We start from the raw sequence: 142,314 nt of genomic DNA on the forward strand, positions 1-142,314 counted from the left end.
GTATAATTCGCTATACATATACAGTTGAAGCAAATTGTATAAAACGAAGTGTATAAAACAAGAAAGAGAAAGACACTTGGGCAGAGAACTATATAAAAACGAAGTGTATAAAAAGAATTGTATTATTATAAGTGTATAGAACGATTATATACAATTTGAATCTGTATAAAATGAGAAAGAGAGAAAGACAAAAGAGACTTGACAAGGAATATACAATTGAATCAAATTGTATAAAACGAGAAAGAGAGAAATTAGATACAATTTGAAAATTGTATAAAACGAGAAAGAGAGAAAGGCAAAAGAAACTGGGCAGGGGAGTATTTTTATTGTATAATTATAAGTGTATAGGACGAAAATATATGTACTTGCATGTGTATATACAATTTTCTCACGCTTTATACAAACAGAAACGCAATTTATACATTTCGCTTTTGTTTGTATAAGTGAGAAAGGCGAGGGTGGCGAGCGAGATCTGGAAGAGGGGAGAGAGAGGAACAAAAATATATGTATTTATACAATTTTCTCTGTTTTATACAATTAGAAACAATTTTTATACGCTTGTGTTTGTATAAAAAGTGAGGAAGCGAGCGAGAGATTGGAGGAGAGTAGTGAGCGAGATATTTGGGGGAGAGGCGCCTGACAATTTTTTGCAAACATTTGCTATGGAGCACAATTAAATCAAACCCTAGCTACTCCATTTATTTTAGGTTATTAGTTTGCTATTATAACAATTTTCTCATTTTTTTATAAGTATAGTGTTTGAATAAATTGTATTGTTATATATCGTTATATAATGTTACACATTAATAATTTAAATAATAAATCAATGATATAATTATAGTACGGATAGACCTATTATGAGAATGTATACTGAAAGATGAAACAAAATTATTAAATAACAAATAAATATTAAATACGAAGAAAATAACGGCATGATCACACTAAATTAATAAATAATGATAAATTTAAATGATATAATACGATAAAATTTAAATAATAATCAAAATAAATATTGTATTTAAATTAATAATATAATACAGTAGATAACAACCATCCAAACAAGATGTCAAAGTGATGGTACGTGTTATAATAATGTGTAGACCTATGGTATAATTAGAATAACACAATGTGAATTATTTTTAAAAAATAGATAAATAGGAGTAGGTGGAAAGAAAATGCAAAGGTTTTGTATCAAATTTCGATGAAAATTTGGAACTAAATTATTAAAATATCTATTACAATTTATATTTATATATAATAAAATTTTATTCGATTAGTGTGGCCATGAAAGAGACGAAATTAGATAATTTGTTAGACTTTTTAACCCTATTATAGTGTGGTCTCTGCTTTTATAGAGGAAATATCTAACTTTTGATATTGAATTTAAATTTTTTACTTTTTATATAATATCGATAGTAAAAAACTTATAAATGTAGAGAGAATAAGAAAATGAGAATAGTCAATTTGGAAAAGATGGAATAGTTTAGGCTGTAAGCCAGCATAAAATTTCCCACGCGTTTTGACGGTGCATGACACCTCTGTTAAAGCACCGCGCTCGCTTCCGGGTAGGTGCGCTCCGATTTGAGAACCAATTCAGTGGACCATGGTCAACTTTTCTATCAGGAATTAAATATTATATTTCGCTATTCACATTAAATTTAATTAATAATATAAATTTATTGATAAAAAGTATTATTTCGATCGATTGAGAATATTTTATAAAGGTTTTTATTTTTAAATTACAAAATCAAAAATCTTTTACTAAAAATATGTAAACACGGGTGTTATGAACTCCAAATAGAAATAAGTCACTGTTAAAAGATTAGTTTGGCTGGGTTTTTTTTTTGTTAATCGTACATTACTGATTTTCATGTTGAAGAGTTTCACATCGAATGAAAAAAAGGTGAGTAATTTTTTTAATACGACTTGAAGAATTCATGTTATTTATGTGATGAGTGTTTTCTTTTTGTTAGTTAAGTTATACTTTGTTGATATATCGATGTCTTTGATCTCGCATAAATATATGGTGCACAATTTTTATATGTGTATTAGGTATTCGCGTTCACTAAGACCAACCTAATGTTATATTAGGTTATTTTTGTATAATTTTTTACACATTATTTTCTCCGATTAAAAAATAATGATTGTAATTTTTTGTAAGTATGTTTCTAAAAGAATGATTCCTTTCTTTTTTTGGTAACACTTTAATTTTTAACTTTCTACGTGGCATGTTTAAGACCACAAGATTAAAAAATATTTTGGTTCATTTGACATAACTTTAAATTAGACTCACAAAATTAAAAAGTATTTTTTCTTTTCTTAAACTCCGTTTCAAATCAAACTAGGTCATTCTTTTTTAAACGGAAAAAATATTATTTTTTATTGAATATTATATTGTGATTAATTCAAAATAAAAGTTCATTCCAAAAGAAAATCTTTCTTTATAAAAAAAAATATTCAAACTTAAATCCAAAAATTTTTAATTAAAAAATAAACAGCATCTTCAATAGCACCATATACAAATCTAACTCTTCTTTTGTAATTACAATCCCAATGAATAGAAGTGGTAAAACTAATAATTAATCATTTCATAAAACAAACTTGAAATGAGTGAACTTTTAATAAGATATTATCTACCAAACTGTCCCAGTGTTACCTTTTTAATTATTTCATTTTTTCGTGAATCTGTTTGAGAATTATAAATCATAAACACTTTTTTAAAAAGCACCCTTGTACAGTGCAAATACATTAATTTAATAAATTAATCATGCATAAATGCATAAAGAATAAGAACAAGTGAAGTCGAATCAGAAATATCCTACTGACTTTCCAAATTATTTTTTTTCTAATAAAAAGGAAACCTCAGCGTCAGCAAATATTTATAGTTTTTGTCATAAGCTTTGAACCTCGTATTAATACAACGATTTATTTAAATATAAGAAATAGGTATAAGTGAACTAAAAAAAAAACTCGTGGTCCTTTAATTTGGCTATTCCCCACAATTTTATACATTGGATTTGCTCCAAACTAGAAAAATATTGTTCCATGTGTCACATATTAATGAATATATTTTACCATCGCAGTTGCTATCCTTCGAACACGTCTTTTAACTTTATCATTTACATATCGTTTTGTAAATTACACATATCTTTAAAAAATTTAAATTTTTATCCTTATTTTTACAATAAATTGCGCTTTATTTATTTAAAACAAAATTATGATATTTAATATTGCTAATGGTGAAATGAGATTTTTTATTTTGAAAAAATGACTAGTACATTAAGATAATTATTTTAAATAATTTTGACAGCTAATATGATATGGGTGTTTGATTAGTGGGATATATGTTTTTGTTTTGAGTCTGTTAGCCTTTGTCTTTCTCGACCAAATACTGCTACTGATAATCTGTTTACACCATCAAACACAGTATTAGTTCCTCGTGTCTTTAAATTTGTAATATATTAGTAATATTTAAATAGTTATAAAAAAAAGTAATATATGATGGATATGAATAAAAATATCTGATATATATGAATATGCTGATCGAAGATAACAAATATTACATAAAGTGAAATTATTAATCTAATGTTACAAAAGTACTATTGCCGATAACAAATATTACGTAAAGTGAAGTTATTAATCTAATATCACAAAAGTACTATTGCCTTGATGATTTAAGTTGACTATTTAACACTAATTACGGGAAAAGTAAGCTTCAAATCAAAGAATGAGGTACTCGATCTACATGTGGTGTTGGTGGGTACATCTTGAAAAGGGGGAAATGGCCTTTGAGTGAAATGCAAGTTCACTCCCTAGTCCCAACAATACTATAATTTTGCAAATCAAACTCTTCGTTTCTTTACTTTTAATTGTTGTGATTTTTTTTTGAGTTGAATTACAACAGTTTTAACTAAATATGATATTATATTTTTTCATCGTATTGATGTGTAAAATATTACAATTTATAGTATTTTTCGTATAGTTTCAAAATATTTAAAATTTTTTGTTAGAGATATCAAATTAATGTAATTTAATTTAACTTAAAAAATAATCAAATTAATTTTAAAAAAAACGTAATATAACAAATAAAATAAGGATAAATTACCTATATACACATCTTTATTTTCCATAATTTCTATTATTCTCTATCATTTAAAAATATTTCTAAAATCCCTCTTTTTCCTTTCAAACCGATTGTTCCAGATACATAAAGTTATACACGTTTTTTTTTCTATTTTTGCTCCTTATTTCACTCCCTCAACCTCTTCCTATTTTTACTCACTCTATCTCTTCCTATTTTCACTCCCTCAATCTTTACTTCCTTCATTTTTTTAATTTTCAGATTTAAATCTCTCTATTTTCAGTAATATTTCTCCACAATTTTTTTCAAAACAACTCAAGTTTTCGCTTTATAATTTTTTCCAAAGAATTACCGGATTTTTTTCCATTTTCACCTTCACAATATGCATAAGGGAAAGGTAAAAGATATGATGTATTCATATTGTTTCCTGCAAAAAAAACAGTTTTAGGAGATCCTCTTTTGCTGGTAAAACTACAATATGAAATGAAACGAAGTAGTCTCTACCAAATGTATCATTTTATCATGTATCAAGTGTTGCTATGTATCTTCTACGGTTATTCAAATTTAGAAGAATATGTTTCCGTACACAATATCAAATTATATTCGTGATACATTTGTGAGCGAAGAAATCAAGGAAGGACACATGCTCGAGCTTTAAATCTATTGTTTTACAAATTTTCAAAATCTCTCATTTTTGCGCATTAAATTAATGTATCAGCGCATCAGATTAATGTATCTCACGCATCAGATTAATGTATCATGTATAAAAAGTAATGTATCTTACTTAACGATTAATGCATTAGCGCTTGTTTTAGTTATGATACATAAATTCAAATTTATAATAAATGTATCTGATACATAACGATTACCAAACAATAATGTATCGATCTCAAACAATTACTATAATGTATTTTTTTAAAAATTTAAAGTGTTGTATTTCTCAAATAAAATAACAGACATAAATAATAATGTATCAAACACTATTTTTTTAGTTATGATACGTAAATTAAAATTTATACTAGATGTATCTTATACATAATAATTACCAAACAATAATCTATCGATCTCAAACTTAAAATCTTATGGGCAACACTTACTTATTTAATGTATCTATTAATAATATAATATTTATCAATTCAATCGAAAGGATCTTCATAATCTCAAACAAAAGAACATACATAAATAATAATATATCATGCACTAATATTTTAGTTATGATACGTAAATTTGAATTTATACTAAATGTATCTGTAACATAACAATTGCCAAATAGTAATGTATTGATCTCAAACCTAAAATTTTATGGGCAACACTTTCTTATTTAGTGTACCTAGTAGAAATACAACACTTATCAATTTAAATTGAAAGGATCTTCATGATGTATCTTCTCGAAAATTTTGATAATTTTTAATCAAAATTGAAAGAATCTTCAATGAACTAACAGAATAATTTTGAAATTTAAAATTTTCGTCAATTTTGAATCAAAATGGAAAGGATCTTCAATGACTGGAGAAGAATTTAGAATCTCAAAATTTTTGATAATCTTGAATCAAAATCAAAAAGATATTCGATGAACTTGAAGATTTACAAAAGAAATCGTTTGTCCAACAACAATTCCATACAATCCTTCATAACTCATCCCGCTTTTCAAAATTTCGACATATTTTTTTATGAAACAGAGAGAACGGTGAACAAGAAGAAGAAATTTAATTTTTTGATTTTTTTGGGTTGTTACACTATAGGATTTTGAATTTTTGATAATAATTTTGAATGGAATAACGTAATTAGTGGAATCTTAATTTAATTTTCAGTTTTTCCCCTTAATTAGTGGAACAAATGGATACTATGAGATTTTAAATTGATTTTACAACTTTTTTTTCCTTAATAAGTGCAACAGATTGATACATAATGTATCAACAATAATGTATCCGAATCCTTAATTATGTATTTGAAATGTCTAAAAAATATGGGATTTATGTAATTATAAAAATAACAGGGATAGAAGGTAATTTAAGTTTACACTATGGTATTTATGTATGTTATACATAAAATAAAGGTAGGAGCGATAAAATTTGGTTTGGGTACCCACATTCTAGACTACTTGTCAACGAAATGTCATTTGCACTTTTAATCGTATTTGATTTTGACCTATAATTTTACCTAAAAAAATAAGTTATTATTTTAGAACATAAATTTATATTTTTATATCACAATAATTCGTAAGTTTTAACAAACTCTGAAAAAAAATATCAAATTTGAGCTAAATTCCAAAATAAACATGGTTCAAATTTTTGAACAATTCGTCAAAAATTGATCAACTTTTAAAAGCCATCCGTGTGAATAATTTTCAGTAACCATTAAAGCGTCGACTATTCGTGGATTAATGATCTTAAAAGTGTCTATTCATCAACAAAATGTCCCCAATTAATGACAATAATAGAAGGAAAAGAAACAAAAATAATGACTTCTAATCCAATCACCAAAGAGAACGTCTTATAGAGGAAATTTTATAATATCAAAGAGATTAAACCTGCATAGTTACGTTTGTTTAATTGCGCTCTATAATTTTAGTTTCGTTTGTTATAAATATTTTTATTTGTCTAATTTTATATTTACATGTATAGAAATTTTTCAGAAATTATACAAAATAAATGTATGAGCAAATCATATAAAAACAAAATAAACAAATCGTATACAAATAATTAAGTTAAACATGTATAAATTCTGGATTTATATATTAAGAATTGAATTATACAAATTTTATATTTATACGATTAAATAATTGATTTATAAAAATTCTGAGTGTGCCCTACATAAATATGATTATAGATCAGTGATAAAAAAAAAATTTAAATTTATAATAATATTAGATAATTAACTAATATATATTTGAATATTCGCTCAATTTTCCTATTGAAGTAATGTGGTCCTAATGTTTTCATTTGAGAAGTCCGTGAAACAAATCTAAGCCCAATGACAGAAGCACAATCAATGTTAGACATCAAATCACAATTAAATTGGGGTCAGTTAGGGTAAAGCACAACCAGGCCTTTCTCTCCTTTCTATCTTGACTCCAATATTTAGCCCAGCCCATTTAGCAAATATAAAAATTATATTAACGCTCTATAGTTATAGTTTTGCTATTTGCGCATCAAATTTGTACAAATTGCAGACATGCATCTCGTTTGTATAAAAGCGCAAAGATTATATATGTATATCGGCTAGACAATTGTATATATGTAATTACTATATATATTTGTTTATTACTATATATATTTGTTTGTATATGTACATAAAATTTGAATTTGTATACAATTGATCTGAAATAAAACATTCTTGTTACAAATCTCTCTCTTGCTCGTATTATACAACACAAATTATACATTGTAATTTGTATAATTTGTGTTTGTATAAATGAGAAAGATAAAGGGGAAACTGGTAGGGGAAGATCTGTATTTGTATAATTATAAGTGTATAGGACGAAAATATATGTATTTGTCTACATTGTTTTCTGTCGCTTTATACAAACACAATTTATACATTTGCGTTTGTATAAATAAAGTGAGAGAGGCGAGTTAGAGCGGCGAGCGAGATTTCAGGGGAGAGACGCGAATGACAAGTGTTGGTACGGATTAGAATTAAATAAAATTGTGGTTATAACATTTGATTTAAATTATAAGGTTGCTATTTTATACATTTTCTCATAGATTGACAGATGGATAGGGAGGGGATAGGCAAGCGAGAGAGGGGACAGAAAGAAGAGAGCGGCAAAATGTATTCGCATATTTAATATATAATAGTATACATGTAACAAGTATGTGTATGTATCAATTATTGCATTTATACATTTGTTGGGTGATTGTGTATATATAATTAGTATGGATATATATCAATGAATAAAATTATATTAATGCATACGATTTGTATCCGAATATAATTTCTATCAATGAAAATTGTATCGGCGTTGTATTATCAAATCCAACATTTGTATAATTATTGTTATCATTTGTATGAATTGTATTAACTAATACAATCTATATAAATTAATAAATTGCATCAATATTATATCAAGTTCATCATTTGTTTCTGTATAATTGATTGTTCATTATCAATGTCATATCATCAAATACATATGTATTTGTATTTTATTTTACTGAAAAAAAAGATATATATAATTAACACTCATCATTTGTTTTGTATAATTTATTGTTAGCATTTGTATTTATATTCGTATTGTGAGAGATGAGGCAAAGATGGGCAAGAGAAATAGGAAGAAATAGAGGAAAATAGTAGAGAGTATAGAGAAAATAGTAACAAACCTTAACTATGTTACAAATTATAATTCTTTTTTATTATTTTGGCAATCAATGTGAATATTATCATGAACAAAAACGCCACATACAAAAACTAGTCTCATCCAACCCTCACCACCCTTATCAATTAAGGAGTAGTAAAGTTTGTTTTCAACAATATAACAAACTAATTACATAATTTTTGTCAAAAACTTCTACATCTATTTGCTTTCTTAGTATACTTATACATTTCTATCCTCTTCACGATTTCACGAATGATTGTACTCACTATCTCTGTATATTGTACATGTACTTCCTTGAACTATTTTCAGTTTCTGACTTTTCATATGTGATATACTATTGCTCCCAAAATAGCAGTTGTCACTTGTTTCTTAAATCTCTTCCAATGTTTCACTTTGATCAGCTACAGTGTAGTCTTCAAATCTCTTGTCGGGACTGAAATTTTCGACCATTGTGCTAGTGTATCTCTCACTTTGACTCCACAAACAAGTGATTATTTATCTCTAATACTGCAGCCTGACACAGGCAACAGTTCCTATCATCTACCTGAATGTTCATATTCAACAGTCTGTCCTTCGTAAGCAATCTATTTTGCATTGCTAGCCACATAATAAATCTCTGTCTTGGCAGTGATACAGAGTTCCACAGTAATTCTGCTACCTCCAGCTTTGTTTGGTTCCCTATCAGATCAATATAACCACTTGTAGTGGAGTATTGCCCATTTAGAGTAAGTCTGAGTTTTCCTTACACATACCAGTGCTTCATTTTTTTCCTTCAGAGAGCCTCCAATACCAACTACTATCTATTGGTGCTTTATGATCCTAAAATGTCTCTGTTGTTTTGATGTAGATCTCATGTACCCACAATGACTCCTTATTCAGGCCGATTGCCATATTGATTTGCCAACAGTAGCCACATTCCAATTCTCACATCCTTTGATGTTCAATTCATCTTGCCTCTCTGGATACCAATGATATTTTCTTTTTTCCTTCACTGCCACCCCACAAATATTCTCTACATTTCCTATCAACCTCTTTAACAACACTTTGAGGGAGTATGAATACTGAACCCCAGAAGTTTTGAATTGAAAACAACACAGCCAGAACCACTTGAAGCCTCCCAGCACAGGAGAGTTGTTTGGCATAGAAAAACCTAATCCTGATTGTAATCTTTTCAACTAGTTGATAACATTCAAGTTTACCCCATCTCTTCGATGTGAGGGGAAGTCCTAAGTATCTGATAGGAAATAAACCTTTTGTAAATCCAGTAATCTCCAAAAGTTGTTTCTGCACTTGCTCATTAATAACAGCACATATCATGCTCGATTTTTCCACGTTGGCCACCAGTCCAGTATCAACACTAAAATGAACTAGTGCTTCCAACTCTAGTAACAGATTTAGTGTCTCTTTTACAGAATATGATTAGATCACATGCAAAGACTAATTGATCTAATCGAAGAGCTTTACATATAGGGTGAAACTTAAAATCTGGCATATCTTTTAGCAGTCTTGATAGGTATTCCATAGTTAGCACAAATAGAAGAGGGGAGATAGGATCTCCTTGTCTCAATCATCTCTTTCCTTCAAAATAACCATATCCCTCACCATTAAGTTTCACAGTGAATTTGGCTGTTGATACACATACCATTATCCAGTTAATGAATCTTGCTGGAAATCCAAACACTCTCAAAGCTTCATCCAAGAATTCTCAACTAACCATGTCATATCCTTTCTTAAGTCTATCTGCATCAAACATATAGGAATGATCTTCCTATTATTATATTGTCTCAATAAATCATGACCTATCAGGATATTATGCACCATAGACCTTCCTTGCACAAATGCAACTAATTATAATGGTATGTTACTAAAAGATATCACATAATTATCTAATACGTAATTAATACTTGTTAATATTTTATAGTCTAATGATATTGGTGTGATTCTTCTTTGTAGGAAACTTACATAAATATACTATAATAATAAAAAATTTATCATTTATAGCAATAATTTTTTTCCCCACTTGATCACTTTTAATTCAATTATAATACAAGTTTAATACATATTACAAAGAACAACTTATTATTCACATTTAATACAAATTTTAATGATGAATAATACATTTATCACACATTTTAATATACTTATAATACAATGTGACAATTTTTTACCAAACAAACATGATATATTTCAAAAAAACAACTAAAATTCATATATATTGCATACATAATTCACTTTTAATACATATTATAGATTTAATACAGCATTGCTATAAATGGTAATAAATAAAAAATATCGCTAAAATCAGTAATTATTTTTTGGAAAAATTGTATATAGTAGCAACTAATAACCTAAAATAAATGGAATAGCTAGGGTTTGATTTAATTGTGCTCCATAGCAAACGTTAGCTAAAATTTGCCAGCGTCTCTCTCCCAGAAATCTCGCTCGCCACTCTCCATTCTCGCTCGCCTCTCTCGCTTTATACACAGAAGTGTATAATTCTGTTTCTGTTTTGTATAAAGCGAGAGAAAATTGTATATACACATGCAAAATATATATCTTCATGTTATACACTTAATTATACAATTTACAAACATTTTACTTCAAATATTAAAGAGAAAAAGGTCAACGAATTATACAATTGCGAATTATACAATTGCAGTGAAATACAATTTTCTCTAGCTTTATACAACAGAAGTGTATATATTGTGTTTCTGTTTTTGTATAAAGCGAGAAAAACATATATCTTCTTGCTATACACTTATAATTATGCAATATACATACATTTTAATTCGATTCAACTGTATGCAAAACTAATTATACAATTGCAGCGAAATAGGCCAGCGAATTATACAAAATAGGCCAGCGAATTATACAATTGTATATGTATAGCGAATTATACAGTTTTATGTTTGCTATGGAGCGCAATTATGCAAACTTTGCTATAGCATACAAATATGAATTTTTTGTTTGCTATATGTGAAATAAGGGCAACTTTCACATATAGCAAACAAAAAATTCATATTTGTATGCTATAGCAAACTTTGCATAATTGCGCTCCATAGCAAACATAAAACTGTATAATTCGCTATACATATACAATTGTATAATTCGCTGGTCTAAATTGTATAATTCGCTGGCCTATTTCGCTGGAATTGTATAATTCGCTATCCTATTTCACTGCGATTGTATAATGCAAAATTGTATAATTCGCTGCCTATTTCGCTGCAATATTTTTATAAAAATTGATTTGCATACAGTTGAATCGAATTAAAATGTATGTATATTGCATAATTATAAGTGTATAGCAAGAAAATATATGTTTTTCTCTCGCTTTATATAAAAACAGAAACACAATATATACACTTCTGTTGTATAAAGCTAGAGAAAATTGTATTTCACTGCAATTGTATAATTCGCAATTGTATAATTTGTTGGCCTTTTTCTCTGCAATATTTGAAGTAAAATGTTTGTAAATTGTATAATTAAGTGTATAACACGAAGATATATATTTTTGCATGTGTATATACAATTTTCTCTCGCTTTCTACAAAACGAAAACAGAATTATACACTTCTGTGTATAAAGCGAGAGAGGCGAGCGAGAATGGAGAGTGGCGAGCGAAATTTCTGGGAGAGAGACGCTGGCAAATTTTAGCTAACGTTTGCTATGGAGCACAATTAAATCAAACCCTAGCTATTCCATTTATTTTAGGTTATTAGTTTGCTATTATATATACAATTTTCCCTATTTTTTATAATATATTAATGTAATTTTTCCTTCTTATTTGTAGGCGTGTGGATTTAATTTCATAGTCTAATTTCGTTGGATAAGTTGGGCTAATTCAAGAGATCCTAATGGGCCTAATAACGGATCAATCTTTTTGGGAAGTCCATAAAAAAAAAGCAACTATTTCATCCCCGAAACGAGTACGACGTCGTTTGTAAGCTTTCTTGGTCGACCAGAGCGTGCTTCTTGATTTTCTTGAGCTTCGTTCCCATTTCCCTCTTTCTCTGTATAGGAACCACAACAAACCCTAGCCTAATTTACAAGCCATAGCCATGACGATCCGGCAGCTCTTAACCCTAGCCCGCCGGTCCCGAAACCTATCCTCATCCCATTCACTGCGGCGTCTTTCTTCGGCGTCTGCCGCCGTCGCCGCCACATCCTCCTCCGCCCCGGCCATCGGTCCGCCACCCCCAGATGCAATGATCTACGATCGATTGGCTGAAGACATTAAACGAAAGATCAAAAGACTCGAGAATCCTGATTCCCGATTTCTTCAGTACAACTCACCACACCCAACTTTAGCCGACCACACATCAATCCTCAGCTTCCCCTCTACGCGCGTGACTACACTACCGTCGGGCCTGCGTGTGGCCACGGAGACTAATCTCGCTGTCAAGACTGCCACCGTTGGGGTATTCATTGATGCAGGGTCAAGGTTTGAGACCGATGAGACTAATGGAACAGCTCATTTTCTTGAGCATATGATCTTTAAGGGTACTGAAAAGAGGACTTCTTGGGAAATGGAGGAGGAGATTGAGAATATGGGTGGACATTTGAATGCCTATACTTCCAGGGAGCAAACAGCATACTATGCTAAAGTGTTGGATAATGATGTCCCTGTAGCTTTGGATATTTTGGCTGATATACTTCAGAATTCTAAGTTCGAAGAGAAAAAGATTGAACGTGAACGTGATGTCATCCTTAGGGAGATGGAGGAGGTGCACTTTTTTTCTCTATTCTTTTATCTCTGAATATCAAGTTTGCTGTTTTTTCCATCCGTGTTAATGAGCTGCAATAAACCTATGTTATATTCTACTAGCCTCTGCATGCACTTGAAGCTTAACCAGTAAGCTGGTCACTAAAAACTAATTGGCATATTCATGTAAATTGACTAGTTTTACACTAACCGCTAACCTAGCAACCCTCATTACCCTCACGTAGGGTAAGGAACTTGCTCTAACCCCAGTTCTGAAATTCAAGATCACTTACGTTCTTGTTGAGTTCCCGGGATGCTAAAAGGTTTTAATTTTACTGTTTCATCGTTTTTCTTTTACTTCCATTTAAAATTACCTCTAGCTTCTTCAGTTTTATGAAAGTATACAGTCCATAGTATTTGAGTACAGTTGCAGACAGGTAGATGTTGAAATGGTTTGCTGATTAATATCCTAAGATTTTATTGAGGATTATTGTGCTTCAGGGAGTTGCTCTTGTTGATACAATGTAGTATTAAGTACTAACTGCTATGTATCTCATTATTTGAGAGATTAAGAGCCATAATGTAGGAAAGGAAATGGCCGTGCATTAAGTTTGTGATTGACCTTACAAAGAGAAGACATTCCTCTCTACAGAAACAGAAGAGAGGAACATCACAGAATCCAAAAAGTTACTCCTGTAGTGAGCTTATGAAACCTATCATGCTGCCTGTATCATATACAACCTGAAAATTAGCAATCCATTATAACTATCTGTTTGCAGGTCGAAGGTCAAACAGAGGAAGTCATCTTTGACCACTTGCATTCAACTGCATTCCAGTACTCACCTTTGGGTAGGACTATTCTTGGACCTGCCCAGAATATAAAGACAATCACCAGAAGTCATCTGAAGGACTACATATCAACACATTATACCGCTCCCAGAATGGTATTTAGAAATGATTTCATCTTCTTTTTCTTAGTCTGTCTTGCTTGTTAGCTCAAACTTGATTCTTCAAGTATTATCATAATCTGCTGTATTAACTCTCAGCCTTTTCCGTGGACATTAAAATAGGTAATTGTTGCTTCTGGGCCTGTTAAACATGAAGAATTTGTTGAGCAAGTTAAGAAACAGTTTACTAAACTTTCAACCAATCCGACTACGGCCTCAGAATTGGTTGCCAGAGAACCAGCAATTTTTACAGGTTCAGAGGTATGCCTATCTTATCAGGGTTTCACGGTGCTTTTTTCAGTAGAATAAGTTCTTATGCTGATCATTTTACCAAAATCAGGTTAGGGTAATTGATGATGACATTCCATTGGCACAATTTGCTGTTGCTTTTCAAGGGGCACCATGGACTGATCCAGATGCCATTCCACTGATGGTAATGCAATCCATGCTGGGCACTTGGAATAAAAATGCCGGAGGAGGGAAACACATGGGGTGAGTGTATCACTAGTTCTTTTACAATCCATGTCATCGCAAGCATGTCAATGGATCTCTGTCTCATGTTTTTATGGGACTTCCTAATCATTTGCAGCTCCGATCTGGCACAAAGTGTTGGCATTAATGAACTTGCTGAGAGCATGATGTCTTTTAACACCAACTATAAGGATACTGGGTTGTTCGGCGTGTATGCTGTTGCAAAGGTACAAATCTTTAACACCTAGTGTTCCTTCTACTGGAGAGAATGTAGTATGATGATGCATTACCTTATTTTCTTGCATTTTCTTCCATCAAATAAAATTTGTTTTGTTTTTCTTTTTTAGTGTGTGTGTGTGTGTGTGTGTGAGAGAGAGAGAGAGAGAGAGAGAGAGAGAGAGAGTCTGAGAGGGGTGGATCTGTTGGTTAGCTGAACAGCTGCTATAGATGCAAGCTCTTGCTCGGCTGATTGGAGTATTAGAGTTTGATGTAAAGGTTTTAATGCGCCGCATCTTGTATCGTGGGTTTATGTATTCAAATGTACCTTTTATCCTTCAGCTTGTTTTTATTTTCATTATGATTAAAATGTAGTCTAGATTCTTGAATATGCTTAAAAAGTATTCTAAGTGTTTATTGGTTGTATATTGAATGCGGAGTGAAGTAGTTCTTTTTCAATGTCATCTACTGCTCATGTTTTGGACAGATGTAGTTCATATATTATTAGACAAGGTGGTGCTCATCTGCTTGGATTTTTTGAGATATTGTGGTTAGTATAAACTGAGTAATTTTATTTATTTGTTCTTAAAAGAAGCAGATCTTTGCTCTAATGACCAAAAAAAGATGGTTAGGTGTTGGTATTGTGACCCTTTTGACTGGCATGTGGTTGTAAATAATTCTAGTATATATTAGGCAAGGTAGTTCTGATCTTCTTGGATTTTTTGAGATGATTTGGTTAATATAAACTGAGCAATTTTTTTATTTGTTCTTAAAAGAAACATTTTTTTTCTCTAAAGACAAAACTAATATGATTACGTGTTGTATTACCATCCTTTTTATGGTTGTGAATAATCCTTGTTTTATCTTAAATGAATTCTTAATGTGCAGCCTGATTGTTTGAGTGATTTGTCCTACTGCATTATGCGCGAGATAAGCAAATTGTGCTACCGGGTTTCGGATGCTGATGTGACTCGTGCTTGCAACCAGGTATGTGTTACTTAATGTTTAAACAGTCTGGCTAGTTGTTATTACTCCTTGCTGTTTTTCTTTGTTTCTCTCTAACCAATATCGGTTTGCAGTTGAAGTCTTCTCTCATGCTACACATTGATGGAACTAGTCCTGTTGCTGAAGACATTGGGCGTCAGGTACTATTCTGATATCTGATTCAGTGGTTGTACACATGTGTTTTGTCATGATTGTAATTAGTATTTTCTCATTAAGTTTATTCCTTGTAATTTCGGGGAGAAGTGGTGGGATTGGGTGGTATCATAGATAAGACGCTGCAAATGTAACTTATTTCCTTCTCTCACGGTATTAGTTTCCAGAAGAATGTTCTGGACACCTACATATATGTGCATAAAAGAGACACTGAATTGCTTCATGTACTTGAATCATTCCATGACCATAAACATTCTGAAGTAGAAGCTATAATAGTATCGAAGAGGATATATTAGGAACTTTATTACTCATGGAGCAGTTTTAGTTAAACCGTGCCAAAGCCTACTAATGGCACTTCCCTACCCTAGATGATGACGATAGTTTGGTCTATTATTGCATATAGATTCTGAATTTCAAGATTTCACGATGCCAGAATAATCCTCTTCACCACGATAACGGCTTCTACTACCAATGTTACTGCAACTAAATATAAAAAGGTGTTAGCCATATCAGCAGCAATTCACTGACACATTCCATATTTGGTTCATTAAGTTCATTTTTGTGAGAGGTAGTGTAACTGGGTGGTGCAGTACAACATCAAGTAGCAGCCTAATTATGCATGCTTAATGTCTGAATAGTTTAGAACAAAATGAAGGCTGAAAGGTGTTGCTGCCAGCTGGTTGGTAAAAATAGCCCTTAACAGACCTTATAAGAAGAAAAATTGGAAAACAAAAAAGAACAGCTCTTAAACCGCAGTCCCTTTGCTCATGTTGAGTTTAGAAAAAACTCTAATGTGAAGAGCCAAATGATCAAAGTTTTGCTGACAAGTTTTGAGTGTGTCATCAAGTATTTGTGTTTTTGCATGTCAAGCGTACTGCATCATCTGCTTGTAAGTGGAGAACATAGGTTGATAGCCCCCCCCCCTCCCTCCCTCCTTTCCAATATGTGGAAAAATTGTATTTTATGTAAGCTTGACTTCGTTAGGATGGGATCCAGTGATTTTTTGTAAACTAAGATCATCCTGCTTGCAGCTACTCACATATGGCAGAAGGATTCCAGCTACAGAGCTGTTTGCAAGGGTTGATGCTGTGGATGCTAGCACCATCAAACGAGTTGCAAACAGATTTATCTTTGATCAGGTAGGATTCAAAAATATTTGAGACATGGGAGTTCATTTCTATGAAACAATCTTGTTCACTCAACTTACCTTTATCTTATTTTCTGAGTTTAAACCAAAATTTTCTTCCTTTTGGCAGGATGTTGCTATATCCGCGCTGGGGCCTATCCAGACACTACCTGATTATAACTGGTTCAGACGCAGAACCTACATGCTCCGTTATTAGACGATTCTTTTTTTTTTTGGAGTTGTAATGCATCACAATTACACACCTCGCTCGACCATTCCAAACTTGGACATATAGGTCTTACTTTTCCAATTCTTCCTCTTGCCTACCTTCTGGTTTTGTAACGGTTTTGTAGCTTTTCCCTATAAAATAAGCGGCCTATATTTAATAATTTGGTTGTTGACGTTTGTTTTCATATTCTTTGAAAAATTGTACTCGTAGATGCAAATTAACATGGTTTACCCTGTTCTTTTTATATGAAATCAAGAATGCTATGGACCTTCATTCAAAAATTGTCTTGAATCTCTTCTTGGTATTCAATGCAGTAAATTTCAAACTTAATGAGGTTGGGTTATCTATGATAGCCTTGCTAAAGCTGTTTTCAGTTCGACGTTCTGGTCGTTGGTACGTTTAGTAATTGAAGTTCACAAAGCAAATTCTGGACCAGTGTGAATACGAGCCGATTGCGTGCAAGTGAGACGCACACGGCTAATCGGAGAATTAAGTTTTTAGAAATTGTTATTCTGGCAATGGGATTGAATTAGTGCAGATGAGTTAAGGCAAGACGAGTTATAGGAAAAATAACTTGTGCATGATAAACTTCAGGCAGAATGGAATGATTCAACAAATTCTTACTTATCACCAAAATAAGAAAAGGCTTCTTCTAACCTGCACGTTTGCTCATTTCATATTCGTGATGCTACTACTTAGTACTTACCAAGGTAACATGATTCACCTATAAATTAGCTTGAGGAGTTGAGATAAGGCATATTCCTGGCAATGGAAACTCATGTTGTAGAATGCTCACAAAAGCAAGAGGAAGGTGAACACATTTTCCGGAGTAGATATCCTCCAGTCCATGTACCAGACAATGTGACTCTCCCAGAATTTGTACTTCATAATGTAGAGTTATACGCTGACAGACTGGCGTTTGTGGATGCTACCACGGGCAAAGGCTACACATATGGCGAAGTTGAAAGAGATGTAAGGAGGTTTGCCAAGGCCTTGAGGTCCCTTGGCTTAAGAAAAGGAAGGGTTGTGTTGGTAGTGCTTCCAAATGTACCGGAATATGCTATTGTTGCTCTTGGAATCATGGCTGCTGGTGGTGTCTTTTCAGGTGCAAATCCAGCAGCTCATTCATCCGAAATTATGAAACAAGTTGAATCTGCTGATGGCAAGCTTATTGTCTCTGATCTACCCACCTATCACAAGGTAAGTAAGCTTCCAACTTATCAGTGGATTATGTAGAATTTTGCCTTACAGTGTCTGCACATTATCTATGATTTGTGTATGGGGTTACAGAGGTTTTAAGGCTTTACTTCTTGTTCAATCGATGTTTATTATATACACACGGGCACGTACTTGTTTAAGAAATTTGAGATGACACCTCTTGTAGAAGAGTGTCTTCAGATGGCTCATTAGGACCAAACTTCTTGGACTTGTTATTCGTATTGGTCCAACTAAAACTTGCCTTTTACTATGATCGAAAACAAGATGCTTTCATCTTCCAACTAAATAATGGAAATTGCAGGTGAAAGATTGTGGGCTGCCAGTAATAATACTAGGCGAAGAACGTGTAGAAGGGACAATTCATTGGGATGAATTGCTCGAAGCTGCAGATCGTGCCAGTTCCAGAACTGATCACGTAACAAACCAAGAAGATGAAATTGTGCAACAAAGTGATCTATGTGCACTGCCCTTTTCATCAGGCACGACAGGACTATCCAAGGGAGTGATGTTAACACACAGAAACCTAGTAGCAAACCTCTGCTCTACACTCTTTAGTATTAGTCCAGAAATGATAGGTCAAGTTACAATACTAGGTCTGATACCATTCTTTCACATTTATGGTATAACTGGAATCTGTTGTGCAACCATTAGGAACAAAGGGAAAGTGGTTGTCATGCGTAGGTACGAACTGAGGGCATTTCTAAATGCACTCATCACACATGAAGTCTCATTTGCACCTATCGTGCCACCTATCATCTTGGCACTTGTTAAGAATCCGATCGTTGATGAATTTGATCTCAAAAAGCTTAAGCTTAGATCCATCATGACAGCAGCTGCTCCACTTGCCCCTGAGATTCTTAATGAATTTGAGAAGAAATTTCCGGATGTTCAGGTCCAAGAGGTGAACATCCACTAGAAACTTATAATGGTCCTTCTCATGTCAACGAATTATTCAGTCCAAAATGTTGTTTTTGACAAGTTCTGTTCTGGCTTATTCAACTGCTAGGCATATGGGATGACTGAGCACAGCTGCATTACTCTTTCCCACTGCAATCAGCACATCGCTAAAAGAAATTCCGTTGGTTTTATTCTGCCTAATTTGGAGGTAAAGTTCGTTGATCCTGATACCGGTAGATCTCTCCCCAAGAACACACCAGGGGAAATATGTGTCAAAAGCCAATGTGTTATGAAGGGTAACTCACTATAACTCTTCCTTTTATACAACCTTATGTTCTAGCAGGGATTGGTAGTTATATGGAACTTAAGCTCTTTTATGTGAAAATTTTCAGGTTACTACAAAAATGAATCCGAGACTAGCCTTACAATTGATACGGATGGGTGGCTCCACACCGGTGACATTGGCTACATTGATGATGACGGGGATATCTTTCTCGTTGATCGTATCAAAGAGCTTATCAAGTACAAGGGATTCCAAGTAAAAAGATCACTAAACTTACTAAGTTGAACCTGTTTTTATTTTTATAACTTACAACTTGACTTAATTCACTAAGTTGAATCGAGAATTCTGTTTTTACCTTTGTCTGTGGACCTCTTTGCTGGTTTAACAGGTTGCACCAGCTGAATTAGAGGGGATCCTTCTCACACATCCTTCAGTGGAAGATACTGCAGTAGTTGGGTGAGTAAAATCAGTTAGCTGAGTTCAGTTTTAAAATGGAAAAACTGTAACGAATAACAGATGTATATTCTATACAACTCTAGGCTACCAGATGAAGAAGCAGGAGAGATACCAGCAGCATGGGTAGTATTGAACTCAAAAGCAAAAGAAAGCCATGAGGACATCATCAGCTACGTTGCATCAACCGTTGCACAGTATAAACGAGTGAGACTGGTGCAGTTTGTGGATAGTATTCCGAAATCTCCTTCTGGTAAAATAATGAGAAGACTTATCAAGGAAAAGATGCTAGAAAGACTTAAAGAGGGAACATAGTGATGTTACAAATACAAAAAGCAGTGTACAACTTACTCCAAAAGAACAATAAAAACACAATGGTGTTAATTTCATATTCAAATATGAGATCTAATCATAGATTGTAAAAGACATTATTGGATTTAAACCAAATTAAAGATGCTTCCTTTTTATGTTTGCATGCATGTTGTGTTTGACATATATAACATCAATATCAACAACGATACCTCAATCCCGAATTAATTTATTCAACAAACTAACTGTAAATATACATGCATAAAAACAAACAAAAAAAAAAGCGATGAAGAATTGTAACATGTTTTTTATGACCATCTATACTTGCTGAATAGTAACAAAAAAGGAAAAAATCAAAAGCAAGAGATACTAATGGAGCTTACAACAACTTAAAAAAGATATGCTCAATCATTTCTACTCCTAAATCATATACTTCGCATAGCGTATCCAACAGGGGTGACTGGATTTACGTGAACTCATGCTTCCACCTGAAATCAATGTATAGTAGTGTTATATTTTTAATAAATATTTAAACATAGATGTGTGAACCCAAGTATCATATAATCCCGTGTGGTGATGAGTGGATGCACCTCTTTTAAGTGAGGCTAGAAATTTGAATTTTTTATTTATCCTGTTTTTATTTATTTTTAAAATTGGGTAACACCACTCTAAGCGGTGGATCAATAAAAGATAATTTTGGACTATAATTTTAAACTTTAATGGTTTTTAGTGATAAGAACCTAAATGTTAAGTTGATCAAATTTATATTTTGAATTCACCTTTTCATAATAATCCATCCATCATCTCAAAATCCTGAACACGTCTTTGCTTCGCAAGCATGAAACATCACACATATAATTCAATCTCTTAGAGGTAAGACATTAGGAATGGTGCTCCTAATGTCAAAACACTAGGTGATTCTTTTAATTTGTTTTAGTCTTAATGAAAAGAGTTTACGAGTACTTATTGCTGACGGAAGGTATCTTATAAAATTAATCAAGCTACGCGAAAGTGCTAAAAAGAAGGTGAAGGCATGTTGAGAAGGTAGTGAAAAGGGCAAACATGTTGCGTTTTTTATTTTATTTTTGTAATTGCAACATAATTACTTACTGCCATTTAGCTTTGTTTAGGGACTAAAATAGCATATTAGATATATTAAAGAGTAAAAGGCAATAATTTGAGGACTAAAAGCACTATTTTCCCCAACTTCTGCATAGAAAAATAGTACGATGATATGCAGGGAAAACTGAACTCCGAAACGACAACTGATTTGAGGGCTTAGGGTTCCGACCGAATCACTCTCGGATTGAGAATTCATTGGAGACTTCATTTTTTCAGGTAATTAAATTTGTTATAAAAACAATTCATATAATTAGAGTGGATAAAAGTTAGATTGTTTTTCCAGAAAAGTTGGAATGCCATAAATTTGTTTGGCCATAGTAAAACTGAGAATTTTGATGCAAATCATTGAATTGCAGACAAAAAAAGCAGCCTTAATATAGCTCATCACTGGTAGAACCCTAAAAGAGCTGAACACGCAGTCTTTTTTTGTTCACTGGGCGGGGCGAGTTTATATATTAGTTCACTGAAGTTGTGATTTCTTTTTCGACATCTTGAATAATAAAGGGTGTTGAATGATGTGTATTCACATACGCAATGTGGGTTTTCACCTTTAATGGGCTGTTCTTGTTTTTCTGGCTTAGCAGAACAGGAAATGAAAGGGACAGAGATTTTTGTTGGTGGTTTGGCCCGTACTACTACTGAAAGCAAAATTCACGAGGTTTGTTTCGGATTTATGTTACGTGATCTATTTGGTTCCTCAAGTTTATTTTTTTCATTTTTATATTTTTGGTTCAAGTTTGTTTTTTCTACATTGAGCTTTCTTTTTGTGTGGATAAAACAAGTATTATTAACTGTGTGAGCAGTTGCTGAGAGTTATAAAAAAGTGCGTAAAGGATGTTCCGAAAAACAAATATGATATCTACATTGTTAACAATTTCAACTTATCAACAAAATCATTTTAAAGTTTTATGATACCAAAAACAAGGTTAGTTAAACACTTATGCATCAGTATATGACTAGGGTAAGTTTCACCATCAAAACACTTACCAGTGCTTCACTCGGCAGAGTCCACATGATTCATGTTGGGGTTGTAAACAAAATCTTGTGCGGAGTTTCTTGTCTGTTCCTACCAGCTGCATGGAGATGGTTATATCCAGAGTCCTTCACATTACTCAATGGACCCTAATTAGAATTTTTTCTTACAGAATGATCCCATAACTCCCTCGCTTCCTTAAAATGTGAAAGAGATGATTAGCATCATCGATATCCTTTTCATACATATAACACTGATCTAATGGGATAAAACAGTCTCATTCTCTTGTTGTCTTTGAGTGAGATAAACATCATATACAATGTCCAACTAAAGTATGTGACTTTGGGTGGAGCTTTACCTTGCGCAACAGTTACCCAGGCCGTTCACTGGATGCCTTCAGCAGATTATGATAGTACTAGACTACTAGTTAAGTATAGCATTGCTTTGCACGTATGTTGCGTTAATTAATAACAAATGTATATACAAAGAATAAATTTTTGTGCGTATGTTATGATATTGAGTACAATTTTTTTAAAAAAACAATAATGTAAAGCTGTGTGTATGTTGTAATATTTTAGGTTAAGTCTCCTATTGACTTGAAGGATTGAAGTTAGGCTAGATTGATTGTTCAATCAAAGGGTTAAATTCACTGAATTCTTAGGATGACTAGTTTTCTGCTGTCTTTGAGGGCTTAGTTGGGTCATTTTTTGAACAGATCATACTTCTTTTGAGGCAAGTAGTGTTTATCCCTTATTATGGTAATTGACGCAACCAATTGCGCCTTTTTGATCCTTATATCATAAATTGTTATTCTCATGAACTATATTACAAAATGGATATTATTTTAACTTCTATGTAATAATAATCAATTTTGTTCTTAAATAAACTATATGATATAGTTGTTTGTCGGCTTTATTCCTCTCTCTTGGGGTTGAATTCTTAAACGTAGTTATGCCCTTATTTAAGGTAGATCAGTTTACCTATTCACATTCTGCACTTGCGAATTTATTTTTCTTGACTCTATTTTAATCTTTAAAAAACTAACAGACTCGGCCAAATGCTAGTGCTTTTGGGTTACAAAAACATAATGGTAAGGAACATATGATTAGAGCTGGACTTCTTATCGTCAATGATTTGTAACTATCTTATATCATCACATTGTATTTGTGTCAAATTATGTGTATATATAAAACATCTGCATTTTACAGGTATTTTCTTCATGCGGTGAGATTGTGGAAATAAGGTTGATAAAAGACCAGATAGGCAATGCCAAGGTAGTCAGTATGATCTGTTTATTTGTATTACCTCTAGTTTTCATGCTTTGCCATCCCTTAAAAAAAAAAAGCTAAAAAAGAGACATTAGAAAAAAGCATGGTTTAGATGCTAATGTTGCAGTGCTCATTTGTTATGACTACAGGGGTTCTGCTTTGTACGATTTGCAACAAAATATGCTGCTGACAAAGCTCTGAAGGAAAAATCTGGATATGTGGTAAAAGGCTAACAAAGATGCATTATTTCACTGTCTTGATAAACCATTACATTATTATTTGTTATTGCTATGGATTTTGCTTTTGTGATGCTGTTATTATTCATGAATGTACATAAGAACGACCACTTACTTGGATAAGCATTAGTATATAATTCCTAGCCGAGACTTTTACTTGATGGCTTACATCTATTTGCAAAGGTTTGCCTTCTTTTAATTCAAGAATGTGTTCCTATAAAATAATGTTAAGAAAACAATCCGACTTACTCAGAAGAATGATTTTTCCCCAGAATAAAAGATTGGCTGTATAACATTTTGACCCTTTAACACTTTAACTCAACACTTGAATATTTTTCTTCATGAAGATAAGCTTGAACTGCACATCTTGCTTTCTTGAAAGCTCTGAATTTGTATAAATGCTGGGATTCGTTCCACCAATGGGAGCAATTGATCAGTTCCGTGTTTTTTGCCCTTTTCCCGTTTTACTTTCTTTTTTCCATTCTTTGAATAGCTACAGATACATTTGGTATTTGTTCAACTATGCACGTCTTTGTATTGTTGGGTTATCTCCTTACTTAATTATGAGCACTCGCTAGATTATATATTGTATTTTATAACATAGTCATGGACCATAGATCTACTAATAGTTCCATGGATCCAGATAGTAAGCCCCTAAAATCAGGTGGGGCGCTATGTAGATCTTAACAGGCAACAAAAGGTTGGTTGGTGCATTAAACTACCTTTCTGTTAACACATCAAGCTCTTCTTTTGCTAACGATCGTAGTTTGTCAATTCATGCTCTGTTAGCACTGATCTTCGGGATGCTGTTGTATGAACTATAAAATACTTAGTAAAGTACCAAGCTAAATGTTACTATACAAAGACGGAAGGAAATTCTCAAGATATAGGATACTCTGACTCAAATTGGTTTGATTCTCCTATTGATCAACAGTCAACTATTTATGTTTGGATACTATGTCTTTTGTGGTGGTGACTCTGTATTATGGAACAGTAAGAATCATAACATTTGTTTTATCACATGATTTCAATAAGATAGAATTGTAAACTTACTTAGTTAATGCAAGTGAAATCTAGAAAGGTGACGTATAAAAAGGAACGGCGAGAGTATTATTTATCTGACTCATATTGGCCATTTCCAATTTTTCTTTTGATGACCGAGAAATCCCTGAGGGCCAGTTGCTCACGGTTTGAAACTTGGTGACTGGATAAGACTACTTCTCTCTTAGTATGAAATGTTTGGAAAATATTCATCTTGTTATGAGTCTGATTGTTTGTAATCTGTTGAACAGTGAGATTTTCTCCCTATTACATTTGATATATTTTTGTGGCTATTATTTTAGCTGGATGGGAAGAAAATTGGGATTCGCCCCTCAGTTGAGCAGGACACACTATTTCTTGGAAATCTTAACAAAGGTTTGTTTCATTTTTCTTGCAAATCTATTGTCCAAGATTTATTGCCGACTTAATTAGTGTCTTTCTGTGACATTGGAGAAGCTTTATAATGACAATATCAAGTTACATTCAAATGCCTTCATTCAAAATGTGAAGATGCCATTACATAGAAGATATTTTGATCTTACAAGGACTTGGCATTATCTTACAATTTTATGGGCTGATATTTCATACATATCCGTTGTCTTAATTAAATTCTCTTTTTCTTTCTCTCATTCATTTTGGGCTTTGTGCACGTGATAGTTTATAAGGATACATTTTCCTCTCCAGAGTAGTGAATTTGAACTTTAAAAAATCTTCCTTCTACTTATGTTTTCTTTGGCACTTATGGAAGAGACAAGTTTTTTATAACTGTACGCATTTCTTATTGCTTGTCTGGATTATTTAAAGGTTGGGGTGCCGAGGAATTTGAGATTATTGTGCGCCAGGTACACTTTTTAACTGCTTACAGTGCACTTTTTTTAAAATATTTTGAAATATTGATGAATATCCATCTCTCCCTCTCTCTAGGTTTTTCCAGATGTTATATCTGTTGATCTTGCAATTCTTGGAGATGTCCAACTTGGTCAGAAGCAACGGAATCGAGGATTTGCCTTTGTGAAATTTTCATCTCATGCTGTAAGTGCCTCTGCCTATGTTTAACATTGTTAATTAGTATTATGGTTGTTGGATAATTTCAACTATTTTGTAACATCACTTTTACTCATATCGTTGCATCTTAAATACTACAGGATAGAAGCTCAAGTTCGTGGTTTTGATTCTCAGTTCCAGAACCAAATTATGATGCCTAGGTTCTTGAGGAATCTCCCAATATGAAATAAACTCTCAGACATGTTATTAACTTCACCCTATAAAAAAGAACACTCTCAGACATGTTATTAACTCACCTTATAAAAAAAGAACACTCTCAGACATGTTATTACAGATTAAGAAAGTGAATCCTTGAATTATGATAATAGCATTCTTTTCAATCTCTAACATATGACTGAAATGCATACCAGATATTCTAAAAACGTGAAATAAAAGCTGCAGAATTTGTTCTCTACAAAATTTTGAACACCGCATGAAAATGTTATGTGTGCTAGTGAAATTGGTAACTAACATGCTTATTAGAAACTAAAAAGGACAAAATAAAAGACGCTCCATATATTTATGTGAATTCGAAGCGTAATGCTCTACTATTTTTTTTTGATAACCGTGGTGTTGGAGCCAGCTTTCGCGCGCTTCGACTAATTCCATGGGATACTTGCTACCTCTATACCATTTGTATATCCACTGAACTGGTGAAGTGCTATCATCTTCTTGTACTTGTGTTGTTTTGACTTTTAGCGTCTCCAGGGCTGCTATCTCCATATGGACTTCAAAAACTCCTAATGACATCTGATCATTGATGTCTCCAATGTTCTAGTGTCCATGTTTTCATCTACTAGTCTTAAAGTACGCACTTCGCGCGTATTTCCTGTACTGAAATGTTAAATGTTCAAGCAATGAAATGATGTAGATAATATAATTAAAATTTAATTAATTTCAATGTCTCGAATATTTAGATTTCCAACTAAATTCGAATAAGGACAAATTTGATAAGTATTTTAATTGATTTTAAAATCCTAAATACTAAGAAGCATTCACATGAAAAGTATTATACTTACATTACATAATTCAAATAGAAAATAATTATACAAGATAACATTTTAATAGATCTAAAATTCTTTTGCAACCTCTTGCAGAAATGCAGGGTAAGACTGCGTACACTAGACCCTTGTGGTCAGGCCCTTCCTTGGACCCCACACATCTTAAGTGCTATCGCCTCAATATACTGTCACTTGGTTATCTCTAACAATATGTTTCCTTCTGTGGTGCTTATATACTGTCACTTGGTTATCTCTAACAATATGCTTTCCTTCTGTGGGGCTTTAGTTTGCTGAGATCAGCTTGATCAGTTGCTTCAATTTTCTTCACTCCCATACTTCTTGCAGATATTTCCAATGTCTGACATACTAGACAAAAGAGAATATTATTGGACCAATGTAAAGGTCAAAAACTTGCCTGTGTTAAGAATTGTAGCTTATAAAATTTGTCCAATTCTACCCAATCATGAATTATTTACTAGACTTTTCCTATAAAACCAATTTTTATGCCTTCTGTGAACAATTTACTTAATCTCCATATAATATGATAAGTCTAATATATTGCTACTAGGTCCTAAGCTAAGTTTTGATTTGTTCTTTGTTGTCTGTTCAAAGTAACAGTCGTTTTTTTCCTTCTAAAAGGTTATTTTACTCCAATCCCACAAAAAAGGGAGAACGTTCCTTACATTTCCAGCTCCAAACTTAGGTATCTTTGCTCAGGCCTACCAGTGCCGAGTCATTACTAGATATTCATTTGAGATGCTGGGAGAATCAAGCCACGTCTTCATCGGTGCACATCTTTTATGTTGATTTCTGTCTTACAAATGACACTTCCATATAGAACCTAAACATTAAAAGCCATACAAAAAAATCCTTCTACGTCCATTTATATTATAGATAACAGTCACAAAATGTGTGAATGGGCACTCTGTTGAAGTTGTATTCTGGAATCAAAGTTTCTGTTATTTTCTTGATTCTTCTAGCTGCTAATAAAACTTGTAGATTCTTAGTCATTAATGATTCAATTTATCCAAGTAGCTCTAGAGCAATTGATAATCTTAAATGAAACTATGATCTTATAGATATTAGCTCTTATTTTTGATTTATCAAAAGATACAGAGAATTTCATATACCAATCCCAGCTAGTTTAGGATTAAGGCAGTGTTTGTTGAAATAAAAAAGAAATGCTAATGCCACATTTTAAAAAACAACTCCTCAGTTTGGATGTTGTAATGTCAAGCTTTGTGTCTGCCTTGTTAGGATCTAGATAGCTTTTAAGTGAGCAACTAAACTTTGTTAATCCTCGAAAATGAACTTAACAAACTTCATATGAATGTAATCTGCTCAATTTACAGCAAGTTGGGTCAAAATTGGAACCCTCATTTGGCCTTTAATCTGTTGCCTTTCTGAGCTGAAATCACTGTATCTTGCTGTGCAAGTTCAAGAATCAATGAAGAAGTTTATGCTGTAATTCATACTTAAAACTCCCAAATTTGTCCTTGTCTGCTTCACTGTCATGTTAACATGTTTCCCAAAACTCTCGAATATTGTGCTGTAGCCATTGGTCACTGCCAAATAAATAATTCAATAAAATCCAATACTTCCATCCCATTATGAATATGTTACTCTAATGAAAACAATCCTGTAAGATCCCAAATATAAATTTCCTTCAAAATTCTCAATCACAGGCTGCAGCTCGTGCTTTACGGGTAGGCTCCCAATCTGATTTTCTCATCGGTGGCAACTTGCATCCATCTGTACAGTGGGCTGAGGAGGAATCTGAAGTTGATCCTAATGAACTTGCTCAGGTTTCTTCCAATCGTCCATTATTACGATATTTAGAGAATAAAAATTTCTTAGATTTCTGTCATTTTCACCTTGCCTTTGTTTGGATTGTCAGATCAAAGTAGCCTTTGTCAGAAATGTACCTCCTGGTGCTGATGAAGATTACTTGAAGAAGCTCTTTCAGCCCTTTGGCAATGTATTATACCTTGCAGTTTCATTTTGATGTTTTCCCGATTACTCCAATTGCATTAAAAATTCAAAAAGTTGAACTCTCTGATGACATCTACCATACATATGGTTAATATATCTCAGGTAGAGAAGGTAGCTCTCTCCAGGAAGGGTAGTTCCACCATTGGATTTGTTTACTTCGATAAGCGATCTGTAAGTTCTGCCATGTCATTGTTAGTAGGAGTTTGACTTTGATTCTTGGAGTTCTACTCCTGCTCCAATTACTAATTTCAACCCCCCCTTGTAATTTTGTTGAATGGTACCTTATTTTATATTTTGTCTGTCTTCAAAATAAAAAACCTAGAACAAGAAAACAAATTGACTATTTTGAATTTCAAATTTAGGTTAAAGTTCATGCAGAATGTAGTCTTCGACACCTAATGATTGAACATTTTTAGTTTTCAGAGATAGTCTCCCTTCCCCAATCAAACAGCCTTCTTTTGAAAGTTAGAGTCCATACCTCCCTAACTGTAGCTTCTTGCTGTTGATTAATGCTGTATATATCAGGATACAGGGTCTTCAGTGATCCTCTACCCAACCAGTCATCCTCCCAGAAGGCTATCTTTATACCATTGCCTACTTTGAAACTGGTTTTCAAGCGAATTTGGACCATAGATTACTGATGGTATTCCACAGACTGACACCATGAGTACTGCTGACTTCTTTAGCTAGCCACACCCCTTCCATGTCATAATTAGCTTTGATTACCCTTTTCCACAGAGACTGCTCATCAGAGACAAATCTCCATAGCCATATTATCTACAAACTTCGATTTTGGATTCTCAGGTTCTTAATTCCAGGCATCCTTCCTTCATACTGAGTAGAAGGTCATCCCATTTCACTTGGCGGATCTTCATTTTGTCACTATTGCCTTCCAAATGAAGTTTCTTCTTAGTGCATCAATTCTGTCGACCACATTTACAGGAATTTGGGAACAGAGACATCAAGTAAGTAGGCATAGCATCTAGGACAGCATTGATGAGCACTACTCTGCCTCCCAATGATAAATACTGGCTCTTCCAATTAGATAGCTTCTTCTCACACTCTTCAACCACTCCATTCCATATCTCTTTAGGTCTACTCTTTGTCCCAAGAAGCATTCCTAGGCAAACAGTGGCTATTTCTCCAATCCTTCCTAGAATCTGAGTTGGCTCTTGGAGATCTAAGATTTCATTCACTGGTTAAACAAAACTGTTATTCCAGTTGATGTTTAGGAAGTGCATATTAATCTATTAAACTGATCATCTGTCTTCATTGTCAACTCTTCGATATGATGCATAGATCCATCGGAGCACTCTATGCCAAACACTACTATTATATGTCTTCATTGTTCCTCTCATTCCTGAATCTACAATGTCTCTTCTCATCTTCTTCACATTCAGTAATCTCTAGCCCCATTACCACATTCTCTGTTGACTATGACTCCTTTACCCTTAATTGTGTCCATTAGCACTGTAAATAATAAATCCTCTCTCAGTTCTCTTACTCGCTATGTAATTTTAATCATCTAATTATCTTTATTATATTGAAATATTGACGGTAGCTTAAATTGCCAAGTGATGTTAAGAGCTAAGCTGTTTGTGCCTGGTCAACTACAAGAGATTCTTCCAAACCTAAGGCAACAAAGATTAGCTGCCAGGCAATTTTGGAGCTGATTAAGGTGGTGGGACAATTACCTTAACCCTCAATATTCAATGGAGTAGGCTAATGTTAGGGGATCTATATAGTGAGGGCTCAAGGAGGTGAATTCAATGGGCAGTGGGAGAAGGGACTGATGTCCTTAAAAGGGGTGTTTTGTCTTCATACATGAGCGGGTGTGTGAGAGAGTAACAGAAAGTTTTGCAATGGAGCCACTCGAAAATTTCTTGAATCACAGTTTGTCATTAGTTTCCTACCATTAATATGCTTGCAAGTCTTGTTCAACATCATCAAAGCTACTGCTACTTGTGATGAATAATAGACAATTACTATTCTTCTTGTCTAGAGTCAGTACAATAAACTAAAAGGATATGATCCATATAGTAGCACTGAATATCAATTCTGCGGTATGCTTTTATTAGGGGAAAAGTAGAAATCAAAATAAAAAGGGACCCTTAAAATTGCAATTTCGCTTTATTATAGCTGACATTGTCTTTCTTTTGTTTCTTTTCCCACCCCCATCTACCAACGAATGCCGTGAGGATAGGATCTTGACAATGCTATTAAAGGATTGAATGAGAAAACTGTACAAGGGCCAATGGGAGGTCCCTCAAGCAAGATTCAGGTGATTTTTGTCCTTTCTAGTTTTCATAAGTTGTCCAAGCTGATATCTTCAACAATAGTTTACAGATATGTAATATTGATGATAAATTATGATTTGCTAACAGGTCGAAGTTGCGAGGCCAACTGATAAGAACAGGAAACGAGGTCGTGAGGATCAAAAAATGTCCAGTAACATTGAGAGTCATTCCAAGCTTTTGAAGGATGATCCAAATGTTGAGATGGTTGGGGGTCCTAAATCAAAAGCTCAACCGGTGATGCACCTATCAGATGTTAATTTCTTTTTTGATATCTCAGATGTCTCGTCTCCTTTAATATATTTTATTGGCTTTTTAATGTTGCAAATATTTGCCGGTACAATTTCCTTCGAAAATAAAGTAGAAGCGGCTCTGATAGAAATTTCCTGGTTTGCACTGGACAAAGCTTATATGATGCTTCTTCTTTGTAGTATACAGTCAGTTCTTTTCAAATATACAACTAAGGCCGCAATCTCAAGCTAGTCGGGGTCACCATATGAATTTACACTATCTATTGCACACTATCTGAACCTATTTCATTGGATAATCTGTAACTTGAAGTTCCATGGTATTAGACGTTCTCTAAATCTGCACGGATTCATGGGACTGTAAGTGTTTGAGATAAGCTCGTTTTGTGATTTAGGTCTTTGAGATAACCTCATTCTATGTGATTTAGGTCCTTAAGTAAATTCATTCTATGAGAATTTTTGGGTCTTTAAGATAACTTCATTTTATGTGATTTTAGGTGTACTTCATTTCTTTTCATTTGGACTCTATGTAGGACATGGCCGAATTGTCTTAAGAGACCCTTCACTTTGTTCTCTATTTGTGCTACTTGCACCTAATGGCGTATGACCATTCCTGAATTTATCTAATGTTGTATGATGCATCTATCTTAACATTAAAATTTCTGCAACACTTAATGTTGTGGATACGGGACCTTAGAGGACTGACATTCACTCCCATATAACAATGCTAGTCCAGTAATAGTTTTGTAGAACTTGTCTTTTGCTCTTGTAAATATCCTCCTACTGCATAATATTCTGGTAGCACTCCACTTCAACCATGGAGGTTTGATGGGATGGGAATCCCATATCAAGAAAATATAATAAGAATAATAATATTGTGTTCAACGTTATGAACATAAATGCTTGAAGCGAGTCTATTTGAAGTTATTGTCAGCTGCATGATTGAACTGTTTAAGCCCATTTTGATTTGAATGGTTATTTTCCATTCAACTCTGAATCTGTCGTCTTATACTTTTTCTTCAATCAGGAAATGGATTATTTGGATCCTTATGAAGCTGCTGTGATTGCACTACCTGTGCTTGTCAAGGAGCGTTTAGTTAGGATCTTGCGGCTTGGTATTGCTACTAGATATGATGTAAGTTAACGGATGGACTCTACTACCCGAAGCTATAATTCTGTTCATGTATTATGTCTAATTTATCAAGAAGGTTTTCATGTCAATTCTAGCCAAAGTATTGTTATTAATTTTGTTATCATCAACAGAAAAATATGAAATTTCTTCTTTTTTCTGTGAGTATGTATTGACAAAGAAAGACAAGTTCCGTTTTGGTCGCCATTATCTAGTTTGTTTGTATTGGCTTCAAGTGTTTGTTTATTGAGCTGCCAAACAAGCTGATATAAAATTTGTGATCCTCTTTCTTGCCTCTTCATTTATATGGGTTATAGTGGCAAGATATAAATTCTTCGTTTTCTTTCAAGTGGTATCTGTAGTTATCAATTCTGTTTCACTAATATAAATCTAATGTTAGTGAATTTATCCATGTTTTTGATGGTTTATTAAGGGCGTGTTCAGTATGAAGGTTAATGTTTTTTGGGAAAATAAGTGGATTTCTTACTTATTTTCTTGTGTTTAGTACTTAAGCACAAATTATTAACGTAAAAGAATTTTTATATAATCTAAGACAAATTCTATGGCAGGTGGGGGTGTGGGGTGGTGCTATGGTGGGGATAAGGAACTACGAAGGTGGGGGTGAAGATGAGGTTTATTGGAGGGCAAGGAAGAAACAACCGATGTGGAATGTTGCTTGTGGAATTTGTTTTCCCTACTTTCACTAGGGAAGTCATTTTCCTCATTGCAAGGAATTTCTTTTCCTAGACAAAATATGTTCAAAAACATCGACCAATCAAACATGGGTAAACAAGTTCCTTGTTCCATACATGACACTCCCTAATCCATGGAATTTATTTCTTAGGATTAGGGATAGGCCCGCTTTATCTCTGCAGAAGCTGAAAAATTAAGACATGTAAATTCTACAAATACATGATTTACTTTCTGCAGAAAAAATAAGTCATGTAAATTCTACAAATACACGATTTACTTGTATGTTTGTGTGGTCAAAGGACTGACATGTTTTTACCTGGTTAGCACGTTGCATGGTGAAATCTGCATAAATTTATCATGCAACATAAGCTCTTCACCTGCTTTATGCGACATCTGTTACGTCATAATATTTGCTGAAATGTATTTCTGATGTTGAATGTTCTTGTACTGGCTAAAGGTTTTGAATGTGTTTTTATTCTCAGATAGATGTTGTCAACCTAACCAGTCTTAAGATGTTGCCCGAGTCAGCTGCCATATCTGTTCTTGACCAGGTCTGAAATATTTATACCTCTAGTATTCCCAGTGAAAATTTTAGTATATTCTACAGCAATTGAAGATCGACTCTCATGCTTCTATTCTCCAATGTCTTTCATTTATAGCTCATGTGGTCTGAAGCTGATATGCAGAACAAGGGAGGATTTTTAGCTTCATTAATTTCTAAAGTATGTTCTGCAGAGTGCAGATAAGCATCGAAAATTTTATCTTTGTTAGTACTATAATATTTTGCGCGCTTTATTTAACAAAGTCGTCTCTGGAAATAGCAGCAAGTTGAAAAGCTGGGATTGAAACAGTTTGATAGCAAGTCAAGGGTAGAAGATGTTGCCTTGAGGGTACCAGAACCAGACAGCTTCTCTACAAGAGTTCGTTTGCCACATCTAGATTCATATGCCTCCCGAGTTCCCTTGCCCATGGCTAGGTTAGCTAACACGTCAACTCTAGATTATTCTAAAACTATGCTGCATGTCTGGTTCTAAGAGCAGAATGATGTTAACCAAGTAAAAATTCTTGGAGTGATAATATGTTTTTGCCAGCTCTTTAGTGACACCTATTATTGAAGGTAGACAACTATTGAGGTAACAGAATCACTTTGCTGCTGGTTTCTTGCAGGGCTGATGTTTACAAATCTCGCTATTCAGCGTATTTAGATCCCTACCTATCTGGTCGGGTGACAACAGAGAGGATGGAGGAAGCAAGTTCCCATTTGCAGGGGACTTCACTTACGTATGGTCAGGTGACAACGAGGATGGAGGAAGCAGGTCCTATTCACAAGAAAAGGATGGAGGAAGCAAGTCCCACTTTGCAGTCGCTCCTCTCTGGCGGGGTGACTACAAGGAGGATGGAGGAACCAAGTCCCGTTTTGCAGGCAACATCCCTTCCATCTGGTCGAATATCAAGGATGGATGAAGCAGGTGCCACTTTTCAGGCATCTTGGAGTCCTTCAGCTGCTGCTGACAGAGTTGGACTTCATTCACGCATTACCCCAACTTCTGATCATCAACATACTCGACCACGGATCAGGTTTGATCCCTTCACTGGTGAGCCATACAAATTTGACCCCTTCACTGGCGAGCCAATTGTCCCTGAGAGCTCAAGTCATCATCGAAGCCTGTACTGAACATTTTCTGAGCCCACATATGGCTAATAGCTGAACTCATGTAACATAATGATGCGTGTTTGTTCTCCCACAATTGTAAAATAGTATTAGCTGTTAGAAGAGGATTATTTTGTCATCTTTCTCATTATTTTGAAATTTTGGCATTATAATTTGATCTGCAGTGGAAGTCTACTTTGTTATTATGGCTTAGTAGAAACAGCGCGTAAAGGTTGTGAAACTTCGTAGTGCTTGCTAGGGGTAGACAGAGGATAAATTAATAATCTAGATAAGAACTACATGTTTTCAAAAGATATCAACAATATACCCGGTGGTTTTCGATACACACTCTCAAAATCAATATCTGACTCTAAACATTTGGAAATAGTCCCATTCTATTAATACAGCTAAGTATTTGCAGAAAATGTTATGGTTCACTACACTTAACGGGTAAGACAGTAGTTTAATTCAGTACATAGCTCTTATGTCTAGTCCTCCTATTAAATGGCTTTGAAGGAAATTTGTATTTCAGTTCACAGTATGAAGGAAACTCTAGTCTTTTTTCCTCTGGAACAGTGGCCAGATAGGTTTATTACACACAATTAACAAGCAAACAAAATCTAAATCAACTATGATATTTAAGAGAGTCTGCATCAGAGAAGAGAGAAAAAGATGAACAGGTTTTGCAGCATAAGTCAGAGAAAATTAATACATGAAATGATATACGAGTACCAAACTAGAACTGTACTTCAGAAAAAATAACTTTAAGTTGGAATTCAGCTTAGTGCACAACTTGAATGATCGTCCACTCTAGCAGCATAACTATGTACAAGTTTTAGCCAAAGTGGACATACTACAACCAGGTGACTGGTCACCCGACGGATATCTGGAAGTCACTGAACTTACTTCCACTCCAGCATGTCTAGAAGCCAAAGGACCTCGTCTTCAGAATTGGCAGCATCGCAGAAATCCATCTCAATCCCGAAAACATCAAGTGCCCCCTCATTACCATGGTCCATGAACAGCAAAGATATCCATGCCCGAACACCCGATACAAACAAGCACATGGGAGAGGAGAAGTCAAGATAGTCATAAGCTAAAGCCCGATATGCTGTTCGATCTATATAATCAAAAAGGGACTTCTTGATAATGCATGCAACTTTATTTGTATCTTTGCGCCCAACAAGCACAGAGACGCTGACTGTCTGGCACAAAGGAATTGTAAATCTTGGTTCCACAGGTAGAGTCATCTTGTATTCAGGCCCTTCCAAGTGGAACCTAAGCACATCACAGATTCCGGGAGGTGGGATCCAGATTCCCTTCTGAAGAACAGGCCCTGGGACCACATCTGAAAATATTATGTTCTCTTCAGTCCATATGTCAATGTAGAACTCTAAGTCACTGAAGGAAAGTTTAGGAGGGAGAACAGTCCGGCGGTATGGACGTTTATGGAAGTTCTGAAATAGATTATAGTATGTTACAGTGGGAGGTGATGACCGTTTGCAAATAGATGGCCATTTTTTACAACAAAGACATTTCCAGAAGTAATCATCTCGTGCAATATCTCGCCACTGTTTGCACACAATCATACATGTAGCCAGTTCAGTGCCCTCCAGAAATGGGAATACAGCCTTCAGAATTTCTTCACACGCCATCTTGTGCACAACAAGGAAACCAGCTGGAATATATCTGCTTTTCAGCTCTTTATAAAGATTTTGGTAGATCAAAGCAATCAGCTCTCATGCCTTGCAGTTGATGCAATCATACTGCACTTCAGAGAGAGGATAATTCTTCACCTAGCCAATTACTCAGAAGCATGGACTTACCTGCATGCAGAGTACCAATTTAGAGAAAACAGGTTTCCTTATGCAATAAATCAAGAGTAACTGTGAAGATAACCCAAATATCTATGTACACATTTAGACTAACTCATGCTTAGATGACATGAAATTGTGAATAAAGAGAAAATAAACAAAAGTATGGATGTTAGACAAACAAGGAAGCAATAAAGATATGTGAAATGAGAGCCTATGAGGTTAATTACTAAAAATATCTCAAACACTTCTTGACCACCGGGGGGTCATATTTTATTCTGACCAAATATCTCAAACAAATGAGGTTCAAAGTTCCAACTTAATAAATCTTCAAATATGAAAATAGAACGAAAAACCAAAAAACTCGCAATGATATTTCTTCCTACATAGAGATTTGCTTGGAAATAAAACAGACTAGACGCAAAGAGAAGAACAAATCGTTCTTCTGCGACGGTCTACCCAAGGACAAATTTCAATTTTCTTATTTCCTTCATAAGCAATATACAAACAAAAGTCTTTGCAGTTTGCTTATTGACCTGTAAAAGAACACTAAGAGTTATGTAAAGATCACTTATCCAAGTAGCTGTCAGCTTTATGAAAACACCAAGGAGATGTTATGGTGTTGGAGGAAACTCAGTGAACTGATCAAAATCCCAGAAAATACTTGAAGAGGAAAGGCCTCCCCTTTAAGAAAATCACTACAACAGATTCAACAATTACCCACAAAAAAAAAAAAACTAGCAACCGGTACATGAAAAAGGACAAAGCATACGCATCCAGAAAATGAGCAAAATAAAGCTAATTCCACCCAACCAACCACCCAAAAAGGTATAATTTTTGTCAGCTTTATTTAAGACTGAAAACAAACAAACAAGTAACTTTCTGTGTTAAAAGAGGGAAAAAAACCAACGGAAAGAAGAAAAAAAAACCTAAATTAGAAAATACAACAAGAACATTAACAATTCGAACTTGTAAGTCCATCATATGAATCCTCTATATCTATTCCTCTCCATCTGAACCCTTAATTCGAATATAACCCTAAATTAAACCTATGAAGTTTTTATTTATCAATGAGATATGATCAATCAATGGAAATGAACGTCGGAAAAAATCAACAACTGAAACAAAGAAGCAAAAATTATGAGATTATTACCTCTTTAAAGAAACCAGACCGTCATCGGAAAACATTCCCCGGTAATCGTCGCCGGAATCAGAAGAGAAAATGATTAGCAAAATTATTATGCATTTAAGAGAGAGAAATAAAAATTTGTTATTGATGTGTGTCCCAAAAAACAACTGCGTACCGTTCGGATTGGACCCTGTGGGTCCCATCTTTTCTTGATAACGGTGCAAGAAATGCCAACATTCTTTATATTGTATGCTGCTGATGCACCAGATCGTAGCCCCTTGTGAAGGACCCAACAGGAACGACGACGTTTCGTCGCATCCCACTTTTTGCTTATCGCATTGTTTTATTTTGATTTGACACGAAACATACTCGTTCCATTTTTATCCTATTTTGATTTTACAAAAAAAAATTTTGAAGTTTCTAATCTAAAACACTTCATGTGAAATGTTGAAATTGAAAAATATTACTCCTTCTGTTTCAATTTATATAAGACTTTTCAAATTTTGTGATTCAAATCTATCTTTGATTATAAATTTTTCATATATTTTTTGTGATTTACTTGCATAAATTTAATTTTAACGAATTGAAAATTTCATGAATAAATTTTTGATCAAATTTAAATTATTTGACTTTTTAAAAATAGGAAAATGAAATATAAATTGAGAAAAAGAATAAAAAAACACTATTTTAAAAACAAATCCAAAATGAAAGTAGAATAAACCAATTCAATTTAATTTGAAAATTTCGATGTTATAATTTTGGTATTCGACTTTTAGAACATTAAATTATTATTATACTAATTTAATTTGGTATGGTTCGATATATTAAAGTTCGATTTTGATATTCTACGCTATGGTGAATCGACAATCATGATTTATTCAACTTCAACTAGTACAATTATTTACTAGAGTATTATGACTTCAACAATTAAAAAAAGTCTCAATTATATCATAATAATATTTTTCACATGTATATATATCAATTATGTAACTATAAATTTCGTTATGTTATTTAGCATTTTGATATATTATTTCTAGATTACTAAATATCATATCGAATAATAAAAAAATTAAAATAAGTACCATAAATTATATCAAATATCATAATACGAAACTTATGATATAAAAATTTCATATATATCAAACCATATCCACTCCTACGACCAAACTATGTTACGTAAAAGGCTCTTGGCGTTATGGCCCATATGGTATATTACTGTCAGCCCAATGTGCTTGAAACAATCATCCCACCTCCCCAAAATTGGCTAAACTCTATAATAAATGTAAAATATGATATATTAGACGAACTTTATGTTATTACCTCTTTAATTAATTGTATGTGCTTTATAATTTTTTTTATTTCTTGTGATTGATTTTATAATATGAAATTCTGAAAAAAAAAAAAAACTAAAGGGTTGCCAAATAGTGTAAACAAACAATTTTTTAAAAAAAACATACTACAAATTGAAGAATGGTTTTTATTTATATATATACTAGTTGAATTAATTATGAAAATTTAATTTGCATAAAATTGTGTAAGTATAATAAAGGGATTGTTTAGTAAAATAAGTCGGGAAAATTTTAGCATCGCAACATTAAAAGGGAAAGGAAAATAAATAAAAGAAACAAAAGAAGAGAGGAAAAGGTAAAAAAGGACAAATGGGAAAAAAAAGGGTAAAAAAGAACAATTGTGCATGCGGGACAAAGCAAGTGGGGTAATTAAATTGATTAAACCAAAAAAAACATCATTTATTAAATGATATAAAATATAATTATATAAGCTATTGAATTCACGTGAAATTTTATTATCGATAATCAGAATGGACCGTAATGAAGATGTGAAAAAACGTACTATATTTTCTGTTTTATAATTATTATGAAAACATGTATTATTATACTATGACGACAATGGTTTGATATATACAAAAAAACTTTAGGTGTATTAAAGGTGATAATATAATAAGTTTACAAATATCGACCGAATTAAAGTGATATATATTATATATATATATATACACACTACTATAGAGAAGGACGCACGAGAGATATATTTAATTTATAAAGGGAAATTATATTTTAATACTTGCATAAATATTTTGTTTATAACTGATCAGCTTTTAAAAATAATTTTTGTAATAGCAAATATAAAGGAGCTAGGTCTTATACACAATGCCGACCAAAAAACAAAAGGAATAAAGCAGACAAGTGAAACACATGGTGAATCGTAAATATAGCTGCTGCTTATGTTGATGTATTCAGTTGACAAAAATACATGATTATAAATTAGGTTTATAAATTTTACGTATTTACGGTATAATTTTTTTACAAATATATTTTTTTTTTATGTTATCATACTTCCCTAATAAAAACGATAATATTTTACAAAATTCATTAGTATCAGTGTATACGCCCTTATAAATTCTAATAAAATTAGACAATGAATAAGTTAAGTTTCACCAATGTGTCTTTATCAAATAGTTGTACATTATAAACCTTTCATGAGATGCGCGCTCATTGTCACTGTTATACCAAAAGAAACAAAATTCAAAATCGGTAAAAGGGACCTGAATATATAGATTTATTGCTATCGTTTTTATAATTAGAGACAGAGATAGAGTTTCGTATACGATAATAAAATTCAATAAATAACATTGAAACTAAATTAATACTGAAATTCAATATTTTTAAAAGAGAGTTTTGAGTTGGAAAAAGACAACTTTAATTCACAAGTTTGTGATATATATTAGTACCATTAATTGAGATTATAGGTATATTAATTATTTAATGATAGATGAAAGCACGAGCATTAGTCACACGTGGCTTACATGCGGTATATAGATAGCTAGGTAATCACATGCCCACATGTGACTAAATTGAAATAATTTGTGATTTTTTAAAAAATTATAATTATATTTCTATTAGCCAATTAATGAAACTTTATTTATTTGTTTGATATAAACACAGAGAGTGCGAATAGTTAGTTAAAATAATATTTTGTGGTGCGAGGCAAAGGGAAGAATGAAGGAAATAGAGCAGAGGAGCATGCAGGGAATGTGCAGAACAAGCTGTACATTTCATGCTGCTTCACTGTCTATACATTGTCACATGCCCCCTCTCTCTCAACACTTTTATTTCTCTCTTGTATTTGCCTCTAACCATTAGCATGTGCAATATCCCATGTGATTTTTCTTCCATTGGCCCACTCTATGTGACACTAGTCGGTTTAGAGGAGAGTTATCGTGTTTATGGACTCAATAATTTTTATTAAAACTGTGTATTTGATTATGAAGTATCTTATTATATATTAGGATCGTTATAAAAATTCATAAATTTTAAATTTTTGAATTCGAACGAGAGAGACGAAAGCCCTTTGATTTTCCTCGCATTTAAATGGTCACATTTGATGTACATTTTTTAGGCTTTGCTGGCCCCATACACACATTCACATGCGCCCTTACACAACTGGCTAACTAACTTTTCTTCCCTATTCAATGACTTTCTTGCCCCCCTTTCTTATCTTTGCTTCACCTTTTTTTTTTAGTCCTTCAAAAAAAGTACTCTCTTGTCTACCTTAATTTAAGATTATTCTCTACTAAAATGATATGAAAATAATTCAATAACGGACCCCTTTTCGATCTATTTAATTAACATGGTCAAGTTTAACGTCACCATAATCTTACACTTAATAATGTATTGATTGTCATTACATATATAAGAATATTATATTACGATATTTTCACACTTTATTATCATTAAATATTAATTGCGAAAAAATTGACTATAAAGGAAAAAATATCTAATAAAAATGATTTGTGTGGAAGAAGAAAAAGGGAAAGAGAGTGTTACAAGAGAATATACCAAATAATAAAATGACTTGAGATGGAAAAAGGATAACCTTTATTTGGACATTTGTTGAGGGTAATTTGGGTACAAAAATAGAAGGTCCCGTCATTTCACATGTGATCTAAGCCAGCTTTCTCTGGCAAAGCCTTGTCCTCTAAATTTCTTGTCAACTTGAATAAATATTATTTTACCCTAATAATTACGTAACCAAATTGGTTTATTTTTCTCACCAAATAATACTATATGGAGAGGATTATGATAATGTGGCTAGATTTTTTCCATCTTTAATAAAAGATATCATCATATCGATTTAACTATGTAAGCTTCGTGTAGAAACACCTTCCGATATTTAATTGATGATAGATAGATACTCAATTAGGATGCGAAGAATTAAAAAGTTGTTCTTCTCTTGAGTTTGTTAATTTTAGCTCAAAATCATACTCATTAAAAAAAGTTGACAAAATTAATGTCTTTGCCCTAATTAGCGTAGCCAGGAAGTTCATTCTTATTGTGGATGTACTCGACATAAATATCAAATCAGAAATTGTAAACATATTAAATGTATGTAAATACTAAAACGTTCTAGTATTTCAGAATATAGTGTCATGAAATCGAAATACTTATTTCACGTGAATTAAAATAACAAGTCGTGGAGTTGGGACCTATTCTCATTTCTCATTGTTATAGAGAACCCAAATGTCATGGTTCATCAGAAGAAAAAAAAAGGTACCCATAAATGAACAGAACCATTAACTTTTTTTTTTTGGGACCTTTTTATTACATGTAAAAATATAACAATGGGAAATTACACAACCTACAGTTTTAATTTGTTAGTTTGGCTTTTACAAGTCCATGTAGTTTGAATTTTCAGATCTAGCAGATACGTAGTGATAGAGTTAAGAATTTAACGAAGAGTGTACGATTATTTCCAGTTACAAAATTTGTACGAATCACGTGTGGTACAAATTTTTTTCAATAATTATAGGATACGATAAATTGAATTGTGCATGGCCAATAAGCCTAAATTCATGTGAACTTATTAATGAACGCTTCTCTGGCAAGAAATGATTTTTGCTAAAGCCATTTATTATTTTTGGCTCGTGCTTTCTCTAGATCGTTGAGGAAATAATTAAGAAATTAATTGATGTCGACTTTTATTTCAATAATTCTGATACAGTTGCTATCTCAAATTTATAATTAATGGTTTTATTTAATTCTATCACGTAGATTAAACGGTTGCAAATAGCATACGTCCAAAAAATTTGTTGGAAATATTTTAGTGGAGCAATTTGACAGTTATAACTATAGTATCTTATTATGATGTCATATATTTTCTTGTTATTTATTCTTTAATAAATCTGTCCTTTTTATTTTTAACAGTAATAACAACTAACATGCGTTGTTTCTATTCTGTAGATATAGGTAATGCAGAAGCAAAAATTGAATTAAAATGACATTTAATAAATTTTTGTGGTGATTTTTACAAGTACATTACAATCTCTCCATTTCTTTTAATAGATTCGATGATGTTTAAGGCTTTACATATCAAATTATCAATTAAATAAAGCATTTGATAGCATCATATTTGATAGCATTACTTGATGACTCTAGATTTAAAGAAGCCATTTCTATGATATTTTCACTTTCAGTCATGTTCTATTTATCGAAAATTAGTTTGACTAATTTTTAAAGCTATTAGATTACATTCATTTGATATTTAAAATAAAATTTTAGGTATTAAAAATTATATCGAAAGTACTATAAATTGCATTTTTTTCATACATTAATAATGAAAAAAATGCATCTTAAACTATTAGTCAAACTTTATATAGTTTGACTCATAAAAAAAACCTAACGTGTTGTATTTAGGTGGTTTGATGATCCTCACAGATATAGAGACCCGGACCCTGGCAGAGTGCTCTCGTCCAGGTTCAAAATGGTGTAAAGTTATAAAACTGTCTTGTCAGTGTACTTCGCCAATAAGAACAGACGAGGTTGTTTGTCCAATGATCAAAAATTAATCTTGATTGATATGTTCAAAGGAACAAACAATTTTATGATTCATTCATTCAATGTAAGAGAGTGAGTCTTTTCAAGAAACCAAGTTTCAAAATACAATATACAACAAGGACCTGATCAACTGAAGAAGTGTTATCTTTATATGTTGTTGTTTTTGAATGTTTGTAATGTACTAAACTTTTTGGATTCATTTCACTCTTTTATGAAACGTTTCAAATCTTTATGTGAGTGAGAGTAAGAAAATTGTTAGAGTTAACTTTGTGTCTTACTATTTGAAGTCTATATTAATTAGTAATAGTTAATATAGTGGGCAATGAATGCATTGCTTTGGCTCAGTAAGTAATAGGTGTATTACTTAGTGTGATATTAAGAGTTTAATCTTATTGATGTACTTAAAATATGTATTCACTTTTGCTTGCACTTTTGTTTGAAGATTAGTAAAGACATTTGAAAATCCTATTTTACTAGTTGTGATTTTATTTCTTTGAGCAAGAAATTTCCACGTAAAATCTTTTGTGTTTATTTTACTTTGAGTTATTTAGTAGCTACATATTAACTCCACCAAAAAACTTAATTTTGTAATTACTAGTAATCGCATATATTCTATCACTATAACAACTGAAAATGAGAGAAAGAAGTAATTAACTATCTTTATCTCTTCCTTAAATAAGTTAAGTAATTAGTTAATTAGTGGATATATACCTTCGTTAAGAGTAGTAATTAAAGTTGAAATAAAAATAAAATAAAATATACATCAAGATATTTATGTGATAAAGTTTGAATATGCTAGGATTTAATAAGGATTTTAATAGTTATATATTTTATGAAATATATTTTATTAAAAAAGTAGAGATTGTGGCCAAAGAATTTTTCCTTTAAAGTATTCAATTTATTAGGGGTATAAATTATTAATTTTTGTTAAAATAAATATGGAATTTAAATTTAATTTAATTAAATAAGAAGAGAGCGACTACCAAAAAGTGGTATTTATGTAATTTATTGGCGAAGGAGTGGTAATAATGAAAGCTTCCATTACTTAAACCCCCAAAACGCGTTGTTCTCTCCGTTATATTATCACGGAACAGATTACACGATTTTCTCCCTCCGTTCCACCGGAAACTCAAATTCTTCTTCTCTAAGAAAGCAATTCCGATGGGTTCTCGTTCAAAATTAAGCCCTGGTAGCTTATCGATGAGAAGAACAAGAAGATCTACCACTCACAAAAAAACATGCAAATCTCAAAATCTTGTTGACGTTGACGGCGGTTCCGTTTCTGAAAAATTGGAGGCTCTGAAGCAGTTAATCCCAGCCAACAATGGTGAAATCAAAGCTGACCAGTTGTTCAAAGAAACTGCTGATTACATTGTTCTTCTCAGAACTCAGGTCTTCGTTTTACAGAAACTCGTCGATTTTTATGGATCAAATACCGATCAAAATCCTGTATAGTACATAGCAGTTTTACCACTGAAAAACAGAAAGCAAAAAAGAAAAAAAAATTGCTTCAATTTTCTTCTTTCTTTTTTCTTTTTTCCGTCTGAGTTACATTATTTTTCTCTTTTAATTAGATTCAAGCTATGTATGGGTTAGATGTGTTACTGAATTTCAGGATTAAATAGCTATTACTAGTATATCACAAAATTCTTAATTAACTTTCTATATTAGTTCAATTTTTAACATTTTGTTACCATTCAGTATTCAGCTCTGTAATAGGGGCAAATTATGAATATCCAAAGATTTGCATTGTTGTTTAGACGTTAATAGTGTACTAATTTAGTAATTATACTTTATATTTTTTTAAAAGAAACACACACAGCTAACTTAGCTTAGTTTTTAATTTGTCAATTTATATTTATGGAGAAGTTATTTGTCTTTTTGTTATATATAGAATGCAAACAAAAAATCTGAAGTCTTTCCCTCAGAAGCCACGCCTTAGCTTCAGACCTGCTCACTGAATGTGAGATCAGCCAACTCTGTACCAATTCGATAAATTCAATATTTTATCATCGAAATTACTAAATTCAATTGATACGATAGACTAAGTTGAGGAATAAAATTAGAGTGATATATAATAATATAAAGACAATGCGGTACCGGAAAATATGGCGGAAGTGGGGTGTAATTTTCTGAGGGTTTTCACATGATATCTCAGTGAAACAGACAGTTCTGCTCTTTCATGTTATGGCCTCACATGCTATGTTATGGACATCAGTGACAACTAGTAATACTAACGCTTTAAGGAACATGTGCACAACTCAACAATACCTACAATTTTTATTTTTTTGAAAAAAACAAACAAAATAACAAGTGCAGTTTTGGATTTCTTCAAGGAAATTTAACTAGAAGAGCCTAGTAACAGACATATTTTGATCCTTAAAATAGAATCGGCATACACTCTATCCTTTTAGACCTCACGTTCGAGTCTAGACGGTATAAATAAAAGTAGAAAAGACAATCATTTTTACCAGCCAGGACTATATATTGTCTTTTTTTTACTTTTTTGCAGTTATGGAAGAGCAATAGCGAGAACAGAGAACACATAATTGGAACCTTTTTTTCTTTTTATTTTATATATACATTATTATTATTATTATTATATATTTTTTCAATTTATTTATTTTTAATCTGCTGGAACAAGGGGACCAAGTAGGTTCTTTTCTCAAAAAAATACCATAATGTTTTGTTTGATGAATTTGCAAACGCACCGTATCGACTCAAGAAGAAGCGTATCTAGTATGGAGTCGGTTCAAAGCTCTTTGAGTCTTGTGTTATGATCCGTCACTTTGTCATTCAAATATCGTATGAAATTAAGGAGGAGTAATCTAAATTAATGAGGAGATTTACGAAAAACTTTAGAATTGTATAGATATTTTTTGAAAAGCTGACTAACTTATAAATAAGTAAAGACTAATATAACAATTTTTATTTACATTTTAACACTTAAAATTATTATGTAAATAAAAGGACTTTCACTTGCAAAATCTGTTAGAATTGAATCCACACACAATTGATGAATGAAGAACACAAGAACTTTCTAGAGAGAGAGATGAGAGATCTAGAGAGAGAGAAAGAGAGAAACCAATGTTTCGTGGTAACACTCTGTAAGTAAATTTTCATGGCGATGAAGTATATACTAATAATTTAAAATATTTTTTGATTATAGAAAATAAATAGTACAGCCTAAAATCAGACTCCACGACCTAATAAAATCTTGATTTGGATGGTGTCTAAGAGGAATTGGAAATAGTGAGGGAGAATGTGGTTTGGTGTGTAAGAGGAATTAGTGCAACTCTAAGTTTATGACACTTCTTTAAAAGGTCAGACTTGACATAATATTAGTAAAATAAAAAAATAATAATAAAAAAATACTCTTAAACTATGATAAATAAATAAAATATATTAAAAAATTAACTTGGCCACAAATACTTTAGTCCCCATAATAAATGATTATCTAAGGCGAATGAGGGCTTTAGGACTAGTATACCTAACATTTTCTAAATATTTTTGGATTGAATGATCAATTTTTTATTTTTTTGCATATTTTTATTTGAATTGAATGATCAATTTTATTATTATTGCTGTTGTTATTGTTATTATTTTAGAGTATCAAAAGATTTTCTCACATGAACAAAAGTAACTTGTTGATGTAACTTGTTTAAGCTTGAGACATATCACAGAAATGAAAATTTATCATGGGACATTGATTGAACGAAAAACTAAAGAAAATAAAAAAGTTCACATGTTAAACAAGTAGTAAAAATCGTCCATATTGTATTTTTTGAGAGTTATGGTCCCTTTTGTATGCTGATTTTCCCAATTAAATTGAACCTCTTTGAGTCTTGATCCAGTCAATAAATTTACCAAATATCTTATTGGAATTTCCTCCTTTATTGACACTAGAATTAACCTTTGCTTGAAGATCTAAAGCCCTTTCTTTAAATGTTACATCTCCAAATAACTTATCCATCTTATTCTGAATTTCTTCTTTTCCAATAACTCCAAATTCATTTTTGTTAAATCCCAATCCAACTTTCCAAACATCACAAATATAACTTTGATTGAACAATTGGTCAGCAAAATAAGGCCAACACAAGAAAGGTACCCCATTGCTTACACTCTCCACGGTCGAATTCCATCCACAGTGACTCAAAAAACAAGCAATAGAAGGATGTGCTAGCACTTTCTGTTGAGGTGCCCATTTCACTATATGGCCTCTAGAACCTACTCTGTCTTTGAAACCTTTGGGGTAAGCGCAATCGTCCCCCACATCCAAAATTAGGTCTTCTCGAACCACCCATAGGAATCGTCTTTTGGATGATTCTAACCCTAGTGCTAGCTCCTGGAATTGAGTTAAGTCCAAGATTGTAAAGCTACCAAACGCTACGTATATGACAGAGTTATGTGGCTGTTGATCAAGCCATTTTAGACAATTCGAGTCTTGTGGCCAGAAATGCCCTGCTGATGATCCTAATCTGTTGCTTGCCAAAAGAGGTCCTATTGGTGACACCTGAGGGAACATGGCAAATGCTGCAGGCTCCAGTTCCTTTGCTGAGTTACAAATGATCCAATCTGCGAATTTCACTCTTTCGTTGTTGTCTGCTACAAGATCCATTATCATTTTCCTCATTGCTGGATCAGGGAATGTAGACCATGAAAAGTCTGATGGATTCATGATGGGCATGTTTGGTGATAACTTAATCCCCTCTGCCTTCAATATAGATCCTGAAATGCAAAAAAGATCATACAAACCTATCCATGTCTAATTATTTAAACATACTTCGATTAATTTTTATACAATATCACGCCTTTTCTAGCTACAAAAGGTTTACTACTAAAGTGTACAAACATGAGCTCACCATCTTTATCTATGATTCCATCATCGATGAGTTTTGAGACGCTAAATAAGGAGGCTAGCGTAGCAGCAGCAGCAGGCCAGAATGCAACGCTTCTAATGTTCAATTTGTCAGCTACTTCTAATGCCCATCCCATATTCTCATCAGCTATAACACATGAAACTTGTGATTCATTACTATTAATCATATGAATGACTTCCATAAGTTTCCCAGGCATAGCTTCATTTATTGATTCTGTCAACTTTTTAAGGTCTGTTCTGTCTTCATGAGGTTCTAATCCATCTGGGATTGAAATTAAACTTATCTTATCCTCTACGTCGTCGTTTACTGATAATGACTTGATCACTCTTTTGTGATTGAATTCAGAGTTAACAAAAGTGATTTTGCAACCAAGCTCTTTGATTAACCATAAGGAAAGTTCCATTAATGGAAGAACATGACCTTGTGCTGGATAAGGTATAGCTACAATATGTGGAATAAATTGCACCATTTTTTTTTATTTTGTTCTTTCCTTAAATTCTCTGCAGATATTAAACATCTAACTAGTTGGTGCTTTATATAAGGGACCCTGGAATCAACAAATATGTTTTTTTTTAAAAATAGAATTCAACTTTATATTACAACAATAATATATTCAGCGTAATCCAACAAAGCAGGTTTACCCCTACGACCATCGGCTCAGGGGAAAAATAATCCAAAGCAGTGAAATAACGGAAGTGAAGAAGCCATAACATTTTATGTAACATGTTATAGTAAGTAATTGACTGTGTGCTTTATTTTTTAAGTTACTGATTCAACATTTTATGAATTATGGAGGTCACATACACAACATAAGTCAGAGTTCTGACCTTATCATCAAATTCATAGCTCATTTTAGTTATTGATATGTTCGCTTAAGTATTTATACATATTTAATGGTTGAATTTCCTAATACAAATACATATGGTACTTCACGCAAAAGCTATTGCATCTACCTCCATCCCTGCACGTATATGTTACGTTGCTATCTTTTAGGTAATTTGATAGTATATATTAATATCGATGATATGCTGTTTGCGCAGTTGCGCGCACCTTGTGTGTTAAATAGTTTATGTTTAGTTCTTGGAATATTAATGTTTACTTGTTGTATTTTTCTAATAGTACATGGACTTGGTGAATTACCAATGCTATTGGATAATAATATAATAGAGATATATTATAATTTGCTGATGTTGTTTTCCCAAAATGTTTGATACAAAGCTTGTCAATTGGCGTTATCAAAAAGCCCCTATGTCTGTGCTTTGAAGTGAATGTTCTCATCGACTAAGCTCAAAAACTTCAATTTCATCGATCACTTGTTAATTCCTCTTGTCTTCTTTTTAGAGCACTGTTTGCTACTGCAGATGTTAGAATTAACAAGTAATATGAATTTACTAGTACAATGAAATCACAAGTAAGGTAGCCATTTTCCCCCTTTTGATTTTTCCGTCATATCAAACACCAGAAAATAATTGAAGTCGGCGAGTGACTAAGGGTGTGGTACGTAAGAAATTGTTTTTTTGCTTTTATAATTATCTTCTTGTATCCAATTAGATAGACGTCAAAATGTACCATGCCAAATATAGCATCTTTAACATACGTTGGATCTCTGTAAGATTATTCTTGTAGGACGGAATATAAACCAAATACTTAAATAGACATATTCGTCTTACTTGATAATTTTGTGTCATACGTGGTGTCCTAACACTTTGTTTGGATCATTGTTACCCAGTGTTTTATAATGTATTGTATTGTATTGTACTCTATTGTACTTATTGTATGCTAGATACAATGTTTGACTAGACTATATTGTTTGTTGTTTAATAAAATTTTAATTGTTTGGTTTGATCGTATCGTATTGTAATTTATAAATTTACTAAAATATCCTAATTATTCTAGGATAGGAGGTTTGACTAGATTTAAATAATTAAGATAAAGAGTAAAATAGTATTTTGAAATATTATGTAAATATATAATTGGAAAAAGAAATTAAGTAAAAATGAGAACACACCAAATTGGTTGTTCCATAAAATAAGGATTTTCATTGTTACGTAACAACTAAATTTAACAATACAATACAATATATTTTAAGTAACAATCAAAACAAACATTGTAGGTATAGTAACGATGCAAAATAATACAATGGATAACAATGATCTAAACATAGTGTAAATGTGTTATGTCATGTAGGACACGTGTGTCTACTTGTTCAATTTTATACAAGTTTAAGTGCCCACTCAAAATTGAGGGTATAATTGTCCGCTAAAACCAAGTTAAGGGTCATGTTTATGTATTACGCCACAAGAGATACTTACACTTCTAGATTTCATATGAATGCTATCAAGTTGGTTATAGCTAACTCAAGTTTTTAGAAGAGGGAGGAGCACCAAGTGACCTTTCATAGTGTTGTCGCTAAGACTCAGATAGATTACTTGCTCCTTAGGAAACGTGACAGAGGGTTATTCGTCATCCCAAAGCAAGAATCCTACAACAACAGCCACTGAGCCTCAAGCATTTGAGTATGATTCAGTTTAATGTCACGGATGTGAGTTATTGTTCTACAGTTTGGTAGGAACTAAAACAAAAACATCAATTTGTTAGCTTGAAATGTGAATTAGAACCGGACAAGTCCAGCTTTGTTCACTATGTGTGTCAACCTTGTCAGGATAATCTCAAACCAACTGTAGCCTAAATAATTAAAAAGAGTACAAACTGATCTAACTGAATTGGAAACTAATCCATGGTTGCAAATATACCACAGCTTTTTTCAGCTCACTATCTATCATACCTATAACAACGTGAATTCATTATAAGATGTCAGTTCTCAACCAAATAGCTCTAACAATGTCCTAGGAGAGTCGCCGTCTCCTTTATTTTCAAAACAGAAAAGCTAGCCTTTGAGTAACCACGAACCTCCCAACATGATGCATCACCAAATGCAGATTCTGTTTTCAAAGTCATGACCTGTTAGCTCCCGATCTTTGTTGCAAAAATACAATCAAGGGATCTGTACAAGCATACAAAAGATAGGTAAGCTCTAGTAACAAAGAAGGGATTTCCTTCTCCGTCCCAAAACAAGAAAGATAAATTGTTACTTCACCCAAAAAAAAAAAGAAGACAAAATTATGTCATCTCATCTTCAAATAGAGAGAGGTGAAGATGACACGATTCCATCTCATACAGTTTGAGATAGATGAAGGTTAAATCTCCAAGGGACTACATATCATAGTATTAAGTACCTACAGTTTGCAGGTTAGTTGATCTTATTCACAACAAGCAGATACATAAATTACTAATTACAAGATAATTTGTTATGAAAACCTTCCATAGCGCTCTACTAAAGAAAAGATATCACTATTGTTGACCAAATCAAATTAGATAGACATAAGTTAATACTAGTAAAGATCAGCTACATGCTGGGTACAACTAATCAAACGGAAGTATACTACTTTTTTTGGTTATAGAAGATCAAACAAGGGAAAATGCACAGTGAAGTCAATAGTCACTTAAATTTTCCCAGGAAAGCTGAGAACATTTTCACATTCATTTTTATTCTGCCAGTCCCCTTCAACAATTTTTTTTTCTTTTTGTGATGGTAACGTTTGTGTACGTAGCTTGTACTGAAAACCATATTTACAACATGTCAAATCCCCTTCCAACTATTTTACCCTACAATTTATCAGAGAATCCGTATGTATTGAAGAAGCTTTTCATAGTCTTCAAGATGGGCCGGAGGAACATGCAGGAAATATATTTATCAATAGAGCTTCAAAGTGAAGTATAGCCTTGGTGCAACATTAAGAGTTGCCGTCATGTGACCAGGAGGTCTATTGGTACAATTGGTGCAAAGAGCCATTTGCAGAAGTGTTAGTAGGTAAAGCTGCATACAATCAACCCAATCTGTTCCGACCCACCACCGGACTCTATCCATAGTGAAAGCTTAGTGCACTGGGCCCCTTATTTTTTCAACAAACTTCGAACAACTCAAACTCTGTAACCAGCCTTTTAAACTTTGAGAGACATTAAAATGTAGATCATAGCAAATCCACTAATCTTCGATCAGGCAGCATATCATGCCACGGAAGATCCACACTTATGCCTAAAGTGCTAAAAAACCTTCCCTCACCCTAAAACAATTCATTTGCACCTAAAACCTAGTATCATACTGTACAAGAAAGATTCAGCATTTCCAACTTGTGCTTCCACAGAGGTTTGTACAATTGTACCTTGTACTAGAATTTTAAAACTAATTCATAAGATACATTAGAATACTGAAAATACAAGCAAACCACGTAGTGCACTAACTATATTTTGGTGAGGGATGATATTAAGATGTTGAAGGACATGCTTCAAAATTGTTTTCCAAGAAAGTTCATCAATTGACCAAAAATGAGAAAACAGATTTATGTTGCATATGAGACCGGCACATATAACAATTATGTGTGTACTGCAAGACAACACAACTAAATTAGAAACCAAGATCTGTCTTGCTTCAGAATGCATAACAATTATCCACATATTTGTGGAGAAAAAATAACTAAACTACTGGCACAGTATATCTATCCACCTTGGCGCATTCCCTATTACAAGAACTACATCCCATGATTCAAATTCATTAGCAGGATTTTGATTAAAATGGCATGAACAATTACCTCACTCCATAGTGACTTTGGCTCCAACCGCTTTCATCTTCTCAATAATTTTCTCAGCCTCCTCTTTCGTAACCCCTTTCTTCAAACTAGCTGGAGCCTTTTCCACCAAATCCTTAGCCTCCTTGAGTCCCAGATCAGTAAAAGATCTCACTTCCTTGATAATCTTAATCTTTGCCCCGGCATCAAATCCCCCTTCAAGCTTCAAATCAAACACAGTCTTCTCCGCCTTCTCCTCCGTCTTTCCCGCAGCTCCTGCACCCTTTCCCTTCATCCCTCCAGCACTAAATCCCATTCCGGGCATCATCATTGCCATTACAGGCATCTCTTCAATACCCATTTTCTTCCTTAGAACCTCCCCCAAATCCGATACTTCCAGCAACGTTAGACCCGAAATCTCATCGACTATCGCAGACACTCTCTCGGATGGGGCCGGCTTAGACTCCTGAGCTGATGTTGTGAAATTTGAACTAATTAACGATTTAGTGAAGCTGTAGAAATGGGTTTTGGATAAATTTTGAATGTTGGACTGTGGAATTCGTGAATGCACATAAGGTGTTTGATATGTGGAAATAGTTCTGGAACGGCGAGACAGCGATTGATTGATAAATCGATTAAAGCACCTCATGATTACAGATTCTTATAGCATAAGAACTTCTGCTTGGACTTTGTAACGGCGCCGGAGATAGTGATCACGGCGGCGGGTTTAAGCGGTCTGGGAGAAGTACCAAGGTTGGGGAAGTGAGGTTTTAGGCCTACTAGCATACACTTGGGCCCCTTAGGTTATGGAAATGCTATCCATGACTTAAAAACAATGTATTAATTTCTTCCTGTGTTAGTGCTTTTACATTAATATTCAAATTAAATACTATGTTTTGACTTCACAAGAAATTTTAAAAAAATTTCACACAATAAAGATAACATAGTGTAGAATGATTTTGTGGTATGTAATAGATAGTAACCAATTTTCGAGTATCTTAATAACTTAACCTCATCACAATTCACACGCGTAAAAAAGAATGTTTTAAGCCATCCTCCTTCGAAGAACTTCTTTTTGATAGGTTAGTTTTGATGTCTATTCTTTTACCACAGTTTAAATGATGAACAAGTTGATACATTTCTTCCACTTAACCTTTCTAACAACCCTTATGCATTTCAGTAACAAGGTTTACATACAGTATTATTAGGTGTCGAAGCATAGCTTCCATCAATTAATCTTTACTACAGCAGCAGTTTAAACTTTCGTGGGTACTTGAACAAAGTCTAAAAAGATTATTCTTTTCTCATAAATTACAAAGACGATAAATATAGTACAATTACACCACACCAGCCATTAAATTGTCTCTTGTTCACATTCTCTTAATGATATCTTGTTTCTATTTGTACTCCTGTCAAATCTGAGGGTATACTTTTTCCAAAAATAGTTTCAAATAGTGTAGAATCCTAATTGCTACAACAAGAAATGGGAGGCAAAAAGGATGTAAAAGAACTAATACTCTTTCCTAGACAATTTTAGCAGGTTTAGGACATTCTCATAGACAATGAAGGTAATTGAAGCGGCAGGGGCATTTTTCAACACGTTTGCTGTGATACCTCTGTAAAAGCCGCGTAAACCCTCAAACCTGTAAGCTCAACAAGAAAAAAAAAACGAGTTTAGAGGATAAAATTAAGGGGTAGTTTTACCAATAAGGGGGTTCTACTACGATTTTTATGACTTCTATGTTATGTGTTAGATGATGGACGGAGGCAGGATGGAAGAAATTTAGGGTTGAGAGAAGACTTGGAAAATTTGAAACATACAATTTGCTTCCCCTGCGTATCCTTTTGAATTGAAGTCTGCTTTTAAAGAGTTCAATAATCGACTGGAAATCTTTTTCAAAACTTAATGATCTTAAAAAAGATTTTGAATTTCTTCAGCTTTTGTTTGTTCTTAGTTTGATTCCTGATATTGAATTTCTTCAGCAACCATTGCAATTGATGAACTTGCATTTAGATTCAGAAAACATTTCAATATAGAGCAACTTAATGTATGGCGTTCATGTATATTTAATCAAGTGCATAGGCTGTAAATAAGGCTGAAACACATCCTGACCTTGCAGTTTCCTTCACAACATGCCAGCTATCCATGTATCTTGGAACTCCAGTTGTACTTGGTCGTTGCTGTTAGAGAGAAGATAGACCATTTACTACGTTACAGAAAATTAAAATCACCACTAGATGCTTGTCTACTGAGAAGAGTTGTATCAAGTGTCACATAAAGCGGTAATACGAAAGGCAGTTACCTGCAATCGAGATCGGACAACCTGAAAAGGTTTCATATAAATACATAATTAGTTAATGAGAAAAGCGAGGGAGCACAGGGTAAGATTGTTAGAACAAATTGGCACATGGAGATGAGTGCTGCATATTGCTCAAATTTCCCCGAATCCTTATTCCCAATAATAGAATAAGAACAAACTTACCACACCCCTAACATACCTGAAATGGGTATGTTGTAAGAGTGGCTGCCAACTTAGAAGAAGCTCCTAGTGTTGCATAGTCAACTGAATCCTGTGAAAGAAATGTAAGAGCAAATACTGAGGTGTAATGTTCCCTCTTATTGGGAACTGAAGTGGTCAACTTTCTACAACAAAGTATTCATATGAAGAAAACTAATCATTACAGTGACCACTATATCATTCACATCTGATAGTGTTCTTGAGTAATGATCAACCTCTAGACATGGTACAACCAATTCTTTTCCATTTACATTGAGAGCAATAATGAAATCTGATTGCTTTTAAGAAAAAAAAATTTAAAAAATACAGTGGTTCAGTGGTTCATTATAAATCACCTCTCACCACATAAAATAACACCAAGAACCTTATAGTTAGTTTGGAAAATAATTGAATCATTCTTCACTCGGATCTGCTTATCTAAGGAAAAATATCCCCTTTTACTTTTACTCAAGTAGTTTTTTCTCTTTTCCTTTTTCCTAATTATATTTATCTTTTAATGGGAGGGAAGGAGTTGGATAGTCTAGTGCCACTCTGATGCAGTAAATAAGGTAGATACTGTTGTTAAGGGACTGAAAAAGAAACCTTATGTGCCTTAGGATAATCGTAGACATGATATATGAATAATATCTTAGTTGCTCAACGAGAAAAGGCTTGAAAAGTTTCTGCCTCCAAGTTTCCTAGGACACCTACTTACTGTTTCTGCAGAAGTAACACGACGAACAACGAGGAATGAAAGCGCATAATACTAAGAGTTGGACTGCATATTCTCATCTGTGCCATTTGCCCACTAACTTAAAAAAATTCCTGTCCAACCTGAACTCATTCTTATTCATCTAGGCACATCTGAATTCCAATATCTAATAATACATAATGGGATCAATTTGCTGGTCATCCGAAGATTAAAACATCTATGGAGTTGATTGCATACAAAGAAAGCATTACACATTGGTTTAGAGCCTCACCAACAAGTCAGCAGCTGTGGCAAGAGGGTTTTCATTCTCCTGAGCTTTCGAGCTAAGAATGACTTTGCGGAATTCCTCATATGCCGTGAACTGAATAGCACCATGTGTAATCTGCTTAAGCAACAACAGACCAGAGTGTTTCATGAATGAATGGTGACACTTAAGCATTCAATTTGTTGTGTATTGTATAGATAATCGATCCAAAAAGTTAGGTATGCTATGATGGGTAACTTAGAAAAGATTATGTCAGGATAAGATCAAATTCATTTACAGGATGAGATAATGGGGAAGAATGGAAGAGAATGCAATTCTAACCAGAAATAGGCTTGGCATAAGCCCCTTGTACAGTGCCCTCCATCCTTCTTCTTTGATTATCGTTCTTAAAGCATCTGATATCCATATAAAAAAAAGTTCCTATGAAGTTAATAAGTAGAAAAGTAAATACAAAAGAAGCTAATCAGAAAACTGAATGTGCATGCACATACAGAAGAGAGCAGAAGTTGCAATAGAACCTCAGTAAACAAAAAGAGGACACACAACTATAGAACCACAAAATTGCAGAAATACAGGTACAATTCTTATATGAAATTAAGATGGAAAGAAGTAGTCCTAGAGTGTTCAAAGTTAGATGAAAGCACAATGAAACAAGATGTTGACAAGTTACTACGAGAGTGAAGCAGACCATGAAATCCGGTGTATGGACGAATCTGATTAGGAGTCTGAAGTTGCAATCTTGTTTTCACAAGCCAAATGGGGTTGGTGCAAAGACAGACCTGAATTCCAACAAAAACACCTTTTAAGATATGACATAATCTGCAATATTAGAGGATGTGCTTAAAGTTACTGAAATAAGCAAGCCAATATTTTGTCCACCTAAATAATAAGTCATCAATCTGTTGTCATCAGAACTGATAAAGCGGGGAAAAGGTTGTCCACAAAAAGATCAACACAATCAAATTCGTTTGCCTATAAGGTTCTCCAGTTCCTATATTCAACTAACACCTAATTTGTGGTTTGCCAATGATGGAATCAGTAACTTCCCTTTTTATGTTGGAATCCAAAACAGTAAGCTTATTACTCGACCTTGCCTTCCACTGAAAAAAGAGATTTCACTTTGGTCACAATTTTAAGTTTTATCAACAGTAAAAGTAAGGGATTCGTCACCAGCAAGCCAACTACAATTGCACTCCTACAAGGACTACAACAACAAATAAAGAATCACATTCAACTATCTACATTTTACACTCCTGCCAAAAGCTGGTCAATTAATGCTGAACATTTGAACATGCGAAGTACGCTGTTCTTTCATTAAAGCATCAGAAATTTGATTACTGACCAGCGCTCCTGCTTCTGCAGCTGAAGCAAGGTGAAGGCCTGGACTCAGCTCCTCCCTATTTTTTAGATACCTTTGCTTAGCCTTGCTATAACTACGCAAAGGAAATTCCAAAAAAGATGTCACAGTTAGAGAAAGATGTCTCTCAAGCTAGAAATGTAAGAAGCATCAAAGTGAAAGCAACCTAATATGTTGGTTGCTTCTTACAGGGCGACATTGTTTCTTACAAACAATCCCAAAAACAACAACAAACCCAATGTAAGCCTGTGCTATAAAAAACAAAAAGCTCTAAGGTCTGTTGGGGCTTTAAGCGCAAACAAAGTGTGGTCTTTAATGAGAAAAGGTGCAAATGGACAAAAAATGCAAAAATAAATGTTTAGTCCAAGACTAATAATTATAAGCATGAATGACAAATATATGAACAAAGAAATTGAAAAAATTACGGTATCAATTGTTAAATATAGCCTCTTCAGAAGAGGCTCATTGGCAAGAGAAAGCATGCTTAGAACCCTAATGATGACACTGAAGCACACATTAAGCCCAGCGAAGTGCTCAACACATTTTGAGCCTCGCTTCAGGACTTACGCTCCTCAGATAATACTAGTGTAATCCCACAAGTGGGGTCTGGAGAGGATAGTGTGTGTGCAAACCTTACCCCTACCTTGTGAAGGTAGAGAGATTGTTTCCATTTGACCCCCTGGCTCAAATAAAGAAAAGATAAAGAAAGAAAAAGAAAAGAAAATATAGAAAGGGAAAGCATCCCAAAGCAGTTATGAACACATAAAATACGAAAGTGAAGAAGCTGTGGCAAATAATAGGAAAGCATTACATAGCATTCTGACTTAAAGGAACAGTAACCACAGCTAAATAATAAACCAGAACCAAAAACAACAAATGATAACAAAAATCGACGAACAAAAGCAACGAGAATAATACTCATACTACTGGTATGAAAGGAGACGTGGATACCGTGCTCCAAATTACCACCAAGTTTATCCACCGGAAAGTGAGACAATACTCAACTACTAACTAATCGTCACCCTAATCCACGACCCTCTATATCCCCTATCTAAGGTCACGTTCTCGGTAAGCTAAATGGAAAAAGATGCTACTTACCAGAGCTTTGTCAACAAAAGAAAAAGATGTTACTTACAAGAAAAAATATAAACACCATGAAATAGTTGACCCAAGAACAGCAGGGTAAAAGCCAGCATAAAGTCCTCGAAGACCCTGATAAGACAACATTATAGCTAAATAAATAAGTCATCTTGGTGGAAACATGAGAACATATATGAGCAATAAGGCAAATATTCAACAGTCTGCAGCATAAAAACTCAATAAGGGGCAGCAAGTAAAGGAGTTTCATCATCAAAACCATATGTCAGTGGTATGTTTGATTGTAATTGACAAAATGTGATGGATTTTCTCACTATGATTATGTCATGAGGCTGACTGAATAAAACTCTACCTGTGAGAACAGGTAAATGAAACAAGAAAGCACTCAATCAAGATTTGAAGTAAATCAACGTGTCCAAGAAGACACTTCACTCAACTGTTGACATTCAAATGAAGGACTTAAACCATATTATAAGAAAACAAAGGACCTAGTTTTCCAGTTGTAGCCGCCATATACAAACTCTACTAGGATACAATTCCTCTCAAAGGTTCCAAAAAGATTCTTGAGGGAGTGAATGGATATACCGACTTACCATGGATTGAATATCATAACGTAGAGAATACGATAACAACCGTAAAACTCCACAGTTATCATTGTACTAGCACCAAGACGAACATGGTCTCATTTCTTCGTAAAAGGATACTTACTGAAAACATCCATCTAGATACATGATACATCTAAGTAAGGGCATCCACTCAACATTAAACCATCCTGAAGTTGATATTACCTATTTGAGAAACCAAAAATTTGTGAAACAAGCATCCTTAACACATTATATGATTTGTCTCTCACCAGAACTACCAACTATATGAATTGAAAAATCAACTTCTTTTTCGAATCATGAACTAAAAAGTGAGTTTTGGAATAGTAGCAATGCATATGTAGATAAGCTTCAATATTTGAAGAAATTGAAAAGATTCAGAAAAAACAAACCTCACTTCGAGCAATGGCAAACAAAGCGTGAGGAGTGTTCCGATAGGCCGGGACATTGGAGATTCTTCCATCGTAAACTATGATTAACATATACAACAAATCAAACTCCAAAGAAACAACAGGAGATCATTATTTGCTATAGCAGGAAAGCACAACACTTACCCTGGAACCGGGTGCGAACAACATCAAGGGGATGAGAAAATGTGACAGTGGCAAGGCCTGCAGCAGCACCGGCGGTGGCATTTTCCCATTCCCAGTCTGCCGATGGCAAAGCTGCCATCTTTTTCATGTCTCTGTCAACCGTTGGCTTCCTTTCCCCCTTGTTCCCAACGCTTTTCTTTTTGCCGTCTATGCAAAAAGAAATGAGGCGGGCCTTCCTGCGCAGACAAAAGGGTGTTGTATTGACCTACTGGTGACGTCCAACATGTCAACAGCTTGCGCCTGATCAGTTATTGTGGAATTTTTGGAACAATCAAGAAGTGTCAATTACTACTTGCATTATTATTAGAGTAAATTACATTAAACACCATCAGTTAGTACAATATACATGTTGTATTTAAAAGAAAAAAAAAATACATAAACAGACATTTAAATTATCTGGAAAGTTATTCACACATTGATTTTTTATTTTTTTTAAATTTTTTATGACTCTGGTGTCCAACATCTTCTACTCCCATATTTGTGTGGAATGGAACAAATACTCCTAATGAGAGAAATCCACATCCATGTTATTATCGACAATAAACACTACTCTCTCTCCATTCCCTTTTAAGTGTTCTTATTTAGAATATAACACATCAGTGAAAAAGTCATTTAATAGAAATCCCACAGCAATACTTTTGGATGTTTCTATCATAAATACTGTACTGTTAGTTTAACCACGGTATATGAGGTGTTTTTCTAATTTCTTAAGCAGACCTTGACCCTTAGAACAATAGTGTACTGGTGTAATAAGATTAGGACTGCACTGGACAAACTGGTCTCAAAGTCTAATGGAGGGGAGCCATGTCCATAATTACACAAAACCTCTATAATAATGCATGCCTATTTATAAACTGATAAAAACCGTAATCAATCTGCTATAATCAGTTGAATTACATTTGCTCGTTTAAGATAAAAACTGTACACTATCAAGTACTCAACGAACTGCATGATTTTTCATAGCTTAGCATAGTGACTCACAACAAATTAGCATTTCCTTTGCCACTTCGAATGTACAGTCCAGGTTTGAATCCACTGAAACAGAACACAAAATACTTAGCCAATTTGACAATGAAGCCTATAATGTCAACGATGCCTTTGTCCTGTCATTAGAAAACAAATTCACACTCCTGAACTTGACCAGCCAGCTTAAGTTGCCCATCTAATCCATCTAGTAAGGAATAGATCTCCTGTGAAGAATGGTGATAATTATCACACGCTGCAAACTGATGGATCTTTTTCTCTAATTCAATCCAACTGGAACCCGGTTGTTCTTTTCCTACTCCTAGCTCTCTCAAGGATGCCCTGATCCGGGCGACTTCACTCCATCTATTTGCATTAGCATACATGTTCACTAGGAGGTTGTAATAGCCACTGTTGTTTGGCTCCAAAACGCTCAACTTTTTGACTGCAACTTGAGCAATTTCCAAGTTCTTCTGAAGCTTGCAACCACCAAGTAAAGCACCCCAAATAACAGCATTTGGCTCCACTCTCATGCTTCTTATAATCTCGAGTGCTTCCTCTAGCAAACCAGCTTTACACAATAGATAAACCATGCACCCGAAGTGCTCCATTTCAGGAATAATGCCATAATCTTGAGTCATACTTAGAAAATTCTTTCGACCCTTCTCAACAAGCCCTGCATGAGTACAAGCTGTAAGAACGCTGACAAAAGTAATACCATTTGGCTTTACCTTTTCTTTCTCCATCCTGCTAAAAAGAGCCAACGCTTCTTCTGCATAACCATGAACAGCCAATCCATCGATAGCAGAATTCCAACAGAAAAGATTTTTCTCCCTCAATTTATAGAATACCAAGAGTGATCTCTCCAAACTCCCACATTTTGCATACATGTCAATTAATGCAGACCCGATATGCACACCAAGATCAAAACCTTTTTGCATAACATAAAGATGCATCTCCTTTCCTTGATCCAGGACGCCGAGATGTGCACAAGCAGAAATAACAGTTGTCATTGTTACTTCATCAGGAGTGATCAAGTTACTCTTCATGTCATAAAAAACCTCTATAGCCTGACCATACTTCCTGTTTTGGGAGTAGCAGTTAATCATCGTCGTCCATGCAATCAAATCCTTCCTTGACATTTCCTTAAACAACAGCTCAGCCGACTCGACATCCCCTGTTTTTGCATACCCATTGATCATAGCATTACAAGCAACAGTAATCTTTTCAGGCATCTCATCAAACAATTTTCTAGCGGAACCCAAATCACCAGCGCCGGCATGGGCTGAAACCATTGCAGCCCGAGCAAAATTATCTCTTTCAGGCATTTCATCAAACACTAATCTCGCTAAATCAACTCTACCCAAATTAGAGTAAAAATCAATCAGACCAGTTTGAACAAAAACATGGGATCCAAACCCATATTCCCAAATCTGCCCATGTATACATTCCCCTAATCTTAGACCAGACATCAATGTACAACCCTTAACTACCGACGAAAATGTATAGCTACTTGGAATATTTTGAGTTCTTAACATGTCTATATACAACAGTAATGCTTTATGCGGGATGTGACAATGAACAAAAGCTCTTATTAATGCGTTGTAAACGAACACATTGGGATTTTCCATCTGGGAAAAAGCAAAGGATGCAAAATCTGGGTTATTAAGTGCAGAACATGTAGCGATGAACTGGTTCATCAAGAAACAGTCTTTGGTTGCACCATTCTTTAGCATCAAAGAGTAAAGGGATTCCAGCTGCTTTCTACTTGAACATATTTTCAGTTGGTTCACAATAGAAAGGATACTGTTCTTTGTTAACATTGATATTACTGTCGTAGTTGCCCGTATAAATTGTATAACCTCTGGTCTGTAGAGAAATGAGTATACTTAGAAAAGGTGTCAATTAGAGTCCGGATTTGAAGCTTATAGATTTGGGATTCTTATATTTGGACTAAATGAATAATTACACAATTTCAATAAATTTCTTGAAATAAATACATAGTTTTGACCAAACTATTGTATTCAACTGAAATCCTCGGTGGCTAGAGATATCATCTATTCATCTAATAACAAAGGTTATTGGTGTATCAAAAGGAACGAATGGAAGGAGATGTCTGTGCACTCAATCTTGATTCTTGACATATAATTTTTTTTTTCAGTATGCATGTTGTAGTCCCACATTACTTTTTTTCTGAAATCCCAAATAGCAGAGCACAGCAAACACAATCAGATTATAAGAACAGTTAAATCCCTAAATAGTCAATAAATCCAACTTCCCGCAAAAACCCTAACTCATACGTTAACGATTCCAATACAAAATAATTCCACTAATACAGAAGAACTCCAAGGACTAGTTCAAGAGATAATCAGAAACCCTAGCCATAATTATTTTTTCTAAAAAAGAAAACGAAGACGTAATCGGTCATCATCTTGATATTTCAAAACACATAAGAAATTCAAAATATATGTGCGTGGGAAAATGACTGACCTATTAGAATAGTCTCTTTCGCGTCTCCATATATATAATAAAAGTTGTGGGAGTCGTCGCGTATCAAATTGTACTATCTGATGATTGTTCGTGTGCTTTTCTAATCCAGTATCTACGGTTATTAACCCGCCTAGCACAGCTGGTCGAACCAACCACTTATGTTGTATCAAGCAATTAAAAATATCAAATTATATGAGAATATTGAAATGAACGTTTGTTAATGTTGTGTGATGACTTAGAGGTAGGACAAACAAGTTTGGGAGAATACGAGTCACTTACAATGAGTAGATTGAGCCTTGGGCCGAGAAAACAATATAATTACCTTCAAAAGCAAGAACAAAGCTATATGCACTCTATCTTCTCAAATTCCATTTAATATTTTATTATTGTATTGAATAGCTAAAACTCGATTTTGGAGTCGAGATTTGTCAATACTTGATCCTCAATGGCTGAAATTATTGAGTTCACTTTGATTACACCCCGGTAAGAATTTTGCTTTGGCATCCTCTCAAGGACGGATTTTGAACAAAAATAGGATCTTATGCTGAACCTTGTCGCAATTATTAAGGTAACTAACGATTACTCCCTAATTATTTTTTCAGTTTCTTACCCTGGCAAAAGATCCATAAAATATACACGAGAGCTGCATATTTTGTTGACGTAAACAATGCACATTATTGTTTTGCACCATTTCGAATGGTACATACAACCAAATCCACTCAACGTATATGATGCCGATTGCAATACACGATGTAAGTGGTAAACTTTGTTAGTTCATACTGGTAGTAGCAGTAGTGTTGCATATTCCTTGCAATAAATCGAGCTGGTCGTATATTTGAGAAACTCAAACCTTACTAAGAAATAAAAAAGGAAGGCCTTACTACTTTCACATGTACTGTACATATCTGTTTTGGTAATAAACTCACCTCCATTGACAAAAAAAACACAAGTGTGTTAAAACAATCCATTTTCACACAAAACTCAGGACTGTTTGAGGCATCTTTCAAAAAGATAGGAGAAAAAAAGGGTAAAAAAGGCAACGGCTCCAATCTCTAAAATAAAATTTTGATAATCATATAGTTAATTCCAGATAAATTGGTACGAATGGTTGCTTAAATAGAATACAGTTCTAGGTGACTTTATAAGATCCTTTGAAAATTCTCCTGGGATATATTTGTATTGCAAACTCACTAGGCACCCAAAAAAAATGAGCTTCAATTCATTTTAGCCTAGCAGGAATATATAATACAAACCATTTCCAACTCCAGCTTGACCCAGCCGATTCTCCCTACGCAAAATTGCATCATCTTTTGAAGCACAATATCGGAAACAGGGGAGAATCTGTCCTGACAGAACAAAAGTTCTAATCATATACTTGGCCAATTCCTGTTCGCACAAACTAACTTTTGTCACCCGCGCCAAGAGTACAACTTCTGCCAAATGAACAATTGTCACAACTACCAACAGGTCAATCAAATGATAGAGTGCTTCAAAGTCAGCAAAACACATCAAGCTCTACTCTCTGCATATAATGTTGCCCTGTCCTATCACAACTTTGATACACAGAAAACTTAACCATACATGCGTTGTATTCCTTTTTTTCCAAATAATTTGTGTTCTACTCCACCTAACTAGGCTGTGAAAAATATTTTCCTCTTCAAACTCTACTGCAAAAATAGAGTAATTTACCTCTAATCACAACACACAAACATCGGAAGAGATGCAAAGCTTCGAGTCAGCCCCACCACTGATTACACTTTCACCTTTCCACCAATCCGCACACAATACCTGTATTGACAGACTAATGTTTAGCAAATTCTAATGTAATGAACAAATACTCTAAAACCAGTTCTTAGAAGGCAAACAGTAGCACCTTGTCCTTGTGAGTATCAATGACAGCAAGGGGCCACTGCAATACAAATTGTTTTTCCCATGAATGGAAAATGTGAGTGCTTGTATAACATACTAATCATTATAGAAACATCAGAGGTATAGCACTAACCGCAGTTCTTAAGTCCCATAACATTACTTTCCCATCATAAGATGCAGAAACCAAGTGAAATCGTGACTTTTCATGCCATTTGCAGGCGGATATCCAAGAACCGTGTGATGAGAACTGATAGGCAGGTGCCGAAGAACCTGGAGTGATAATGAAAAAGTTTTTTTTGTATATCATTGTGTGATGTAAGGTCGTCAGTTACTTGAACAATTCAAACAGAGAAACAGGGATTAAAGTTTCAAGGGTGTGTTCAAAAGTGCTTCTGCAAGTTGGACAGAAAAAGAAAGAAACCTGGTTTGCGGGGATCCCATATCCTAAGAACGGGGTCAGAACCACCAGCAGCAATGAGGGAAGAACCTTCACCTCCAACATCAAGGCAATTAACAACTTTGTCGCAATACTGTTGAAGAGGAAGGTGGTCATTATCCATACTTCTAGGACAAAACAGTTTATAGTTCTCAACAAATATACTAAAAAAAACTATATTCTTGGCATTAAAAAGGCTCAAAACCAGCTACTCATCATGATGAGGTAATTTTTAAAATATGATTGTTGACCCAAAGAGAAATGTTATCTCTGACAGAAAGTGAAAGCAATATCAGTAGGAAAAGAATATGTATGGGTTACACCTTCCACAAAAATTTCATAATTTCATATTCTGCAAGTGGAAAATTTGTTTTGGCCCCCCTCCACAATCCATATGTATATAGTTTTAGGAAATACTAGCCTACATGCACAGGACAGTAGAGATATGACTGGAAGAACAAGAGAAAAGAGACGGCATGTCACCAGGTTCAATGAATCCTTGCCCATCTCAACATCCCATCTTCTTATAGAGTGATCCCATGATGCTGAATAAATTGTTTCATCTTGTGACCACACCACAGACGACACACACTGTGTATGTCCTACAAGTGTAGATTTAGCCTCCTCCTGAGATCATAAGATGTGATAGAACTTTTTGAGAACAAGATTATGATAACAAACATTGAAGAAAATTAAAAATAAAAGAGAAAACAATAGAAAAGGAAGAGACAAAAAAGAGAGAGAACATAGACAAAGCAACTTAGAGTGATATAATAAGAGATAACACCTCTCCTCCTAGTCAAAGACACGACATATTTCAAAAATCAATTTCAAAATATTTTGACCCTTCAAATGCATTGATGAACATAGTCATTTGAGGAAATCAAAAGGTTTTTCTTTTTTTGTCTTTCACCAAAACGGACACAAGATTTGCTAATCTATATCAATTGTCAATGAGACATAACATAGAAAGTCAGAGACACATTTGACTGGCACAAAATTGTTGCTGAAACAACATTGAAAAGAAGAATATAATGGCAATAAGGTGGTAATAAAGAACAAGGGAGGAAGTTAGGGATCAGAGAGGGATAGCAGGGAGGGGGAAGGAAGAAGAAGACATACTCCCTCTAGTTCCAGTTAAATGGCGGTATGTTTAAGGCTACAAGTTTCAAAAAACTTATAGCCAGTTATGTCGTATTTTAGACCACAAGTTCCTAAAGTCTTCATTTCTTTCTTAAACTGCATGTCAGTTCAAACTATATCAATAATTTGGAACAGAAGAAGTATCAACAGAAAGTTGGAGGCGCTGAAGGAAGAAGGTTGGAACAATTGAATTGCTGTAGCATATAAGAGGTAGTATGGAAAAGGATGTGAACTAAGATTCAGGGTTGAAGAGGATTTGAGAAAAAAGTAAAAGTAGATGGTTTCTTACGTCTATGTCTTGCACTGGGAAGTTTTTGAAATCAAACAGTAACTGCAGCCATGAACTGTTCTTTCCTCCTTTTTTTACTGTTTTTGGGAACAGACACATTGGAGGCACTCCAGGAAGAAGGTTGGGACAATTGAATGGATGTAGCACATAAGAGGTAGGATGGAAAAGGATGTGAACTAGGATTCAGGGTTGAAGAGGATTTGTGAAAAAGTAAAAGTAGAGAGTTTTTTACGTGTATGTTTTGCACAGGAAGTTTTTGAAATCAAAATAGTAATTGCATCCATGAACTATTTTTTCCTCCTTTTTCACTGCTTTTGGGAACCGACACATTATCCTTTTTCTGGATAAGGTAGAAGTTAGAACTTAGAACAGAGATGTTATCCTTATTAAACAGATAATGGATTTTTATACACTATGTGGAATGAAATATATGTATCCTTCTGTCTTTAACCTAGGAGAAATGTAGTCATACTTCTACTTGAGGATCCTCCTCATCGGCATTCTTCTTCCTTTTCTTGACTGAAATGATGTCACCTGTATCTGAGCCACTTGCTTGCCACAACGCTATTTGGGAATCCCAGGACCCTGAACACACCTGTCAATGCAATAAATACTGGGATTCAGTAAGAGTTCTTAGAATCAATTTCATAATCAAAAGCCTTAAATGATCAATTAAGTGAAGAGATGCATGACCATTTCTCCAGTAGGATTTGCTGCAACACTTTGGACGGAGGCATTATGTCCATGTAAAATCTTAAAGGCTCTAATCCTCTTTATCTGATCCGAAGACTCATCTGCATCAAACTTTTTAGCCAAACAATACTAATTAGGGGAAGATTACGAATTAGGCAGTGAGCTATAAGGAGCACAGGCACATCATTTACCTTCCAGAGACGCAGTGTCCTATCCTTGGAAGCCGTAGCGACTATTTGATCAGCATCATTTTGAGCCACTACAGAAAATAAAAGGTATAAGCATGATTAAAAAAAAGACAGAATTCCAGAAGAAATGAAGCACAGAAGTACATATCCAGGAAAATTCAAACTATATCTCCATACTGATGTAATGCTGTAAAAGTTTTTGGTATCCAGTAGATTCCGGTATTGCAAGGCAAGTTAATAGAATGGATATCAACAAGAAATATTAAAAAGAAAAAAGAAATATCAAGAGCAAGTGATGTGGGAGTATGCACATAGTGTCAAGGTAAATGATAACGGCAGCAGACGATAAGGCCTAATGCTAGACAATGAGCAACTGAGATATCCCACTGATACCTCTTGTTTTGACAACACAAACAGAAGTAATTGCATCAGTATGGCCCTCCAGTAGATGCGTACAAGATCCAGCAGCCTTCCATATTCTGATTAGCACTATCAAATGTTAGGTTGATACAATAACCAAAAAAAAAGATTAGCATAAGAGTAAAAATTCAGTAGGTTACCTTCCAAAACCATCATAACATCCAGTCACAACAAACCTGTCAGATCACAAATATTCACATCTTGTCAACTAAGGCAATAGTTGATTGTATGCAAAGAAGACCTTTAAGTACATTATTAACGGTCACCATCCAATATTTAGGGGGGAAAAGCACATGGAGGATGAAATTTACCTTCAAAACACAGGGGACAATAGCAGCATAATGTAATTATATAAAACAATGTTGTCCTTATCAATCTAGTGAGTAAAAGATATAATGAGTGATGTGAATGCAAAACACCTGGAGAATGGGGTACAGAGAAACAATAACCAGAGAAATGCAAACACTCCATTTAGTTATATTATGCTGGCTCTATTTTATTTTATTTTTTGGCTAGGATAAACCAATATTGTCTTTCAGTAAAGTTAGCATACAACCACCAAATCTTAAATATATTAAACAAAGAATGATATACAAGGCGGTAAAAATTACAAGGATCAAACTGAGATTCTAGAAAAACAAATTTCACACTCATGCTTACTTGGAATTAGAACCATCAACTGCACTGACCCAATCGTCATGCAAAGATGGCTCTTCTTCTTTTCTCGGAGCCACAGCTCTAATGTACTCAATCTCCAATATTTTCTCCTGTAAAAGATATAGAAAACAGTTGGAAGAAAGATGAGTAGAAGAACCACTGAATAAACGTATAATAACATAAGTGAAATATATTGTCAAAAATCTCAATGGTTTGTGACTCTGAAAGAAGCCACTTCTGGCTAGTGAACAAGAACATAAGAAAAACAACTAGGAGGGAACTAGAATTACAGAGTAACAGTACTTCTAGAACCTTCAGGTGTGTATATCTTTTTGCAATACGTAAAATTATTTCAAATCGCCTCATAAGTATAACTCGGTTATCTAATCATTTCCAGAAAGAAAAATTTTTGTCATTAAACTACACTGACTACAATTTTTTGCATTTATTGTTACAACCTACAATTTAAAAACAGAGCTGTTAATACTTTAGATTTTTCTACAACTTTGAAACTCCAATTAGAGATACAATTGCAAGCATATAAAGAACAAAACCTACTAAATAATGCGAACAAATAATCGCACTAGCAGCGGCCAGTAGATACTTTGTGGAATCAGAACGAAATCCAAGCAACGAGGGACAACATTTGAGCTAATCCAGATGTTGGTACAAGTTCACCTCGAGCTCGGGCCACTAATACACTTCTGTTTTCGTGTCTAAAATCAATGTTTACACAAATGTACAGAGTTCATTTTACGTTTTTTTTTTTTTCTGGAAACAAGACTAACCCCCTTCCTTAAGTATCTTTTTCATTGAGTTGGTCTGAAGAGACAAAACAGTCCATTCTATAAGTTTGGAAACAAGATTAAAACCAGCTTCCGTAAGCATTTTTTTATTTTTGTTGGTCTGAAGAAACAAAACAGTACAACTGGAACTGTGATCATTCAAGCAGTCAGGAAGTTATTTCAGGAAAGAAACTTACAGCTGAAATGCCCTTGGCAAGGAGAAACTCTTCAAGTGACATGCGGACCAGTTCCCCATCAATGAGAAAATCAAAAGGCTCGGGATTCCAATCATCGTTTCCTAATAAAATCAAATGGCAAACAGGTAAGCATACTAGTAAAAACACAAATAGCAAAATCACTGGGCAGATAGTACAGTGCTAGTCCATTATACATAAGATCAGGTCCTTTATTTAATTAAATATGAAACCCCCTCTTCTATATATGATCCCAAATTTAGACACAATATGCATTTTCATAGATTCATTTCTAAGTTACTCAATTATGGCACCGTTAACCCATAATAACAAAGCTCTCGTACCAAAACCAACAACCTATTCAACTTGTCATTGTAGCTTAACAAACAGCAATTTACTAGCTCATAGCTTAAACAAGTGAGTTAAACCAATCAATTAAGCCAAATTGACGATTAACATGAGCTATATACAACAACCACTCTAACCCACAAACATCTATTTCAGTATCAACGACCATATCCTCTGTAATTATAATTAACTTCTCTAAAACAAAAAATAAATCCACTTCCATATAAACTCAAAACATAATGACACAACCAATCAATCAACCACATCCAAGTCCCAAACTATAAGCACATTCCACTTAACAAAATCAGTTAGAACTAAAAGTTACCGGCTTTAAGGAGGTTGTTGACGATGGAAGAGAGGCCCAATCGGGTAAGATTAGAGGGAATAGCAATAGAAGTAGGCGGAGCCTTAAAGGGTGCTTTCAACTTCGTGACGAACCGGACCTGTACACGCCTTGCAGCCTCTTCAACGTTGCCATCAATGTCCATACCCGCCATTAAAAAAGTATGTGTAGAGAGAGAGAAGGGTGCGTAGTGTGAGGGTAGAGACGTTCACGGGCAAATTCGTTGCGGGTGGAATTAGGGTTTAAGGTTTCGTCGACGGGTCGAACTAGGGTTTAAGGTTTTGGGTTGGGTGGGTCAATTGTCCATAAATGGGGCAAAAGAAAAGAAAAAAAACGCTAGAAGGAGGGCTTGAACCTCCGACCTTGTGGTTAACAGCCACACGCTCTAACCAACTGAGCTATTCCAGCTTGACGATTATTTTACCTTTATATAATTTGTAATCCATGAACTGTCAATTTTTATTTTACCGCTTACTATTAACGCAGTATTATTTTTTCGCTTACTACTAACGCAGTATTATTTTTTCGCTTACGGTAAACTCTAGGACTAAAAAAGTACAAAACACATAACCACTTACTAGATTATGATGAAATAAATTTATTTTTTTCAAGAGTTCATTGTTACTTTTTCCGTCTCTTAATTAGTTGATCATCTTACTAAATGTAATTCTTTCATATTAATTAATTATTTTATTAAATCAAAAAAACACTAATTAAGTTCTTATTATTATATTACTCTTGCAATTAATTCTTTTGAAAAGTATTCACATTTGTTTGTAAAAATTTCAAAGTTTTTTAAGGGATAAATTAGTAAAATCATTTTCTTATTTGTGACTTCTTAAACACGATGCAAAATTGAAATCAATTAATATGGGATGGAGGTAGTATTGTCTTATATCTGAGCATAATACATAAATATGATCATTAACTTATCTTCAGCGGATAACTATGCCCTTCAACTTTGAGTATGCACAAATAGGCACTTAAACATGTATAAAATTGAATAAGTAGACACATATGTCCTGCATGACATAATACATGTAGGACGCCACATAAAACACAAAATTTCAATGCAGGGTGCCATGTAGGACGAATTTGCCTATTTAATCATTTGTATAGTTGAGTAAGATTATGTATTCTATTTATGAAGTAATAAAAGGTTCCCATTAATATTTGATACCCTTTTTTAAAGTTAAAAAAATGATTTTCTTTTTTTAAAAAACAAACTTAGGTCATTAAAAATTTGGCCATGCATGCAGCCTAAATCAATTATTCTTAATGTCGTAAGTTTGAAGTAATATAAATATTGATATCTAAAATCATAATTTTATCATTTTTTAAAATTTTAAAAACAATTTTTTTTTAATTTTTAAAAATAACTTTTTTTAGTTTTATGATAGATCAATTTATATCACCTAAGAGGAAATGTAATAAATACACGTATGTTTCTTACAATGTTGGTAGTACAATATAAGCTTCCTTGAAACAAAACTACCTGTCTATTTTGCTATTACTAGATCATAACCAAGAGTACTTCAGCCCATGGGCAAAACTTAAAAGTCCACTAATTTGAGGAGCAAAAATGAAAGACCAACCTATAAGATATATGTTGGCATAGTGCCAGTAAAATGAGCCCATATTTTAATAATTCGTTCATATTTTAATAAGTTGAATGAGTGATAAAAAATATAATAAAATATGGGTAAAATATACATTAATAAGTCGAAAATGAAGTCATATAATAAGTCGAAAACTAATAATTGAAGGCTAAATCATTAGTCTAAGAGATTTGGTTATTACATAAAAATTACAATTCAAGAGGTTAATCATCTTTTGTATAATCAATTTACTATAGGTCTATATGAAAATATTAATATAGGTTAATTATAATGATGAAAGAGTAATCATAAGCTATTCGATACATGCGTGCGTGCTTGCGTGCGAGTGTGCGTGCGTGCGTACAGCGTACGTGTATGCGTGTATGTGCACTTATTAGAATTTCATTTAAGTATTCTGATAAAATAAGCATTCTTATTCGTTTACTGGTCATCATTATATATGTTTCTTATATTAGTATATGTATTGATTTTTATAAGTTTTGGACTTTTTGATCATGAGATGTTATTGTTCGAGTTTTGACTCACATAAGTGATATTAAGACATTATAAGTATTCTCAAGTAAGTTCATGTACTATAATAATATATTTTCTCATCGAAGACTATTGTAGTCAAACTTATTTATTAGTTCATTGAATATTTCATATTGCATTACAAGTTATTTTTTTAGTGTAAAAAAAATGGACAATCATAATAATTACTTATGCACTAAAATCTAAATTAAAAATAAAGTTTGGCCTATTAAGTAATTGACCGTCTAAAACCCACATCAAAAGCAGAGCAACTTATACAGACTTACTACTTCTACATAGCACTGTTATAAACGAAGATATAATAAAGGAGTAGGCTGTAATCCTATTCATTTCATGAACTTCAGATTGATAAGATTAAAATAAATCAAAGCAAATTTAGGATAAATCATGGAAAAAAAATATTAAATCTCGTCAAAAAGTCTCGATTAATTTTCTATGATGAGATTAATGGATATGATAGTAAAATTTTGAAATATCAAATAATCTTTTTTATCAAATTCAAAAAGGGAAATTGGACCAACTTTAATGGATAGATCATAATCCGGCTCATCTCGTGAAGCTCAGATTGATTAAATTAAAATAAATTAAAGCAAATCTAGGATAAATCATGAAAAAATATTAAACCTCATCAAAAATATTTAATTTTTGAAACTAAAGTAAATAATGAACTTTGCCTTCTATCAATTTTTATAAAGAGAAAGTAGACCAACAAATTGATTTTTTTCTCAACTCAATCAAATCAATCCACAACCAGAATGAATTAATATTCAAATTAATTTTTTATATGTTAGATGATTTATATACTAGAATAATTTCTTATACGCTCTAAATTTCAAATACTCTTTTATTACATATAATAATGTACATATTTTGATACATTTTTTTAAAAAAAAAGTATATTAAATATGTCTCCTTATTTACTTAATGCCTTTAAGATATTCACTATGAATAATTAAGTTAATTTATTCATAATTTTAAACATATAAAGAATTTCTTATGAAATACTCTCATTATATTACTTTTTGTATTTATAAATCAAATAAAACAAAAAATGAATAAGTTGTTTTTATATTTCCACCTTTTTGTATAATCAATTTACTATAGTAAGTGATCTTTTGTATAATCAATTTACTATAAGTGTATATGATAATATTCATTATAGGTTAATTTTAATAATGAAAGAGTATTTATAAGTTATTTGACAGACGCGTGCGTGTATGTTTGCGTGCGAGCGTGCATGCATGTTTGCGTGCGAGCGTGCGTGTGTGCGTGTATGTGCGCTTATTAGAATTTCATTTAAGTAATATGATTATTGGTCATTTTATATGTTCCTTATACTAGTATTATGTTGTATGTAAATTGATCTTCATAAGTTTTGGACCTTTTGATCATAAGATGTTATTATTCGAGTTTTGACTCAGATAAATGATAGTAAGACGTTATAAGTATCCTCAAGTAAGTTCATTTATTATAATAATATAATTTCTCATCGAAGATTGTTGTAGTCAAACTTATTTATTAGTTCATTGAATATTTCATATTGCATTATAGGTTATTTTTCTAAAATAAAAAAATGAATAACCACAATAATTGCTTATGCGCTAAAATCTAAAATAAAATAAAGTGTGGCCTATTACGTAATTGACCGTCTAAATCTACATCGAAATTACAAAAACTTGTATTGACTTACTACTTCTACGTAACATGCATTGATATAAATGAAAATACAATAAAGAGTTCATATTTTATCTTATCACTTTTATGTTTTCGTAAGAATGAATCTCTTATGGTTTTAAAACTGTTGATGAACTTGACAGCTTACAAAATTTTTTTTTGGGGTATTGTGTGTATAACTATGTATTTTTATTTTCTAATTTCTCAAGTTGAATTTTATGAGTATACATTCATTTGTTTAATACTTAATTTTTAAATGTTAGTTTAAACTCAATGTTTATTTCAAAAGTGAATTTTGGTGAAATCGTCATTGAAAGGGATTGCTTGATGAAAATTGAAATCATTTATATTCTGTTGAATTGTAAAATGTGCTGCTTTTTTAATATAGGCAAAATACCATCAAAATCTTATCATTTCATCAAGGTGAATAATTTCAGTCACATATTTATTTTTAAATTTAAATAATAGCCTTTGTATTTGTTTGTGAAGTCTCACTTCATTTTCTATGATGCGATTATATAAAATTTTAAATACCAAATAAATATTTTTTTTATCGAATTCAAAAGGTAAAATTGGACCAATTTTAATGGATAGATCGTAATCCAATTTATCTCATGAACTTAGATTGATAAGATTAAAATAAATCAAAGCAAATTTAGGATAAACCATGAAAAAAAATTAAATCTCGTCAATAATGTTTTATTTTAAAATTAGTAAACAAAAAGTTCAATGGATACAATAGTAAGATTTTGGAATATCAAATAATTTTTTTTATCAAACTCAAAAAGGCTAAATTGGATCAATTTTAATGGATAGATCGTAATCCGATCATCTCGTGAAGCTCAAATTGAAATGATTAAATAAATTATAGCAAATCTAACATAAATCATGAAAAAAATATGAAATCTCGTCAAGAATATTTAATTTTCAAAACTAAGTAAATAATGAACTTTGCCCTTCTATCAATTTTTATAAAGAAAAAGTAGACCAACAAATTGATTATTTTCTCAACTCAATCAAATCAATCCTCATCCGGAATGAATTAATATTTAAATTGATTTTTTATATGTTAGATGATTTATACACTAAAATAATTTCTTATAAGCTCTAAATTTAAATAATTTCTTATAAGCTCTAAATTTAAATACTCTTTTATTACATATAAATGTACGTATTTTGATACAATTTTTAAAAAATACTTTAAATACGTCTCCTTATGTACTTAATGCCTTCAAAATGTTCATTATGAATAATTAAGATAATTCATTCATAATTTTAAATGTATAAAGAATTTCTTATAAAGTACTCTCATTATATTACTTTTTGTATTTATAAATCAAACAAAACAAAAAATGAATAAGTTGTTTTTTTTATTTCCACCTTTTGTATAATCAATTTACTATAGTAAATGATATTTTCTATAATCAATTACTATAGGTCTATATGATAATATTTATTATAGGTTAATTTTAATGATGAAAGAGTACTCATAAGTTATTTGATACACGCATGTGTGCGGTGCGCGTGCGTGCGTGTGTGTGCGCTCTTATTAGAATTTCATTTAAGTCTTCTGACTAAAATGAGCATATTTATTTGTTTACTGGTCATTTTATATGTTTCTTACACAAGCATTATATGTTATATTTGTGTTGCTCTTCATACGTTTTGAACCTTTTGATTATGAGATGTTATTATTCGAGTTTTGACTCACATAATTGATAGTAAGACAGTAGAAGTTTTCTCAAGTAAGTTCATTTATCATAAAAATATAGCTTCTCATTGAAGACTATTGTAGTCAAACTTATTTATTAGTTCATTGAATATTTCATATTGCATTGTAGGTTATTTTTTTAAAATAAAAAAGGACAACCACAATAATTACTTACGCGCTAAAATCTAAAATAAAATAAATTTTGGTCTATTAAGTAATTGACCGTCTAAATCCACATCAAAAGTAGAACAACTTATACAGACTTACTACTTCTACAATAAACGAAGATAAAATAAAGAGTTTATGTTTTATTTTACACTTTTATGTTCTCATAAGAATAAATCTCTTATGGTTTCAAAACTGTTGATGAACTCGAGAGCTTAAAAAAATTATTTTAAAGGGGTTGTGTGTATAACTATTTATTTTTATTTTCTTATTTCTCAAGTTGATTTCTATGAGTATGCATTCATTTGTTTGATACTTAATTTTAATGTCAGTTTAAACTCAATTTTTATTTCAAAAGTGAATTTTGGTGAAATCATCATTAGAAGCGATTGTTTGATGAAAATCAAAATCTTTTATATTCTGTTGAATCGTAAAATGTGCTGTTGTTTTAATATGGGCAAAATACCATCAAAATCTTATCATTTTCGTCAAGGTGAGTGAGTTCAGTCACACATTTATTTTTAAATTTAACTAATAACCTTTGTTTTTGTTTGTGAAGTCTCACTTCATTTTGATGCGATTAATGTATAATTTTGGAATACCAAACAAATATTTTTTATCAAATTCAAAAATGTAAAATTGGACCAATTTTAATGGGTAGGTCGTTATCCAATTCATCTCATGAACTTCAGATTGATAAGAATGGGAAAATGCATAAGTACCCCTTCCCCCAACCTATGCTCGAAATTCAAAAGACATACTTATACTATACTAAGGTCCTATTACCGCATGAACTTATTTTATAAATAATTTTCTACCCTTTTGGTTCTCCGTGGCACTAGCTTGAAAAAAAATGTCAACACATGTTGGCCCACAAGATAGTGTCACGTAGGCCGAAAAGGATAGAAAATTATTCATAAAACAAGTTCAAAGGGGTAATAGGACCTTAGTATAGTATAATTGTCTCTAAGATTTCAGGCAAAGGTACGGAGGTACTTGGGCATTTTCCCGATAAAAATAAAATAAATCAAAGCAAATTTAGGATAAATCATGGAAAAAAATATTAAATCTCGTCAATAATGTTTGATTTTTAAAATTAAGTAAACAAAAAGTCTCGATTCATTTTCTATATGAGATTAATGGATACGATAGTAAAATTTCGGAATATCATATAATTTTTTTTATCAAATTCAAAAAGGCTAAACTGAACCAATTTTAATGGATAGATCGTAATCCAACTCATCTCGTGAGCTTTAGATTAATAAGATTAAGATAAATTAAAGCAAATTCAAGATAAATCATGAAAATAATATTAAATCTCGTCAGAATATTTAATTTTTTAAAACTAAGTAAATAATAAACTTTTCCCTTCCATCAATTTTTATAAAGAGAAAGTAGACCAACAAATTGATTTTTTTTCTAAACTCAATCAAATCAATCCTCATCCAGAATGAATTAATATTTAAATTGATTTTTTATATGTTAGATTATTTATATACTAGAATAATTTCTTATATGCTCTAAATTTCAAATACACTTTTATTACATATAAATGTACGTACTTTGATACATTTTTAAAAAAGTACTTTAAATATGTCTCCTTATGTACTTAATGCCTTCAAGATGTTCATTATGAATAATTAAGTTAATTATTCATAATTCTAAACGTATAAATAATTTCTTATGAAGTACTCTCATTATATTACTTTTTGTATTTATAAATTAAATAAAACAAAAAAAGGAATAAGTTATTTTCTTATTTCCACCTTTTTGTTTAATCAATATACTATAGTAAATGATCTTTTGTATAATCAATTTACTATAGGTCTATATGAGAATATTTATTATAGGTTAATTTTAATGATGAAAAGAGGACTCATAAGTCATTTGACACACGCGTGCGTGCTTGCGTGCGAGCGTGCGTTCGTGCGTGTATGTGCGCTTACTAGAATTTCATTTAAGTATTCGGACTAAAACGAGCATCCTTACTCGTTTACTGGTCATTTTATATGTTTCTTAAACTAGTATTATGTTTTATATGTATTGATCTTTATAACTTTTGGACCTTTTAATCATGAGATGTTATTATTCGAGTTTTGACTCACATAAATGATAGTAAGACGTTATAAGTATTCTCAAGTAAGTTCATTTATTATAATAATATAATTTCTTATCGAAGTCTGTTGTAGTCAAACTTATTTATTAGTTCATTGAATATTTCATATTGCATTATAGGTTATTTTTCTAAAATAAAAAAAAATGAACAACCACAATAATTACTTATACGCTAAAATCTAAAATAAATAAAGTGCGGCCTATTAAGTAATTGACCGTCTAAATCCACATCGAAAGTACAACAACTTGTACAGACTTACTACTTCTACATAACATTGATATAAACGAAGATAATATAAGAGTTTATATTTATTTTATCACTTTTATGTTCTCGTAAGAATGAATCTCTTATGGTTTCAAAACTGTTGATGAATTCGAGAGCTTCAAAAAATTATTTTTGAGGTGTTGTGTGTATAACTATGCTTTTTTATTTTCTTGTTTCTCAAGTTGAATTTTATGAGTATGCATTCATTTGTTTAATACTTAATTTAAATGTTAGTTTAAACTCAATTTTTTTTTTCAGAAGTGGATTTTGGTGAAATTGTCATTGGAAGTGACTGCTTGATGAAGATCGAAATCTTCAATATTCTGTTAAATTGTAAAATGTGCTGTTTTTTTAATATGGCAAAATACCATCAAAATCTTATCATTTTTGTCAAGGTGAATGAATTCAATCACATATTTATTTTTAAATTTAACTAATAGCCTTTGTATTTGTTTGTGAAGTCTCACTTCATTTTCTATGATGCGATTAATATAAAATTTTGAAATACAAAATAAGTAATTTTTATCAAATTTAAAAAGGTAAAATTGGACCAATTTTAATGTATAGGCCGTAATCCTATTCATCTCATAAACTCAGATTGATAAGATTAAAATAAATCAAAGCAATTTTAGAAAAAATCATGAAAAAAGTATATTAAATCTCGTCAATAATATTTGAGTTTTAAAATTAAGTTAACAAAAAGTTCAATGAATGCAATAGTGAGATTTTGGAATATGAAATTCAAAAATGCTAAATTAGATCAATTTTAATGGATAGATCGTAATCCGACTCATCTCATGAAGCTCAGATTAATAAGATTAAAATAAATTAAAACAAATTTAAGATAAATCATGAAAAAAATATTAAATCTCATCAAGAATATTAAATATTTAAAACACTAAGTAAATAATGAACTTAGCCCTTCTGGCTTCTATCAATTTTTATAAAGAGAAAGTAGACCAACAAATAGATTTTTTTCTCAAATCAATCCTCATCCTGAATGAATAAATATTTAAATTATTTTTTATATATTATATGATTTATACACTAGAATAATTTCTTATAATCTCTAAATTTTAAATACTCTTTTATTACATATAAATGTACGTATTTTGATACAATTCTTAAAAAAGTACTTTAAATGTCTCCTTATGTACTTAATGCCTTCAAAATGTTCATTATGAATAATTAAGTTAATTTATTCATAATTTTAAACGTATAAAGAATTTCTTATAAAGTACTCTCATTATATTACTTTTTGTATTATAAATCAAATAAAACCAAAAAATGAATAAGTTGTTTTTTTATTTTCACCTTTTGTATAATCAATTTACTATAGGAAATGATCCTTTCTATAATCAATTTACTATAGGTTTATATGATAATATTTATTATAGGTTAATTTTAATGATGAAAGAGTACTCATAAGTTATTTGACACATGCGTGCGTGCGTGTTTGTGTATTTGTGTGCATGCGTGTGCGCGCGCTTATTAGAGTTTAATTTAAGTATTCTGATTAAAATGAGCATCTTTATTTGTTTACTGGTCATTTATATTTCTTACACAAGTATTATGTTGTATATGTACTGCTCCTCATACGTTTTGGACCTTTTGATCATGAGATGTTATTATTCGAGCTTTGACTCACATAAATGATAGTAAGACGTTATAAGTATTCTCAAGTAAGTTCATTTATTATAATAATATATTTCTAATCGAAGACTATTATAGTCAAACTTATTTATTAGTTCATTGAATATTTCATATTGCATTGTATGTTATTTTTCTAAAATACAAAAGGGACAACCAAAATAATAACTTATGCGCTAAAATCTAAAATAAAATAAAGTGTGGCATATTAAGTAATTGACCGTCTAAATCCACATCAAAAGTAGAACAACTTATACAGACTTACTACTTCTACATAACATTGTTATAAACGAAGATAGAATAAAGAGTTTATGTTTTATTTTATCACTTTTATGTTCTCATAAGAATGAATCTCTTATGGTTTCAAAACTATTGATGAACTCGAGAATTTAAAAAAATTATTTTAAAGGGGTTGTGTGTATAACTATTTATTTTTATTTTGTTATTTCTCAAGTTGATTTCTATGAGTATGCATCATTTGTTTGATACTTAATTTTAATGTTAGTTTAAACTCAATTTTTGTTTGAGAAGTGGATTTTGGTGAAATCATCATTGGAAGCGATTGCTTGATAAAAATCGAAATCTTTTTTATTATGTTGAATTGTAAAATGCACTGTTTTTTAATATGGGCAAAATATCATCAAAATCTTATCATTTTCGTTAAAGTGAGTTATTTCAGTCACACATTTATCTTTAAATTTAACTAATAACCTTTGTTTTTGTTTGTGAAGTCTTCATTTTCTATGATGCGATTAATGTATAATTTTGAAATACCAAATAAATAATTTTTATCGAATTCAAAAAGGTAAAATTGGACCAATTTTAATGGGTAGGTCGTAATCCTATTTATCTCATGAACTTCAGATTGATAAGAATGGAAAATGCATAAGTACCTCCCCCCCTCCAATCTATGTCCGAAATCCGAGAGAAACACTTATACTATTCTAAGGTCCTATTATCTCCTGAACTTATTTTATAAATAATTTTTCATCCCTTTTCAGCCTACGTGGCACTAGCTTAAAAAAAAAATATCAACACGCGCTGGACCCACAAGATAATGCCAATTAATTTATTCATAATTCTAAACGTATAAAGAATTTCTTATGAAGTACTCTCATTATATTACTTTTTGTATTTATAAATTAAATAAAACAAGAAATGAATAAGTTATTTTCTTATTTCCACCTTTTTGTTTAATCAATATACTATAGTAAATCATCATTTGTATAATCAATTTACTACAGGTTTAAATGATAATATTTATTATAGGTTAATTTTAATGATGAAGAGTACTCATAAGTTATTTGACACATGCGTGCGTGCTTGTGTGTTTGCATGCATGCGCGTATTCGCGCTTATTATAATTTCATTTAAGTATTTTGATTATAATTAGCATCCTTACTCGTTTACTGATCATTTTATATGTTTCTTAGATTAGTATTATGTTGTATATGTATTGATCTTCTTAAGTTTTTGGATCTTTTGATCATGAGATTTTATTATTCAAGTTTTGACTCACATAAATGATAGTAATACGTTATAAGTATTCTCAAGTAAGTTCATTTATTATAATAATATAATTCTTCATCAAAGAATTTTGTAGTCAAACTTATTTATTAGTTCATTGAATATTTCATATTGCATTATAGGTTATTTTTCTAAAATAAAAAAAATGGACAACAACAATAATTACTTGTGCGCTAAAATCTAAAATAAAACAAAGTGTGGCCTATTAAGTAATTGACCGCCTAAATCCACATCGAAAGTAGAGCAACTTATACAGACTTGCTACTTCTACATAACATTGTTATTAACGAAGATACAATGTAGAGTTTATATTTTATTTTATCACTTTTATGTTCTCGTAAGAATGAATCTCTTATGATTTCAAAACTGTTGATGAACTCGAGAGCTTAAAAAACTTAATTTTTAAGGGGTTGTGTATAACTATTTATTTTTATTTTCTTATTTCTCAAGTTGATTTTTATGAGTATGCATTCATTTGTTTGATACACAATTCTAATGTCAGTTCAAACTCAATTTTTGTTTCAGAAGTGGATTTTGGTGAAATCATCATTGGTAGCGATTGCTGGATGAAAATCGAAATCTTTTATATTATGTTGAATCGTAAAATGCGCTGCTTTTTTAATATGGGCAAAATATCATCAAAATCTTATCATTTTCGTTAAGGTGAGTGATTTCATTCACACATTTATTTTTAAATTTAACTAATAGCCTTTGTAATTGTTTGTGAAGTCTCACTTCATTTCCTCTTTTTACCTTTTATTTTTGTAGTTTATATATATAATATATTAAATTTATTTTCACAAAAAAAATTAAAATCTTTCCATTAAAAAAAAAAGATGAAATTTAAAAATTAAAAGATAAGTTATAAATATATTTCTGACAAAAAAATGACAAATTACAAAAATATAATTTTTTTGAAAATGATTGTGATAAAGATTTATCAGATAAAAGAAATTTAGGATAAGGAAAAGAAAAGTTTTAGGAAAATTAACTAATAGTGTTTTATTAATGATGAAAAATAAAATATTTTAATTTTCTTCAACATTTTACAACAAATTAAATGAGGTTAATTGAGAGAAAATTAATGGGTAGAACATATTTATTGTAATAAAAAGGAAACGTAAATAATATATATATATATATATATATATATTAAACAATAATAGAAATAGAAGGTATAATGTTAAATTATGATAATAAGGATTAGAGTTAAATATATTTACTTAGAAAATTATAAAAATAGAAGGTAGAAAAAATAATTTAATATAATAAATAAATTATGGTAATAATAAAGAAATATGAAAAATAATAAATTATAATAATGATGAGAAGTTTAATATGTTTCTTTCCCTTTTTTAAATTAAAATAAATGTCCCATCAAGGTTTATGAATCAACAAATTAAAAAGTAGTACAACTATCATCAAGTCCAAAAGTGGATCGATCCCCAATAATTAAAAAGAAAAATAAACAAATGCAGAAGAATGACAAGAGCTTCCGAGGTTTCCAAACTTCATATCTAGTCATCTTCTTCAATCAGCCGCGCAGAAATCCATGGCTATCTCGACACTATCATATCCGTCCGACCTTCATCTTTTACAAACAATCTCATTTCCGGCATGTAGCAATCTAATTGTATGTGTTTATATAATATTCAAAAGTTAATATTAAAAAACTTTTCAAATTCTATAATTAAGTGTAAAGAATAAATCTTCTTAAATTTTACAATTAAGAAAAATGTTTTAAGGTAAGAAATTGATAACTAAAGCTTTTATGTGAATGATTTATGATGGAATAATCAAATACTATGCTTTAATATTCTGCAAAAATATTAAGTAATATTTTATGTTTTGAAATGAAAAAAAGCAAAAAAAAAAAACACAAAGAAATATATAAAAATCTAGCCCTTAGAGGCATGCCACATCAGCGATTCTAGATTCAGATTTATATTTTTATATATATATATATATATATATATATATATAATTATTTTTCCTTTGTCCCACAAAATTTTAATTAGTTGGAAGAATAATAATGGAAAAATTACGCGGTTAAGCAAACTTATATTATTTAATTACTCATCATAACTATAGTTTGCTATAATTACCACTCACGACTAACATAATACATTAATTATGTGGGCTGACTTTCGAGTTTGTATAATTACCTACATTTGTGTATGTATAATTCACAAGAATATACAAATTCATATGTATAATATACAATTATTTAAACAATATACATATAAAATTCACCTCTCTCCCACTCTCTAACCCCTCTTGCTCGCCTCTCTCAATCTCGCTCGCCTATCTCATCTCTCTCCCAATCTCGCTTGCTTTTTATACAAATGCATTACAATAATCTAACCAATATACATATACAATTCACCTCTCTCCCACTCTCGCTCACCTCTCTCCCGACATCGCTCGCCTTTATCCTCCCTCTCCCAATCTTGCTCGCCTCTCTCCTCTCTCTCTCAATCCCGCTTGCGATATATACAAATACATATGTATAATATACAATTATCTAACCAATATACATATACTATTCACCTCTCTCCCACTTTTTGTCTCCTCTCTCGCGTTTCTCTCCTCTCTCTCCCAGTTTCGCTCGCCTATCTCCTTCCTATAATATGAAGCTACGAATTGTAATTATCAAACTATAGCTATGGAGAATAATTAGGCTATTCTTAAGTGGCTATATGTGAAAGCTCCCCAATAATATAATTGGGAAAATTGTATATAATAGCAAACTAATAACCTAAAATAAATGGAGTAGCTAGGGTTTGATTTAATTGTGCTCCATAACAAACGTTAGCTAAAATTTGCCAGGCATCTCTCTCCCAAAAATCTCGCTCGCCACTTTTCCATTCTCGCTCGCCACTCTCTGCTCGCCTCTCTCGCTTTATACACAGCGTATAATTCTGTTTCTGTTTTGTATAAAGCGAGAGAAAATTGTATATACAAATGCAAAAACATATATCTTCGTGTTATACACTTAATTATACAATTTACAAACATTTTACTTCAATTGAATTGTAGACAAATGCAAATTTTATACAAATATTGCAGAGAAAAAGGCCAACGAATTATACAATTGNTCTCTAACCCCTCTTGCTCGCCTCTCTCAATCTCGCTCGCCTATCTCATCTCTCTCCCAATCTCGCTTGCTTTTTATACAAATGCATTACAATAATCTAACCAATATACATATACAATTCACCTCTCTCCCACTCTCGCTCACCTCTCTCCCGACATCGCTCGCCTTTATCCTCCCTCTCCCAATCTTGCTCGCCTCTCTCCTCTCTCTCTCAATCCCGCTTGCGATATATACAAATACATATGTATAATATACAATTATCTAACCAATATACATATACTATTCACCTCTCTCCCACTTTTTGTCTCCTCTCTCGCGTTTCTCTCCTCTCTCTCCCAGTTTCGCTCGCCTATCTCCTTCCTATAATATGAAGCTACGAATTGTAATTATCAAACTATAGCTATGGAGAATAATTAGGCTATTCTTAAGTGGCTATATGTGAAAGCTCCCCAATAATATAATTGGGAAAATTGTATATAATAGCAAACTAATAACCTAAAATAAATGGAGTAGCTAGGGTTTGATTTAATTGTGCTCCATAACAAACGTTAGCTAAAATTTGCCAGGCATCTCTCTCCCAAAAATCTCGCTCGCCACTTTTCCATTCTCGCTCGCCACTCTCTGCTCGCCTCTCTCGCTTTATACACAGCGTATAATTCTGTTTCTGTTTTGTATAAAGCGAGAGAAAATTGTATATACAAATGCAAAAACATATATCTTCGTGTTATACACTTAATTATACAATTTACAAACATTTTACTTCAATTGAATTGTAGACAAATGCAAATTTTATACAAATATTGCAGAGAAAAAGGCCAACGAATTATACAATTGTAGTGAAATACAATTTTCTCTAGCTTTATACAACAGAAGTGTATATATTGTGTTTCTGTTTTTGTATAAAGCGAGAGAAAAACATATATATTCTTGCTATACACTTATAATTATGTAATATACATACAATTGTGCATTATACAATTGCAGTGAAATAGGATAGCGAATTATACAATTGCAGCGAAATAGGCCAGCGAATTATACAATTTAGGCCAGCGAATTATACAATTGTATATGTATAGCGAATTATACAGTTTTATGTTTGCTATGGAGCGTAATTATGCAAACTTTGCTATAGCATACAAATATGAATTTTTTTGTTTGCTATATGTGAAAGTTGCCCATAATAATTTGCTTCCTATGGAGTTAATTTTCACCATACGTGGTTTGATTTGTTTTTTATTAAAACAGAAAATTGTTACTACTGAAAATATAAAATATAATATAACATAAAACAATTAGTTACCAAAAATTGACTATTAATATATTATTGCAGAGAATGAATTTTATGAAAAAAGATTCAATGTTTAAGTGCTACAATTGGGGAGAAAACGATTGTATACAAATTTCTTTTGAAAGAAATCACTGCGATTCAAGAATGATTATTTTAAAAAAAATAAAAATGAAATTGCTACTCGTGAAAGATTGAATTTTTTATCGTATTTCACGGTGTTAAAATTGAAAGGATCTGGCTGCGCAGCAGCGAGTTGTCCGTTTTGGTATTTTTTTTTAAAAAAAAAACAGTTGCCCTTTAAGCATTTTTTTCTTTTTAAAAAAAATTATCCTTTCGGCTCCAAACACTTCATATTTACATAAATTAGAAAAGATAACTTTCTTAGGTTTCACTTACTTTTTTCTGGCTAGTTATGCAATCTTCTATTCTTGAATGAATTTAACATCCTCAGATAAAAAAACAAATGCACTTTGCAAATATTGCCAGTACGAAATGATCAATTCAAAATTCCATATAAATAAGCTGAGTATTATTGATACTTAAAAAGGAAATATCAATAGTACAGAATTACTAATCTTATTCACGCATGACTCAAACATGTCCTAGACATTTTCTTGATACCAAAAATTTCTTCAGCCCCTGGTGTTGGCGTAATCCTTTGGTTCGTCATCGTCATCGTCATCCCTGTAGTTCCCTTCTGATGTTTCCTCTCCGAGATGTTCATTTACAGATTGAATTCCCTGATCTACACTAACCTGTTCTTGGCTTCCATTATATGATGCTTCAGATCTCCCACCAAATCCCGTGTTAGCGAAGCTATTATTGTTACTAGGAGCTCCACCAAAGTCATTCCCACTGTTGCCACCACCATAACCACCTGAGAAACTACTGCCTTGACCAGAATAATTGATGTTTGGAGTGCTGCTTCCGTAGTTGCCACCCTCAACAGGGGAACTGTTGTTCCCATAGCTGCTACTACCACCTCCATAGCTACCGTAGCCTCCAGCAGAACTGTGACCACTAGAAAATCCACCACTGTAATTGTTGGTTTGGTAACCTCCAGAACCTGCAAAATTTCTGCCTTCCCCACCATAGTTATAGCCACTACTGCTACCGTAGCCACCTCCTCCAGGAGAATTGTAGCCACCAGAAAATCCACCACCTCCACCTCCATAATTACTGGCTGCATAACCTCCACCATCTGCAAAGTTTCCACCTTCTCCACCATAGTTACCGCCACCATAGCCACCTCCAAAACCATCACGACGTTTTTCTGTGGCATAATTCACCTTTATCCGTCTTCCATGAAGATCCTGAAAAAGTTACAAAGCATAAATTACTTTAGAACCGTTACTAAAATAAAACCAAAATTGACCAGTGAGAGCTAAATTTGCTAGTAAATATCACATTGATCGCCCAACCCCAAGATGGAACTGGTAGGACGTTTGGTGGGACAGGTGCAACAGGTAAGCTATACAGATATTTAAGCGAGTGGAATTACAAGCGATAGGATTATCAAGAAGATTCCCACTCTCTACAAATAGTTTTACTCTGTAAAGTGATGACGATAATTACTTCATGAAATTGATTAAACAAACTAAAAGATGTCACTGTTCCATGCAGATACAAAGTGTCATATCGGTGAAATATTGTCCTCTGAACTATATGCATTACAAGTAAAGATGTCCTTTCCCTATGAAATCCATATTGGTCTGTTCAAGTTCTTCTTTTTCAGATACTGCTAAAAAAATCTGTGTAGCTTGTGTTCACAAGGATACCTTTCCAACTAGAAGTAACATCATACCTGGCCATCCATGGCCTGCATGGCACTTGTTGCTTCTTCACTTGATGGAAAACTAATAAAACCAAATCCTCTGGACCTCCCAGTTTCACGATCCAGAATAACTCTAGCTGCAAAGGGGGAGGAAATAGTTTATTCCAAAGTTGAGTTAAATAACACACAGCAAAAGAAGCTAGCCTCATAGAAACTGCACACAGATCTGTCTCATAGATCATTAGAATTTAGATCTTTCACCAAGAACTAAATTGATAAGGAAACATGTCCAATTCAGACCAAAGATGTCTTGTTTCATTAATAGGAGAAATGAATTTGAACTCCACTTAGTAACTAATTCAAAACAATAATTGTTTCTTCTACATATTCACTATGCCATGATGATTGGGAGTGCTAGCTTGTTTCTATTAGTAATCACCACAGACTTGATATTAGCTAATGCTGCAACTACACAGTGATTCATCCCTTTTAAATGAAATGCATAAACAGTAACCCAAGTACCTTCAATTACTTCACCATATTGAGAGAATGTCTCTTTCAGAGAACTTTCATCAGTGCCATACGAGAGACCTGCAGTAGACAATACACAATTATAGAGTAAACAAAAGAAGTGAACAAATATCAAGAGCTACACACACAAAAAAAAAGATCTTCTCACCCCCAACGAAAAGCTTAGACGAAGACATGCTTCTTATAGTCTGGAAAAGTGAACCATTTGAGGCAGAGAGTTCCAAGTTTGTGTTTTTGCCTACACCATGTCTAAGAATATTCCCAATTTTATTGACAAAAGCCATCTTTAAACCAACCTAGTAGACCAGGACAGTAAAGATTCAGTATCACACATTCAATGTAAAAATAAACAAATATTTTTGAAGGAAGTCATCAACAACAGGGCATAAATGAACGGATTTGGGATATGCAGTATGAATAATCAATAGATTTCGGTATTACAATGAGAATTCATCACAGTGTTGGTATGTCAACCATCAATCTGACTCCTTTACCCAAAAACCATTATAGCAATTGAGATCATGCAACAAATATCGAAAATGGTAAAACCCTAATCTTGAAAAAGCTGAAGAAAAAAATGCTACAAATTCTCAAATAAAAAAATCTGTAGAAACTTACCTTTGGTGGAATGATTGCAATGAAGAAGAACACTTGTCGTCTCGTTATACCCTAGAAGGGTTTTACAAGTCCATTAATATCTCAAAATAAATGTCGGCCTTGCGATTACAACTTGATCATTCTTGGCCGTTGGATCAATATGAGGCGGTCGTCAACACAACCTTCTCGTTTTTGATTTTTTTTTTTTCATTTACTTTTTTTTGTCCTTTAGCATTTATTTATTTATGTAATATCTTTTATTTTAAATTATCTTTTCACCATTTATTTATTATTAAATCTTATTTTAACGGCAAGTTTACAATCATTTCTTGATATTTTTTTTTTATTAAAAAGGGATCTTAAACATTATATTATGATACAGTTTGAACTCATAGCTTACTACCTTGTTATGCAATGTTGTATTTGTATGAATGTGGTGGTTGAAAACCATAATTATACAAAAATAAATGTGATAGAGCAAAAGGAGAAGAGCTAATTTCATTTATGGCCCAATGAATATGACAACAATCCAATCCACAGATGGAGTCTGATTTAAGGATGACTGTTTATATCAAACATAATTAAATCTGTGAACAAGATGATTCCATTTGTTAAAAAAGAATGTTGGCATGTTAATCAAGATTCAAGATTCAAGATATCAAATCTCCAAGCACAAGTAGCTTTTTCCAGGACCCAACTAGGCCTAGAGCTACTAACATTTTCCTGGTTTTGACCATGACAATGAAGTTAGCAGGAAAATTAAGTAACAAACAGCTAGCAAATAAGTACATGGCATTGACCTTTTTGCACATAACACCAAATTTCTACATTCAACAAGTTATGAATTCGTTTAGATTACAAAAATAGATATATCTAAATGTAAACTAGTATGATGATTGAGGATTAAGCCTGTGTGGAAGAAATCCCTGATTAGCATAGGAAGCTCACTTCCTGTGGGAACCATGTAAAGATCTTGGAGATCCCTCAAACAGATCCAAAAGGAAGCTCTCCAAATCGTCCGCAGTATACTTTATGTGCTTGTCGCTTATATGGTTGGTGTGTCTTCCAACAAATGTCCTGTATCCCTGGATAACCTTGAGTGATGTTGAGATTCGAAGATCTTCACGAAGTTGACTATCTGGGATAGACCATCCTGTCTGGCTCTTGTAGACATCCTCAAATGAGAGATAAAAGTTGTTTAGTCTATCCTTGAGAAGAGTTCTCGAGATAGAATTCGAGCCTGGATTATATAGCCCTTCATCTCTGAGGAAAGAGAGGATAGAGCTCCAAGTAGCTCTCTCATAGCTCATTGCATGATGTTGGAATTTCCAATTATGTTTTCGGATCCAACCATCACCTAGTAGTGTTCTTAGATTGGAATTCTTCACCTTTTCAGCCATGTAATGAATATTATTCATTAAGAAAAGGTGACCTAGTGACTCATCCTTGTATAACCTGGCCTTATCCTCAAGGTTGCATTCCAAGATTGAAGTGAAGGATCGAAAATGTTGAGCCAGCGGAGAAATGTAACTGCGTCTGTCTGTGTTTTCTTCTTCTCTATCAGGTGTCATGTCTGGTAAAATGGGCACTGATTCTTCCTTCTCATGGCCCTTCAGAAGCTCATCAAGTGTCTTGCTATAATCAATAAGAGTTTTCATGTAGTTCATGACATACCTCGTGAGATGGTGTATTCCCCCACCAGGAAAAGGGTTGGCTGATATGCTGGAAGCAACAGCATTTTCAAATTCCAGAAAGGTTGCCTTTGCACAATCACCCAAGCTTCTAAGAATGTCTTGGCACTCTCTTCTAACGCATAACCCCGCCTCATCAGAGTACATAGCATCAATATCTGGGATAAGATCTGCAAGCACCTCATACATGTCAAGAATCCGAATCAATTTCTCCGGTTGATGAGGGCCAATAGCTATGGCTTCACCAAAGTTCAGAAGCTGCAAGATTGAAGCTTTCGAGGCCTCAGCAAAGCAAACTGAACCAACTGCTTCCAGCTCACTAAAAATCTGATCACTTAGCCATTTTTCACTGGCAAGATAAATGCGCACAAAGATCTTCATAGCCCGTATCCACCTCCTGATTTTGGAGTTCAACGAGTTCCATTCCATCTTCAATACATCCTCGATGCTCAACTTCTCTACTTCAAGAATGAAGAGGCAATCATCCAAGCCATCTTTTCTGACATTGATAAATGCTTGAGAACATTCCCGGCCATAATTTGAATCAAACATCAAATTGGCAATGCATCTTAGGTCAGGAATAACATCTGGATGCACCAGTTCAATGATGTACTCCCCTGAACTCCTACTCATGCTATCTCTATGAACCACATCCTCAATCGAGTCATCCCCAAACGACACAATCGAGCCATCATCCAACGTATCGTCTTCACTGGAGCGAAAAGACATATGCTCCGGCTCAAAAGGCTGCCTGTTGTGAACAAGCAAATGCGTGAACTCCTCCTCAAGACGATTCATTGCTGTTTGCAGAAGATCAGTAGCCCTACGCAGAAGCTCATCTTCTTTACTACCTTTAACCAAGTTCAAACTCTCCAATCTCTCAATCAATTTTCGACCTTGATCCACATACCTCAAATACTCATAAGCTTCTTCCTGGCCACAATCCCATATCATTGACTTACCCACCTCCCAGTTCATGACCTTACTCTGCACTAAATTAAGCTCCTCCTCCAGCTCAATAAGCTGCTCCTCAGTTTCACCAGCTCCCTCATCTTCGGGTTCACTCACTCTAGTTATAGAAGACAATTGGGAACCTAGATCAGCTAAAATTTTCCTAGCATCATCCGTTAAAGTCCTATTTGACCCCAACGCTTTCACAATGTTCTGTGCAGCAGCTATTAGGTTTTCTTCTTCTTCCATTAGGGGGACTGAAGATTCACAGTCTCCCATATAAATTCAAGAACCAAGAAACTAGCTCAAGCTTAATTCTAAACAGGTAAAGACTGCAACTTTTTAACTTCTACGAAATACCCAAGAAATTACAATCAAGAAAGAACTTCACCAAGAAATATTATCTGTCACCTGCAAAGATCAACTACTGTAAGAGTTAACCCAAACCCCTTTTGAGGGCAATCTTAAAAAAAAAAAAAAAAGAGGCGGCTGGGTATAAGATAAGAAGACAAAAGCAGCAAACTTTAGGTTAACTAAAGTAGGAGATTTGAGGATGAAGAAAACACTGGTCAGAAGTAGAAGCAAGAAACAGAGGAAAGTGAAAATGCACAAACCTCAAAGCTCAAATCTTGACTATGCAGAAAGAGAACAAATCAGCAAACAAGATCCATATCTGAAGCTGAGAGGAACTGACCCTTTTTTAACAGAGTGGCAATGATCAGACAAAGAATGAAAAGAAAAAGGATGTTTTCTCGGAGAAATGAAGCTCAAAATTAGTGCAGAAAATGTTGGGCTTTGTGGAGGCTTGTGAGCCGGCCCGACCCATTACTGAAACCCTAGGTTAACTATTTGGTTTTCCTATAAATATGATCCTTGTATTTGTAATTCAAAATAGTAGCACAAGTGAAATAAAAATCCTCCTGTTACAGTCGTGGAGTAGGGAAACCGAACCACGTTAAATTCTTGTGTGTCCCGTTTGTGTTCCGTTTCTCTTTTCTCTAGATTATTTGTGTGTGTTGTGTGTTTAATTCCCAACAGAAAACCGACCATCCAAAAGTATATGTGAGTTGCTGCTTCTTATGGGACTAATAAGCGGCTTTCCTTTTCTTTTCTTTTTGTAATGAATTGAATAGCTTTGGCCTTCGAGAATGGCCAGTGCCAGTTTGACCTTCAGTCTTCGAGAAATATCTTGGCAACTTTTACCTATCGTTAAAGTTTCATGTTGGTTGTTTAGTTTGATTTGGAATAAAATTTAAAAAAAAAATTAATTTTATGATTGTAAATTAAAGTTATTTTAAATGTATTAAAATATTTTTTAATTTTGTGGCCTTAAACATAAAGTTAAAATTAAAAATTTGTCAAAAAAAGAAAGGTATCATTCTTTTTGAAACAGACTAAAATAGAAATGAGGTCATTCTTTTTTAAACGGAAAGAGTAGCATATTATGAAAATATAAATTCTTAATAAGTTTCTAATTATATTAATTTCTTTAAAATTAAAAAAATTGAATACAATAATTGAAGCTTAGATAAATTAAATATCGTTTCAAATTAATATGTAGCTCGAATATATTAAAGACTAGCTTAGATATATTGAATTCTGCTTGGATACATTAAAATATAGCTCGAATACAATAAAAACTAGCTCGAATACATTAAATATTGAATTGAATACATTAATATGCTGCTCGATATATTAAAGAAATAAAGAATTTTAAAGATTTTTAAAAGTAAATAGAGAATAATAGAAATAAGTGAAACAAAATGTCTGTATTTCTATAATTTGTCCAAATATTAATAAAAAAAAATTAATTAATTTATTCATCCAATATTTTTTGAAAATTTTAGAGATAAATATAAATATTTTAAAAAATATATTAATTGCAAGGATAATCTAAGAAAGTAATCTGACCCTTGCGTGTAAAACTTTTTATTTACAAAAATTTACTCAATTACCAGTAAAATATTTAATACGCCACCGCTCACGTTGTAGGAGATAATAATGGTCATCGAGTTGAAAAATAAAAAAAATGTTTTTTTAGTTAGTTACAACTTAAGTACATACAATATATTAAAATATTGCGATCTTGAATATGGTGTGTTATTCCAATAAAATGGCACAAATGATTTTGTTGCATTTTATGATTTTTTTTTTTAAAAAAATATGCCTATTTTTATATGCAAGATTTTTATTTTTACACATAAATCATCTAAAAATGTTATTTTCTCCTTTAGGATAAAACATCTCATTTTTTTTACAAAATTATTTGACTGTGATAATATTAATATATATAATACCAATATTTTTAGTGAAATCTTACTAAGTGTGACTCGAAGAAGGTAGATTATACGCAGATCTTATCACTACGTAATGGGATAGAGAGATTGATTTCAAAAGATTCACAACTCAAGTTCATCTAACTTAAATAAAAGAAGGTAAAAACCTAGCAGTTAATAAGAAAAACAATGTAAAGTCTACTCGAAACAATAATAATAACGAAACAGTATGACACTAAAAACACAGTAGACAATATGTGTCAAGAACTACAAAGACACAACAGAATAATGAAGTTTAAAAATAAGCTTCAACAATCAATAAACTTATTTTTTAAATTTTTTTTATCAAGGTTGATAACTTAAATTCATGATGAATCTTGGGATAAATGCTAAACAAATTAAAATGGAGTAACATTTTGGCTTTTAATGTTGGAAAATGGACAGATGGAAAATAAGGTGATCAATTTGAAAATCACAACTTTCATTGTTGACAAAGCATAAAAAGGAAGAAAAGTCTCAAGACCAATTTTCCAATACTGACTTGTTACCCAACTTATCTATTCTAAAATAATTGAGATTTCATAATTTGTAAAAATAAATTAATTTTCTTTCATCTTACAAGTCAAAAACTTTAGATCATGTAAAGTTTGTCAATTTGGTTACAATTTCGAATATTTAACTAACTTGGAACTTTGTACTTTAATAATTTTTTGCTAAAGGAAGTGTTTAACTTTTATTATATGCAAGACTCATGTTATGTATTATTTTATTTATATATAGAGAATTGAAATTATAAGGGTTTTGCCAATATTATCCACTTAACATGTTAAATTCCTATAATATTGGTATTATTTTAATATAATAAGATAAATTAACTATCTATTGGTGTGAAAAAAAGTAATTGAAATTTATGTTATGGCATATATCAAGGAAGGTGTTTGGGTGATAACAATCTTAATGTTTTAAATTAGATCAAATGGATGGTAAAAAAATTTAAAATAGTTATAAGAAGTCAAGTTGGTTGGTTTAAAAAATTTATTAAGCATTTAATGTGTCAGTAGAAACAAAGGTTCTTTTTTTCATCGAGAATCAATCATTTTATTCCATAAAATATGATTATTTTTTTATTTATTTTTCATCGAATCAGTAATTATTTATTAAAAGACATTCATCCAATTAATTATTTTGATATAAAGTATAGTACAAATAATTATTATGATAATAATAACCCCCACGTTGTTGGTCCAAAAAAAGATTAGATGAAGGACGACATAAATGTTGATCAATTCTGTCCTATTCCCTAATTAGTTAAAATGTCTCTTTCGTTTAATTAAAAAAAATACAATAAAGATCTCCACGTTTCCACGATCCAATTCGACCAATTAAACACTAAAATTCTTCTTCCCTTTTTTATTTTCTTCTCATGGATTGCATATATTTTACAATCTTTTTTTTATACTATAGTTTGATTCAGAAATTTTAAAAGTACCTCTTTGATAATCACAATAATAGTAATGATGAATTACTAGCATAAAAGTATTAAAACAAAACAAAAATAATTAATTGTGGTAAAGTAGAGATTAAATTAGGGGTTTAAAGGAAAGTCAACAAGGAACATAGAATTTTGGTAGAAGTTCCATTAGCACAAAAGTAGGCACTGAAATAGTCATGTGCTTTGACTTTTCAAATTCAAATTCCTAATTTGAAGACCCAACATAAACAATTTTGTTTTAATAATAATTCATTACCATAATTTTTGCGCCTTGTTCATACAAATTATTTGTTTGGTTGTTTAAATTTCAACCTAAATTAATTTGATATTTAAAATTCAAAAAATAAAAAAAATTCTTGGTGTCAATATTGTATGAAAAAAAGAAGATTTTAATAGTATCCATTATTTGTGTCAATATTGTATTACCTCCGTCTTATTTTCTACGTCATTTTTCGAATTTCAAGATTCAAACAAGTCTATTTTGACAGTAAATTTTTCATAGATCTTATAAACATTTTGAATTATCAATTATTGTGACTCATAGTACTTTTTACGTAGTTTATAAATATATAAATTTCATTTAAAAAATTAAAAATTTTATATATAAATTTCTGATCAAACTTAAATTGTTTGATTCTTAAAATATAAAAGACGTCGTATGAATTGGAACAGAGAGAAGAGAAAGCATGAATCAAACAATTTAAGAGATAGAATTTGCAATTTAAGATATTTTATATTGCGTCTGATTAAACTAACTTTATCCATCTCATTATCTAGCGGAGAAACGGAGGTAGAATTTATGTTAGTGGCCTAAAAAAAAGGACCATTTGTGTAAATATTCTAATTTACAATGGGTCCACATTGTGATGAATATACAAAGAAGTTCTATTACGGCCAAATGTAGCTGAAGACCCAAATTCAATACTGTTTTTATAGTTTGAATTTGAGTTATTAAGAGATTATTTATTATTCTATATATAAATAATTTATAATAAATAAAAACAATAAAGTAAAATTATATTTTTATTTTATTGCTTATTAAAAAGAATATATCAAATCGAATAGAAACAAATAAAAGAGGAATGAAGAGAATTCAACCCCTTTTTATTGAAATACGAAATATAAAGAACATTCATTTTCCTAAAACACGTGAGGTAGAATTCAAACCACACCTACCTAATATTGTTACAACAAATTGATACCTTTTTTTTTCCCCAAACCCAAAGTCCTATTGTAATCTCCCTTTTTCCCATCAATTATCTTTTAAAAGTTGAAACAATTCTTTTCTTTCAACTTGGCACTCTTTAATTCTTAGCCTAAGAGTAGAAACAATTGACATTTTTGAAGCATACATAATAATAATAGTATAATTTATAATGTCACAACAATCATGACTTGGGAAGTGGCTCTCCTTTTAAAAATGATCTAAATAGTTGATAAGCTGCCCTTGGCTTGAATAATGGCACTTCATGACCTGCCCCTCTCACTGTTGCAAATGTTAGACCTTTGTATACCTCTGTCCAGCCCCCAACCTTACAATAACCATAACATAATAATTAAGTTGTTAATCAATATAAGTGATTATGGAAAACTAGAATTCGGTTTTTTTTTTTTATATTACTGACCTGTTTTTTGACATACCAAGGGTACCATGGAGTTGTGGTAGATAACTTGAGCTGTGCTAGGGAATACCTTGTCGCGGTAACGGGTACAACTGAGTCAACATCACCACTGCAAAACAAAAAAAATGATCAAATTGAGTTGCCCTGGAATTTTGGGAAAATGTTTTCAACTCAATGTCACATACCTGAAAACCCAAATTCTCAATCCAGCAGCAATTAGTTCCTGGTAGATTGGGAGAATCGAGTCATCTGTATCGTTCCAGTTTCGATTCAATGTCTCACTGTGAACATATAGGTGCAAGATCAATCAGTTGTAAGATCAATCAACATAGTGGGAGTTTGGAAAACAAATTATTTACCTGCAGGCTGTCCATTTATAAGGAATTCCTGTTGTATTCGCGTGCATAGCTTTCTGCACATCAGGTCTGTTGTAGTAAATTTCTGCATACTTCTCCGTGCAAGGATCATAACCTGATAGCTGCTTAAACATCTAATTGATGGAAATCCGAAAAATCTCTTTAGTATACATTATACCACTATTAGTACCTTGTAGATGTTACAAAATGTTGCATTTCTCATGTTGTGTTACACATATGTACCTTGTAAGGTCGGTGGGGTAAACTCATGGTCTGTCTAGTTGAAGTGCTACCATCAGAATTGTTACAAGGAGGAGCATAAATATTGTACTGATCGATGTTCCCAAATTCTTGATCCATCGCGTAGTAGTACAATGACTCACACTCATTTGATTCTTTATGGCGCTTGAAATCACAAGTGTTCACCAATTGGTTGTATGTCTTATCAGAGATCATAGCATGGCTCCACCAATATGTCACAGTTCCTAAGTTGTCATAGTAGTTATCTGTCACAGCATTTCCCACCTGCATTTTGATAAACATCGAAAATTTATCTCAAACAAGTTTCGAGATGTTATTTCAATTAATAATACTCCAATATGTAGACATTGAGAGATTACCATGAATCCTTTGAGGTTGATTGGGTTCTTAGAGTTGGCATTGTAATGAACTATTTCTCTGGCTAACTGAGGGACATAATGACCAGCATAGCTCTCCCCTGTGATGTAGACTTCACGATTTCTGTAGCGTGGGAACCGATTCATCCAGTGGATAAGGAACTGAAGTGAGTCCTTAGCTGATAAAAATACACAAAAGAGTCATCATCTTATTCAAATTAATCATGTATATACCCATATGAATTAATCACTTAACTACAATAAATTAACAAAGTTAGTGCAAAAAGCAGGTGCGGATAAGGTTTTTCCAAATCGATAGGATTAGACAGAACAGAGTACTAATATGATCAAGCACTCAAGTCGCATAATATTTTTCAACGATTAAGTCAAATCAATTACTTGGAGAAGATTTTTGTTTCAGTGGCGAATATTTAGATGTTTGATTGATTGAATAGTACTATAGTGGTGATAGTAAAATTGACTCCAGATAGCAACATGTAAGGTAGCTAACAATTGCAGCATTGACTCCAAAAATCATAGAGTAGGCCACATTGCAATTGAGTGCTAAAATGCACTTTCTCATGTGCTCCTAAAATGGTCACTTTTGACACAATTGATTACACAGAGGAAAAGTCATCAGCAAGCATGCCACCATCACTTCAGGTTTATACTAGATTAGTAGTTATTAGAGAATAAGCAAGCAAATATGATTAATTTGTTTTACTAACATGTTCCATCCGTTCAAGTTTAAATGGATTGCATTATGATCTAGTCGTAACCATTGACTTGATTAACGTAACTGGTTGGATAGACTTATAGCTTATGACTTATAAGCAAAAAGCGGCTATTGCATATAAGTTTATAAGTTAGAAATACTAACTTGTAATTTTTCAGCTTAAAAACACTTCTGAATTTCCACAAACTCTACAAAAAATGATTAAACGCTATTTAAACATAAAATCACTTAAAATAAGTCCATCCAAACAGGGAAAAAGAGAGAAGGTCGGGTCACACATTGAGCGAATTGTGTTATGATATATTAACTAACCCATTTAAATCCAAAAACCTTGTTCATTTGTCACGTTTACTCAGAGGCAGGTATGCATCCATCACTTTCATGTTTACTACATTAGGAGTTAGAATAAGCACCCCAAATATGACTACAAATCGATGGTCAATCAGTCTTCAGATTTGAGACATTTCTAAGCTAAGAAAAATAATAATTGAATTAGCAACAAGATAAAAGAGAGGGCTTAATCTAAGTCAACAATATGTTCGTACCAGTGCGAATATCCCCTGTGTCAAGGAGATCTGAGGACCTATTGCTGTAGGAAAATCCAACTCCTGCTGGAGTTTCAAGGAATAGTAAATTTGCCAATTTGTTCCATGAAAACTTGTTCAAATACAGTCCCGAAGCCGTCTTGTTTATCCTGAATGGCCCTATTTCTTCAGATGCACCATAGGCCACTGAAGAGCATCCTGGACCTGTTTTTCCCAATATAAATACTCAGTTTTTTACACAATCCGCACAATATTATCTATAACAAGTTATATTATCCAGTTTTTTCAATATATCATGTTTATTACAAAGCAGAGACGCAACTAAAATTTAAAACTTATGAGTTCAAGTTTCTCGTTGTTCCAAGCTTTTGGTGCTCTAAAGTAATTATTTTTTAGTAACTCAGTTGGTTAGCTACATTAACAGAATTCAAATGTAGAATGAATTAAATATTGAGAACTTTAAAGTTTAAAGACGTCACATGTACATCTTGAATTCACCTATGGTTAAAATTTTTATCAGTGTGTCAGCCCAGAAATCTGAAGTAGTAGCAGAAATTACTAGGACTATAAAAATACAAGGGGTCCCCGCAGAAGAGTGTGTCTAGCTCCTTTATCACATACAGTTGAGATGAGCACATGCATCTAATAATGAACAATATGGTCAAGAAATTAAAACCTCATTTATAAGAAAATGACGACAGATCTCAAACAGTGCTAAGTTTAGTTGGCTACAATTTAATGTTATCAACATAATTCACGGTAAAGAATCTTTCCTATTCTCATTTGAAGACACCTTATTTCTGAGGTCAGGGTCAGGGGTGCAACGGAACTCCTTTGTTGAAATATTACTATATAATGATGAAAATTAGGGTACAAAATATTACTATTATCTTTTTTGCATATAAAAAAATAGTTCAAATCCATTACTTTAAGTATCCTTGCCTTAAAAGATTGAAAAAGTTATACATGAGATGGGGACGTCTTTATAAGGCTAGTATAATCTTTTTTTTGGGATGTGAATACGTACAATACATAATTTTACAAGTAGCAGAGAGTATGACTCATTTTACTCGATGTTGGACCCACAAATTCTGTACCAGATGTCCAACATTAGGCGTGAAATATATGTTAACGAATTAAAAAGGCTCACATGGATGACCTCACTTAAGGCTTGGTAATCCTTCTTCCTTCAGGCTAAATTTTGGAGGCGTGAGGCTCAATACTTTACACTTTAAAGATAAAAATTATATTACTTTGTGAATCCAACCCCCTTATTTAAATCATTGGCTTCGTCATTATGATCCAACCTATGTACTGTGCGAAGAGCATCATGACCATAACAATGCATCACGCAGTTCAGAATTCAATAGTTTTGAGAGGCAATGGTTGAACTTATGAAATTTAAAATTTGAATATGTTTTTAAGGAGGCAGTTAGGTAGCTGACATGGGGAAGGTGGTTGCGGAAGCGTAATTGGTGTGGGCATCTATGTTAGACCAGTCTGGGTTGAAAAATTAAATGAGGAGTGTATTTTAAAAGGAGTTGGTTGTAACAGCATTGATTTTCACTGCGTGCAAATATTAATGTGAAGAGAGAGAGAGAGAAATAGCAACTGGCAAAGGTAATGTCTTATCTGTTCATGGATATTGAACCATATCAGTCGACAGTTTAGTCATGACTAAACTAAACGGCCCCCCCTTTCCCAGTACTCAACTATCAATACCTAAGCTAAAAACCCTCAATAATTAACCGACAAAATGACTTTTAAATGCACAACACATAATGTATGTATGAGTCAAAACACATAATCAATGACGAGTGAGACTTTTTTCTCATTTCAGTTTCGTATTAGAGTCCAACTAAATTGAATAATCGTTTTTTTAAACAGAAACATATAGTTATAAGAAATAGAAACCTTTTCTTTAAGTTCTCCTTTTTAGTTACAGGAAAAAGAAGAAAAGGAAGGATGAATAGAACAGTAACCAGAAGTTCACGTAATCATAATTAGTGTTCCATTTCCCGAAGAAGTTATGTATGTGTCAGACATTAGACCTTGAGGATGCGGGGCGTATGCGCCAAAAATAGTTATTATCTCCTCCATTTTTACTTTTTCATTAAAATTAACGATCGATCGTACGCCAAAAAATGAAATATAACAAGTAAAATCAAATATAGAAAAAATAGAAAGGAACTTTTCACGTAGAAATTTAAGAGAGATCTGACCTCCATTAAGCCAAATAACCAAAGGCTTAGAAAGTGGTTCATCAATAGCTTCAGTAAGCCAGTAAAATAGAGCTCTTCCAGCAAATTGATTGACAGTGACATACCCTGAGTACTGATGGAACGAAACTTTGGGTTGTCCAGGCAGCGATATTATTCTATCAGCGTCTTCTTCATCCTGATGTTTGTTTAAATTTGCAGCACTCACACATACAATTGTTGCTAAAATCAAAAGCAAAGCTAATTTTCGCTTGGCCATATTATTGTTGTTGGGAAACAGAAAGAAATTTGCTATTTGTGTGTGAATAGCAATGAGTTGATGATATAGGTCATCAAGGGCGGGAGTGTAATGTTAATGGCCGCTGAGCCTCCAATAAATAGGAGAGAGAAATTAGTAGAGCAACTATTGCATGAGTTAATGATATAGACGCGTTCGTCATTTGCTTCTGCTCCGTTTAATTTCTGTTTACTGACACACACGCACTTAATATACATAATTCCTTTCCTTTTTTATTTCTCTCTCATATTTAACTTTTTATTTTCTCAATTTTAGATTAAAATATTAGGTATTTTTAATATATAAAATAAAAACTTTTTTATGCTTTTAAAAAAATTATTTAATTAATTGGTTGATCAAAGATATTTTCACTAGAAAAATGAGAACAAAATAAATTACTTAATTAACAATTGGAGTTTAATGTCTTCTCCCTTATACAATCGACGCCCCAACCCAATCTTCCACCACCTCAGGTCCTGATAATAATATTTTGTTAGATGACATATAAATAATTAAGAAATTATGTATTTTCACGAATATATGCGGATTTTTTAAGAATACTTTTGAGAAAAGTAGCATTCATAAACACTAAAAAGAATACATTTTTTACGTATGTATCAAACAATCACCGGACAGTATGACTTCGGAGTGAAAAAACATAATGAACAAAATATTAAAAATATATTTCTGCGTGAAGCCAAGTCTTTTTAATTTGTTGTTGTAAGTAGTATCCATGCTGTATCATTTACGTACGTACTTAAAGTTAATTCAAAAGATAAGACATATTATTTTTACATTATTAGCTCAAATGAAAAAAACTAGTTGATAACTACATATAACTATTTAGAGTAATTTCAATTAATAACTATTAAAAACAAGACAAATACCTAATATTGATATGTTATTACTCCTTTTATTCCCTTTTACTATTCCGGTTGCAAAAAAATAAATAAATTTATGAAGAGTTTATTTATTAAATTCCCCTATTTAGAGATACTAAAACTGGAACTCTAATAAATTTGAAAAGAATGTGTACCTAATGATTAGCCATTTCATTTATAAAAGAATATAATTAGAACATCACTCGTAATTATTTATACTATCATTACATATAAAGTTAAATTATTTCACTACATCCTTAGTCATGTAGGGCACAATTTGAAACATTTGATTTTATTTTTTTTTATAATTTAATAATACATAAAAACAAAAAGATTTAAAAACGAACTTGTTCTCTTTATAAATGATCATAAGGAATTATTTCCGCATAAATAATTTTGATCTGAATGTTATTTTATTTTTTTTAAAAAAAAATTATTGAGGACCAAAGTCAAGTCCAAGCATCTTACATGATGAGAGAACATAACAATTATTATTGCAGATGATTATAACACTGATTATGTAGTTAGGTACATTTATTTATTATTAAGAAGCCGCTTGACTATAGTTTTGAAAAATTGAATAAACCAAATTAGTATTCCTTCTTCTATATAATTGTGGGCACACATAATTTCATTATCTATCAAGGGCCGCAATCCACCCCCACCTCTAATTATTATAGAAAATAATAAACACATTGCATAGGTCCAAACTATATTTGTAAATTTCTATTTTATTTTATATCTATATCAAGTAATAATTATTGATTTATTGTCACATAAGAAGTATATTATATTAACCGACTTAAAATTTGAATTTAATTGTACAACACATCCTATCTACTCTTGTCTTGTCTGATGTAAGTGAACCAAACAAACAGAAAAAAATAAAACCAATTAATTATTAATAATTAATAAAGAATTAGATATTTGCACGAATGCTTATCATATGATTTTATATTTTATATTTCTGTTATAAAAGGGTCAAATAGGGCCGAACATCTTCCGTTAATTCCTCTTGTAATTATTGGACATTTTGTTGCAAATAGTCAAAATTAGAAAAATAAGAAATATGATTAAATGATTAGAATTAATTTTCATTCAATTTCAAAATACTCTTTAAGTTAATAGATTGAATATAAATTTATAAAATAATAATATTTTATAATTTATCTATATTAATTTAGTGAGCTTTTAGTTTTCGTTCAATAGTTCAAGTACTAATCTTCTACTTACTGATAAGAGATCTTTTAAAATAATCTCTCCTAATTTAGATAACTAACAAAAATAATTTTTACATATTATACTACAGATTATACTCGCTTCGTTTCATATTTTACTTGTACTACGTTGATCTCATACACTTCTTAATTTTATTTTTTTGATAATAGGCATATTATATCAATTAATCTTATTATTAATATTTTGAAATTCTAATTTTTACTTCTATTATTTTATGTAGTCATTCAATAAAAAGAATGAAAGATGGTGAAATTCTCTTAATTTGCTTAAATAAATATTTAAAATAATAGAAAGAATATATTAAACCTCTTCATTTTAGAAACTTCGGAGAGTACTTAATTGACATAATGTTCGTGTAAGTAGGCATAAATAAATTCCATAAATTAAATTGCTGAATACTCATTATGAATCAAAAGCTAGTAGTATATACTCGTTAGTTATATCTAAAAGGTACTACATTCCATTTTACGCGTCATATTTTATTTTCGAAAATTCAATTACATAAACGTCTATCAATTTTTTTATATTTAACCTTTTTATCATATTAATATAAAAAAATTAAAATTAAAATTATTTTTAAATTGTTTTTAAATCTTCAAATTTAAAAAATCAATCAATTTAGTTTCAAATAACTATGTGACAAATGAAAGGAAACGTCACAAAAAATTCTTAAAAGTAAATATGTTAAAGAATGACAAAAGTTCCACATCGGTGGTTAATGAGATGGATAGACTCCTTATAAGGTTTAGGCAATCATCCTCCCTTTAGAGCTAGCAATTTCATATGGTATCAGAGTAGGATCCCTCTCACTCGATGTTGGGGCCCCTCGAAATCAAAATTGCCACGCACCAGATGCTAAGCATTGGGCGTGAAGTGTTAAAAAATGACAAAAGTCCCACATCGATGATTAATGAGATGGGTAGACTCATTACAAGGTTTGGATAATTCTCCTCCCTTGTAATTAGCTTTTGGGGTGTGAGTTAGGCCTATATGTGTTAGTTTGTGAGTGGCAAACAAAAAATGCATAGGCAGTTGGATTAACTGAATTCTTAAAAGGATCGAACTTAAAAAGAATATATAGTTGTCATGGTCATGAATCGTGATCATATATTATATAAGCAATTTTGGTTTTACATTGCTATAATTAAAAAGAAGTTAGTATAACAATATATTGTTTGATCGATTATAAATGGAATGAATTCATCAAATTAATTCAAATAGGGTTCCTTTTCCCCTTAAATTTAGCAATTTGTTGATGAAAATATTGACTAACATCACTTTTGTGACCCCTCTCTTACAATTTTCTTACGTTTCAATCATTTGGCTTCTAATGAGATATAGTGCAGGGATATGAGTTGTTTTATCATCTCGTATTTCTTTTATTCTCCAATATTTTATTTTTCTGCTTATAATCATTTATTTTGACATATGAATCATCAACGATTGTCGTCATAAATGAATAGGATTTTTTTTTATTAATTAGAGATTTTAACTGTTTAAATATCAAGAAAATTTGTTAACCAGCATTAAGTTTCTTTTTTCATGAGGCGTAAATTTAAATTAATTCATAATTTTTTGCTAAGTTATAATTTTTGGGATGATTATTAAGTAAATAACCTACTTCATCCTTACTTCTCTTGCCAAGTGAGTATGACCCTTTTTACGTCATAGACTTTTTTTTTAGCAACCACAACCTAAAATGTTGTAGATATTCGATGCCATTTATTGTATTATCGGTAGAATCAAGGGCTATATTTATGTAAACTTTTAAAAATATGGAAAGATCTAAATAATGGTATAAAAAAGGATATCAGTATAAAATCATCAAATAGATCAGAGTTTAATATAGATATCAAATATCAAAAAATCATGAACACACCTTCGATGACTTCATTTGATAAATCTAAAAAAAGTACAAAAATAACATTTTTTTTTTAAAAAAAATAATTACTAGTATGCTATACTCATAAGAATCATCAACTATAGATAAGTTTTGAAGCTACTTTATAGTCTAAGAGGTGAAAAGTAATGCAGATAATTGATTGAGCAATATTAATGATAGCCTAAGTTGGAGGAACTATTTCGAGCCCACAAATAATTTGACGTCACTATTGAAATATACTTATTTTTTACTGAAATTTTCTGTTTCGAAAAGTATTGACCGCATTATATCTATGGATATTTTGATCAACTCGGAAAATAGAAAAAAAGAAAAATGCAATTTTTTCATACAAAAAAGATTAGAAAAAATTTTCACCAATTTTAATGTGAATCAGTTTCTCACCATGCATTATGATCTGCTTTGATGAAAAATAACTAGAAAAATTATGTTTTAAAACACAAATTTTTCACTGATTTTAACTGAAAAAACTTTTGTTAGTGCATGGATGTCATGGCTGTGACAAGATTAGTTATAGTTTAATTATGGAATACTAGGGGAGTCCACATAATATATGTTCATAATATTAAAAATATTCAAAAAAAAAAGAAAGAAAAAAAAACCTTCAGTATAAATTGAATTGATTAGGTGGTGTGAACTATTTACTCATCATCTACCTGTTTTTCCCCAGTTCGTTTACAGCTTTTTTCCTGGATTTATTTTCATTTCCAACGAAACAAGAACAAATTTCTTCAAAGTCTCTCACTTACTTTATAGGGTCGTTTTAATTAAAAATTAAGTTATTTATGTATAGTGTATATAATTAAAATCACATAATTTTTATTAGCTATCAAAGTACTATAACAAAACTTTGAATTACATGCGGATTTTCTGAGAATTAGTATGAAAATTAGCAAATACTTATTTTCATAACAATTTTCATACTAATTTTCAAAAAAATTCTCGTGTAATTCATAATTTTTTTCTGTAGTGAACGTTTCCTTAATTACTTACCAAATCATTAATATATGAGGAAAAAAATGTAGTAGTAGAGTAAATGATTGGCAAGATTAACGTAGTAAAAGACTAGAAGATGTAGAAGATTGTGCAGCCCAAACAAGTGAGTGATTTGTGGTCACAATATAGTGATAATGGCCATTATTTGGCATCATCATGAGATTGCTCAACCTCACGAAAGTCGGAATATTATAATAATAATAATAACAATAATAACAATAATAATAATAATATAATTTTACACCTGAGATATGAAATGAATAATTAAATGAGTATTATGTTATCTTCGATAGATTCTCAGCTGATAAAAGATTAATTTTTAAATTTTTTTGAAAGAAAATATTCAACAATACAAAAAACACGTTATTTTATTGTTGGAGAACAAAACTAGTATAGTTATATAAATTAAATAAACAAAAGATATACATGTATATAAATACTTTTATCACAGTAAACAAATTTGTATATCATTTCAAATAAATAGTGAGTACTAATTTAGAAATTATTTTAAAGTAAATATTTATATATCAAATTATTTGAAGTTTGAATAACAAGTTTCAATTCTTTATCAAGTCAGTTCACTTGTAAAACTTTATGTGTTCCATGTCAACTTCAAAATACCCCTTTTTAACTTCTGTTTAAGATATTCCCTTTTTAAAAAAATAAAATAAAAGAACTAAATCATTTTCCCTAAGATATTTGGACACTCTTTGTTTGAAGCATGAAAAAAAAGTAATTCAAATTGAGCTAGCGTTTAGTCATAGATTTTTAAATATCTGAGTGAAATTTTACCATGTGTTTAGCTATAATATTTGAGAAATATATTTCACTTTTTTAGAAAAATATGATTTATACCCACTAAGTTTTAAAAAATATCAAAACTAATCATCAGTTTGTATTACAAATTAATTAGATGTTCGTTGCAACAAATAACAAGTAGTGCCCATGACACTAGAGCAATGTGGTAGTTTGGAGTGAATGCAACAAGCATCATTTCATACATTGTGAAGTAGACAAAGCACGTGACTTTGTTACCATGAGTCGATTGTTCTTCATTTGCATCAATAACTATATCATCACTTTCACATTCACTGAATATTTCATCACTACTTTAGTGTTCACGTACAAAATTATGTAATACAACGCTGTAGAAAATGTTTTTGTGAAAAGATAAAAAGTTTGGTGTAAAATTTCAATTTTCAAAAGACCCCAAATAATAATATTTTGACCAAATATTAAAAAAAACTAGTATTTGAGAATTTGAAATATTCACTAAATAATGACAATTTATATGGACAAACATTATTTGTTAAACTTTTCTCTAAATATTATTTGGAAAATCTATGGCCATACGGACCCTAAAGTTAAGATGGGCAATTTGGGTGCTCGCTTACTTGGTGCGCTCCGTGCCGTTTATAATTGAGGTGAAGCGTTCAAACATCGTCAAAGAAAATTCAATTTTTTTTTTAAAATTTATATTAAATTATATTTCAAAACTTCATTATTTATTTGGAAAAAATGGGTTTTAATGAAGTATCGGATATAAATAAATTAATTTTTTTCATTGCAACTATACTATTTTATATAATAATTTCATTCGAATGATATTCAATATGTACAAGTGTAGTTGGCACTTGCAAATATTGAAGTCATTGCGAGTGATTTGTATACATTTATTGGAATAAGTTAGTAATATTTTTTACTTCTTCCGATGGCAACTTGTAAGAGTCATAAAATAAAATGGTGCAATGAATAGAGGTAGTAATGATTTTCTGCCAATTTTTGGTAGCTTTTCATCTCATTGATTCTGGTGGTGTCAAAGTGTTACCTGCTCTACTGGTGTGTTGACTGCTTGAATTGTTGCAGAAATTGGTGTTAAACCTATAAAACCAGTGGTCCCTCACTAAGTTACTCATTTGACGTGACATAATTTGATTTGATACGATAATTTTTTCTTTAGAAAAAATACTTTTGAAACTTGTAGAGTAGTCTAAAAAATTATAAGATATTTGTATGATTCTAAATCATTTCATTAATGATTTAAAAGAAATTAAAAAATTAAATAATTTTTAAACATAATAAGATAAACAAACTAACACAATAACTTTTAGCAACATTAAATATTGACACTAATAAAGAGTGCTAAAATTTTTACCGACATTAGTTAAGTGCCATTAGAACCAATATCGCTAAAAACTTTAGGGACATATACAAAGAGTGACAATTGTCGCTAAAAATATATATTTAGTAGTAATTAAAAATTAAATACCGCTTATTTTTGTTGTAGCGGAAAAAAAAGAGAGTGTCGCGTAGCTTTGGGAAATGAAAAAACTATATTTGATTGATACTATTCTGTCACCCTTTCTATGAAATAAATTTTTTACTATTGACCTATCATAATCTTAAAGCAATCTGATTGCAGGATAATGATCTCAGTTCCCAACCTCAAATGTTTTTTTTAATTGTGGTGTTTGGATAGTTAAATTTGTCACCTTTCATGAACAACAAATATTAATTACTTTCCTCCGTTTTATAAATAATGATCTGATTTAATTTAAGATAAAGTTTAAGAATATTAAAAAGACTTTCAATCATATGATTTCAAATTAAAGTAAGGTTATGTACAAAATTATTTTTTAATCTTGTTACCTTAAAATATGTCACGTGAAAGCTGAAATTAAAATCTTACCAAAAAAGAAAAAAGTCACTCTTTTTGAAATAGATTAAAAAAAAAATAAAGTGATTCTTCTTAAAACGAAGAAAATAATATTTTTGCCTTTACTTAGATTTAAACGTGAAAATCTCGTAATTTTCAATTCACTTTATTGATATCTAGATTATATCCTCCTCAAGTACATTTTTTTGACATTGCATTTATCAAACTTAAATTAATAATATATGATAATATTTGTAATTATTTTTCAAGAAATTGAACAACTCTGTTTGTTTTCCCTTGCCTTAAAACAATATAATGCCATGGGCATTATGCATTGACTTATTTAAAGGATAAACATCACTTCTAAAAGTGCGCACTACCTTTAACTTATCATTCAACTATGCTGAACTATAAAAACGTTAGGCACTTAATTTTAAATTTTGTTCAATATATTACTACAAAGTAAAAGAAAAAAAGGACCACAACTCTAATATTGGTCTTACGAAGAATGCTACAACTAAATTAATTTTCCCTTTTTTTAATAACTATGGTTTCTGATAGAGATGCTTATCGAGTGATTTGAATATTTATTCTTAACAATTTAATAAATTAATTTTTATTTTCAAATACATACTAATCCACTAATAAAATACATCAATCCAATATGAATTGATTGATTATTTGACGGAGAAAAAATTTATCCACATCTAATTTGAAAAAACTAATAATTAATAAATCAACAAATTCATTTAACGGTTTGATTATAATGTTAGTTTAAATCACACTAATGCATTTTCATTGATTGACAAAAATGTATGTTACCTCTTATCAATATAATTAAGTAATTTTAAACAATTAAGCCCAGACAAATTTGAGAAATTACGTACTCATGTTATTTTTTTTAATCTTTATAAGATTCAAACTTTAATATTTTCTATTGCATACTTTATTGATTATTTACTAAAAAGAAACATTTTCCCGTTGGATATAAAAAGACATTCTAGAGTAATCTAATTACCTTCTTTTTTATTTTAATCAACGACTTAACAAATAAAAAAAAGCAAAATTGCGTTTGTCTCCACTTGACCCAGCCCCAAAAATTCGACCGTTGAAACCCTTGCTGAACGGTCGTCTTTCTGAATATATATAAATTAATAATTCACTCTCACTTTCTTCTTAATTCAATTGTTCTGTCTCTCTCTTCTCTGCTATTACAATAATAGTTTCATCAATGGAGGAAATTACGGAATTACCAAAATCTGCCATTAATGAGGAAACAGTTGCACCAAAAGCTCCGATGAATGAAGCTGCTGAAAATATTGTTGTTGCTGCAGAACCAAAAACACCGCCATTGAATCGACCAATGATTGTTCTTCCCAATTCTCCAATCAACACCCCTGATCGACTTAAAGTCCCCAAACCATTTAAATATCCTGAGAGGTACGGTAGTTACTTTTTTTTTCTCCTCTGTTTTTAACACTATATATGCACAATTCATCGAGTTATAAATTCAAAATGAATTTAAAAAAGGAATTGGTTTTTTTACAGGTACACAAGTCCAACTGATCAAATGATGTCTCCAGTTTCGAAGAGGCTTTTAATTGGTAGAAGTAGAAAGTCGAGCACATTGTTGCCACCCTCCAAAAATCGACAAGGTTTACAGCTTCAGGAGTCACTTTGAATTGTTGATTTATTGCGACTACTATTATTGGGGGTTTATGCTTATTTTTACATTCATTCATGTAGAAGGGGTAACAGTATTGTTATTTCTATATCTTTCACCAGACTTGACCTACCAAGTCTGGTAGGGATCATGTATAACTTGTTTTCATGTAGATTTCACTTTTATAAATCATTCTGCGAATCACAAAGTTTATTGGAGAATTCGTCTATCATAGCAAACAACCTTTCTGTTAGGATCGAAATAATTAGGTGGGATACGAAAGTAATCAAAGCAAATCACGAAAAACTACGAGGAAGAAGACATACGAGAAATACATGAAAAGACGTAAAAATTTAATTTGATTCGATCAATCAGTGATCGAATTAGGACGGATGGCGTACCTTACTGAGTCCGCAAAGGAAATGTACAATTCACTTTATAACATGAGATTACAAAATATACTAATTTACTCTAAATACACAAAAGTGATAACAAATTAAATTCTTTTCCTAACCAAAACTCTCAAACCCCCAAATCTACATTGTGAAATTACTATGTTTGAAGGAATGAATCTCTATTATAAAGTCCTAAAATTTTCCTACCAGGACAAACCAAATATGAAGATTTTCTATTTTCTTTTAAGAAAAGAAAAACATATTTATGATAAAAAAAACTTATGATAAAGTCCTAAAATTTTCCTACCAGGACAAACCAAATATGAAGATTTTATATTTTCTTTTAAGAAAAGAAAAACATATTTATGATAAAAAAAACTCATGACAAATACCTAATAGCGTCCCTTTACAAGTGCGTGCTTATTATACCTATAAATTCACATCTTGAAGATTATACGGGCTAAATTTTATTGTCATAGTATCTCTTAACAAATGCTTATTACACATAATATGTCATATCTTAAAGATTGTCACGACTTCTTTCACTCGGCCTAAATTTATATTTTCATATCATAATATCTGTTAAGTTTATGCCTGTGCGAGTTCTAAAAAATTTATACAATACAATTCTCAAGGAGAAAAATTAGAGACCAACTTATTTGAAGGACAAAAAACAATTTTATAGAGAAAATTGTGTATAATGACAAATTAATAATTCAAATTAAATATTATAACAAATACTTTTATCTATTTGTGCCCTGTAGCAAACTGTTTGTCAGTCGCCTCTCTCCCTCAGACTCTCGCTCACCACTCTCCCTCTATCGCTCGCTCCTTCTGTCGCTCGCCTCTCTCGCTTTTATACAAACACAAATGTATAGAATGTGTTTGTGTTTGTATAAATCGAGAGAAAATTGTATATATACATATATTTTCGTTCTCTTTTCTCCCTCTCCCATATCTTGCTCGACACTCTCTCAGATATCGCTCGACACCTTCGTCTCTCTCACTTGTACAAACAGAAACGAAATGTATAAATTGCATTTCTGTTTGTATAAAGCGAGAGAAAATTGTATATACACATGCAAAAACATATATCTTCGTCCTATACACTTATAATTATACAATACAAATATTTCCCTACCCAATTTTCTTTCATCTTTCTCTCTTTCTCATTTATACATATACAAATTATACAATTAATCTTTTGTACATAACTGCTTTCTTTTGTATATGTATAGCGAATTATACAATTGATTTCTTTGTATATATATAGCGAATTATACAATTGATTTTTTTGTATATGTATAGCGAATTATACAATTGGTTTCTTTGTATATGTATAGCGAATTATACAACTTTTTTTTATATATGTATTGCGAAATATATATATTTATGTTTGCTATAGAGCGCAATTATGCAAAGTATAACTATAACATACAAATATGATTTTTATGTTTGCTATACGTGAAAGTTACTCAATTTTATATGACCGATGGGGCCTAGGAAAATTTGGGTTACACATGAGCAATTGGCCCAATTGCGGGGAATATCTTTGGAGTAGATAGAAATGGCGCCAATGGTTGGTTTAACGGGAAAACTGATTAGACATCACCGATATCGCCGCTTAGCCTTCCTTTCTGTGGCAATGATTTACCTAAAATAAAACCCTTAAACCGCTATTTTTTTACATTTTTTTTTCCTTTGTTTTTTAATACTTTTTTTCTGAGCCCTAAATCTTTTCTCATTTTGAATTTTCCCATTCAACTTAATCATCCTCTCAAGTAAATTAAAAAAATTGAATTCGTGGAATTATTCTCTCTCTTACCCCCATAATCTTGAGGGGTAAGTAGCTGTATCTTATTATCATTAATTTTTTAAAAATATCTTTGGATTATCATTAGCAAAAACAAGATACAGCTAGTAATCAAGATTTGGCTTTTATGATTGGTGGAATTCGATTAAATTTAGGTAAATTCAATTGTGTTTAATTCATAATCAACATGATCTTCTGTTTTGTTCTTTCTAATTAAAACGCGAAATTCTGATTAAACCGGAATCTCTAAAATGAACTGAACCCTTTATTTTTTTGTTCTTTTTTTTTCTTTTTGGGTTATTGGAATAAAACAGGTTCAATTAGAGCAGAATGTATACCCGAAATCATATAATCGACTTCAACTAGCTTAAAATTGATGTTGTTAAAGAGGATTGTTTAACGAGTCCGAATAACAAGGACGATTAAATTGGTCATGAATCGATGCTATATAATTGTGTTTGCTATCTCCTCCAAAGATTTTTAAAGATAATATAAAAACGTGTAAGCTTTTTGTCATTTTTTCGCAGAATGTGAAAATGACTCTTTTTGATGATTATTCAAAGTTTCTGTTTTAATATCAAGCAATTGTGGTTTATTATGCATTTTATTGATCTGTTCTTGTTCTGCAGGAGAATTATTTACTCGAACAACATTAAGCGCTGTTGATTGAAGAAGAAAATCAAAATGGAAATGGAGAAGTGGAGTAGTGGTAATAATAAGCCTTCAATGCAACAACCTGAGAAGAAACATGACGATACCAAGCCACTTATGAAAGTGAAAACATCCGGTTTAACTCCTTCCTCATCACCTCTTTCGTCTCCTACTTCATCTGAGTCATCACTAGAGCTAAGTAACAGTCGAAAGGATCCTCTTGGAGACGCGGATGCATCTTCATCTTCTCCTGATCATGTTCCTAATCAGACACCACAATGGAGTATGATAAGTGCATCTCCGCGTGGTGAAGAACCTCCACAATTTCCTGATTGTTTCCCTCAGAATCCTGAATGGAATGTAGCCAACCCTGGACCGATGAAGTCACCTCCAACGCATAATAACATGGGTCATCCTCCAGGTTATGATCCTAATCGGATTCCCTCGTCTATATTTTCAAGCAAGCCTAATAGCAGTGGTATGGAATGGAGTACTGCTTCAAATGAATCATTGTTTAGTATTCATATGGGAAACAACAGCTTCTCAAGAGATCAATTCAACATGATGTATCGATCTGGAGAACTTTTAAAACCAGAGGAATGGAGTAATTCTCCGTATAATGCACCTGATGTTAAATCCAATGACAAGAAAAACTTGCCTCCTAACCTTCCTCCTCTTGTCGAAATGGCTACAGATAAAGAGGTAAAGAGGGAAACTAAAATGGAGAGTCCTCGTATGCAAGAAAAGATCATTGAATCGGAGAATCATGAAAATAACATCAAAGTAAAGAAGACATCTAATGTCGATGAAGTTCAACATTCTCCCTCAGCGCTCAACAAGTCAGATGAATTTCTACATTCTGCCTCAACGCTCAACAAGTCAGATGGTAAAGCAGTTTCTCAGTTTGAGGCAAGTTATGCTTCCTCGCCCCGACTCTCCAATGAGAGTGGAAACAGCAGCAGCTCCTTTGCTTTTCCATTGTAAGATCTCCTTTTCACAACTACCATATACAATGCACTATGGTTTTCCTTTCTTTATGTTCTGGTTTGCTTTTCCACTCGTGGGATGACACTGGATGTGCTGTATGCACAAGTTAATCTCTTTCATGATCCATGCGTTTACTTGCTTGATCATTCATGCGTTTACAAGGTATAAGGGTTAACATTCCTCGTTTTCTGAATAGATATAAAAAAAAGTGTCGATCAGAGAAGCAAAATATCAAATAACACAAGCTAGTAGTTTTAGTATCTATCTTCTTTTTTTACTCGGGTGAAATCTGTTCTGCTAGTAGTTTGTTCCATGCATGATTACACTTGGATTGTTTATAATCGCTTTTGGTTTGTTGCAGACTACTAAACGATGCTGGGAAAACTGGCTCACTCAAAGCTCCCTCTGCGAAAATGGAGAGACCTCAACCTCAACCTCAGCCTCAGCATCAGCCGCAGCCACAAACACAACCACAACCACAACCACAACCCAAGTATGAACCAGATTCAGAACCAGAAATGCAGCCACAATCACCGCAACAATCACAGTCATACACGAAGTCAGAGTCAAAACAAGCAGAGTCACTGCCTAAACTGGGAGGGACTAGTTGGTTTTCTTGTTTCTCTTGCTGGCCTCGATGTTGTTAACATAGGCTTCATCCTTGTCCATTGTATGTATGTACACAAGAAATACTAATTCATTTGGTCTTTTTGATCAAGGACGACTCCTAGAAGTTAGAACGCATGTCTTCGTCATAAATTGTAAATTTTCTTTTGCCATGTGAAATACATGAGAGGGCATACGGTGTTACATATATTACCCGGGTGAATAACATTAACGAAAATAGTCCTCAAACAAGTTTAGTACAAACAACTTACAGAAACACCTTAACCCAGTAGTTTATGCAGGATGATAGCTGAAAACAGATACCATCCAACAGACAGGATCACCCCCAACAAACTACTAACAAGTATAAAAATGAGACAGAAATAGAGAAAGAGGAGGCATGATATGAAAACAAATGCAAGTGCCTGCCAATTAAAGCTACATATAATCTTATGTGCAGAAGTGATTTATAGTCATAAGTTCCAAGAAACAAAAAGAATATGTTCTAAACCACTATTCAATATTTATATTCTGGCTATCAGAACAGTGACTACAAAATATTCCTGTCAACCTGCAACCCAAAACCTTTGTGCTTCTGGCCAGTTCTCAGCTCACCAAGGTAACCGAAATACAATCTGCATATTCCTGGATGCTCCAAATCCAAGTAATGCGAAAGCAGTAGTAGACTTTCTGATGCAAACAAAATTTCCAGCGAAAAGGAAATTTTAAGATAAAGAAATTGAAGATAGCAGCAACGATGCTGCTGTAATGAAAGATTACGAGATCCATCAGCATAGCAAGGTTGATAGAAGCATGATAACAATCACATCCCTTTAGCTGCACACTTTATCAGCTGCAAGTATCTTGAAAAGAGGTCCACAAAAGTAAAAAAGATCTCGCTCCTATGCCGTCATCAAGTAAGCACTGAACATACCATCTTATACAAAATTGAGCTTCTTTTAAAATCTGTAACTCCAAGATATCGAATCCATTTCTGAAAACATGTCACGGCTATGACATGCTAAAATACCAAAAGAGATCTCTCGGCTAAATGCATGTTCTGGTATCCTTGTCATTATTAGTTTCTGGAAGAGTAATAGTAATCTGATGCCAATCAGAGCGAGTTTTAATCCAACGCTTCAGAGTGATAATCATATTCAGGATTTGAAGTACTTCACCCAATGTAAGGTTTTTAAGGCATGCATTTCTAAGAATCAAAGCAGCTTCATACCTGGAAGGCAGACAGAACATGAGAAAAAAACACAGAATATCATTAAAAAACATGCAGCACAAATTGTTTACCTGCATTCAGATGCTGCTATTGCTGAACGTCCAACAGTTGAACAAAGAAATTTCTCAATCACGTTCCAAGTTGCATTGTGATATTGGTTAGGATCGCCACCAAGTGGATTCTCACATTTCCAAATCCTCTCATTTCTACCAACATATAGTTCAATATCAGCTTGTTTTAACTTTACTATCATCTGTTGCTCTAGTGCAGCATTTAATGCTACTGTGACATCAATATGACGATATTTAGGGTTACCATAACGTAGACAATAACCAATGTTTTGTTTGGTAGGCTCAATCTTCTCGAGCTTCAAACTGTTCAACGAAAGAAGGATGACCCCTATAAGACCTTGAATGAGTTCAGGCAGCTGGAGATCCAAATCTGAATTACCAGAGACAGATTTAGAAGCACCCGATGAGGATGGAAGGAAGGAAAACTCAGGACGTACATCACCCTTGTTCATAGAACCACATAAATCACCCCTACCTGCAATACAATTACCACCATTAGTTGTCACAAGAAAATTATATGGCTTAGTAAACTTCAGCTTCGGTCACAATACTTCCCAATTTTGTCAATCCAAAATTAGGAGTGTAATACAAGTTTATGGGTCTATCAGACAAATTATGCATGCCAGGATTAGGATGATGTACAAATGGTGTAGAAAAATCAGCAGAACCTTCAGGTCGTTGTAGCGGAGGTTGCAAATTCTTCTGGCGGAAGTTCAATTTCTTCACAAAGTTATCTCGAACAAGAGGAGGCTGAGATTGAGTACGCTGCGCAGGCTTGTTTTCTATGAATTTACTGTTATGGTTCTCTGAACTATCAGACTTCGCGAAAAATTTATGTGGTGCAAACTGCACTGGTGCAACAGCTGGTGCGTGTGGGCGATAACTGCTACTAGTTTCTTCAATTCTAGCTGGCATACTTGACCTGCCGGTCATAGTCAGTTGATTCGAGTTCTTTGGTACGTAAATAACTTTAGTTTTAGTATTAGCATTAGCATTGGTAGTGGTATTGGTATTGGCATTGGCATTGGCATTGCTATTGGTATTGATATTGATATTGGCATTGGCACTGGTATTGATATTGGCGTTGGCTTTGGCTTTGGCGTTGGCGTTGGAGTTGGCATTGGCATTATTGGCGTTGGTATTGATATCGGTATTGGCATAAGAATAAGCAGGTTGGTTTGCTGATATAGGTTCATAAACTGGAGTCGGTATAGATTCTTGATGTAATGTGTAGTACCAAAAGTAAGTTCTCGTGGAGATTCTCCAGCAGCAAGGCTTATCCATTGCCACACATTTGTGGCAGCAGCAGCAAGAGCAGGAGAAGCCTTAAAAGGTTGCGCTAGAAGAATATTATATCTCCTCATCCGTAACTGATGAATGGCATTGGAGAAATCCCTGTCTCCTGAAATGAGCAAATAATTGGCAGGTGCAGGATTGTCCACTGCCCAAAATAGCATATCCACCAATATTTTCTTATCACTAGCATCCTTAGCCCCTGTAAATCAAACAAATTAAATGCATGAATTTAATTAGTAAAAGATAAATAAGAGTTATTAATAGGTTCATGAATATTATATCTTCCAAAAACCTAAAACATAAAAACTATATGAAGAAGGAATTAAAAGTTGATATTCATTTATTTTGGAAACCAAGAACTCTTATGGGATGAACTGTTTCAAAATTAATTCGAATAATGAATGATGTCACCAACAATTACCAATTGCCAATCCCAAGCAAGATTAAGCTGTTAGGCTAGCTATTAAATTTCTAATAAACCCCCATTGCTCAAGAAAATCACTTTCAACAAAGGTTTCAAAGAAAAACAAGATTAAACGGTTAGGGCCAGCTATTAAATTTCTAAGAGGAGGGGGGAGAAACCTTTGAAAACCCTCTCTATACTCGAGAAAATTATTTTGAACAATGAAAAACAAGATTAAAACGTAAAAGGAAATAGAAGAAGGTTTGTTAGTGTACCGGCCGGGACGTGATTGAGACTGATTCCAGTACTAGAAAGGGCTCGTTGAATGTACGAGGGAATACGATTAGTGTCTCCATAGGCGGAAATAGCGACTGGTCCATTATAGTTCATCTTCATCAATGCAGCGTTTATATTCGGAGCAATTGCATGTGCGTCGCATCCCCTGGGCACCTGACAATTCTCTATATCCCACCACACCGATGTTTTCGCCGCCTGGTACTGCGGTTCCGCCGCTTTTCCGCCTTCAATTCGTCTCCGGCCATCGACTATAACGCCCGCGAGGGTTCTCTCTCACTCTGCTGCCATTAACCTGATTTTTAACAACAAAAAACTTTTCAGTATCACTTGGCACTTGGCACTTGCACAATTTGAACTTTCTCGGACTCCGCGCTTTTTAACTTATTGAAAACACTTTAAAAAACAAAGCACTATTAATTTTCTTTCTTATTTAATTTCTCTTTGGAAAATTCTATTAAATAGATTTCCATTTTTCACCATTTCTCTACGGGAAAATCTATTAAATTTGTTTCTTTTTTTTTTCCTCCTTGAACTAACTTGCAATTATATTTATGTTTTCACAATTAATTGTTGAATATTTAGCTTAGAATTTGTTTCTAAATTATGTCACATGCAATCTAAATAATTCAAATGTTGTTAATCCCATATAAGATGGACGAAGAAATAATGGGTCAAGAAAATGACCAAACAGATAATCAAATTGAAGTATTTGTTAACAAAGAAATCTTATTGAGTTGCTCGGAAGACTTAATGAACAATGAAAATTTATAGAAAAACTTGTGTAGAGTCATGTGTAATCAAGTGAATTTCGAGACAAGAAAGTAAGCAGCCTCCACCTCTAATCCTAATACTGGTTAGGATCACTGTTTTAAAGGTAGGGCGTGAGACGAGGCGAGGCGTTTTACACAGTGCGGGACGATGAGTAAGTCTCATTGATCTACGGGCGTAGTCTCATGTATATTTAATTTTATAGTTTTACTACTAATAAAATAAGCAAAAGTAAAACTTTCAATGATTTATGATTCTCATGTATATTTAATTTTATAGTTTTATTACTAATAAAATAAGCAATAGTAAAACTTTCAATAATTTATGATTTTTATTTGAGATAAGTATTAATAATCAATAATGAAGAAAAAAGTATTATACTTATTATTTGAGAAATATCATTACAATAATAGTAAAAATATGATTTAAAGCAAAAAAAATTGAAAACGCTCGGACATACGTTTTTACGCTCAGGACTTACGTTTTTATGTTCAGGGCTTACGCTTCAAATTTTAGGATTTATGCCTTATGAATCTACGTTTTTATCTTACGTCCCCGAACATTTTTGATATGTCCCGTCCCGAGACTCATCCCAAAACGTTTTTGAAAACACTTGTTAGGATTGTTACCAAATTGGATTTTCACTATTCCAAATCCTCTTATATCTACCAACATAATAAGCTCAAAATCAACTTGTACTAACTTAATATCTTGTTTTGTTCAAGTGCAGAAATTGAAATTTTGTGGGTCTTTACAACATGTGTTCAATTGTGTGTTTCGTTTCAATTAGAATTCTCGAAGATTATTCAACTTTAAATCCTAATTTATGTCTATCTAAAGTATAATAAATTCCCCTAAAAGACATCTCAAATATTTTGGAAATTGATAGAATAATCATATAAACGTCAAATCTAAATTATCCTAGTTCAAAAAATAAGCTACTAATGGATAAATCTTAAGAGAACTATTATTAATAAAATATTCACATTTCTTCAGATTTTATTTGTGTGATTGATTTACTTTCCATATGTTTTGAATTTGTTGCAAACCGCAACTATTTTTTGAATCTAAAATTAGGCGCCTAGTACAAGTTAATAGGGCTATCAAATAAATTACCCATGCATTAGGATGAATTCAGGGGTGGCTCGATGGTGTTAAAAAAAAGACATGTGTCTTAGGCCCCCAAATTTAAGGGGTCTCATTTTTAATAATAATAAGTTATAAGTTATTTTTTTTTAACAAATATTGAATACTATTTGTAGAAAAAATAACTTTTCTTGAAAATGAAGAATTATTAGAAGAAATTTGACATATTTAGAGTACTATATCTCATGAAAAATAATTTAAAATAAGAATGGTTATATTATCAATTGAAAACTATAATATGAAAGTAATTAACAATTCAAGTTTAATGCCCGTTTGATTTTTGATTTAGGCCACTAATTAATATGCTTGAGCTGCTCAGGAGGATGATGTGTAGAAAAATCAGCTTGAAGCGGAGGTTGCATATTGTTGTGGTGAGAGTTCAATTTCACGAAGTTATCTCTACACCGAGTAGGATTACGTTCAATGAATTTACTGTTGTGGTTGTCTGAACTATCAGACTTTGCGAAAAATCATGTGATGTAAACTAAATTGGTGAGTGTGGGCAATAGGTGTTACTAGTTTCTTTAATGCCAGTCATATTTTTAGTTGATTTGAGTTGTTAGGTACGTAAATAGCTTCAGTTTTAGTATCAAAATAGCATCCAGGGTTAGATAAGCTTTGGTCCCGGAAGCATGAGCATTGATATTTGGCATTTGCATGGGCATTGGAAAAAGCAGGTAGGTTCGCTGATATACGTTGCAGAAATTGGAGTAAGTATAGATGCTTGACACTAATGTGTTGGTACCAAAAGCAAGTTCTCGTGGAGATCTAGATGCATAATTAAGCAACCATTCAAGCTCAAATTATGTTAAAACGAATAACTGTTGATTAGCTCTTCTTCCTTTTATTAGGTAACTTTTTACTAGAATGATTTTCATATTTGATAACTGGGGCTTCCAAAGGAATAAAAGAAGCATGGATCATCAAATGCAGATGTTCCTTTTGGGGAGAACTGAAAAAAATAAAATGAATAAAGAATTAAGAACAAAAAATGCAAATGCAAATTCTGAAATCGAAACTTGAAAGTCATTAGATCAGACCTTAGTTATTCGATCAGAAACACTATCTACAGGAAGTTGAACATCCTTGATCCTCAAGTAGTTATACTGATACATCACAACACTTCATAATGCTACACAAAAACAGATATATATTATTTTTTTGACGTTGCAGGGATGGATACAATTTCCCCTATACATTCTTGAAGATCTTAGATCAAATGTACATACAAAACATACATAAGAAGTCTAAAAAAGTAAAAAAAAATCTCGCTACTATATATGCCGTCATCAAGTTGGCACAGAATGTACTGTCTTATATGAAATTGAGCTTCATTTAAAAGCCGTAATTCCAAGATATCTGATCCATATAAAATACTAAACGACATCTCTTCATCTAGCTACTTGTTCTGGTATCCTTATCCATATTAGTTTCTGTAAGAGTGATAGTAATTGGTTGCCACTCAAAGTGAGTTTTGATCCAACCCTTCAAGTCATTGAAGTGGGGATTGCAAGTTGTCCTGGCGAGAGTTCAGTTTCACAAAGTTATCTGGAACAAGAGGAGGTTGGGATTGAGTACGCTGAGCAGACTTTGTGAAAAAGAGATGTGGTACAAACAGCACTGGTGCAACAGCTGGTGCGAGTGGGCTATAGCTGCTACTAGTTTCTTCAACTTTAGTTGGCGTACCTGACATGCTGGTCGTAGTCAGTTGATCCAAGTTCTTAGGTATGTCAATAGCTTTAGTTTTTGTATCAGAATAGCATCCAGGATTGGATAAACTTTGGGTCCCGGAAGCAGTAGCATTGATATTGGTATTGGCATGGGCATCGGAAAAAGCAGGTTGGTTCGCTGATATAGGTCTAGAAATTGGACGTAATGTTTTGGTACTAAAAGCAAATTCTGGTGGAGATCTTCCAGCAGCAAGGCTTGTCCATTGCCATACATTTGTGGCAGCAACAGCAAGAGCAGGAGAAGCATAAACAGGTTGTGCTAGAAGAATATTATATTTCCTCATCCGCAGCTGATGAATGGCATTGGAGAAATCTCCATCTCCTGAAATGAGCAAATAATTGGCAGGTGCAGGATTGTCCACTGCCCATAATAGCATATCCGCCAATATCATCTTATCACTCGCATCCTTAATCACTGTAATTCATCAAAACAAAATTAAGTTGTTAGGGCTACATACTACTCGATTTAAACTAATCTCAATTTAAAAGACGGATTGTTCCTATATATATACCGGCTGGGACGTGATTGAGACGGATTCCTGTAGTGGAAAGGGCTCCTTGAATGGACGAAGGAATGCCATTGGTATCACCATAGGCGTAAATGGTGACTTGTCCATGATAGTTCATTTTCTTCAGTGCCACGTTTATATTCTGAGCGATTGCATCGGCATCACATCCCCTGGGCACCTGACAATTTTCTATATCCCACCACACCGACGTTTTTGCTGCTGCGTACGGTGACTCCGCCGCTGTTCCGCAGGGAAAAATCGGCTTCAATCTGTCTCCGGCCATCACAGCTGGGACTTGCAGAGGCTGAATTTGAACTACTTCCGCTATCACTTTTTTGACCTGCGAATAACGAGGGGAAAATATTTATTTTACTAAGTTGAATGGTAATGTCAAGAGCGGACATTTATATACACTCTCACTATTTCTCTTTTGGTAAATCTATTGAATGATTTCAATAGAATTCCTTTTTTCCCCTCTCTCTTTCGGAAATATACTACTAAAATCAATTTCTTTTTTTCCATTTCTGCTTGAGAAATCTAGTAAATCAGTTCCTTTTTTTTTTTTTGACTAGTTTGAATTGACTTGAAATTAGATTTATTTTCATGAATAACTATGGAATGTTTATATCAAAATTTATTTATTTGTTGACCACTTAAAATTATATAGGGATAATGCTTAACTATCCCATACGTAAATTTGACTAGAATTCTATTACTCTCTAAATAAATTTAAAATAAAATAAATACCACACAAACTGAAATGTAATCGAAAGTGCACACTCTCTTGAAAGACAAGTGATGTGGACACAAATTGGACACATGCCATTTTTTTTATTGGTATCTTCATAATTAGTTAGTACAAATATTTATTAATAACAAAACTTATATATATATATATATATATATATGTATATAAATATATATATATATATTTAATTAATTTATTTATTTCTATGTAAAATATTTTTTAAAATTTTTCACCGTAATTTTTTTAATTAATTAATTATCTTTTCACTTTTAATTATTTTTTATAAATTATGTGTATTTTGTAAAAAATAATTTTTATAGTTTCCTTTTAATTTTAATGTTTTAATATTTTTATGTTTTATGATTTTCTTCACTTATTTGGTATCCGTTCAAAATTAACTTATTTTAAATACAGGACATTTGAAATCAAATCAAAACGAAAGATGAAGAAAATAAACTCAATAGAAGAATAAAAGGGAAAAAATAATGAATGTAAGTAAAAAAAATAGTTTCAATATAAGGTAAAAAAATGTGTATTAACTTAGTTTAAATACAAGATAAATAAATTATGTTTTAAAAATTATTTTTTTAAAACAAATAATTTGTAAGTAAAAAACAATATTTACACACATGTTGTGCGAGTGTGTACAAATACAACTAGCATGGGTGGTTGGAGGTGCCACATCAGTACAGAAGGTGTCACAAAAATACGAAAAAAATAAATTGGAAGTAATAGAATCTTAACTAAATTTTAATGTGTCTCTCAAATTTTGATCATAGTCTGAGATACTTGTGTCTTAACCCAATTATATAATAATCAAGTCACTTGCAAAGTTATAATTCAAATATAGTTAATGCTTGATAAGGCAAATGTAGAAATAATGGTATTAGGAAAATATGAATAGATGGTCAAATCGAGAATAAAATTTTTTTATTGAGTGCTCGAAACACTTGATGAACGGTGAAAATAACTAACAGAAAATATGTGTAGAGTAGTTGTAATTAAGTGAATTTTGAGACAAGAAGAAGTTATTCAGATGGTAAGCATTCTTCACTTTCAATGATAAGTTTATAAATTAAAATAATTAAGAAAACAAAAATAATGGGAGCTCCTAAAAAGGATTAAAAATAAATATTTTAAAAAATCTGTTGGATTTTTGATATTTACATTAGTGGGCAGGTTGAGGAATTTATAAGACAAGAAGTTAGATAACTGTTTTCATAATCCTCACATGTTTCAATCTCTATATTGAGAAAAACCGCACACATTAATGGGATTCAATGAAACTCTGAGTATCTTAAATCTAGCTGTTGTTTGAGTTATGTACACATATACGACACATCGTTCAATACACGAAATATAGAATGAGAACTCACACTCTCTTCTTCTAACTCACTAAATCTTCTAAAACTACACGTTCTCACCAATGTTGGGCTCCAAATGTCCAGCCCTGGGCCTAAGGTGGGGCATTGAAGAATGAAAAAGAGTCTCACATTGATGGTTAATAAGATATATGATCTCTTTATAAGGCTTGATTAATTCTCCTCTCTTTGAGCTAACTTTTAGGATGTGTGTTAGGCGTAAGATCTAATTTCACATCTGAAGTATCAGATGTCACGAAAAATTGATGTGGTGCAAAGTAAATTGGTGCAAAAGTTGGTGCGCGTGGGCAATATAGCTGCTACTTGTTTCTTCAATTCTACTGTTGTGCTTCTGAGAACTATCAGACTTTGTGAAAAAGAGTTGTGGAATAAACTGCACTGGTGCGCAAGGACAATAGCTGGCGTACTTGACATGCTGGTCATAGTCAGTTGATTCAAGTTCCTAGGCATGTAAATGGATTTAGTTTTTGTATCAAAATAGCCTCCAGGATTATATAAATTAATTTTGGACCCCAGAAGCATTAGCATTGGCATTGGAATAAGCAGGTTGGTTTGCTGCAGGAATAGGTTAAAAAATTGGAGTCCATACAGATTCTTGATGTAATGTGTTGGTATTACGAGAAGCAAGTTCTCATGTAGATTTTCCAGCAGCAAGGGTTGTCCATTGCCAGACATTCGTTGCAGCAGCAGCAAGAGCAGGAGAAGCATTATTAAAAGGTTGTGCTAGAAGAATGTTATATCTCCTCATTCGTAACTGATGAAGGGCATGCGAGAAGTCTGTGCTTCCTGAAATGAGCAAATAATTTGCAGGTGCAGGATTGTTCACTGCCCAAAATAGCATATCCACTAAAATTTTCTTATTCCTGGCATCCTTTAACCCCTGTAATTCATCAAACAAAATTAAATAAATAAATTTATAAGAAGAGAGTGGGGTGTATGCAGACCTTAACCTGTTTATAACCGTGTAAAAACTTTAAATGGTGGAGAGACTATTTTTGATAGACCTCTTGGTAAAAGAAATCATTTTCAACAAAAGTTTTGAAAGAAAAGCAAGATGAAAACATTAAAATTATAAAGGATCTTTCTCATGTGCACAACAAATGTATTAGAACATCTGGTGTTAGACACACTTAGTAGCTTAGTCGTATTAGGATCAGTAGTTTAGTCGTATTAGGATTGCATTACTAATTCAGCCGTTATTCTTTATTTAGATTACTTTAGTTCAATTCGTTAAGGAGTCTTATTGTATCTTTATTTAATACATTGTTGTCTTCATTAATAAACATACTCTTTTCAGCACACATTCAGTCTTTATATGGTATCAGGGTCAATTTTTTTTCTCCTTCTCACACTGATCAGCAACAATGACCAATCACCATGGTAACAACAATGGCAACAATCCCAGAGTTGTCAATGCTGATAACACGACACACACCAATATTATCATTCAATTCAATACTGAATCCCAATTACCCATCAAATTAAGCAGAATAGAAGAAGGTTAGTTTCTGTACATGCCGGGACGTGATTGAGAGCTATTCCAGTACTAGAGAGGGCAGGTTAACGTGGTTTGGTCAATCGACCTATATCCACAAAGGAGATGAGCAATCCACTATAAATATGAGAGTACAAAATACAGAGACAAACAACCTCAACCAAATTCACTCAGAATACATGGGAGGTTCACACAAGTGATAACGTATCAAGCTTGTAACCCACAAATTCTCCCCCTAACCAAAACTCTCAAAGTCCTTAAGACTACATTGTGAATGCGGATTAAGTTAGAAGGTACATGTCTCTATTTATAGAGTACTAAACCTTTTCCTACCAGAAAAAGGATTAGTCAACCAAAATCTTTTTCTAAAAGGAAAACCTATTTATGGTAAGAAATCAGGACAAATAAAACCTAACAAGTAGGTTATCAATCAAACTATAATCTTAATATTAGTAGCTAAAGTTGATGTGTTGAATGTTAATCTTCCAATTGTGTTAGAGCCATTGAAGCAGAATAAGGAGAAAAATGAATGAAACGGTGAAAAAAGGAATAGCCGACTTACTTCTCATTATCCCCAAAGTTTTATTTATACACATTTATTAACTATCAGAAAAGTAATTACTTGATAACTAACTCATTAACAAACTTATTAATAAACTAACTACATCAGCTAATTACATACAATATTCATTTCAATCATGATGGTTATCTCATGTTGTTGTTGAACATTTAAATATACTTTCACCGTTTCTCTTTTGGGAAATCTATCGAATAATTTCAATCAATTTCCTTTTTTTCCTCATTATCTCTTTTGAGAATATACTAATTCAATTTCCTTTTTTACCCATTTCTTTTAAAGAAATCTATTTCATTTTGGGATTAGTTTGAATTGACTAGCAGTTAGATATGTTTCCATAAATAACTATCCAATATTTAGCTTGAAATTCATTCATTTTGTCAAAACATTTTAATGATATAATAATCGAGTCACATGCAGCAATGTAACTAATTCAAATATTGTTACTCCTTGATAAGGCAAATATAGAAATAATGGTACAATAAAATCTCATTAAATTGATATTTGGTAAGCTAATAATTCATCCAATTTGGGTTTGAGCCAATGGAAAAAAATCACTCATTTCAATAAAGTAATAAGATATTTCATATTTTCAAAAGACCCTTATAGAATATATTGTTTTTGTAATCCTCATATATTTCGTAATAGTATAATATTCTACTTAGAAATAACCTTTTTTAGTAACTTTTGTGTTGTGATATTTAAATTTAATTGAAATTTAATTTTATACATTCAAAATACCTTACTCAAACACATTCTTAAAAAATAATCGAAACGTGGATTTTTATATCAGTGCAAGTACATTCATATATAAGTTAATTTGAACAGATAAAAATACTTATATATTGTTATCTTATGTGTTTCGTTCACATATCTTCAATAATGTTTTTCGCAAATTTCAGTAAAAATAGTGAGGTAATTAAATAACATTTGTAATTAGCAACAAAATTAAGAGTCAATTTGGATTGACTTTAAAAATAGCTTTTAAATAAAAAATAAAAAATCAAAGTTAAATAATTTTTTATAAGTTAAAAAATAAAAATTAGGACAAATTTATTTTAAATTTTAACTTATTTTAAGTTAATTTTAATTTTGTCAAACGCTTTTCAATTTATTTTAAGTCATTTTTTTACTTTTTTTTAATATATGTCGAACACTTCCAGAAGTCAATAACTAAAAATTTGACCAACTTATAAGCCAATCCAAAACACACTCTAAATTTATCGTTTATCAGGATGAATCACTTTTGAAACTTTTATATTTTTGCGTCAAAGTCAATAGTTTTCACCATTCAGCTATTTTTTCTTGGTACAGACACATTCCAGGTTGGGTGAATTCACATAGATATTTATTTAAGTGCTACTTTAACAATCATAGTTGGTACACCTACTAACAATGATGTGAGCAAATTAAAAGAGAAGTCCATGGAGAGTTATTGATGGTGCTTCTGGCCAAAACACGAATTTATATATTATTTTTTTTGACGTATCAGGGATGGATACAATTTTCCTCTATACATTCTTGAAGATTGTGAATCAAATATATACAAAACATACATAAGAAGTCCACAAAAGTAAAAGAGACCTCGCTCCTATATATGTCGTCATCTAGTTGGCACCGAGCATACAGTCATATATAAAATTGAACTTCTTTTAAAATCCGTAACTCCAAGATATCTGATCCATTTCTGAAAACAGATGTCATGACTATGACATGGTATCCTTATCATTATTAGTCACTGGAAGAGTAATAGCAATTGGTTGCCACTCAGAGTGAGTTTTGATCCAACCCTTCAGAGTGATAATCATATTCAGGATTTGAAGTACTTCACCCAGTGTAAGATTTTTGAGACATGCATTTCTAAGAGTTGAAGCGGCTTCATACCTGGAAGACAGACAAAAGATGAGAAAAAAACTCTGAGATTCATTAAAAACCATGCAGCTAGCATAAATTGTTTACCTGCATTCAGATGCTGCTATCGCTGAATGTCCAACAGTTGAACAAAGAAATTTCTCAATCGCATTCCAAATTGCATCCTTATACTGGTTAGGATTGCCACCAAGTGGATTCACACATTTCCAAATCCTTGCGGGTTTACCAACATATAGCTCAAAATTAACTAGTCCTAACTTTAATATCATTAGTTGCTCTAGTGCAATACTTAAGGCTACTGTAACATCAGTATGACAATATTCAGGTTTACTATAACGCATACCATAACCAAGGTTTTCTTTGGTAGGCACAATGTTTTCGAGCCTCAAAGTGTTCAACGAATTAAATATGACCCTTATAAGACTTTGAATGTATTCAGGCAGCTGGAGATACAAATCTAAATTATCACAGACAGATTTAGAAACACCCGATGAGGGTAAAAGGAAGGAAAACTCAGGACGTAAATCATCGTTGTTTATAGAACCACACCTACTTGGTTCTTTAACTTTAGTTGGCTTACCTGACATGCTGGTCATAGTCAGTTGATTTGCGTTCTTAGGTATGCAAATAGTTAATAGTTCTATTTCATTTTGGGATTAGTTTGAATTTACTGGCAGTTAGATACGTTTCCACAAATAACTATCCAATGTTTAGCTTCAAATTAATATATTTTGTCAAAACAGTTTGACTATATAATCATCAAGTCACATGCAACCTAACTAATTCAAATATGGTTAACCCTTGATAAGGCAAATATAGAAATAATGGTTCAATAAAATCTCATTAAATTAGTTGAAGTCTATTTCTAACTTTTTTTAATTACATAAAAAAGTTTTGGTGTTGTCACAACTTCAAATCTATATGAGTGCATATGAAATGATTTCTTTTGTACTCATATAATACTTTTTACTTATTTTATATGACATTATTTATCATTTTTTGATAACTTTTAAACGAAAAGTCTTTTTTAGACATGGTTACAAAAATTTCCTATATATGTTGAGTATATTCTCTCATCATCATACATTCAATATCTTTAGTAAAAATAATATGAATAATAATTTATTATTAAGAGATTGAATTCTTGAATTTATTTTCCAATGAATCATTTAACCAAAAAGTATATAGACAATAAATTATTTACATATATTGTGCTTTATGTATGATGAATTTATTTTTTTATATAAATTCAATAAATATAATACACAAGTTAACATAAAAAAATACTTAATATACTGTTATCTGATGTGTTTCATTCTTATGTCTTCGATAATGTTTTTCACAAACATCAGTAAAAATAGTGAGGTAACTAAATAACATTTGTAATTAGCAACAAAATTAAGAGTCAACTTGGATTTACTTAAAATATAGTTTTTGAATTAAAAATAAAAAGTTAAACTTAAATAATTTTCAAGTCAAAAAATAGAAAGTAAGAAAGATCAACCTTTATTTCTAAAGTTATTTTACACTTACTTTAAGTTAATTATAATTTTTTCAAACACCCTCTTATTTTCTTGTTTATCGATATGAATCACTTCTAAAACTGCATATCCTCTAGCTCTTTTTTTTTGAAAGGTATTTTGTTAATATTAATGATCTCTAAATTAGCTAAAAAGCTACTCTATCCGTTTAAAAAAGAATGACCTTCTTTCTTTTTTAGTCTGTTTCAAAAGAATAACCTCTTTCTTTTTTTTGGTAACAACTTTCTACGTGGAATGTTTAAGGCCACAAGATTAAAATACAATTTTGTACATTTGACATAACTTTAATTTAGGACCACATGGTCAAAAAATTTTTTTATTTTCTTAAACTTCATGCCAAGTCAAATTAAACATTTTTTTGTGAAACGGAGGAAGTATATATATTAAAGGTACTGTCAACTGTATATTGATAATATGAGTTATTAGCTAATGTTAGTTAGTTAAGTAGTTAGTGAAGAATCATTCCAAAATAAGTTAAAAGAGTCCGTTAACTAATTGTGTGTATACAACACATCATTCAATACACGAAATATAGAAACGAGATATCCTCTCGCACACTTCTAGTCGTCTCTATGTATTAGTGGAGTGTCTCACGTTGATGGTTAATGAGATGAGAGGCTTGAGTAATTTTCTCCCTTTGACCTAGCTTTTGGAGTCTGAGTTAGGGCCAAGATCTAATTTCACATTTGAACTATCAGACTTCGCGAACAAAAGATGTGGTGCAACTGTTGGTGAGCGTGGGCAACAGCTGCTACTTTTTTCTTCAATTTTACTATTGTGCTTCTCTGAACTGTCAGACTTTGCCAAAAAAGATGCGGTACAAACAGCACCGGTGCAACATCCGGGCGCGTGGGCAATTGCTGCTACAAGCTTCTTCAACTATAGCTGGCGAACTTGACATGCTGGTCATAGTCAGTTGATTCGAGTTCTTAGGTACGTAAATAGTTTTAGTATCAAAATAACGTCCAGGATTATATAAATTTTTGGCTTTGGAAGCATTAGCATTGGGATTGGTATAAGCAGGTTGGTTTGCTGATGTAGGTTTAGAAATTGGAATCGGTATATAATATTGGCGTAATGTGTTGGTATTACGAGAAGCAAGTTCTCGTGTAGATTTTCCAGCAGCAAGGGTTGTCCATTGCCAGACATTCGTTGCAGCAGCAGCAAGAGCAGGAGAAGCATTATTTAAAGGTTGTGCTACAAGAATGTTATATCTCCTCATTCGTAACTGATGAAAGGCATACGATAAGTCTGTCCTTCCTGAAATGAGCAAATAATTGGTCCTAACTTTAATATTAAGAGTGGTTATTGTCGACTCTGGGTCAATAAGAGTTGAAAGGGCACTTGCAAGAAACAGTATATATGGAGGCACTTGCATGAGACTCCATTAATTATGTGGGATTGTAATTGGTAATCATAACCAAACACTCTACTTCTTGTGATGAATTCTATAAATAGTAATTAAAATATTACCAAACATGGTACTAATATGATAGATTGTAATACATGAATGATTCACTTCTTACCCAACTATCAAACTCTCCTAAGTGTTAATGTATTAACGATCCAATCCGTTATGAACTAATTTGTCTCTTTTTAAATTTTAATCCGAGACAGAAGATCCAACTTTAAAAAACATAAAAGCAAATTGAACTCAAGATTTTTGCCGTCTAAATCAACGTATTTTATCTAACAACAACTTTAACAATCATATAAAGTTAGTACACCTACTAACTATAATGTGAGCAAATTAAAAGAGAAGTCCACAGAGAGTTGATCGTGTTTCTGGCCAAAAGACGAATTTATATATTTTTTTTTTGGCGTATCAAATACAATTTTCCTCTATACAAGATTGTGAATCAATTATATACAAAAGAAGTCCACAAAAATAAAAGAGATCTCGCTCCTATATATGTCGTCATCAAGTTGGCACTGAGCATACAGTCATATATGAAATTGAACTTCTTTTAAAATCTGTAACTCCAAGATATTTGATCCATTTCAGAAAATAGATGTCATGACTCACTACAATAAAAATAACTTTTAGCGGCATTAAATATTGACATTAGTAAAGAATGCTAAAATCGGTACCGGCATTAGTTACGTGTCATTAGAATCAATGTCGCTAAAAGCTTTAGGAATAAGGGACATATACAAAGAAAACTAATTGCCGCTAAAAATACATATTTAGCGGCATTTGAGAATTAATTGCCGCTAATGATCATTTTATTAGGCTGTATTTGAGAATTAATTGCCGCTAATGATCATTTTTGATGTAGTAACCATGACATGGTACCTGATCTGGTATCCTTATCATTATTAGTTGCTGGAAGAGTGATAGTAATTGGTTGCCACTCAGAGTGAGTTTTGATCCAACCCTTTAGAGTGATAATCATATTTAGGATATGAAGTACTTCACCCAATGTAAGATTTTTGAGACATGCATTTCTAAGAATCAAAGCGGCTTCATACCTGGAAGACAGACAGATGAAGATGAGAAAGAACTCTGAGAATCATCAAAAACCATGCAGCTAGCATAAATTGTTTACCTGCATTCAGATGCTGCTATCGCTAAATGTCCAACAGTTGAACAAAGAAATTTCTCAATCGCATTCCAAATTGCATCCCTATACTGGTTAGGATTGCCACCAAGTGGATTCACACATTTCCAAATCCTTGCAGTCTTACCAACATATAGCTCAAAATTAACTAGTCCTAACTTTAATATCACTTGTTGCTCTAGTGCAGTATTTAAGGCTACTGTAACATCAGTATGACGATATTCAGGTTTATTATAACGTATACAGTAACCAACGTTTTCTTTGGTGGGCAAAATCTTCTCGAGCCTCAAAGTGTTCAACGAATTAACTATGACCTGTATAAGACTTTGAATGTGTTCAGGCAGCTGGAGATCCAAATCTAAATTACCACAGACAGATTTAGAAACACCCGATGAGGGTGGAAGGAAGGAAAAGTCAGGACGTACATCACCCTTGTTCATAGAAACACATAAATCACCCCTACCTGCAAGAAAATTACCACCATTAGTTACCTCAAGAAACTATCTGGCTTATTAAACTTCTGTTTCGGTGACAATTTCTCTATTTTTTCAATAAAAATTAGGAGTACTATAATACAAGTTTATGGGGCTATTTGATAAATTACACATGCCAGCTTTCGGATTATGTACAAATGGCGTAAAAAAAAATCAGCAGAACCTTCAGGTCGTTGAAGCGGGGGTTGCATATTGTCCTGGCAAGAGTTCAATTTCACAAAGTTAACTGGAACAAGAGGAGGCTGGGACTGAGTACGCTGAACAGACTCATTTTCTATGAATTTACTGTTGTGGTTCTCTGAACAATCAGACTTTGTGAAAAAACGGTTTTGTACAAACTGCACTGGTGCAACAGCTGGTGCGCGTAGTTGATTCGAGTTCTTAGGTACATAAATAGCTTTAGTTTTTTCATCAGAATAGCATCCAGGATTAGATAAACTTTGGGCCCTGGAAGCATTAGCATTGGTGTTGTTATTGGCATGGGCATTGGGAAAATCAGGTTGGTTTGCTGATATAGGTTTAGAAATTGGAGTCGGTATATAATTTTGACGATATGTGTTGTTATGAAAAGCAAATCCTTGTGGAGATCCTCCAGCAGCAAGGCTTGTCCATTGCCACACATTTGTGGCAGCAATAGCAAGAGCAGGAGAAGCATACACAGGTTGTGCTAGAAGAATATTATATTTCCTCATCCGCAACTGATGAATGGCATTGGAGAAATCTCCATCTCCTGAAATGAGCAAATAATTGGCAGGTGCAGGATTGTCCACTGCCCAAAATATCATATCCGCCAATATTCTCTTATCACTCGCATCCTTAGTCACTGTAATTCATCAAACAAAATTAAGTTATATAAATCCTACATACCACTCAATTTAAAAGACTGATTGTTACTATACCGGCTGGGACATGATTGAGACGGATTCCAGTAGTAGAGAGGGCTCGTTGAACGGACCAAGGGATGACATTAGTGTCACCATAGGCGGAAATGGTGACTGGTCCGTGATAGTTCATATTCATTAATGCCTTGTTTATATTCTGAGCGATTGCATGAGCGTCACATCCCCTGGGCACCTGACAATTTTCTATATCCCACCACACAGATGTTTTTGCTGCCGCGTACTGCGTTTCTGCTGCTGTTCTGCAGGGAAAACCAGGCTTCAATCCGTCTCCAGCCATCGCTCTTGACACTTGCACAGGCTGAATTTGAACTGCTCCCGCTATCACTTTTTTGGATTGTGCGCTTTCCGTCTTTTTGAAAAAAATTAGAGGGAAAAACAACAACTAAAGATCAAAAACTGGAGAGTAGGTTATGAATCAAACGATAATCTTATTGTTAGTAGCTAAAGATGATGGTTATCTCATGTTGTTGTTGAACATTTAAATATACTTTCACCATTTCTCTTTTGGGAAATCTATTAAATAATTTCAATCAATTTCCCTTTTTTTCCCATTTCTCTTTCGAAAATATACTAATTCAATTTCCTTTTTTTCCCATTTCTTTTTAAGAAATCTTAGTATTTCTATTTCATTTCCGGATAAGTTTGAATTGACTAGCAATTTGATACGTTTTCACAAATAACTATCCAATATTTAGCTTAAATGAATATATTTTGTCAAAACAGTTTAACTATATAATGATCAAAGTCATATGCAACGTAACAAATTCAAATATTGCTAACCCTTGATAAGGCAAATATAGAAATAATGGTACAATGAAATCTCATTAAATTAGATGAAGTCTATTTCTAACTTTTTTTAATTGCATCAAAAAATTTCGGTGTTGCCACAACTCCAAATCTTTATGAATGCATATGAAATGATTTCTTTTGTACTCACATAATGCTTTTTACTTATTTGATATGATATTATTAATCAATTTTTGATAACTTTGAGATGAGAAGTCCTTTTTAGATATGGTTTCAAAAATTTCCTATATAAATTACTTATATATATATATATATATATATATATATAATTTATTCTCTTATCATCATACATTCAATGTCTTTAATACAGATAATATGAATAATATTTTATTATTAAGAAATAATGAACATTATACCTAATGAATTTATTTTTATATTGAACCATTGAATTCTTAGCTTGACTTTATTTTCCAATGAATCATTTAAAAAAAAAGTATATAGCACAATAAATTATTTACATTTATTTATTTTATATAAATTCAATAAATATGATACACAATTTAACAAAATACAATGATTTGATATACTCATTGCACTTTATGATAATGTATTTAATTTTTATGTGATTCAATAAATATGATAAATAAATTAGTTAGATATAATAATTTTATTGTAACCAAAATTGTCCTTCATTGAATCTCAACGCAATCTTTAAATTAATAAATATTAATTATCGATTAAATAATGTCTCTACAAAATAATAATATTTAGTTGTCTCACTTATATTAATTTAGTAACGTTTTACAGAATTATGAAGACAATTGAACGGATGATCAATTTGAGAATATAATTTTTTTTATCAACTTGCTCAAAACATTTGATGAATAGTGAATAATTAACAAAAAAAAAAACATATGTTGAATCATATGTAATCAGGAAAAAGAATGTCGATAATTTTTTTTCATAATCCTCATTTTTTTCGTAATAATATAATCTTTTACTTAGAGCCCAAATGGGATTAAATAAAGTAGCTTTTAAAAAGTACTGTTGAAAGTATTGAAATTTATTTTTAAAATAAGTAATTATGTGTTTGGATAAAAGTGCTGAAGTTAAAAAAAAGTTGTTGATGTGTTTGGGAAATAAGTGTTGGTAAACATTTTTTTTAATTAAAATGTCTGAAATACCCTTAAAAGTTGTTAACATGATAAAAGTTTACTAATCTAAGATTTTTATACTTAAAAAAATGAAATAAAATTAATTTATGTTTTTCATTCATAAGTAATTATATTTTGTTATCATTCACATATTTCTTTATTATCAGAAATTGTTTATAAATAATAATAATTATAATAATAATAATTATATATAATAATAAATAATAATGATAATCTAAAAATATGAAAAGAATAATAATAAATAAAATATTAATAATAATAATAATAATATGAAAATAATAATAATAATAATAATAATTAATAATAATAATATATAATCTATAATTATAATAATAAAGAATAATAATAATAAAATAATAAAATATTATTAATAATAATAATATTAATACATAATAATAATTAACAATATATAATAATAATAATAATATATAATAATAAGAAGAAGAAGAATAATAAAATAAAAAATAATAAAAAATAATTAAATATAAATAATAATAACAATAAATAAATAAATAATAATAATAATAATTATAATATAAAATATGAAAATAATAATATATAATAATAATAATATAAATTATAATAATAATAATAATAATAAAATAATAATATAAATAATAATAGTAATAATATAATAATAATATGTAATATTAATAATAATAAAGAATAACAAAATAAATAATAACAATAAAAATAATAAACTATTATTATTAATAATAATTATTATTATTATTATACTACTACTACTACTACTAATAATAATAAATAATAACAATAATAATAATAATAATAATAAGGGTAAAAACGTAATATACTCAGTCAACATAAAATGACTTTTAAGTTGAAAAAAAAAACACCCCTCACCTACCTTTTAGCTTTTGGCTTAAAATAAGTCAGTTTTGACTTAAAATGAGTTACTTTGATATTTGTCAAAAACTCTAATAAATCAAAAACTAACTTTTAAGTCAGTTTGACCAGCTTTTAAGCTCATGCAAACAGGCTCTTAGAAATGACTGTTTTAGTAACTTTCGTGCTGTGATATTTAAATTCAATTGAAAATCGATATATATACCTTTAATATACCTTACTCAAACACATTCTTAAAAGATAATCGAAATGTGGATTTTCATAATAGTGTAAGTACATTCATACAAGTTAATTTGAACAGAAAAAAAATACTTAATATACTGCTATTATCTTATGTCTTTCATTCATATCTTCGATAATGTTTTTTGTAGATTTCAGTAAAAATAGTGAAGTAATTAAATAACATTTGTATTAGCAATAAAACTAAGAGTCAATTTGGATTGATTTAAAAAGTAGTACCTCTATCTCATTTTATATAATAACATTTAATCGGACACGAATTTTTAAAAATAATGAAGACTTTGAAATATTTATCAAATTGTCCTTTAAAAATAGTTATATTAAAAAGTAGACTCACTCCTCTCTCCTCATAAATGTATTAGAGCATGTCTTTAAAATTAAGTCTTTAAAATTAAGTGAGACCAACAAGGGTAAAAGAAGAATGTATCTTTAAATACTTACCATATAAAGAAATGTGACATTGTTTTTGGCACTGACAAAAAGGAAATGATGTCACATAAAATGAGACTGGGGGAGTAGCTTTAGATTAAAAATAAAAAAATCAAACTTAAACAACTTTTAAGTCAAAAAATAAAAAGTAGGAAAGATGTACTTTTATTTTTTAACTTATTTTAAGTCATTTTTGACCTTTTGAAAAAAAATTATTTGTCAAACTCAAACACTTTCAGAAATCAAAAAATGGAAGTTTGGCTAACTTTTAAGTCAATTTAAATACCCTCTAAATCCCGCGTTTAACAAAATGAATCACTTTTGAAACTGCATATCATTTAAAGCCTTTTCTAAAAATGTATTTTGTTAATATTAAGGATTTTAAAACTAGCTAAAAGTTACTCTCTCTGTTCCTAATTACTTGTCCACTTTTCCTTTTTTAATTGTTTCTAATATTTGTCCATTTTGACGATCAAGAAAGGTCAAAATATTTTTTATCTATTATACCCTCAATTAATTACTTTGAAAAAATATAACTTCTTGAAAATATAAAGTTATTAATTCATCAATTTCATAATTAATAGGAATAAGTTGATAAACCACAATGTTAATGATTGTTTTCGTAATTAGTGTGTCAATTTAAAAGTGTATAACTAATTAGGGGGAGAGAGTATGTCTTAGAGGGTATTCTTGTAATTGAATATATGAATCAGTAGCTAAAATTAGTTAGTTAAGTAGTTAGTGAACAATTATTTCTAAAATAAGTTAAAGAGTCCGTCATTAAACTGTGTACATACACGAAATATAGAAATGAGATATTGTCTCTTACACTTCTAACCTTCTCTTTGTATTACTGGAGTGTCTTACATCGATGGTTAATGAGACAGGAGGCTCAAGTAATTCTCCTCCCTTTGAGTCAATCCCAAGACCTAAATTCACATTTGCACTATTAGACTTCGCCAACAAAAGATGTGGTGCAACCGCTGGTGAGTGTGGGCAAAAGCTGCTACTTGTTTCTTCAATTCTACTGATGTGCTTCTCTGAACTATCAGCCTTTGCGAAAAAAAGATGTGATACAAACAGCACCCGTGCAACATCTGGTGTGCGTGGGCAATTGCTGCTACTAGTTTCTTCAACTATGTTGGTCATAGTCAGTTGGTTCGAGTTCTGAGTAATGTAAATAGTTTTAGTATCAAAATAACGTCCAGGGTTATGTAAACTTTTGGCTGTGGAAGCATTAGCATTGGCATTGGTATAAGCAGGTTGGTTTGCTGATGTAGGTTTAGAAATTGAAATCGGTATATAATATTGACGTAATGTGTTGGTATTACGAAAAGCAAGTTCTCGTGTAGATTTTCCAGCACCAAGTGTATGGTTGTCTTTGCCAGACATTCGTTGCAAGAGAAGCATTATTAAAAGGTTGTGCTACAAGAATGTTATATCTCCTCATTCGTAACTGATGAAGGGCATACGAGAAGTCTGTGCTTCCTGAAATGAGCAAATAATTGGCAGGTGCCGGATTGTCCTCTGCCACACATCCTTTCACAAAAACAGAACTATTTTAGTAAGGTGTTTGATGACATAAAGCTCCCATAGGACATAAATAGGAGGAAATATTAAGCTGACCAATGGCATAACCTACAATATTAGAAGTGGTATATTGTCGACTCTGGGACAATAAGAGTTGAAAGTGCATTAAGCTTTCAATACACTGGCAACTTATATGGTTACAGCACCAGTTCTACCACTCACTAAGAAAATTGAGAAATTCGGAGAAAAAGCACAAAGGGAATTTTAAAAGAAATTCCATAAGTTGAATTTAATTTGTGAGACTTCCATCTCAGGCTTCTCCAGAAGACACAGGACAAAGAGAAAGGTGTGATCATAAGTAACCCCAACAAACAGTATGAAGGCACTTGCAAGAAACAGTACGAAGGCACTTGCATGAGACTCCATCAATTATGTGGGACTGTAATTGGTAATTATAACCAAACACTGTATTTTGTGTGATGAATCTTATGCATAGTAATTAAAATATTACCAAACATGGTACTGGTTATGATGATTTTAATACATGAATAATTCACTTCTTACCCAACTATCAAACACCCCTAAGTGTTCATGTATTTAAAATCCAATCTGTTATGAAACAATATGTTTCATTTTAACGTTTTTTATATCGGACTGAAGATCCAACTTTAAAAAACACGAAAGCAAATTGTACTCAATATTTTTGCGTCTAAATCAATAGTTTTCACCTTTCAACTATTCTTTCCTGGTATGACACATTTCAGGTTGGGAGAATTCGCATAGATATTTATCTGACAGCTACTTTAACAATCACAGTTGGTACACCAACTAACAATAATGTGAGCAAATTAAAAGAGAAGTCCGTGGACAGTTGATTGTGTTGCTGGCTAAAAGACGAATTTATATATTATTTTTTTGACGTAGCAGGGATGGATACAATTTTCCTCTATACATTCTTGAAGATTGTGAATCAAATCTATACAAAAAAAATACATAAGTCCACAAAAGTAAAAGAGATCTCACTCCTATATATATCGTCATCAAGTTGGCACTGAGCATACAGTCATATATGAAATTGAACTTCTTTTCATATCCGTAACTCCAAGATGTCGATCTGATCCATTTCAGAGAATATATGCCATGACTATGACATGGTATCCTTATCATTATTAGTCGTTGGAAGAGTGACAATAATTGGTTGCCACTCAGAGTGAGTTTTGATCCAACCCTTCAGAGTGATAATCATATTCAGGATTTGAAGTACTTCTCCCAATGTAAGATTTTTGAGGCATGCATTTCTAAGAATCAAAGCGGCTTCATACCTAGAAGACAGACAGATGAAGATGAGAAAAAAACTCTGAGAATCATCAAAAACCATGCAGCTAGCATAAATTGTTTACCTGCATTCAGATGCTGCTATTGCTGAATGTCCAACAGTTGAACAAAGAAATTCCTCAATCGCATTCCAAATTGCATCCTTATACTTGTTGCTCTAGTGCAGTATTTATGGCTACTGTAACATCAGTATGACGATATTCAGGTTTACTATAGCGTATACAGTAACCAAGGTTTTCTTTGGTAGGCAAAATCTTCTCGAGCCTCAAAGTGTTCAACGAATTAACTATGACCCGTATAAGACTTTGAATGTGTTCAGGCAGCTGGAGATCCAAATCTAAATTACCACAGACAGATTTAGAAACATTCGATGAGGGTGGAAGGAAGGAAAAGTCAGGAGGTACATCACCCTTGTTCATAGAAACACATAAATCACCCCTGCCCTGCAAGAAAATTACCACCATTAGTTACCTCAAGAAACTATCTGGCTTATTAAACTTCTGTTTCGGTGACAAT

General features: G+C 32.2%; 19 protein-coding genes, 1 non-coding gene and 4 pseudogenes across 27 annotated transcripts in view; 6 read left to right on the forward strand and 18 right to left on the reverse strand.

The window, feature by feature from the left end:
* Positions 1–12,331: 12,331 nt before the first annotated feature.
* Positions 12,332–17,428, forward strand: LOC107009685 (probable mitochondrial-processing peptidase subunit beta, mitochondrial). Its single transcript, XM_015209029.2, has 9 exons — positions 12,332–13,119; positions 13,877–14,041; positions 14,168–14,305; positions 14,385–14,536; positions 14,634–14,742; positions 15,620–15,718; positions 15,811–15,876; positions 16,921–17,028; positions 17,146–17,428. The coding sequence occupies exons 1-9, from the start codon at positions 12,454–12,456 to the stop codon at positions 17,230–17,232; spliced, it is 1,590 nt and encodes a 529-aa protein (XP_015064515.1). The 5' UTR covers positions 12,332–12,453; the 3' UTR covers positions 17,233–17,428.
* A 33-nt stretch (positions 17,429–17,461) lies between these two features.
* On the forward strand, positions 17,462–20,568 carry LOC107009683 (4-coumarate--CoA ligase-like 1). Its single transcript, XM_015209027.2, has 6 exons — positions 17,462–18,444; positions 18,764–19,363; positions 19,469–19,655; positions 19,752–19,897; positions 20,031–20,098; positions 20,182–20,568. The coding sequence occupies exons 1-6, from the start codon at positions 18,013–18,015 to the stop codon at positions 20,408–20,410; spliced, it is 1,662 nt and encodes a 553-aa protein (XP_015064513.1). The 5' UTR covers positions 17,462–18,012; the 3' UTR covers positions 20,411–20,568.
* Positions 20,569–21,581: 1,013 nt separating this feature from the next.
* LOC107009680 lies at positions 21,582–35,296 on the forward strand. Of its 2 annotated transcripts, none has more exons than XM_015209023.2 (17): positions 21,582–21,742; positions 22,111–22,184; positions 23,708–23,773; positions 23,917–23,988; positions 25,347–25,419; positions 25,849–25,886; positions 25,969–26,076; positions 28,775–28,894; positions 28,987–29,067; positions 29,184–29,252; positions 31,285–31,362; positions 31,466–31,612; positions 32,651–32,758; positions 33,928–33,996; positions 34,105–34,167; positions 34,267–34,421; positions 34,613–35,296. In XM_015209023.2, the coding sequence occupies exons 2-17, from the start codon at positions 22,119–22,121 to the stop codon at positions 35,118–35,120; spliced, it is 1,821 nt and encodes a 606-aa protein (XP_015064509.1). In that variant the 5' UTR covers positions 21,582–21,742; positions 22,111–22,118; the 3' UTR covers positions 35,121–35,296. The 2 variants fall into 2 exon arrangements, with proteins under 2 accessions (XP_015064509.1, XP_015064510.1); XM_015209024.2 differs by having other exon boundaries at positions 34,270–34,421; positions 34,613–35,291.
* Positions 35,297–35,698: 402 nt separating this feature from the next.
* Positions 35,699–38,209, reverse strand: LOC107009710 (F-box protein At5g39250). The gene is made up of 2 exons (XM_015209064.2): positions 38,064–38,209; positions 35,699–36,922 (listed from the first exon to the last, which is right to left on the reverse strand). The coding sequence occupies exon 2, from the start codon at positions 36,749–36,751 to the stop codon at positions 35,999–36,001; it is 753 nt and encodes a 250-aa protein (XP_015064550.1). The 5' UTR covers positions 36,752–36,922; positions 38,064–38,209; the 3' UTR covers positions 35,699–35,998.
* Positions 38,210–44,957: 6,748 nt separating this feature from the next.
* LOC107009720 lies at positions 44,958–45,652 on the forward strand. The gene has a single exon (XM_015209076.2). The coding sequence runs from the start codon at positions 45,053–45,055 to the stop codon at positions 45,344–45,346; it is 294 nt and encodes a 97-aa protein (XP_015064562.1). The 5' UTR covers positions 44,958–45,052; the 3' UTR covers positions 45,347–45,652.
* A 1,914-nt stretch (positions 45,653–47,566) lies between these two features.
* LOC107009689 (UDP-glycosyltransferase 83A1) lies at positions 47,567–49,290 on the reverse strand. Its single transcript, XM_015209033.2, has 2 exons — positions 48,754–49,290; positions 47,567–48,619 (listed from the first exon to the last, which is right to left on the reverse strand). Exons 1-2 carry the CDS (start codon positions 49,238–49,240, stop codon positions 47,715–47,717), a joined length of 1,392 nt encoding a protein of 463 aa, XP_015064519.1. The 5' UTR covers positions 49,241–49,290; the 3' UTR covers positions 47,567–47,714.
* Positions 49,291–51,344: 2,054 nt separating this feature from the next.
* Positions 51,345–54,233, reverse strand: LOC107009711 (50S ribosomal protein L7/L12-like). Its single transcript, XM_015209065.2, has 2 exons — positions 53,421–54,233; positions 51,345–51,775 (listed from the first exon to the last, which is right to left on the reverse strand). The coding sequence occupies exon 1, from the start codon at positions 54,043–54,045 to the stop codon at positions 53,422–53,424; it is 624 nt and encodes a 207-aa protein (XP_015064551.1). The 5' UTR covers positions 54,046–54,233; the 3' UTR covers positions 51,345–51,775; position 53,421.
* A 433-nt stretch (positions 54,234–54,666) lies between these two features.
* Positions 54,667–60,674, reverse strand: LOC107009705 (folate transporter 1, chloroplastic-like). 2 transcript variants are annotated; one of them, XM_015209058.2, is made up of 12 exons: positions 60,483–60,547; positions 60,321–60,397; positions 60,035–60,114; positions 59,364–59,440; positions 58,214–58,304; positions 57,560–57,650; positions 57,193–57,266; positions 56,878–56,988; positions 55,896–55,967; positions 55,700–55,720; positions 55,510–55,577; positions 54,667–55,039 (listed from the first exon to the last, which is right to left on the reverse strand). In XM_015209058.2, the coding sequence occupies exons 3-12, from the start codon at positions 60,062–60,064 to the stop codon at positions 54,907–54,909; spliced, it is 768 nt and encodes a 255-aa protein (XP_015064544.1). In that variant the 5' UTR covers positions 60,065–60,114; positions 60,321–60,397; positions 60,483–60,547; the 3' UTR covers positions 54,667–54,906. The 2 variants fall into 2 exon arrangements, with proteins under 2 accessions (XP_015064544.1, XP_015064543.1); XM_015209057.1 differs by lacking the exon at positions 60,035–60,114 and having other exon boundaries at positions 54,670–55,039; positions 60,483–60,674.
* LOC107010174 (pentatricopeptide repeat-containing protein At1g06143) lies at positions 60,624–64,082 on the reverse strand. The gene is made up of 3 exons (XM_027914716.1): positions 63,975–64,082; positions 61,503–63,353; positions 60,624–60,761 (listed from the first exon to the last, which is right to left on the reverse strand). Exon 2 carries the CDS (start codon positions 63,305–63,307, stop codon positions 61,631–61,633), a length of 1,677 nt encoding a protein of 558 aa, XP_027770517.1. The 5' UTR covers positions 63,308–63,353; positions 63,975–64,082; the 3' UTR covers positions 60,624–60,761; positions 61,503–61,630.
* On the reverse strand, positions 60,626–71,641 carry LOC107009695 (ribosome biogenesis protein WDR12 homolog). 4 transcript variants are annotated; one of them, XM_015209044.2, is made up of 14 exons: positions 71,322–71,641; positions 70,652–70,752; positions 69,673–69,779; positions 69,153–69,188; positions 68,986–69,071; positions 68,596–68,663; positions 68,405–68,515; positions 68,184–68,306; positions 66,763–66,906; positions 66,265–66,373; positions 65,977–66,113; positions 65,848–65,883; positions 65,664–65,762; positions 60,626–60,761 (listed from the first exon to the last, which is right to left on the reverse strand). In XM_015209044.2, the coding sequence occupies exons 1-13, from the start codon at positions 71,491–71,493 to the stop codon at positions 65,670–65,672; spliced, it is 1,323 nt and encodes a 440-aa protein (XP_015064530.1). In that variant the 5' UTR covers positions 71,494–71,641; the 3' UTR covers positions 60,626–60,761; positions 65,664–65,669. The 4 variants fall into 4 exon arrangements, with proteins under 4 accessions (XP_015064530.1, XP_015064528.1, XP_027770518.1 ...); XM_015209042.2 differs by lacking the exon at positions 60,626–60,761 and adding an exon at positions 65,024–65,431; XM_027914717.1 differs by lacking the exon at positions 60,626–60,761 and adding an exon at positions 65,024–65,496.
* Positions 71,642–71,673: 32 nt separating this feature from the next.
* TRNAN-GUU lies at positions 71,674–71,747 on the reverse strand. Its single transcript has one exon. It is a non-coding gene; the product is annotated as a tRNA-Asn (tRNA).
* A 15,713-nt stretch (positions 71,748–87,460) lies between these two features.
* LOC107009702 (glycine-rich RNA-binding protein 3, mitochondrial-like) lies at positions 87,461–90,047 on the reverse strand. Of its 2 annotated transcripts, none has more exons than XM_015209052.2 (5): positions 89,905–90,047; positions 89,435–89,582; positions 89,278–89,346; positions 88,786–88,892; positions 87,461–88,294 (listed from the first exon to the last, which is right to left on the reverse strand). In XM_015209052.2, exons 2-5 carry the CDS (start codon positions 89,568–89,570, stop codon positions 87,614–87,616), a joined length of 993 nt encoding a protein of 330 aa, XP_015064538.1. In that variant the 5' UTR covers positions 89,571–89,582; positions 89,905–90,047; the 3' UTR covers positions 87,461–87,613. The 2 variants fall into 2 exon arrangements, with proteins under 2 accessions (XP_015064538.1, XP_015064539.1); XM_015209053.2 differs by lacking the exon at positions 89,905–90,047 and adding an exon at positions 89,728–89,878.
* A 468-nt stretch (positions 90,048–90,515) lies between these two features.
* Positions 90,516–93,310, reverse strand: LOC107009679 (exocyst complex component EXO70E2). Of its 2 annotated transcripts, none has more exons than XM_015209020.2 (2): positions 93,140–93,310; positions 90,516–92,936 (listed from the first exon to the last, which is right to left on the reverse strand). In XM_015209020.2, the coding sequence occupies exon 2, from the start codon at positions 92,802–92,804 to the stop codon at positions 90,828–90,830; it is 1,977 nt and encodes a 658-aa protein (XP_015064506.1). In that variant the 5' UTR covers positions 92,805–92,936; positions 93,140–93,310; the 3' UTR covers positions 90,516–90,827. The 2 variants fall into 2 exon arrangements, with proteins under 2 accessions (XP_015064506.1, XP_015064507.1); XM_015209021.2 differs by having other exon boundaries at positions 90,516–92,949.
* A 4,047-nt stretch (positions 93,311–97,357) lies between these two features.
* Positions 97,358–102,807, reverse strand: LOC107009688 (serine carboxypeptidase-like 25). The gene is made up of 8 exons (XM_015209032.2): positions 102,392–102,807; positions 100,170–100,373; positions 98,892–99,067; positions 98,515–98,796; positions 98,275–98,405; positions 98,101–98,196; positions 97,919–98,024; positions 97,358–97,825 (listed from the first exon to the last, which is right to left on the reverse strand). Exons 1-8 carry the CDS (start codon positions 102,645–102,647, stop codon positions 97,682–97,684), a joined length of 1,395 nt encoding a protein of 464 aa, XP_015064518.1. The 5' UTR covers positions 102,648–102,807; the 3' UTR covers positions 97,358–97,681.
* An 8,709-nt stretch (positions 102,808–111,516) lies between these two features.
* On the forward strand, positions 111,517–112,221 carry LOC107009718. The gene is made up of 2 exons (XM_015209074.2): positions 111,517–111,777; positions 111,886–112,221. The coding sequence occupies exons 1-2, from the start codon at positions 111,569–111,571 to the stop codon at positions 112,016–112,018; spliced, it is 342 nt and encodes a 113-aa protein (XP_015064560.1). The 5' UTR covers positions 111,517–111,568; the 3' UTR covers positions 112,019–112,221.
* A 1,887-nt stretch (positions 112,222–114,108) lies between these two features.
* On the forward strand, positions 114,109–116,662 carry LOC107009698 (uncharacterized protein DDB_G0292186). Its single transcript, XM_015209046.2, has 3 exons — positions 114,109–114,363; positions 114,838–115,839; positions 116,208–116,662. Exons 2-3 carry the CDS (start codon positions 114,893–114,895, stop codon positions 116,491–116,493), a joined length of 1,233 nt encoding a protein of 410 aa, XP_015064532.1. The 5' UTR covers positions 114,109–114,363; positions 114,838–114,892; the 3' UTR covers positions 116,494–116,662.
* A 174-nt stretch (positions 116,663–116,836) lies between these two features.
* LOC107010175 lies at positions 116,837–122,779 on the reverse strand (annotated as a pseudogene).
* A 377-nt stretch (positions 122,780–123,156) lies between these two features.
* LOC114073863 (meiosis regulator and mRNA stability factor 1-like) lies at positions 123,157–124,186 on the reverse strand. Its single transcript, XM_027914225.1, has 2 exons — positions 123,907–124,186; positions 123,157–123,809 (listed from the first exon to the last, which is right to left on the reverse strand). Exons 1-2 carry the CDS (start codon positions 124,184–124,186, stop codon positions 123,157–123,159), a joined length of 933 nt encoding a protein of 310 aa, XP_027770026.1.
* Positions 124,187–126,206: 2,020 nt separating this feature from the next.
* Positions 126,207–127,593, reverse strand: LOC107010176 (annotated as a pseudogene).
* Positions 127,594–129,811: 2,218 nt separating this feature from the next.
* LOC107010177 lies at positions 129,812–130,573 on the reverse strand. Its single transcript, XM_015209418.1, has 2 exons — positions 130,065–130,573; positions 129,812–129,989 (listed from the first exon to the last, which is right to left on the reverse strand). Exons 1-2 carry the CDS (start codon positions 130,571–130,573, stop codon positions 129,812–129,814), a joined length of 687 nt encoding a protein of 228 aa, XP_015064904.1.
* Positions 130,574–132,160: 1,587 nt separating this feature from the next.
* On the reverse strand, positions 132,161–132,896 carry LOC114076017 (annotated as a pseudogene).
* An 886-nt stretch (positions 132,897–133,782) lies between these two features.
* On the reverse strand, positions 133,783–135,752 carry LOC107010179. Its single transcript, XM_027914226.1, has 4 exons — positions 135,473–135,752; positions 134,737–135,396; positions 134,068–134,542; positions 133,783–133,990 (listed from the first exon to the last, which is right to left on the reverse strand). Exons 1-4 carry the CDS (start codon positions 135,750–135,752, stop codon positions 133,783–133,785), a joined length of 1,623 nt encoding a protein of 540 aa, XP_027770027.1.
* Positions 135,753–139,758: 4,006 nt separating this feature from the next.
* On the reverse strand, positions 139,759–140,981 carry LOC114076018 (annotated as a pseudogene).
* A 626-nt stretch (positions 140,982–141,607) lies between these two features.
* LOC107010180 (meiosis regulator and mRNA stability factor 1-like) overlaps positions 141,608–142,314 on the reverse strand; it is a 7,746-nt gene continuing 7,039 nt past the window's right edge. The window contains 3 exon segments of the mRNA XM_015209420.2: positions 141,608–141,785; positions 141,864–141,947; positions 141,949–142,241. Of these exon segments, the coding sequence (XP_015064906.2) occupies positions 141,608–141,785; positions 141,864–141,947; positions 141,949–142,241 (555 nt within the window).

Source organism: Solanum pennellii, chromosome 2, assembly GCF_001406875.1.
Source record: "Solanum pennellii chromosome 2, SPENNV200".
Taxonomy (NCBI): Eukaryota; Viridiplantae; Streptophyta; class Magnoliopsida; order Solanales; family Solanaceae; genus Solanum; species Solanum pennellii.

Coding starts and splice junctions, on each gene's coding strand:
- LOC107009685 (XM_015209029.2), top strand. CDS start 12,454: ATGACGATCCGGCAGCTCTTAACCCTAGCCCGCCGGTCCCGAAACCTA. Junction 14,537..14,633: donor GGAGGAGGGAAACACATGGG/GTGAGTGTATCA, acceptor AATCATTTGCAG/CTCCGATCTGGCACAAAGTG. Junction 17,029..17,145: donor ACAGATTTATCTTTGATCAG/GTAGGATTCAAA, acceptor TCCTTTTGGCAG/GATGTTGCTATATCCGCGCT.
- LOC107009683 (XM_015209027.2), top strand. CDS start 18,013: ATGGAAACTCATGTTGTAGAATGCTCACAAAAGCAAGAGGAAGGTGAA. Junction 18,445..18,763: donor ATCTACCCACCTATCACAAG/GTAAGTAAGCTT, acceptor TGGAAATTGCAG/GTGAAAGATTGTGGGCTGCC. Junction 20,099..20,181: donor GAAGATACTGCAGTAGTTGG/GTGAGTAAAATC, acceptor ATACAACTCTAG/GCTACCAGATGAAGAAGCAG.
- LOC107009680 (XM_015209023.2), top strand. CDS start 22,119: ATGAAAGGGACAGAGATTTTTGTTGGTGGTTTGGCCCGTACTACTACT. Junction 25,887..25,968: donor TTGAGATTATTGTGCGCCAG/GTACACTTTTTA, acceptor CCCTCTCTCTAG/GTTTTTCCAGATGTTATATC. Junction 34,422..34,612: donor GTTCCCTTGCCCATGGCTAG/GTTAGCTAACAC, acceptor GGTTTCTTGCAG/GGCTGATGTTTACAAATCTC.
- LOC107009710 (XM_015209064.2), bottom strand. CDS start 36,751: ATGGCGTGTGAAGAAATTCTGAAGGCTGTATTCCCATTTCTGGAGGGC.
- LOC107009720 (XM_015209076.2), top strand. CDS start 45,053: ATGGGTTCTCGTTCAAAATTAAGCCCTGGTAGCTTATCGATGAGAAGA.
- LOC107009689 (XM_015209033.2), bottom strand. CDS start 49,240: ATGGTGCAATTTATTCCACATATTGTAGCTATACCTTATCCAGCACAA. Junction 48,620..48,753: donor TGGAATCATAGATAAAGATG/GTGAGCTCATGT, acceptor TTTGCATTTCAG/GATCTATATTGAAGGCAGAG.
- LOC107009711 (XM_015209065.2), bottom strand. CDS start 54,045: ATGAGGTGCTTTAATCGATTTATCAATCAATCGCTGTCTCGCCGTTCC.
- LOC107009705 (XM_015209057.1), bottom strand. CDS start 60,609: ATGAAAAAGATGGCAGCTTTGCCATCGGCAGACTGGGAATGGGAAAAT. Junction 58,305..59,363: donor TGGTGTTTATATTTTTTCTT/GTAAGTAACATC, acceptor TCCTTTGCGTAG/TTATAGCAAGGCTAAGCAAA. Junction 57,651..58,213: donor CTGCAGAAGCAGGAGCGCTG/GTCAGTAATCAA, acceptor GTTGGAATTCAG/GTCTGTCTTTGCACCAACCC.
- LOC107010174 (XM_027914716.1), bottom strand. CDS start 63,307: ATGTTAACAAAGAACAGTATCCTTTCTATTGTGAACCAACTGAAAATA.
- LOC107009695 (XM_015209044.2), bottom strand. CDS start 71,493: ATGGCGGGTATGGACATTGATGGCAACGTTGAAGAGGCTGCAAGGCGT. Junction 69,780..70,651: donor TTGCCAAGGGCATTTCAGCT/GTAAGTTTCTTT, acceptor TATCTTTTACAG/GAGAAAATATTGGAGATTGA. Junction 68,307..68,404: donor CAAATCCTACTGGAGAAATG/GTCATGCATCTC, acceptor TTGCATTGACAG/GTGTGTTCAGGGTCCTGGGA.
- LOC107009702 (XM_015209052.2), bottom strand. CDS start 89,570: ATGGCTTTTGTCAATAAAATTGGGAATATTCTTAGACATGGTGTAGGC. Junction 89,347..89,434: donor GTCTAAGCTTTTCGTTGGGG/GTGAGAAGATCT, acceptor TGTCTACTGCAG/GTCTCTCGTATGGCACTGAT. Junction 88,295..88,785: donor TGCAGGCCATGGATGGCCAG/GTATGATGTTAC, acceptor TAACTTTTTCAG/GATCTTCATGGAAGACGGAT.
- LOC107009679 (XM_015209020.2), bottom strand. CDS start 92,804: ATGGGAGACTGTGAATCTTCAGTCCCCCTAATGGAAGAAGAAGAAAAC.
- LOC107009688 (XM_015209032.2), bottom strand. CDS start 102,647: ATGGCCAAGCGAAAATTAGCTTTGCTTTTGATTTTAGCAACAATTGTA. Junction 98,797..98,891: donor TCAACCTCAAAGGATTCATG/GTAATCTCTCAA, acceptor ATCAAAATGCAG/GTGGGAAATGCTGTGACAGA. Junction 97,826..97,918: donor CTTGGTATGTCAAAAAACAG/GTCAGTAATATA, acceptor GGTTATTGTAAG/GTTGGGGGCTGGACAGAGGT.
- LOC107009718 (XM_015209074.2), top strand. CDS start 111,569: ATGGAGGAAATTACGGAATTACCAAAATCTGCCATTAATGAGGAAACA. Junction 111,778..111,885: donor CCATTTAAATATCCTGAGAG/GTACGGTAGTTA, acceptor GTTTTTTTACAG/GTACACAAGTCCAACTGATC.
- LOC107009698 (XM_015209046.2), top strand. CDS start 114,893: ATGGAAATGGAGAAGTGGAGTAGTGGTAATAATAAGCCTTCAATGCAA. Junction 115,840..116,207: donor AGCTCCTTTGCTTTTCCATT/GTAAGATCTCCT, acceptor GGTTTGTTGCAG/ACTACTAAACGATGCTGGGA.
- LOC114073863 (XM_027914225.1), bottom strand. CDS start 124,186: ATGGCCGGAGACAGATTGAAGCCGATTTTTCCCTGCGGAACAGCGGCG. Junction 123,810..123,906: donor TCTCAATCACGTCCCAGCCG/GTATATATATAG, acceptor GATGAATTACAG/TGATTAAGGATGCGAGTGAT.
- LOC107010177 (XM_015209418.1), bottom strand. CDS start 130,573: ATGACCAGCATGTCAGGTAAGCCAACTAAAGTTAAAGAACCAAGTAGG. Junction 129,990..130,064: donor ATAGCAGCATCTGAATGCAG/GTAAACAATTTA, acceptor TCTGTCTTCCAG/GTATGAAGCCGCTTCAACTC.
- LOC107010179 (XM_027914226.1), bottom strand. CDS start 135,752: ATGGCTGGAGACGGATTGAAGCCTGGTTTTCCCTGCAGAACAGCAGCA. Junction 134,543..134,736: donor CCCGCTTCAACGACCTGAAG/GTTCTGCTGATT, acceptor ATTTTCTTGCAG/GTAGGGGTGATTTATGTGTT. Junction 133,991..134,067: donor ATAGCAGCATCTGAATGCAG/GTAAACAATTTA, acceptor TCTGTCTTCCAG/GTATGAAGCCGCTTTGATTC.